We start from the raw sequence: 142,399 nt of genomic DNA on the forward strand, positions 1-142,399 counted from the left end.
TGTTGGGCTAATTAACACCTTTCAAGGGTCATTGCTATAGCGCACCATTAAAAAGAAATAATAGACATGATTTCAAACCTATATATTTACAGAAATAATAAATTATATTTATATGATGATTAGACAACCAGCAGAACAAATTTATCACAAATATGTTTATAAATTTATAATAAGAAAAAGAAAAATTTGGGGAAAAGTGTCCAATTAAAATCTTATTGGTGAGAATGACTTAAATCAGAATACTGGTACCTGGTGTGTGTAACAATTTATTATGTCATCCTCATTAATAAAAGTTTCAAATTTTTTGTGAGAAAAAATTGTATGAAAAATGTACATTTTCAATATGTTCTGTTTATTCTTAATTATTTTATTAATGTTATGAATATTTTATGAACCAATCCTACTTACAAATTTGGACTGAGAAAAAAAGAAAATGCAACGGAGTTCTTCTGAATCACATGCTGCTGCTACACACCGACCAACATACAAGTCTATTTATAATTACACGTAAATTTCTTAAGCCTGCAGCAGAAGGGTTCGTTCACCTTTGATTTTCTGTGTATTCTTAAAAGAACAGACACAGATATTAGAGTATTGTGATTGTTTCCTGAGTTTTCACTCCATCGACTAACATCTTCAACCCCACCTTAGAGAGAGAAAGAGAGAGAGAGAGAGGGTCATTTTCCATGTAGAAGTCCTGCTTCTGTCATAGTCCAAACTCAACATGTCCTAAAAAACCAAACTTTATTTGCAGGCAAAGCCAACAAGCATTCACCAAACAATAAAAATAGTCCAACAGAAGGAAAAACATGCTTAATTATCTGTTTCTTTTTTTGTTAACAATATAATGTTATAATAATTATATTTAACTTTTTTTCGGCATTTCTTCATTTACATGCTTTTCCCTCCTTGAAAACCAAGTTTGAATCAAACAAACAAAGAAGAAGCCATCCATCATCCTCCATCCTCTCAGTCCTATGTCTCTTTCTCTTTAACAACCCCAACTTCACCTTAAAAATTATATATTAAAACCCTCAAAATCCCCTCTTCGTCTCTCCCAAATGCTAAGCAACGTTAGGTAACACATATCTGTACTCTTAAAGCCCTTTTACACCATAACACAACCTCACATTCTTCTCTTCTTCCTCCTCCTGATTTTCTTCTCTCTGTTCATGATCATCAGGTTCTGGGTTGTTCACCAGCCAATGAAGAAGTAACTTCTGTTACTGCTATATACTATTAAGGAGGAATAATCCCAATAGTTATAAGGCTGCTGTGTGATTTTTTGTGTCGCTGGTTTTGAGAAAATGCAGCTTTACATATCACCAAGTTTGAGGCATGTGACTGTGCTTCCTGGAAAAGGGTTCAAAGAATTCATGAAAGTGAAGATTGCTTCAAGGAGGGTGTCTTATAGAATGCTCTTTTATTCACTCTTGCTCTTCACTTTCCTTCTTCGCTTTGTCTTTGTACTGACTGCTGTGGACACCATTGATGGACATTTCAAGTGCTCTACCATAGGTACCTATACCTCTCTGTTATCTCCTCTCTTTATCTCTCTACCATAAGTTTTGGACTTAGCTTGCATGCTGCGAAAATGGCTATTTTGTAGCCAACTAGTTCGTTTTTAAACGCGGCATTTCTAAGAACTTGGAAATCATTAATCTAAAATATAAAATCTGGCCACTTCTCTCATAATGAGTATAACCTTTTTTAATTAATTCAGAGTCTTTCTTTACACATTGTGGGTTTCCTGTAATTTTTTAAAATTTTTCTTCCAGATATTAGAAAGATAAGAATAACTTTTTGAAAGTTCTAAATTATTATCTTTTTTCATGTATCACATGGGCAAAAGATGTTTATCAGTTAATAAATGAAAAAAACCGCACTTTTGTAAATTCTTTTTCCTTTCTGGACTTTGACTAAATTTCAGAGAAAAAATAGTAGTATATGATATGGCAGTCAGTATGAAAAATCAAAACATTTAATGGAGTCTCTGTTATTGCTATCCTTCTGGTTCAGTGTCATAAATTGAGTAAATCCTTTTGGCTTGATTTAAGATTCATATCATCATGTGATTTTTGATCATTTTAAAGAACTTGCGAAGAAAACAGATCGATTATTAAGATTTGTCAGTTAATAATTGTTGGGGAAATTTTTGACCTAGACGTTGTCACCTCTTTCTTTCAAAAATAGCAAGTTAAATTACACAATTATATTATTAATTCATTTTCACGTTTCAGAGAAGCTGTGGTTTCTTGTAGAAAAATCAATAAATATTGAAGTATAAACTTCATCAACGAAAATCATCAATCAGTTCTGAGCTGAGGACACGTGAAATTGTCATATATGCATATAAATGACTGTTCCATTTTCTTTGATGTTTGTAGGTTGCCTGGGAAAAAAACTAGGACCAAGGATTCTGGGAAGAAAGCTTGAATCAAATGTAATTTCCTCAACTCTTCAAATTATGCATGTTTTGCCATACCTGAGCTCAAGTTTCTACTACGAACAGAAGTTGACGTTGAATTTTGATAGGTCCCAGAAGTGATATACGAAATATTAGATGAACCCGTTGACCAGGATGAAGTAGAAGGAAGATCTGATATTCCACAGACTTTGGAAGACTTCATGACTGAAATGAAGGAAGGTGGATATGATGCCAAAACATTTGCTACCAAACTCAGAGAAATGGTATTTAATTTTTCCTGCTTCTTAACTACAGGAATACTCAAAGGCGTGTATTTGCTGACATTAATATTGCAGCCAAATTTACAGTAAACCATCAATATATACAGTTCAGAACGCTCTGGCAACATTAACCACAATCAGATTAGGGCCCAGTTTTTTAAAGATTAAGGAAAAAAAGTGATTCTAATTAAGCTAAACAAGAGGTACTTGTTAGCTAAACATGAGGGATGTATTGAAAAATTTGTTTTCAACTTATTTTGATAAACTATTCCAAATTAGCTTATTTCAAGATAAGCTGAAAAGATATTTCTTTCAACAAAGACATCACGTCTAACTTAAGGTTCTCTCAACAACTCGCTCATTTAACTTAAAATATGTTTTTCCCTTAATTTTGAACAAACTGGCCTTAAAGGTAGATCAAATCGGTTTAGTTCAACTTTCCTTAAATGAGATCCAAGCAATTCGACATTCAATAGTCTATTAAAAACATTTGCATAGATTTTACTTCGGTTTGGTCTAATTCCTTATTCAAGTGTGCTGAATTCTTTCATAGGTCGTCCTCATGGAAAAGAGGACCAGGACAGCCAAAATCCAAGAATACCTATATCGCCATGTGGCATCAAGCAGCATACCTAAGCAGCTTCACTGTCTTGACCTGAGGCTGGCCAGTGAGCACACCAACAACGCACAAGCTCGCCATCAGCTTCCTCCTGCAGAACTAGTCCCTGCCTTGGTTGACAACTCCTACTTCCACTTTGTTCTTGCATCAGACAATGTTCTGGCAGCTTCTGTGGTTGCCACCTCACTAGTCCGAAACTCTAGGCGACCCCGCAAGGTGGTACTGCACATCATTACAGATAGAAAGACTTACTATCCCATGCAGGCTTGGTTCTCATTGCACCCTCTGTCACCTGCTATAATCGAGGTCAAGGCATTACACCATTTTGAATGGTTTACAAAGGGAAAGGTGCCTGTTCTTGAAGCAATGGAGAAAGATCAACAAGTGAGGTCACAGTTCAGAGGGGGATCATCAGCTATTGTTGCGAATGGTATTGAGAAACCACAAGTTGTTGCAGCAAAACTGCAAGCTCTAAGTCCCAAGTATAACTCAATGATGAACCACATAAGGATACATCTTCCAGAGGTAAGAAGAGTAGCATGCATGGCAAGCAGATATGTTTTCCCTTTCTTTTTGGACCAAAACTAGACACGTGTTGAGCCCTATGAGCTGGCTCATTGAACTTAGGCTGGATCAAACTTAACTGGTCACGTAGCCCCTGTTTTTGTGCCTGTGATGCTGATCATCATGATTTTTTTTGTTTTTTGTGACAGTTATTCCCAAGTCTCAACAAGGTAGTCTTCCTAGATGATGACATTGTCGTACAAACTGATCTTTCACCTCTGTGGGACGTTGAAATGAATGGAAAAGTAAATGGAGCAGTAGAAACATGTACTGGAGAAGATAAGTTTGTGATGTCAAAGAGGTTGAAAAGCTATTTGAACTTCTCTCATCCCTTGATAGCTGAAAATTTCGACCCTGATGAATGTGCTTGGGCTTATGGCATGAACATTTTTGATCTTGAGGCTTGGAGGAAAACCAATATAAGCCTCACATACTATCATTGGGTTGAGCAGGTATGTCTATCTTCCGTCCTGCCATAACAGAGAAATAAATTATTGAAGTTTGAGTTTCCATTATAGAGGAAGATAATATAAAAATGTACTGATATTTTTTGTTTTCCTTGAGCAGAATATAAAGACAGACCTGAGTCTTTGGCAGCTAGGGACATTACCTCCTGGATTGATAGCTTTCCATGGTCACGTCCACATAATTGATCCTTTCTGGCACATGCTGGGGTTGGGATATCAGGAAAACACAAGATTTTCCGACGCTGAGAGTGCTGGTGTCATCCATTTTAATGGCAGGGCAAAGCCATGGCTAGACATAGCTTTTCCACAGCTAAAGCCCTTGTGGGCTAAGTATGTCAACTTTTCAGATAAGTTCATCAAGAGCTGTAATATTAGGCCATCGTAATTATGGTCTCAAGAATATCAAATCCTTCTGATGAGTTGACGAAATGGGATTTGTATATGAGATTACGAGGAAAAAAGAAAATGAGAGAGTTCTTCCAAGCATAAGGCCTTCAACGACAAGGACACAACCATGATAAATCACGATGCTCCCTTCTCTGTTTCCTTTTATTTTTTCATTTTTTTTATATCTTTTAAATTCGCTGCCGCGGAAGTTCTCAGATTCTTTTTTCTTGAAATCATATTGTAAGTATGAGCATTGTTAGATCAAATATATATGTAAAAAATGAGACAGCTTTTTTCTTTTTCTTTTTTGGAAAGAAATATAAAATTAAAGGCCATAGGCATAACAATAAACTTAAGCAAGGTGAAGAAACGGTGAAGAAAAGAGTGATGAACCAATTTCCAATCTCATTTCGCTTGGGAAAAAAAATCCCTTGATTCAGGCAGCATCCTCTATTGCAACTGCCTATTCAGACATAAACCATAATCTCAGAGAGAGTAAAATCTGAGAACTAAATTGAATTTCACAAATAGCATTACAGGCTCATCTCATACAATGACTTTAATAGTGTACCTAAACTCTTCCAGACATATACGCATATTTTACTTTCAGACCTAAATTGAACCACAATTCTCCAGCTACTCTCGCTTTTTCCCGGTCACATTGGACACCAGATCCTTGAGAAACTTCGCCGATTTTGTCACGGGAGAATTTATAGCCATCAGATTGTACAGAACATTCTCAACTTCACCAATAGTTGGCCGGGCCTTAAACTTCGAGACTACCTTCAATTCTCCCCCTTCTTCTACATGAACAACCCATCTTTCTCCACTCACAACTCCATCTCTCACGCACTTGAAAATCACTCCTTTTCGTTTGCTCAACACCCCCCTTACCTCCAACCCTATAAAAGAATAAAGCACTTCAAAAGAACCCACAAACCCACTCAGATCACCAAAATCGCCCTCCTCCTCAAAAGCCCATGTGGGGTTGAACAGAACTACTGGCTTCGGATAAAACACATCAGTCACTGTTTTCATGACGGCCAATTGAGAACTCTCGGGAACCACAAAGATAGCTACATCAGCAGAATTCAGAACTCTGGAATCAACATTGGTAATGGAAGGAATATCCACGTGTTCAATTTGGTTAGATGTAGACGAACGAGAAAGAAAGGCTTTAGTGGCAGCTTCTTTTAAGGTAGGAGTGGGCCATAAAATTAGGATCTTAACTGAAGAACCTTTTCTTCTAATAGCTATATTATCAAACACATCAAGGGTAAGTTGGGCTAGTGATTCCAGTGAGTCATCCACAATGGGAATTTCAACCCTGAACTTGGGTTGCTTCAGTTTCTGAAGTTTACCTATTAGTTTGGGGTTGTTGAGGGGCTTCTCTAAGGCCGTTGAAAGGGAAATTTTGGCTTGATTTATGGCTTCCTCCTTTGAGGTGGGTGGGTTTGGAGAAGAAGAGAGTGAAGATTGGATGATCGATGTGGTTGGTGTAGCTTTGAGGAAGGAGACATGGCAGTGTTGGCGTAGACATTGATGGGTTGGAGATGAATGGATAAATGAGCAGTGAGTGAGGGAGTTTGAAGGAAAAGTGATAGGCTTTGGAATCTGAAGAGAGTGGAAATGAGTTCTGTGAAGATAGGATGCCATTCAAGATGCAGTGACCAGTCTGATAGCTTTCATATGAAGGAGCTTGTCTCTGACATGCGTCCAGATCTCCAGATAAGATCCCCAGACCAGAAATAACAAAACTTTTCTTCGGCTAACAGAGATCACACACAACGCAAGAATGACGTAAGATGAGTGAGAGTGCTTCTGCCCTATTTTGATTTTAGTTTCCAAAGCCACGATTTTAAAATTTAATCCGTCTTATAAAACGTTAGTGCAGAGAGGTGTAATACTATTAAAAATAGGAGTGAGTATTCGGTTTTCGGTTTGGTTATCGGTGATAACCGAATTAATTGAATAGAACAAATTTTAAACACCGAAAACTAAATTAACTGAAACCGAATTAACCGAAATATTTCGGTTCAGTTAACCGATTAACTAAAATATATAAATATGAAAGTGATTTTAAATTAATCATAATAATAAAACACAATTACAACTATTAATTAATAAATATTTCATCATTTAATGTAATTTATTACAATAATATTTATTATAACCATATTTATTGAATATAAATATATTTAAAGAGTTCACATAAACCAATATATATATTTATTATAATAATATTTATTAAATATAAATATATAATATATTTATTTCGGTTTTTCAGTTATAACTGAATTTTTTTTTCTACTAACCGAACCGAAGACCGAAACCGAATTATTACAAAAATAAAAACCGAATATGTAACCGAAAACCGAAATAACCGAACCGAAAAACCGAAATTAAATTCGATTCGGTTTGGTTTTCGATTATGGTTCGGTTTTGCTCACCCCTAATTAAAAAACTACTTCCGATCCTAATTATAAGAGTTAGTTGACTAATTTGAAGAGATTAAGAAAAGAAGTTAAGTTAGTTATTTGTAACAAATAGATGTTGTCTTTCCTAAAATATCCTTATTAATCAAGTGTATTAGCTATAACTACCATTGTTAGAAGGATTACTTTGAAAAAAATGCATAAATATAAGAAACAAAGTAGATTGAAATCTTATATTTAGGATCAAAATAAAAATCAAATAAGGTCTTATATTAAGGACCGGAAGTAGTATTAAAGTGTTATAAACATCACTAAAGAGATGGTGATATTAACTCACCAGATGTCATTTAACAAAATCTTGTATGGATAACGGAAGGAGAAAAAAAGAACAAATCCTTAAAACGCAACTCTTTAGTTTCATGTTTTTTTTTCCTTACTTCTCGTTTCTGGAGATATTTACTATATTATACTCTATTATTCATACAAGATCTAATCAAGTATTATCTGAAATATTATCTGGTGAGTCCATATTATCACTTCTAATTTTATTGACACAATTTCAACAGATTTTAACACTGTTGCATTGTCAAGAACTAATATCTTAAGACACATGGGATTTTGGGAACTAAAATTACCAGATTAAAATTTGATAGATTAAAATTAAAATGAGGTCACATTTTAGGATAAAAAAATTATATTAACTTTTGTTTTTTGTTTTTTTAACCGGCGTACTCGAGCAATGGTTCCTCTAATTTTACGCCAAGGAAAAAATTAAAAAGAAAAGAAAGAGGGAGTGAGGAGAAGCTAAGGTTCATAAAATTTCGGATCAAGCGTCTGACCATCTAAAAATTTATTTTTTAAATTTCCTACAGCTTTATTTCTTTGACAATCCAAATCACCTGCACTTGCCATTTATCAGTTAATTTCTTTTGAATTGTCCATTTGTCAATTAATGTTTTATCGAAGTGTCGAGATCATAGGTGATTTTTTTTAAGCAAAAAGATCATAGGTGATGATGCGTGATTTTTTTTAAACGAATGCTGCGTCATAATACTTTATAATTATTGTACTGCAAGGGACAAAAGCCACCATACAAGTATACAATATACTCCTCCGGTCCTTATTATAAGACCCAATTTGACTTTTTATTTGGTCCTAATTATAAGACCCAATCCATTTTGTCTCTTATATTTATACATTTTTTTCCAAGATAATCCTTCTAATAATGATAGTTTTAGCCAATATACTTAATTAGCAAGGATATTTTAGGAATGACAATACTTATTTATTATAAATAACCAACTTAACTTACTTCCTTAATCTCTTCAAATAAGTCAATTGGGTCTTATAATTAGGACCGGAGGAGTACAATTTATAAAAAAATTGTGTATTTGGGAAGTTGAAAAAAAAAAACTCATTGCTTAAATTTTATAAAACAGAAAATAATAGAAAATTATTTAAAGTGATTCAAATATGTTTGAACGAGGAAAAATTACAATCAAATCCCATAAAAAAAATTATAAAATAAGTCTCAGAGATTGTCATTCTCCGCCGTAAGACTTGTCATTACAGACTACTCAGGTTATTATTGAAACTTTTTAATAATTATTTTTCTTCTGTAGAACTTGATTATAATTTTCCCTTTGAAGAAAACCATTGAAGGAATTGGTGAGAAGTGCAGAACAATATTGAATCCTTTGAAAATAAGCAAGAGAAAAACTAAAAAGAATACTCAATAAAATTATTGAATAAGACTTTTTAATTAATAATTTATTAAAAAATTTGATTGTTGATAAAGTATAATAGCATCATCGATGCATCATTAATCTCATCTAATAAAATATGCTGAAATTCTATCTGATACATGAAAACACACAATCGGTGACATCAAAATTAATAAATTACCATACAATGGAATGCACGAAGTTACAACCATTTGTTTGGCGACGTCCGAAGTGGCATTGTAACATCCAAGGCTTAATCCAATTGCAGACTTTGAAGTTAAAGCAGAATATATTACTTCCTTGATTGTAAAGCATTTCTTGCTTCAAGAATTTCCTCCACTATTTCACAGGCCTAAAGGCTAAACCAACATAACAATCTGTTGTGCCTGACCCCACAGATCATCCAAAGATCCAATGCGTCACAACCAAAGAGAATATAGCCAGATAAGCTTATTAAAAATTTACATGCAAACACCAGCATTACTTCGTAAAAGTATCAGATGCCAAATTCAATCAGAGCCAAGCCCATCAGGTGCAGTTAGAACAATTGGTTGAAAGGTACAATAGCCAAGAAGGTATGGTGAGGAGATGAATACAACTTTTGAGGAATGCCCAAATATTCATACAGTGCCAACTTAAGCAACTGGTGGACGGAGTACATGATCCTGTGAGGTATCCACTGAAGTTGGTGGCATAAATTGCCACATGGCAACACCTGGGTAACTGATAAATGGTACCAACTTGTTGCCAGGGGCCTGGCCTTGGGCAGCGGCATATGCAGCAGGAATTGCAGGTGGGGTAGGCAAGAAACTAGGCTGTACATTGATAGTTTTCAGCTGCTGCTCCAACTTTTCTTTCTCTCCCTTGAGCATCTGTTTCTCGTCGCGAAGTTCATTCTTCTCAGCCTACACATGGAAATTTAACATGGTTGACATTTTATAATTTTCCATGATTTCTCGTTCAAAACAACAAGGTACTAAGTTCGCGGCAGAAATCTTGAAGAAGTAATCAAGAACATCATACCATCCAGTGAATCATTTCCATCCTCAACAATTTGTAATGAGTATGAATTGAAGCCTCACCTTCAAATCTTTTATCTTCTCTTGAAGACTCATATTTGAATCTTTCAACTTCTGGGCTTCACCCCGTAACTGCGTCGCCATGCGCACGGCATCAATCAAAATGGCAGCTTTGTCTGTTTTGGGAGGCTTTCCAGGCTCCAAAATAGAGCTTAATTCAAGAAACCTAACATTTCAAGCATATTAGGTACATGCCCCGGATGCACATTTACACACAGCCATATGGAGAATAAGATGGACAGAACGAATGGTGGGGGCCAGAAAGTTTACTTGTCATTCAACCTATCCCTCCGCAATTTCTCACGACATGCCTTGGAGCTAGAAGCGGTACATGAATCAGATCTACTCCTGAAACATGAAATGAACTACAGATATGAGATAAATTACTTCAGCAAAAGTTATCGGCATTGGACCTAATCAATTTTTATGTTTAAATGTTAAGGGAAAAAATGAACTGATGCTTAAAAGCAGAGAAAGAAGACATGGAAATAGTGGCAAAAAGTGATCCCCACCAACACTGCTGAAAGTCTATTTAATATTCAAAGAATACTCTGCATCTTGATTTGAGTCTTCAATTTTTATTGGTATGTAAAATATAAATACAAAGAAAATGATATAGATTAGAACTTAAAACAAAAACTGAGAATAAAAGATATACCTCTTCTTTGAACCAGATTCTTTGAGGCCATCAGAATCCCCCAATGAGCCATCAATTTCCGTGCTAGGAACAGGTGGTATCATTAGAGAAGAACAATGAGTCAGTAACGGTTCAACCATGTTTCTAACAACATAGCAGTAGGTAGTACAATATAAAAAGCATCGTTATATATGCTAAAAACGTATTCCAACAAACAGACCATCCATGACAAGTTGAACTCGTACATTTTCAATGATATTATCTAAGGTTCAAATTCAACTGCAAGCATGCAAATACAGTAGTGAAGATAGCATTCTTTTTCACAAATCCTTAGCATCCTAATACAGATTCGTCCTTAAAATCAAAATTTTGCAGAATGAACAGATTGACCAGCAACAGAGAGACAATTCATAGATCTAAATACACCCTTAATTAAAGCCAACCTCAATTCAGCAGAAGTGAAGATTCAGAGAGAACATGAAATAGGAAAAAAAGGAAAGACTTGAATAAGCACAATTCCCAATCCATCCTAAACATAAGAACTAATAAATCCAAACTAATGCTAAATTACCCCAATATAATTTATTAAAAAATCCATAATTATCCCTAATAAGAATCTACTTTTAGATAATAAAATAATCAAAATAGTTATCTTCTCAATCTGCACTACTGAGGCTATCTATGATGATTAAGTTCAAGTACCTATTAGACAATTATTAACCCAAGTTGGGCGGAGGAAAGCCGTATGTTTCTTTGGGAATGTACACATAACTCGAACTGCAACATAATTACAACTTATGTAACCAGACTTTAAAATGTAATATTTCACCCCTCCGAATTATAACAGAACATAAACTGTTAATTTGCCCATCAAATCTAATGTCTCTTACCAACTGCTTTTTCTTGGTTGTGATCTGGGTTTTTATCAAATATTTAGATTGCATGTCTTGGCTTCCAGATTTTACTTCAAAACAAATGGTGTTTTCCCAAAATAGCTTAGTTGCATGTGTCTTATTATTAGATCTAAACTTGTAGTCTATTAAATTTGGGCATTCTCCCCCCTTTGATTTCAATGTGAATGATGAAGCACCTACTTGATAGATCCACTAATATTATTAAGCTTGGCTCAGTTGACTTTCGTTTATGAGTTTGTTAATGAAAGTGATCTCAATGGGATAATGTTGCCACTAAAATCCGGGCACAAGATTAGTGCTATAATTGGGTTTAGTGATGAAATTTGCAAGGGATTGCTCAGACTTCAGAGCTCATGTCAGAAGTACATGGGGAGGAGATGCAAGATCTCTGATGATAACTCAGTAAGATAAATTGTTGCACTTTAAAGTTCAAGTGTCAAAATTTTAACCCAGGCGGGGTTACGTTCAACTTTCCTTGTTCTCTTCAATTGACAATCGTTCTGATTATTGCAAGCCATATAATACTTTAAAGTACATTCTTCCCGGAATCAAACAATAATAGCCCACACCAGTTCTGAACTCAGAAATCAAACATGAACACTAAAAGTTAAGAATTTCATAGAAACAAGGAAATCAGGGAACTTCAGCTCAAAAAAAACAAAAAAAAAGGAAATCAGGGAAGTATAAAGAGCAAAATCTTAGATAAGAAGCAAAAGAATTAGCACCGAAATCAAAACCCTAAACAACCCGTTATAAATGACAAAAATAAAACAGGGCATCCAACAAATGAAAAACACAATTTTGAATGATCCAACTACCTGACATTTGAAGAACCATTTAAGGCCTGCGCCGGCCAGTTGAACCCGGCGGCATGGACAGTGAAGTTCCCATCAGGGACGGATATGTCGTCAATGAGGCCGTAATCGAAATACCAATTGGAGTTTTCCGGGGAAACCATTTTGGTGCCAAGGTTCCCGGGAAATTCGGGATCTCCGGCGTCACTTCTTGTCCTGAGAACGAAACAGCTAGTGAGCGATTAGCACAATCAAGGGTTGAGAAAAACAGAAAGCTTTTTATTTTTTATTTTTACCTCGTATTATTATTATTATTTCCTGGGAAAAGGGTTGAGGACGAAATGCATCATCGGACGCAAGTGGCGATGAGATTCGTCGGCATTGCGCCGGATCCGGATCCAGGCATTGATGTGGGCTTAAAACCCGGATTTCTTGCTCGCTTCAGTCATGGGATCAACAAGACATCGCTTTTTTTTAAACCCAAAAAAAAAAAAAAAACAATTTCTTAGCCCTCTTGTTTTGGGGAAGGTGGCATTATATTTTTAAATTTTCTTATATTTAGATGGTTTTTAGTGGAAATCTAAAAATTATATTCTTCAGGCTGGTAAAAAAGTTATATTCGTCAATAACCGAAAATATTTCTAAAACATTTAAATTCAAAATAACAATAAAATCCAATGTGGTTTTTAATTTTAGTGAACATCTATGCATATTCTGCAACAAAAATACCTATGCTAATCTATTATTTTCTATAACAGGTCGGATGTATTTTAATATTAAAATTCTGCAAAGAAGAATATAGCTACTGAAAATTGAAACTTGAAAGGGTCATGTTTATTAAACAAAAAGCTTTGATGCTTTATGATTGACTTTTAAAGCACAAGTGGATAGATTGTGCAATCTTCTAAACACTTTTTTCCCCAAAAAAAAATATTTTTTTATTTTTAAATTTTTTAGAGCATCTTGATTTAGTTTAATTAATGTGTTCCCGTACATTAGGTCAAGGACTACGCGTATGAATTGTTTTAAAAATCACTGTTCATTGAAGTCTAACGTTTAGACTTTAGAATAATTATAACAAATCTTTGAGGATTTATTTACAGTTTTTTTATCCCTCAAATTTGTTTTTATTTTAGTTTTAATTCCTCAAGTTTCTTTTTATTTAATTATTTAGTTCCTATAATTCAATAAAAACTTAGATCATTTTAGTTTTTGAGAGACTAAATATTATGACTTGAAATTTAAAAAACCAAAATCAAAATAAGAGCAAATTTGAAAGACCAAAAATTATATTAACCAAAAAGTAAAAGAAATTGTCTTTGCATAACTTAGGCTGTTTTTTTAAACTATCCTCATGTCCTTAATATAAAACCTATTTAACTAATTTGATTAGATTAAAAAGTTATGTAAGTTGTTAATTATAAGAAATATAATATGATTTTCCTAAATACTATAATCATCTTCCTTAATATCCTCTCTTCCCTCTTCTACTTGATTATGGTTGAGGGAGTATCCATAGGGGTAATTTAGAAAATTGATAAATATGAGAAACAGGTTTTATATTTAGGACCAAAATTAACTCAATAATTAGGTCCTATATTAAGGGCTAGAGGAGTATTATTTATAATCACTTGTCCTATAGTCAATTTGAGCTTAATTAATATTAATAATTACAATTATAACGTAATAATCACATGTTTCATGTTAAATACTCCCTCAGCCACAGACATAAAAACTAGATAACTTACTGACATAAATTTAAAAAATTAGTTAAAATAATTATTAATAAAATAAAAACGTTTTGTTTTTCATTTAATCATTTACATTAAAATTAATATATTGATAGAAACCACATTTAATATGTGCAATTATAAGTATATTTTAAAAAAATTTTATAAATTGAAGAATTAACATAATTGAAATCTGATATTTAAAATTAAATAAAATTCATGACTTGTTTTCATATTTAGAATTTGCAGGAGATACACAACAACAGGACATACATTCAAGTTTAAAGGGACTTTCGTGATCGTTGCCAAATTAATACTTTATCTGTTATTTTTTCATAAAAGAAACATTTTCTTTTATGATGGTATTTCTTGATATAAGAAACAAATTTTCTTTGTCTGAAATTTTAAATTTTTCTTTTCACTTTTACCCCATAAATTATATACCACTTATTATCTCTTTGAAATAAATTTTTATCATTTTATCTCTCATGTACTCTCTTTATAAATAATAGTATAACTGAAAAAATATATTGTTTACATATTTATTATTTTTAATTAAATTTAATTAATATTTTGAACAACCTAATTTTGATAGTTTTTTCTTATCTTACAATGTGAAAAGCGCTGTCTTAGATGCCTGAAAAATATCTTGGTAAGAAAAAATTTTGATTTGTAGAATTTGTATATTATTAACTGAATGTTTGAATAATTGGACTGTTTTTTTTTTTTAATTAACAGAGAAGTCGATGATGTGATTAGATGTTTGTTTGGTTGTGCGTAAATCCAAAGTCCAAACTATCTCTAAATAATCTGGTTTAAAAAATAACCTATCTCTAAATCTTTTAGATTAATGCCTGTCCAATCGGAATTAAATGTTTATTTATTGGAAGATAGCAAGCTTTGGAAACCATGTGATTAAAATTGAGTAAGTTTAATAGAGTGGGGTTTGGTGTGGGGGGGTTAGAGACAAAAGACATCATTGAAATTTAAGAGCAGTTGATAAGTAACTACCCATTAATTTAATAGAGTGGGGTTTGGTGTGGGGGGGTTAGAGACAAAAATTCATTTAAAAAAAAAAAAAAATTAAAAATACAGTATTCGGAATTTAATCAAAATAAATTTTACAAATCACATTAATTTCTCAATATTTTTTAAAAAAATATGAAAAAAATTTTAAAGTGCATGAAGATAAGAAGAATATAAAACCCAAAAAAAAAGCTTCATTAAAAAAAAGTCGCATTGTTGATTCACATAAATGGTGCCACGGTTTTCATATGTTATATTTTAAATTAATATTTTTTAAAAATTTATACAATTATTATATGTCAATAAGTAATCTAACATGATTAGAAGTTAATTTATTGTGTGACAAGGATGTATGAAGAGTAGAGTACATTATTGTATTGGGTAAATTACTAAATTTAATAAAGTGGGGTTAAAGATAAGAGGCATCTTTGAAGTTGAAATTAAAAATTGTGCTTATTGATTTATTTTGTCAAATATTTGTCTTCATATTTAACACATGGGCGGAAGTTATTGAGACTAATCCAAAAATCGTTCTTTTTCTTTTTATTGCATTTTTTCTGACCACGTGAATTACTTAGGCCTAGGTAGATAGCTAGCATGATCATGATCTTATTAGTTTAACTTATCTTTTACTAATTTTACATTAAATTTTTTTAAATAATAATAATAAGTAATATATTCATACCTTTTAAATAATATAATATATTGTAAATTTATATTTTTATTTTTATGCATTATATTTCATCTCACTCTTAGTAGATGAGTTTTCTTGTCGTAGCTATCATTCTTTCTAATCAAATTGAAAAATGAACATGCAATTGTGAAAGGTCCATTTATGGTGCAAAGTTTGTAATGATCAAATTTGGAAAATAACAAGACAGCTAATAATTAAGAGATGCGACATATATTGTTGCGTCCCTAGCCAAAAATAAAAAAATAAAATTGAGCCGTTTGATAAATTGTAATATAAAATTTTCTAACAAATTATTTTAGTTGTCATTATCATAAACTAGTTTTTAATCCAATGTTTCTTATTAACTTGGTCCCTCAAATAAAATATTTTAAATATAGTGTTTCACGGAGTTATTTTCTCAGCTTAATTCTTTCTTGGAAAATGCATCTTAATTCAGTCACTATAAGGTGTTACGTGTCATGGGAGTTGTTCATTTCTTCATACATGAGGTTTTTATAAAATGTCACTGCTAATAATTTTGAAGACGATTTTATGAGATACTGACACTATTACAAAAGAAAAATAAAAGCTGACTCTGTAGATATTTTTGGCTTTTTCTTATGATTATTAATCTTTAAGTATTAAGACATTAATATAAATTTATCTGATTATTATTGAAAGTTAGAAACTACCTCCATTTAATAAATGCAATTAATAGAAATATTTTAGATAAAAAAATTGCAAATTTAGGTGGCAAAATGAAATGAATCGAGATTTTATATTCAGAATACAAGTGAATATTTTCTCTAACTCCTACATTTAGAACCAAGAAAATAAATAAAAAATTGGATTGAATCGGTGGGTTCAACCGAAAACTGGTGAACTAGTAAAAACCAGTGATGATTAATCGGTTTAGATGATTATGTTCCTATTGATCTTATTTTTCTTCTTTCAACTCCTAATATTTTAATCATTATAGATTAAAATGAATTTTAATGATGATTTTTTTATATTATTAAATTTAGTTAGTAAGGAACTGTAAAGATCAAAATTTCCAATATTATTGAGTACTTTGTTATTGTTACAACCAACTATTATTGTAATTTATTATATTTAGTTATTAATAATTATTAATGTTGTTGTATTTTTGTTATCTTTCAATTAAATATATATTTTAATATGAATGGTTTGACTCGGAATTGACTCCAATCTGACCCACTGATTCTTAAACTACTATTTTAGCTTGTTTAATGTCCTATCCAATTTTTAATTATATTATTTTAATATACTGGTTTGACTCTGAGTTAATCAGATCTGATTATTAAATCAGTATCTTAACCGATTTAGTGTCTTATCTAATTTTTAGCTCCTTGGAACCGAGAAAGCACGTGTCTCACTCTCGGCCAAACATGCGCACAAACAACGCACATATACCATCAAAGAACAAGAAAAACACAGCACTGTAACTCAGTTACAAACAACAAACGACAAACACAAGCAAAATGAATCCAATCAGACATGCAAATTAAATAAGAAAAATTAATGATATACTATTTATTATCCTTTTGCAATGAATTTTCAAAAACACGTGATATATGTTGTCTTAGATGCTTGAAAAAATCTTAACAAAAAAAAATGCCTGAAAAAATAATTTTGATTTGTAGAATTTCTGTATTTAATATGAACTGTAGTGTTTTCATTGGAATAATTTTTTTTTAATAAACAGAGAAGTTGATGATGTGATTAGATGTTTATTTGTTGATGTGAATCCAAACGATCTCTAAATCACTTTGGATTTAATATTAATACCAGTCAAATCAGAACTAAATGTTTATTTATTGGGAGATAGTAAGGTTTGAAAAACCATGTGACTGTAAATTGAGTAAGTTTAATAGAGTGGGGTTTGGTTTGGGGGCTTAAAGACAAAAGGCATCGTTGAAATTCAAGAGCAGTTGATAAGTACTACAAAAATGTAGTCCAAAAAAATGCAAAATTAAAAATACAGTATTTGGAATTTAATCAAAATAAATTTTACAAATCACACTAATTTCTCAATATTTTTTTTAAAAATTTAAAGTGCATGAAGATAAGAAGAATATAAAACCCAATCAAAAAAACAGCTTCATTAAGAAAAAAAAGTCGCATTGTTGATTCATATACATGGTGCCACGGTTTTCATGTGTTATATTTTAAATTAATATTTTGCAAAACTATATAATTATTTTATGTTGATAGTGAGTAACTTGACATTTAGAAGTTAATTTATTTTAATTAGTATGCTTGAAGACTCTAGTACATTGTTGTATTGGGTAAATTTAAATGAAATGGTGTTAAAGATAAGAGGCATCTTTGAAGTTGAAATTAAAATTGTGTTTATTTATTTATTTTGTCAGAGCATTTGTTTTCATATTTAACACATGGACAACAATTCAAAAATCATTGAGACTATCGTTCTTTAATTTATTTTGTAATTTTTTACGACGTGAATTACTTAGGCCTAGGTAGATAGCTAGCATGTTCATTACGTAGTTAGTTTAACTTATCTTTTACTAATGCGTGACATCAATTTTTTAAAAAAATAATAATAAGTAATAGTATTCGTACCTTTTAATAAATATAATATGGTAAATTTTATGATTTTATATTTTACATATTATATTTCATCTTGCTCCTAATAAGTGAGTGTTTTTTGTCGTAGCTGTTATTCTTTCCAATCAAATTGAAAAATGAACATGCAATTGTGAAAGGTCCATTTACGGTGCAAAGTTTATAATGATCAATATTTGGAAAATAATGACAACTACAACAATTAAGAGACGGAACATGTAATGTTAAGTAATTGAATTCCCCAACCAAAAAAAATTGAACAGTTTGATAAATTATACTACCTCCAGTCCTTAATATAAAATCCTGTTTGACTTTTATTTTGATCCTAAATATAAGACCCTAATCCACTTTGTCTCTCATATTTATATATTTTTTCCAAAGTAACATTTTAACAATGATAGTTCTAGTCAATACACTTGATTAGTAAAGATATTTTAGAAAAACAACACCTATTTAGGACAAATAACTAACTCAACTTACTTTCTTAATCTCCTCAAATTAGTCAACTGGCTCTTATAATTAGAACCGGAGGTAGTGATATAAATTTTCTGAAAAATTTATGGTTATCTTCTCAACTTAATTCTTTCTTAAAAAGTGCATCTTAATTCAGTCACTATAAGGTGTCACACGTCATGGTGGTTATTCATTTCTCCATCCATGAGGTATTTATAAATGTCACTGCTCATAATTTTGAAGGCGATTTTATGAGAGATTGACACTATTATAAAAAAAAATAAAAGCTCACTCTATAGATATTTTTGGCTTTTTTTATGATTATTAATCGTTAAGTATTCGACATTATTATAAATTTACTTGATTATTATTGAAAGTTTAAAAACTACCTCCTGAATATTTAGATAAAAAATTATAAATTTAAGTGGCAAAATAAAATGAATCAAGATTTTATATTCAGAACATAATAAATATTTTTTCTAACTCTTAAATTTAGAACGGAAATGGTATTTTGTCTCATCCTCGGCCAAACATGCACACAAACAACGCACATATACCTTCAACGAACAGGAAAAAACGCAGTACTGTTACTAAGTTACAAAACAAACGACAAACACAATCAAAATGAATCCAATCAGACATGAAAATTAAATAAGAAAAAATTAAAAAAGAAAGAAAAAAAACAGACTTTTGGTGTCAGATTTATAGGCATCACACATAATAATAAAAAAAAGGATGATGAAGATCTAGAGAGGGTTGTGATCAGTAGATGAAGAACAAAGAAACGCATCAATTCTTTTCTTGAGCTCCTCAGGATTTGCTCCCACTATTCTGTCCTTCTCATTCCCTCCACTTAGCATCACAAATGTTGGCATTGCTTGTATTTCCATCTTCGTTGCTACTTCCTGCTCAAACCCCCCCCCCACAGATCCCTAATTAATCTTGATTTTTCACTTGAATCACATTATCCATTCATAACTTATAAATAAATTGTGTTACAATAAAAAACTAAAGATTCATAATGAATGTATAATACTACAACAATAACAACAACAAAGCCTTATTTTACTAAGTGGGATCAGCTACATGGATCACACGATGTCATTAAGCTCTATCCAAGACTACATCTTTGGATATATTGTTAATTAAAATATTTTGCTTAATAATTTTATTTTCTTACAATGAATGTATATGAGAAAGAATTGGCACAACATTATTGAAGAAGAAAATAGTTCTAAATCGTTTGAAGTGATTTAGATATGTACAAAGAAAACCATTAGGCACTACTGAGAAGGGTGTGTATATATATAAGGAGTGACGTAGGAGTAGATAAAAGTCAAAGAGAAATTGAGCGAGAATTTTGATTAATAATACTACCTCCGGTCCTTAATATAAGATTTTGTTTGATTTTTATTTTGATCCTAAATAAAGATCCCAATCTATTTTGTCTCTCATATTTATTCAATTTTTTCCAAGATAGTCCTTCTAATATTTTAGTTTTTGCCAACACACTTGATTCGCAAGGATATTTTAGGAAAGACAATACCTATTTATTACAGATAACGAATTTAAGTTTTTTTCTTAATCTTCTCAAATTAGTCAACTAGCTTTTATAACTAGGACCGGAGGTAGTATATAGATTTGGTATGTGCTCTGTGCGATTGACATAGCCAACCCAGCTAACCAGACAACACTTGGTACAGTATAAATTGTGTATATATAAAAGGAGATAGCTACGAGTATCTGGAAATATGAATCAAGGGATATGATCACCTACATTTCAAAAAGGAAAAAAGAAACAAGACTCGTACTTGTGTGGAACACAGAACCAGAATAGATCTTACTTCTGTATGTCGTTCTCTCTCTTCAACTTAGGTAAAAGATTAATAATTTTGATTCATATATTGTCCAGATGAAATTTAAGAGGAAAAAGGGAAAATGGAGAGATCAAAGAAGCAGACTTGGAATTATTTAGCAGAAGATATATACATATGTATAATAGATTTGATTGTGTGCAAAGGTTGTATGTAATAACTGATAATAACATCGTTATTATTATAGCCGAGAAGCCAAAATCAAGAAATGGCAACACTAATTACCTGAACCTCATCAACATCAAGCATGAAGAAGAGGGCTTGTTGATAGGAAGAAGAAAGGTTTTGAAAGGAAGGATTCATGGCGACAGAAGGCATGCACCAGGAAGCAGAAAAGTGAACGACAACCTGCAGTTTTAATTAGATTCAGTTTGCAGATCAGAGCAGAGGAGAATCTGAGGGAAATGAAAGAGAAGAAGATGAGAGAGACGAACAGGGTAGGCACTGATCTGATTTTCCCATTCACTCTTTGAGTTTATTCTGATAACCCTAGATTTCTTCATCTTCTCATGCCCCTTCATCTTCTCCTTTTCCTTCTTCTTCTTCGGAAGGATGCTTTACTGCTTTATATAATTATAATGCTTTGTCAAACCATCAGAAACATGTGTAAAGATATGCATTAAAATATATGTTGCCTTTTTTATTGCCTTACATTTTTCTCATTTATTTTCTGTGGAAAATATGAAAGACCAGCACAAATATCTCAATCTCTGCTAAAGTAACATAAATATTTCTTGAGTTTTATGGAATTATATTATATAAAGTGTTTATAAAATCTCTGCTAAAACTATAGGATTAATTGATTAAGTTACATGAACTCCTGATTTCCATCCTTAATACTGATATCAGTATAAGGTATCAAATTTATCATTCTAAAATCATCAACGGTATCAAGAAACTATAAAATAAATAGCATTAGGTGGGTGTTGGCTTTATCCAATTCATGACTCTTTAGAAATAATTAATTTAATTTCCGGCAAGAAAAACTAAATAGTACTTCTCTGGTCTTAAATATAAAACTTATTTTATAGTGTAAATTACACCACAAAAAAGATATTATATTTACTTATTTAGCACCAGAAGAATAGCATTTTTTGTTGTTGTTCTTGGAATTAAAGAACATGCCTTGCTTGTCATCTTCTTTTGCCTTCTAATTTGTGATATGTTGTCCTGCAAATAAAAAACAGAACATTAAATCATTTATGCCATTTTTGTCTCTATTTTGTAGCTCTTCAGGATGCGCCGTTACTTTCTGTAGCTTTCAAATGCATGACTCACCAAACAAGAGGTTGAAAAAAATTAAATACAAATCTTATAATTGAGAGGACCCCAGAAATGTCAAGAATCATAACATTTTTATTTGATTTTTTCAATTTTATTATAAAAATATAAATGAACTTGATTTTTTTTTTGGTTCGGCTAAACTTGATGGTCACAATTTCGGATAATGTAGGTCTGAAATCAGCCAAATACACATACATTGAAAATGAAGTCGTGTCCAGACAAACTTGTATAGTGTCTTCCCTGGTGTGGACCTTTACCCTTATATTTAGTGGAGGGGAGGGAAAATTTTTAGTTAGATTTAAAAATTAGAGAGATGTATTTGAAAATTTTTAATTTTTTTATTCTTTCATTTTACATCTTCTTTTTATTAAAATTTTATAACCCCAATTTTCTAATTTTTTAAATGGAACTCGCTGAAAAATTTTTCCTTCCCTCCCTTCTTGTCTATTTCCCTCCTACCAAACATAGAATAGTTAAGACTACTCATAAGGAGGTGTGCCTTCAGATTGGATTATTTTGCTCACCACCTCTTCTCTTGAATAGGAATGCTGATAATAGAGTCCTGCCTGGAGAAGATCACATAGGAGCTGGCTGACTTAGTGTCTTGGTTCTTGTGTTGTTTTTCTTTATCTGTTTTTAGGTATAATTTGAGTTTATCAGACTTTGCATGGTGGTTTTATTTCAATGATAGTTGGTTTTGCCCAGGGGAAAAGTTGCATATAGTGTTTGTTTTTCGTCTATTAATTAATCAATTAATTTAATCATCATCAGCTATGGAGTCTGATGTGTCAGGATTAGGAGTATTATTTTACGTTTATCTTGAAATCAAAAGGGCAATTTCATTCGAAATTGGGGAGGTCCTGGGTTGGCTAGAAACGCTATATGAAGTAGTTTCTTGTTGAAATAAGGAACTATCGATTCAATTGAGAACTTAGTCATGCTTAGTCAAATGGGGCAAATTTATTCTAATTTCTTGTGAACGTCCAAATGATTGGATGCAAATTATCTACTCCTCCGGTCCTTATTATAAGACCCAATTTGACTTTTTATTTGGTCCTAATTATAAGACCCAATCCATTTTATCTCTTATATTTATGCATTTTTTTCAAAAATAATCTTTCTAATAATGATAGTTTTAGCCAATATACTTAATTAGCAAGGATATTTTAGGAATAACAACACTTATTTATTATAAATAATCAACTTAACTTACTTCCTTAATCTCCTCAAATAAGTCAATTAGGTCTTATAATTAGGACCGGAGGAGTATTAATAATTTATGATGGTTTGCTCGAATGAAAATGTTGTGATAAGATCAATGTTCTAGTTTTATGGATGAGCACAGAAAATCATTTTGAAGGGGTCATATTCAATTAAGACGACAATACCTAAATTTGATTAAATAATATAATATATTTTGTCTAATTCTAAATATAAAACTTAGTTTAATTGTAAATTTTAATCTTCAATATAACATCTCAGCTCATTCTGTCTCTTGCAATTGTTAATTTTTCTCAAACTGTTTATGTTAATTTCAAATATAGGAGTAATTTTCAAATAAGGGTATTTTATAAAAAACCAGTATACACTTTTTTTTATATAAAAAAATAACTTAACTATTTCTTTTAATTTATGCAAATTAGTTATCTAGTTTTTATATTTAAAATTCATGGTATGAAAATCTAATTTGATTTCACAAGTTAGACTAATAAACTTGTAAACAAGTTCCTTGACCAGTTTAGCTAAGAGTTTCAGACCAGTCAAATTGGATTTTATATGTTTTCTTTTTTCATTATCGAGCTTAAAACAACATTATTTTGAGTTTAAAAAAAAATAATTTGTGCTTTATGAGCTCTTTTTTTATTAGATTATGTGTGGTTGATATATCAACATTCTATTTATCTGTGATTCTTTATTTAAATATTACTTTTTTCAGAATTATATATTAATATTTTTATCTATTTTTATTTAAATTATATTATTTTAAATGATTGGTCTGACCAAGAATTAATTCTGATTTAAACCATTAACTCTTGAATCATTCTCCATTGGTTCATGAACCAAATCCGATTTTCAGCATGTTACTAGAATTAGAGAAAAAGTATCAAATAATTGCGTGACTGAGTCTAGATTGTCACGCATTATGTGGGCCATCTCTGCTTCATTCTCCATCCACTGATCATGCTTGTGCTGAATTTCTTCCTTATCTTTTTCTCATTAGAAAGAAAGAGAAAAGAGAGAATTGGATTCTATCCGTATAGGCATATATTAAAATGCTGTAACGACATGAAGATGAAGACGAGGATGATTAAAACGGAGGGCTCCTGTGGAGATTCTTTTTTAAAAAAAAAAAAAATGAGGGGGAGCAAGGCCCAAATGCAAGCTACAAGCGAAATAAGGGAGGGGATAAAATCCATTTATGGATCAGGTAAGAGTCCCTAACTTCCAAATTGGTCTAGAGGCCCAAATAAGTACAGTACCCTGGCCCAAACATTAGGCCCAACCAAAGCCCACAGTAGAAATTAAAATTACGAAAGCAGCCTCAATAAGGATAGGGGTATCTGCTTGTGGTGCTGGCGGAATACTGGATAGCATTAGTTATGCGATATAACTGTAACTGTAACTGTAACTGAACCCCATTCTCATGCTCACACAATGACTCCTCTCGCAAACTCAAATGGAGTCTCAGGCGCCTTACCTGCCATCACCAACCTCCCATACACTCACAGAAACCCTAAAAGCAGAAGACAGTTTCAGATAGTTGGGCTTCAGGGAAGCCAAACGCAGCAACCTCCACAACAACAATGTCCTGTTGTGATCACAAGAAGAGCAGCCATAGGACTCGTGTCCTTCATTCTCACTGCAAATTCAACTCACAAGCCTTCACTTGCTCTGGATAATGGCTTCTGGTACGAAATACCCTTGCCCTCTCCGTCAATCACTAACAGTAAGCTTTTCTTCTTCTCCATCTACTCTCTTCCATTCAAATTCGATTCCAAGGACTTAGATGCACCATTGTAGTATAGTTGTGTGACTTTGCCATTTTGATGGAGATTGGTTATGTGCTGGTTAGGGCTTGCGAATGAGAATACGGGGACTCGTTCTTTTCTGAAGAAGGGGATCTACATGGCTAACATTGGGGTGAAGGGAAGCGTGTATAGGATTAAGAAATATGCGTTTGATCTTCTGGCTATGGCGGATTTGGTTGCAGAAGATACACTGAACTATGTGAGGAAGTACCTCAGACTCAAGTCCACCTTTATGTACTATGACTTTGACAAGGTCATTTCTGCGGTTTCTGTGGAAGATAAGAAGCCGCTTACAGATATGGCTATCAAACTTTTTGACAATTTTGAGAAGGTGGGAAAAAAATGCCTTTTTTCTGTCTGTCCTAACCCTACATCCTTAGCATAATGAATTTCACTGTATTTACAGCTTGAAGATGCTGCGAGGAGGAAAAATTTTCCAGAAACAGAAGCATCCTATCAGGAAACTTCAGCTATGCTCCACGAGGTCATGGACCGAATGTCTTCATTATACCAAACAATTTGATTGCATCTAAATCAAAATTAATTGCTCTTTTAGACATTCAAATGAACATCCTTCTTGTATCCCAAAATATTAAAAAAAAAGAAAAGAATATCCTTATTGCTTGGCCTACTATAAAAATTATGTTTCATTCATTTAAAGTGCATCCTCCTACCTTTTAAGGATCGAGTATGATCCATATCACATTCCATGAGATCTCTTTTCTTGACCCCCCGGGGGGGGGGGGGACTGTGCGATGTTCAAGTTTCACAATAAACAAACAAATAAATATAAAATCATACACATACTCTTGTATTCAATAATAGAGCATGTTTGACAAGTTATCCCCAGAGAGGAAGACACCTCCTTATGGCAAAGGAAACGTCATGAATAAATAGATGACATACAGAGCAGAGTGGAACGTTCTTCAGCTGATGCAGACTCAGTGGCAGCTTCACTATACAAACTATATAGCCGGTCGATGTTAGAATCAAGCTCTTTAACTTCATTTGTTGTTTTATTTGTAGTACACACAGCAGCATTGTACCAGTGGGCACCAAATAGGATTAGGAGGGGTATTTGATGTGTACATCTAAGGAAGGATTAGAAATAGCTTAGGCGGGAGTCAGTGAGGCGGCCATGGGTTTGTCGTCGAGGTGTTCCAATCTCACATGCATTCACCCGGGAGGCGAATCGGAGTGAGCAGAGGGACTCCCCTACTGAGGAAGAATCAGGGGAGATATTCACAAACATCAGTATCTTCGAGTCGCCACCAAGGCAAGGCTGTTCAATAATTGGAACAAAGAACATCAGTACCTTGTTTTCATAAATGAATCGGATGTTAAGGCTATTATGACCACTCGAAAGAGCCAGCAAATGTTTGATGGTTACCACATTCTAGGATAGAGTATTTTTATCATAATCACAGAACTAGAACGTTAGGAAACACCTTATTTTCTGTATAAATTAATAAATCAAAGATTGCCTAAATAAAAAACAATCACCTGAAGTAGATATGTAAGCTTTGAATTCCTGAAGGGCACATGATCCTCCTTTTTGGCCAATGCAAATATAACATCGCTTAACGATGATAGACTTCTGTTGATTGCCTGATTTGAAATGGAAGAAAAATTAATTTAATTATTTTCGGAAGGAAAGTGGGGTAAAGACAAATTCATTATTTGAAATCAAACAGCCATGAATATAAGCCCATGATACACAAAGCATAATGGCTTTACATACTTGAGTTTCTTTCAGTCTATCCCCGGTGGACCCACTTTTTGAAAGACGCTCACTTCCAGCAAGATCAATTAGATTCAGAATACCTTGCACTTGTTGGTCAGTACTCTAGCAAAATGAAGAATTAGGTTATATTACTACCCAGGACCAACATGGAACATGAAGCATGCTTCTTATTAATGTCAAAAAATAAAAATGTGTACCTCATTAACACCATATATTCGAAGAGTGAACACAAAATGACTTCTTGATGATTGTTCATTCATCTGGGTTTTTCCAACAGACCTAACATGGGGCCCCAAAAAAAAAAAAGATATAGTTAAATCCAACAGCTAAAATCAGAGTAATTTGACTTACAGGAGAAGAGTAAGTCAAAATGTTGCATGGAAACAATGTACGGCTTAAAAGAAAACCAGTTGTCCATTACATCCGGAATCCATCAAACCAAGAGGACAGTACACTTTGGATGGTGAATTTTAGGTTCCGTCGCTTAAGTGTTTTTAACAATAATATGACCACGTAAAAAACTCTATCTAAAGAAATTAGTAATGTAGTGCTAAGCTACAAAGATTGTCTGCATGTTATTTTTAATTTTGTTTTTGACCAACATTTTATTTTTAATTGAAAACCCTGATTAAAAACACCAAAAGAACAGGACCGAAATCTTTCGACTTCCCCACTTTAAAACATTAGAAGTATGGTTATACCCTTCTGACAGAATTCATTCATTGTCTTGTACTCCTAAAAATGAAACACAAGACATCGCCAAATAACCAAGTAGACATGAACATTCTAAATTAATCACCTGCTATTCGCAGCTTGATTTAAAAGAAATGCGACCTCTTTAACACTTTGAACGTCCACTACTGTAAGATCAGAAACAATTGTATTTCCATTGGCATCATGTTTGATCGCATACTGCTTTCCAGGAGTGCCATTTTCTGTACGTGTTGCATCTGATGATGGTCGATTTGTTGATAACAAATCACGAATAGTTTCATTATATATTTCCAACATTGACACCTGTGATTATGAAAGAGAAACCTTATTAACAAAAAATTTAAATACACAAATGCATTTCAATGGCCGGTTAAGCTTAAAGCAAGAGGAAAGTACTTTGTCACCTGCATTTCATATTTCCATCCTTGGGATTTCAAAGATTCCTTTGTTTGAAATATTTGTTGTAATGATCGAGGTATCAATCCCTTCTCCTCTGGATGTCCAGGTCTCCCCATCATTGTATAGGTTTTCCCTGACCCTGTCTGACCATAGGCAAAAATGCAAACCTGGAAAAGACCATTAAAAGATACATAAGGTGTGTAGTGGATACAAATCGATGTTCTAACAGAATATATTTGTAAATTTTCTCACTATGCACCTAAACGAATGGATTGATATGTTATTCGGAGCACCAACAGGTCAAAAACTACCGGATAAAAGAAAGTCAAAGATACACACAAACAATACATCAGTACTTGTTTAAAGAGGGTTAGAATTGTCTATCAAAGGGACCAAAAGAAAAGCATAAAAATTACCTTATAGCCATCAAGAGCACTTTGTACAAGCTGTGAAATTTCTACAAAAACTTCTTCTTGTGTTGCGTCTGGTGCAAAAACCTTATCAAATGTAAAAGAATGCTTTTGCCCTGAGGAAAATGCAAGAGTAATATGAGTTGACAATATAATTAGATCAATAACTAATACATGCATCAACATGCAAAAGAACTTTGATGACAGCAACAAGCTCCATACCAGTTTGATTTAAGTCAATGGCTCGTCCAGAAGCTTCCATTGATGTGGGGTAAGAGATGATCTTGTTGTCTGTGTTACAAGCTTCATCAGGCAATGAAGGGCGCACTCTACAGAATACGCGGATGTTCCCTTTTAATTCCTGTTAAAATGAAGAATTACTACTACTGCACAGATTTTTTATCATCAACAGACAACAATTGCCTTTGGATTAGGGAATCACCAGAATCGTATTGTGTAACTTTTTCCGCAGCTTCTCCGCTTCTATCAGTTTAGATTCTGCATCTGCTAAACGTCTTTGTAACTCATTTACAAGTTTTTGTTGGCCTTCAAATTCTGTCCTTGTCTCAAGTACAGATATATCGGACACCTGATAAGATACAAAAACAGCCATATTGTAAATTTAAGTAAGCAATATTTTGTCACTTAAATCAGGATTGGTGCATCCAAGAACAAGATAGAATTTGATTATATAATATATTATATTTTCTCACAACTTAATGCCATATTACCTGCATTTTCTTCTCTGCAACTGCTAACTGCTCTTGCAATGTCTTTATCTGACTATCTTGCATGGAACATCTTGCCTATGAAGAAAACTCATCATCTACAGCACACATAATAATGAGGAAAGAAATATTGACTCAGGATATTGGCTAAAAACCAACCTCTAGTTCGTTTGCTTTTATCCTCAAAGTGTCCAGTTCACCACAGGACTTTTCTGTAGATTCTTTCAATTTCAGCAATTCAGAAGTTAAAGTTTCCACTTGAGATAATTGGCGATCCCGATCATCTCTGACTTGTTGCAATTCTCCTCTAAGAGATCCAACTTCACTAGCGAAAGCATCCTTCTGTTTTGTGGCCTCTTCTTGAGTAGACTAACAATCGAACCAATGAAACTGTGTAAGATACCAGCTTCATGTCAAGTACAAATAGAACAAGCAGAATAGCTAACCTAGTTCAACAGATTTGGTCATCTTAAAGTTCACAAAAATCACAGTGAATTTACAAGCCACGTCTAGCATGCTTAAACTTCTTACCCAAAAAGAAATAGCATAGTAACTTTTCTCCAATACTTACATAAAGCCTAAATTACATCCACCAAATTTGCTGGTATACAAGCACTTTTAGTCCTCCAGTACAACTATGGTATGATAACATCTATGCACGCTTAAACTTGGGAAAACTATGAGATCTTTAAAGCACTTATATGAGATTCTGTGTAAGTTCCAAGAAATCAAGTTATCTCCACCAATTTCCAACTTATAAAATGAAAAACCACAGCACCACAGGTGCTGTAGGATGAACAAAATGCTGCTATCTTGAAGCTTCATTGCTATCCCTTCCATGCTAGCAAGGGACAGGCATATTTGCACAAGCACAAATATGGCTGGCAAAGCAGATTTACATTGATTTGAGTTCTACTAAAACAATTTTTCAACTTTTATGACAAAGACAAAAGAATGTTGAAGTTATACACAATCAAAAATTTCAAAATTTGAAAGGAAGGTTGCAATAGTGTTGTGCTAGCTTATAGGGGAATGTTTTTGTACTTCTCATTGTGGCCACTTGTTTAGCCATCGAACTATTTTCTTTAATAATGTCCTTCAAGTACAAATATTTAATCAGAAACTACTTGTAAATCCTCAAATGAAGACCTCTATCAGTACATTGTGTCAAAAAAAAAAAAACTTTAGAAGTGTAATGCTTTACGCTTCAAGATTTAAGCCACATCAAGTGGCATACCACCAAGAAAGAATATCACGTTATAAGATTCTTCCTAACAAGAAAATTACTTAAAACAATATTGCATCCTTTTGTGCTAAAAAAGAGAATTTCATATGTCTATTATGATTTTGCAGATTATTTGTTCCGAAGTCCAATAGTTCACCAAATGAGGGGGGGCAGGGGCGGGGGGAATTACTTGGGACAAAGTAAGTTGACCCCTTAACATAGTGAGGTTTTCCACTGCACTAGCCTTCTCTTTCTCCACACGCTTGAGTTCATCTTCAACTGTAGAAAGTTCTGTATGAAGCTTCCCATTGTATTGCTGTAGACTTGTTATGTAGTCTTGTAACCGCTTATACATTTCATTGAGTGACGCTATCTGCAAAAAACAATAGAAGCGGACATTTAATTATCACGTACTAGGATAATCACCGTCATGACTAAAAAGGTTATATATAAAATGGAAATAAATTCATGCCATGGGATTTTTTTATTTTATTTTATTTTTTTTACCACTTTACCTTTTGATTTGCACTCTGGAGCTCGCGTTGAGCTCTTCCAAGGTCATCCGACAGTGAGGTCTGTGACCTCTCAATGTTAAGTCTAGCCTCCCTCTCTTTGGCAAGAGATTCCACTGCAGCCTTGTGTATACAAACATTGTGTTATTCAAAAAGAAAAGAGAGAGAATTTGTGAATAACATTTTTCCCACTGACTCAGAAATCTCCCTTACCAACTTTTCAGATTCCTCCTTTATTAATTTCTCTTGTAAAGAAGTGCAATTCCTTCTCATTTCCACAATAATTGAATTCAATTCTTCTTCCTTGAGTTTAAGGAGGATCTCTGTAATTGAACGATTCTAAATGTATTAATAAACATATCAATAACGTTAGATTAAGAAAAGAGGGGGAAATATGACAAAATCTCACCTATCTCCACGCATTTTTGCTGGGATAGCTCTAGTGAATTCTTTAACTTTTCTTGCTCCAGCGAGTAGCTCAGCTCAAGGTCTTGGAACCATCTGATGCAAACCCTTAGCCTTCTTATATATTCCGCCATATTTTCGCATCTTTCCTAGAAACCCAGAATTTGATGTTAAAATAGGGGTAAACAAACAAGATCCACATCCATCAACTCCAAACAATTAAAAAGGATAAAAAAGAAATGGCCACTCAATAATTAAAGAAATATAAAGATGGAGCATCGGCTCAAGAACAAGGCTCCAGCATTCACCAACCTTATAATTGAACCTGTCCTTCCTCTTGGCTTTCTCATTCAGCAACGCCTCAACATCCTCTCTCGTGAACTCAATAATACCACAATCCGACCCAGCATTGCTCGGCGGGGCACTACTGGGGCCAAGATCATGGCCGCCGTTAACGACCGTAAAAGCTTGTCTAGTTCTTCCATTAATCGGAGTTCCCACCATTTTTTCTCCACCAACTTGTCGGTCTTTATCTACAGGTAGCTCATCACCAACACCAACAAGCCCCTGAAACCTCAACCAGAAAAGGGAAGAAGAAGCAATGAGTAAAACAAGGAAAGAAGACCAGATCACGAATTTAAGCAGAATGCCGAAGTAAAATGGCAAACACCCGAACTACCAAGTAGTGAAATTTATGGAAAGAATAAAATAGTGAATATCAAATCTCGGGAAATGAGAAGAAATGGTACCTTCGGAGTAGACGAGCTAGATGAAGGTGGGGATGAGAGTGATACTGGAGTCCGGTTCTGGTTCGGGGTGACCATTTTGAAGCGCACGCCCAAACACACAAAGGAACAGAGAGAGAGAGTGAGTCTAGTGTGGGGCCATTGATTGTATTGGAAGCTAACGATGTATCAAAGCCGTTGCTTTAGCAAGCAGGAAGATTGATGATGAAAGAAGGACGAGACCAGGGGGGAAAAGAAAAAACAGAGATGAAAAAAACAAATCAGTTAAATCTTTCTGTTTCTGTTTCTCTTCTCTTCTCTGAATTCTCTGGATCTGCGGAGAGCGAATTCAAGTTAAGTTCTCAGCCAAGATTTTCCACCGGCGATGTTGAAATGTGAAGTTCCACTTCCAACGTAGCGGTGACGGTCACGTGGAGTGAGAGAGACTCTGAACAAAGTCATCACAGATAAATTTTAATAATTTATTTAATAATATTTTCTAAATTACGTTTTTGGCCATCGATGTCAATAATATTTTCTAAATTACCGGCTGTATGCTGTATTTAATTTCAATTTTTTCACCGATTCTTTTTGTTTTTGCTAGCGTTTTTTTTTTTACCGATTCTCATTGTTATGAATCTGAACTTCCATTTCAGGCAGACAAAAATTAAAAAAAAAAATCTGAACTTTTATTTGTGGTTCATTGTTCATTCCATCCCAGCCAAATTATTTGAGCTAGTTCTATTTAACCTTTTATGGTATATATCGCGAAACAATAATTCACAATAAAAAAAATATTTAATGTGATTTTAAAATGGAAGATACTGAGCAATAATAATGATAATAAAAGAAAATAGAAGAAAGGGGGAAAAAGTGGGTAAGGATGTCATAAAGTTCAATTATGAGCGAACAATTTATACAGTGTGCATATATATAGATATAGAAGTTGAGGTAGCTACATTAAGTAAGGCCTGAGTCGTAATCTTTCTGGTGGGTTAGAATATAATTAAATGATATACGTGCGTAATGATTAAGACTTTATAAAACTAGAAAACAAAGGAAAATGATAGTTTGGTAGCATCATAACCTACCTATAATGTAACCACTTCTTTTTTCTTAATTATTATTATCAATGATAAAATTTTAGATTTAGATGCTAGGTTTCATTATACTTGTGTCAAAAAATCCCCAAAAAGCCCAATAAAAATACCAGTTCTTTTTTTTTTTATTGAAAAATTTTAGGAAAAAGGTCAGGCTCACCCACGATCCAAGGGCAGGACCCCTAACTCTTGATTCACTGGGGCCTATCCCTATGGGCACGGGAGCATGACAAGCAAGCCCTTTTTTTCTGGCCCAAAGGTAGGAATCACCCAGCTTCACTACGCTTGTATTTATTGCGTATTATTGATATAAGATTTTACTCTAATAAATTGTGGATGAAGTTTTGATAATATATATTTATAAAATATTATCGTCAATCAATACATAAAAATTTATATTATGTATAAGTTATGAATAATATGACTAGCCTTAAATTTCATACAAAAATTGTTATTATTATTATTGTTGTATAATAGTTGCAGTTACAGTTTCTGATAAATTTAAAAATAAAAGCCAACAAACACACATGCATGCCATGCATGCACGTCTCACTGCGTATATGCATTTTATGTAAATTATCAACTGTGGTTCAAAAGTGAAATCTGACCAAAAGAATCAATTACTAGAATATGCATTAAAATATTGTATTTTATAATATGTTTCTATATTAAAAAAAAATGGCATAAGGAGTCAGTAATGTAATAAACGCCTTACATTAAGCTGGCTTATTATTTTTTGCATAAAGTAGAGGAAGAAAAAATTAGCCAAAAAAAAAAAGAGCTACAAGTAAGAGCATAAATATATGCATTGGATAATTGAGAATACTTAAAGGACACTTTACCCCAAATGATTTGGGAATGAAGAATAACCATTCTCTGAAGCTAGTTAATGTTAACAGAGAGAGATTCACCAACAATTGATCACCTAATCTTCTCAACTCATCAAGCAACCTCAAGAGCATTCCTTCATTGTGTTCTGCACTGTAAAAGTGCGTTCAAATTAATGTCCCCTCACACTACTGTAAAGAATTAACAAGCTCTTGTACTTGTTGCCAAAAAGAAAGCACTAACGTAATTTCGATCCTAATCATAAAAGGTAACCACTTCATGATTTTTAAGAAATTGTACCATTCTAGGCTTAGTATAAAATCTAAATAATTAAGTTAGAATTAGTCTTAAAGATAAAACCATAATTTATTTTGTCTTCAAGATTTATATAATTTTTTTCTAAAACACTATTATTGATTATAAATATTAAGGAGGTTGTTAGTCAGAAGTGATTCCACTGCACATGATTAAAAAAATAGTTCAACAAAGTCAACACATATTTATTATAAACAATTAATTTAACTAATTCTTTTAATATTTATAAATAATTATCTCGCTCTTATATTGAGGATTGAGGATAATAATTTACATGCTTAAACTTGTACTTCTTCTGGTTTCAATTATAAGGGGGGGAAAACATTTTACAATGTTCAAGAAAGTTAATAATTTTTCTTAATTACGGAGTATATGAAATTAAATTATTTTTCTTCAAATGCCCCCGTTAAGCAATGCCGGTTATCTATCACTACAATACTTCCGATTACTCTTTTTTCCCCCTTTTGAATGAGGGCGCAGTTAAAAACACACATTAATTGTACTTAAAATTAAGTTTTTTTCCCCTTATAATTGAGATCAGAAGGAGTATATTTTTGCCCAAAAAAATATAGGTGCATGTTTGTTTTCATTTCGAAACAATTGGTTCAAGAGCTCTAATGAAAAGTAAAACAAACACCCTTATTCTAGTTTACATTTCTAAAGGGGTATTTAGATGAAAACCAAACCATAGTTTCAGAAGTGATTTTACGGTCTATGAAGTAAATGTGTGGAAGAGTTTATCTCGATTTGTGAAAAAGTGCTACTGAGAAGTACTTTTCAGAGTATCCAAACACCCCTTAAGTTGGTTTTGAGGTGGAAAAAATGAGAGAGGGGAGACAGAGAATCCAGCAGGGAGAACATGGAAATCCAAGACTTTGGGAATCTTGTTGGGAAAGAAACGCATGGAACTAATAAAATTGGGTGTTTGCGTGAGATGCGAGTGAAGAATTTTCTCTTTGATTTTCTGGGAAAAAAGGTTATGCTACTATGGGAGGCAGCTTTATGAGAAACAGAGCAGAGAGAGCATTAAATTTGGGCACATGGATGAAGTGAAGTGGTTAGTGTTTCCCTTCACTCGTTGGTGGTGAGCTCCATTCTCTCGTGTCCTTTTCCCATAACTTTCCCTTTCTCTCTATTTACTATAAAAATTAATTAGAGGATTAAATTTAGTCCTAAAATCCCAATCTATTTTTTTTTCATATCTATTATTTTTCAACCAAACCAATTTATCTAACTCAAAAATTAATATATAATCTAATGTTATACACTGATGTTTCAAAGAGATCAGGTTACATTTGTCATAATTAACTAATTTATTTGACTTCATTAATTCACCTAAATTAATTAAGTAGCTCTTATATGAGATTAACTAATTTATTTGACTTTAATTTACCTAAATTAATTATGTAGTTCTTATATAAAAGATTGAAAGGAATATTATTTCTAATAATTTTTCTTCCTAGTATTCTCCCTTGCTTAACTTTTTGGGAAAATTACAATTAAAGATTCTGGAATTTGAAAAACACAGATAGAGACTCTTAACAACTTTACTACGGCTTTTGACAATAATAATAGGTCATAAAGTTGTTAAAACCCGTAGTCAAGTTGTCACGGATCCCTATTCGTGTTTTTCAAATTCCAGAGCCTTTTTTTGTGGTTTCCTCTAACTTTTCCCCATATAAACCGAAGTCTTGTTGCCTTACGTTGCATGGACAATATGAGAGGTAAATACAGTCATACTCACATCTCACATCCTCTCGCTCCTGAAAAAAAGTTGAAGATGCTTCTAGTCATCTCATCTTTTTTTGGGCAACAAAAACAGATTCTATGTTAGTGTCGGTAGAGCCTAAAGAAATAATTATAGATGGTAATTGGTTTAGACGGTATTGGAGTAGGCCTTTTAAATTTAAAATTAGTATGTGATATGAGTTTTATTTCTTTTTCAAGTAGTTTTAGTCTATACTACCAAACACCCCCTATAGTGATTCCGCAGTTGGGTTTTGAATTTTGTGTGTGTGTGTTTATATACACTAAAAAATTGTTGTTGAGAAGTTTGTTTGATGTTGGGTTTAAATCCAACTCAATTAGAATTTAATTTTTTAAGTCAATTTTAAAAAAAAAGAGCACATACAAAAAAGTAACAAATCATTTTCACAGGACACTTTGGCATTTATTCTTTTTTAAATTTTGAGTCATTATTTTTAAAAGACAAATTGAAAGAATTAAAAGCCCAACACCACATGCCCCTTGCCCCTTCGCTTTTTCAGAAAATGATATAACTATTACGAGTTTGATGCTTTAATTTTAATACCTAAAAGTGCGTAAGAAATATAAGAAAATTCTCACCCAAAATCATTATAACTGAAAGAATGGCGGGTGTGAAAGTTGACTGAGTTTTGAAGAAAATAATATTAACTCTGGTCCTAATTATAAGAGCCAGTTGATTAATTTAAGGAGATTAATAAAGTAAGTTGAGTTAGTTATTTGTTCTAAATAGGTATTGTCTTTCCTAAAATACCCTTACTAATCAAGTGTATTGACTAGAACTATCATTATTAGAAGAGCTACTTTGAAAAAAAAATATAAATATGAGAAACAAAGTGGATTGGAGTCTTATATTTAGAACCAAAATAAAAATCAAATAAGGTCTTATATTAAGGACCCGAGATAGTAGTTATTTTTATCAATATTTTTATTAAAAAAATATATCTTATTGATCAGTTCATATATTTTTTTAAAAAAATAAGATCAACGAATTGACTTGCTATCAAACCTGGGATCAGAGTCAAAAATGGGTCAAAAAGCAGTTAGAGATTTGCAAAATAATAGGCGCCATAATTTTGTGACCGACCAACACTTAAATTTGTTGGTAGATATGGGGAAAACTATAACATATCTAATTTAATAAATTTAATTTGATTTCTCATAAATACACCTTCAAAAACTTTAATTCAACCGACCCCCTCATACTTTTGTGGTTGTAGTTAAAGTTAGTTGATAAATATTACTGGCTCCGGTTCTAAATCTAAAACAACTGTAACTTTTATTTTGATTCTAAATATAAAATTTTAATAAATTATATCTCCAATGAACAGTATCCAATAAAAACATTAGAAGATGTAGTTTAAAAAAATTAACACAATTTTTTTATAAAACATCTAATTAACTTAACTAATGTTTTTATTAATCGCTGCTAATTATTTATCTAACTTTTACGTTTAGAATTAGAAAAAATAATTTAAAAGAAAAACAAGAAGAAGAAGCATAAAGTTGGAATTAGTTTAATTGGGGTTGAGATCTAGATTCTATGTGAGATGAAGTTGAAGCTTTGCTTTATAGAGAGATTGCTGGATTAGGAAGCAATATATAGTTGTTAAAGTATGAAAAGTAATATTCATCTTACAAAAAAAAAAGTTTAATTAATTAATTAATCAATTTGATCAGATGCTCCACAGACATCAGTTAGGTGCGATGAGTTATAACTCTCTTTGTATTGTGACACCAGAATTTCCGAACAAAACATACAGTAATTTCTCTGCCAGTGGCATCCCATAATAATTTCCAAATTATTAGTATTTTATTATGGGTTTTGTCTTCAATAGTTAAGGGGGATTATGGTGAATTTGATAATTATTGGGTTTGCAAATAATGAAGCATTATTTTAGTGATTCCATAATTGATGGAATATTAAAACCAGATTGGTCTGGTTGACTTGACTTGCACATGATCAACAGACTTATCCACTTTGGCTTAACTTTGTTGTTATTATTACTTGTTAATTATTATTAATTATAATAATTAACAAACCCAATGTTGTGTAAGAGACAGACAAAAAATGGAAAACCCCACTAATTATTGATGCTGCTTAAGAAAGCATGGAATGTTTACGGCATTTGCAGGCCTGCAAACTTATTCACCACTTTCATGGCTTTTAGTTTAATTACAATTGTAACAAAACGATAAGTAATGTATTAGAAAATTCTACGAGTTTGATGCATAGAAATGGTCTCATTAAATGTAAAGTTTGATTCGATCGGCGAGAATAAGCAATCAACATCTCACTAATATTTTGGATTCACTTCTTGTTTCTCAATTAGAGAGATTGGGGGGATTATAAATAATATCGAATATTCAACCTTTTATTTATTAAAGAGTTTGCATATGACTAAAAAAGTATTTAGATAGAAACGAAATCATGATTTTAAAAGTAATTTTACGGTATACGAAATAAACATAACATATAGAAGAGTTTGTTTCGATTTGCGAAAAAATATTTTTGAGAAGTACTTTTACAGTTTCCCAAACACTCCATAAGTCATAACACCATTAGCTAAATTTATTTGCTCTAAAAGAGCCTAAGGAGGGAAACTAAACTAAATCTAACAATGTCCAAAATATTATCAGTAAAAAATCATCAAATTTGAAAATGTTACTTCCGGCCCTAAATATAAAAACTAATTTATAGTATAAATTGTATTATAAACTAACTCTTATATTTAGGATTATAATAAAAAAATAGATTAGAGTAGAATTTAACTACTTTTTGAGGAACGAGAGAATAATTTTATGTAATTGATGCGTAATAAATGGAATTAATCAACCCAAAAGCATGTTCATACTATATCTAAAGATGGCTTTATCTTTTGTTATTGTTTATTGTGAATAACGTGGTCATCCTTTCAATAGACTCCATAGCAAGCAAACACTGACTTTTTTTTTTTTGGTGGTGAGAAGACGATAATTAGGTAATTAATTTGTATAAGAATTTTGGCGGAGAGCACAAGCGCTTAGCTTGAATGATGAAACCGGATAAACAAACGAAGAAGCTGTTTCTGTCCCACAAAACACACACTACATTTACCAACAAATGTTAGTCCAAATAGAAGGAGTTTAGATACTTTAAACATTATGTCATGAGTTTAATCTTTGAGGCAGTGTGTACGGAAAAAATATTATTAGGAGGAGTCCCTGTTACAATTTCTGATAGTACTCTGAGAGATTAGTTACTTACTGTTCAGGTGGGAGGATACTCTGGGCAATTAAATAAAAAACACACACACTATCTCTTTGTCCTCGCTCAACGACATTTTTTTTTTTAGCTTTTGTGTCTGAAGGAAAGCTAAACGACATATGACATCACACCTTTATTTTATCCACCGGCTCTGCGGTCCGCATTATCACTTCGCACAACAACTCGACACTTGTCTCTTTCTCCTTTCTCAATTCTCACCGTCGGAATTCGACCTTGACATGATAGAATAAAGATCAGTTATTATTAAGACTCGGCACTGGTCACCAAGGGGATGTAGCTCAGATGGTAGAGCGCTCGCTTAGCATGCGAGAGGTACGGGGATCGATACCCCGCATCTCCATTCTTTCATTTTTCCGTTTGTATTTTCCAGTACTCTTGATCCTGCAACTCTTATAATGAAGCTCAGAACTGCAAGTTGGTGCCTCTGTAACCGTTTGTTTTACCATCTTTCTGGTTAACATTCTTTATTGGATCCCCAAGAGAGTGACAGAAATGATTGACCCCATCAGCCTAGACGAGACAAGGTGGAGAAGATAAGGGCGTCATGGGTTTTGGACGTTTTGGGCGACATTTGTATGTTGTCCATTAGGATACCATGTTCTTTTCTGTATCTGCTGCTACTGCTGTTACTCACTTCATTCCTTCATTTGCCGGCTTAAATATCACCAAGCAAGACAGTCCTTGCTTCTTTATATATAGCCAATCACGAGGAGGGATTCCATTGTGTGTACTTGGCCAAACAAGGGAACACCTAGCTACCACACCGTCATCCACCCACCCTATGCTATATTACAACGCTGCAAATGGCAAGCCAGCACCAATCTGATCCTCTAGATTTATTATCTCCCATCTTTAATTTAAAAACTAGTTACATATTCCATTTGGTTTTAGATAGAAAACTTTAATCTATTTTGCCTTCAGTATTTATCCATTTGGCTCCTAAATAATTATTACAGTCATTGCACATATGAAAGAGTTTTCATGAAATGGTATTTTAATATACATAATTGATATGAGTATTTTAGAGAAAATAACATAAATTTAGTACAAACAACTAACTCAATTAATTTTTTTAATATCCACAAATTAATTATATAGCTATTATATTGAAGATTATAAAAGCAATATTATTTCTTTAACAGTTAATAGTTAAGAAATTATTTTGCACAGTCTAGATTGCAGCCGAAATATCAGCACAGGGGGCAATGGAGGCCTCCACCCTTTCATTTCAATTTTCACCCAAAAGCAACTACAGTTTTTTTTTTTTTTTGCCCCAGTTATGAGGTCCAATTTGGAGCAGGGTTTTTGAGTAAGATTTTTCTATGTGCCACAAAAATTAGTTTAACACTTTTAAACTCAATTCTTTAATGTGATTATAATCGTTTTAACTTTAAAATCTGACATTCAAACAGCATAATGGCACACCTTCGCCAACATTTGTGAGTCAAGTCCTTACAAGAGTTTGCTAGTCCAAAACACATGTGGATGCGATTTTGGGCTGGGCTCAGCCCATGGGCCCCAGTATTGGTCGCTGTCCTTAATTAAATGCACTCAAGAAATATAAATTCATGGGAAAATGGCAAAACAAAACCCCAAAATTAAAAAATTACAAATAAGGACCTATGACAATATTAATATGGGTTTTAATAATAATTTTTGTGAAGGAGTCCTTGTGTGTAATTTTTTTATTTGTACTGAATATTCTTAAATCAGGAGATTTATGACTTACGAGTAATGAATATTAAGCAGTAAATATTGAATATGAGTCTTTTACAGGAACCATTAACATATTTATTGAAACCAAAAGTGTCCCAAAAAAAATTCACCCTTTAGTAAATTAATGAATTATTTTATGAAGATAATTAATTAATTGATTAATTTCTTATTTATTTTGACAATGAAAAATGTTGCCAAAGATAGAGAAAATGAGTTTCAACTTCAAAATGTAATGTTGTGGCTTATAAACTTCCTTGTTTACTCAATAAAATTAGTAATGCTGAGGAAAAAATAGATTTCCACAAAAACTCCCACTTTAGAAATTGCAATAAAATTAAACAAAAAGGAGAGGAAAATAAGCTTAAGAGAAGATGCTTGTGTCCCAGAGTTGCCGCCATTATCCTAACGAACAAAAATCATTGTTAGGACGGCCACTCGCGCGCCAAGAATTTTACAATACATTGTGATCATCATCATCATTCTTTTTTGGCCGTCTCATTTGATTCGTTCTGTACAAAATTATTAGCATCTCCAGCATTTTACGTTCAATCAAGCCGCGTCTCGTTTAATCCCATTGCCAATGATCATGTGAGCATTTTTTTCGTTGATCTAGTCAGAAGCAGAGCCACATTTTTGTGAATCTTTTACCAGGAGAGATTCGGCTGGCCTTAGCATTTGCATTCGTATTGGCCCCAAGCTTATGCATTGCCTATGGCGCAAGGAAATTTCACGTGAATTTGTGATTCGGATGGCATTGTTTGAAGTCCCATCGGGAGTTTAATTGATTTTCTGGCTATATTGTTCATTGGAGGCGACGTGATCTGATTTGATAAATCAAGAGGATAATTTCCGAGCAAGTTTTTCTCTGCATTGTGCTCGAGAATTCTAGTCTTCATCCAAAATACTTGGTGGTTTCACGGATTCTACGAGCCAGAAATAGAGATATTATTTGGAGGAGCAGAAGTCGAAACTTCGGTTGTTGGCTGGCTTTGTGAAATGAGAAGCAAATCAAGAAATTGGAATGATGATTATTTCAAAGCCTAGCTTCTGCGTTCTTTTGGTTCTTCTCACGACATCAGTTAGTTCAAAAGATTCTGAAGAAACACACGAAGATTTCCTTTGCCAACTGCTTGATCCCACCTCCGGATTGTTGGATGAGGATACGGTGAGACTTTTTCACTTCGTCATATTGATTTGGTTACCCTGTCAGTTCAAATTCTTGTATGCCATTTTTTTCCTTAAATTATGTTTTGGTTTACGTGTAACACAAGACTTCGTCCCGGCTGTGCTTCCTCCGAGATGCATTTGAGTTTATACCTTAAAGGATCTTTAGAAGAATTCAATTTAAATGGTTGAAGAGATATCTCTTCTTACCATGAGATTCATGCATTCGTTTAAACCACAAAATAAAGCTAATGACGAAAGATTAAGTTAAATTTTTTTTTGAAGAAGTCGTAAAAATTCACGGACTTGGAAAAAATTTTATATTATTGTTTACACGTATGATTATATTTCGTTTTTGTGGTTTTCATTAGCAGCGGCACGCGCTTATTTGAGGTTTTGAACTTTGAGTGACTTGACAACGAAAATAATGCTTGCTAGAACACATAAAAGACAAGTTGCGTTTTTTCTTACCGGAAAGTCTTAGTCTGTAGTCTCATCCGCTTGGCGAGGGATTGGACCCATTACGCTTTATAGGATGATGGGATTCACTAACTCTTTCAAGATTGCTGTGACATTTTGAGGTTCTTACCTTTACTGTCTTAGCCTGTCAATAGTTGCACATGGCCTTCCCAATTATTCTTTGGCTTCCCTGCATCATTTTCAACAAATTGCGAGTCATAGTCTTTGGCCAATTTGCCATCTTAAAACCATGATTCCTGGTGAAGTGAAAAGTAAAAACAAGGCCTTCTTGGCCCATATCCACAGTGCCATACAACGTTGGCCATAAAAATTATTGCGAGTTAAAACTGTCATCCACTGATATTGAATGGGTGGAAGTTATCGTAAGGCTTCAAAGTACATAAAGTATTATTCATACTTTTCCTTCCAATTCAAGGGAGTGTTATTAATTGACACATCAAGTGAGACCTTAAGCAGCACGGAGACTAGAAGATCATACTCCAATGTCAAATGGGTGAATTGCAGGGATGCTTTGAGATCACACGAGGAGGATCATGAAGCAGCCTAATATTATGTTCCTGTGCTTAAATTCCTCTGAACATCAATCAACCTAAACTAATTATACCAAGTCGCGCCCACGTCTATAACTAAGCTCTAACTGCTGACAGGGACAATAGCTAAATGTTTCGCTTCTTTCAATATCTGGATCTTTTTTAATACTCTTTGATTTACAGTTTCATTTCATGTAGTCCTATTGAGTCTGTTGTAGTAGTTGAGATTTTCGGTCGGTATTAAAATTTAATTTGATTCTGGATGAGAACGTGCTTTTTGTTGGGTAGTATGTCAGATTATGTCGTGGTATACAATGCGCTTTGCAATTCTTTGTGTTTGTGAGTTAATTTGGCAACATAGTAAATATATCAAGAAAGATAACATAATCTTTTTAATTCATATATGCTTCTGCTTGAACCAGATTTGACTCAAAGTCAATAACTTTCTACAAGATTTGCATGAGCATGGACTCTCACTCATACGAAGATAAGTTTCTAAAGTTTCACTCAAGTAATTATTCCTAAGGCCGTGTGCTTGATTGCAATTAAATTTACAGAGCTTTGATTATTTTCTTCATTTGTCTGATGTGAGAACAGAATGTTAAGGGAGGAACCATTGTTCTAAGAATTGGTGGGTAGACCCTAAATCTGGTTTTAGTTTCATGACTGCAGGTACAGCAATTACGGACCACTTGCTCTGTGGATTTGATTCAGCTGAAGGAAGAAGTTAGAAACCTTGACTTATGCTTTCCACATGAATCATCATCCAGTTGCACCAATGATATTGATTCATTTTCAGCACGAGAAAACATCCAAAAATTGATTAATGCTTGCCATCCTCAGTTGAAGCAAATCTTTCTTCACTGTTTGAGAAAGAATAATCTTCCACTCCGAAGTGTAGCCGGTGATGAAAATGATGATTCCAGATCCAGTGATCCTAGAAGAAATCTGGGTTTTGGCTTGCCTCAACACATATCAAAACCGCCTGGCCCTGGCTCTGTTACTGCAGTTAAATCATATATCCACACTCAAGAACCACAATCTCGGCTGCCAAAAGAATCTGGAACTTTACCTTCAGAAAGGGCACCTCCTGCATTAGTGGTGTTTGCTAAAGATAAATCTAAATCCAAAGGAGATGAAGATGATAAAAAAGATAAAAAGAAGAAGAAGAAGAAGAAGAAGAAAAGTGACAATAGCATGGTTATAATTGCTGTTGCTGCAGCTGGTGCATCAGTGACGCTACTAGTTGTACTGCTGTGTGTTTTGTGCTGCTGTTGTGCTGGTAAAAGCCAAGTTAGAAAATATGACGAGAGGCCCCTTCTCAGCGTGAGCAGGAGTGACTACTCTTCTACAGGTACATATCATCTTATGTGTCTGTCTGCGCAGAAATGTTAACGTGCTCAGTATTGAAAAGTTGAGTAATGCTGTTATTCATATTTTTTAAAAATAAGCAATTATTAACCATAATTTAGGATCTAATTCAACCGTAACTTAATGCTAGCTAGATGGCTATGACCAAAAACAATTAGATTGCTTGCTAAAGTATTAACAGCATTGTACCTATAACTCTAGCAAAATGAACTGTTCTTCCACAACGTTAATGTCTTGATAACTTTGACATTTCAGGTTCTTCTCCCAAATATTCTTCTGGAAATTCAGTAAGAGATCAGAAATTTGGGTTTCAATCACATGATAATAATTCAATCGACCACAAAAGGACCTCATCTCTTAATGGCAATTTTCCTGTTGGATCTGATGTGCAGGAAACTCCCTCACCAGCATTTGCTGGTACTGATGCTGCTGCCAGACCATCATTGGACCTGAAGCCGCCTCCTGGTAGGGTGGGAATCAGCCCTTTGAAACCTCCACCTGGAAGGCCAGATCTCCTTTCCCCTGAGCTACCTTCTAGTAATTCCGCTACTTCTACTCCTCCACCTCCTCCTCCTCCTGCACCCCCCCAGCCACCCAAAACTGCTGCTGGACCTCCTCCTCCTCCACCACCAGCACTACCTGGCGCCAAAAAAAGTGCTGGTGCACCACCACCACCACCAACTCCTCAGAATGGTAAAGGTCCTCCTCGACCACCTCCACCACTTGGTGTAAAGAGTGGTCCACGCCCTTTAGTTATACAGAAAAAATCAAGAGCTACAGAATCTGGAGGAGCTGCAGATTCAGAAGGTGGTGGTGCTCCTAAAGCTAAGTTAAAACCTTTTTTCTGGGATAAGGTTCAAGCCAACTCAGATCAAACAATGGTTTGGAATCAGCTTAAAGCAGGATCATTCCAGTAAGGAATAAATAAATCATGAACTGTTTTTGTTGCTCATGATTAATGATTTAACACTAGCTGCTGATGTTTTAACGGAGCATATTTTGACAGGGTGGATGAAGAAATGATGGAAACACTTTTTGGCTATACCAATACAGATAAAAGCAAAGGTCCAGCCAAGAAAAGATCTGCCTCCTTGGATCAGGCACCTCAGTTTATCCAGATCATTGACTCAAAGAAAGCACAAAATTTGTCAATTCTATTGCGAGCTCTGAATGTGACTATGGAAGAAGTTTATGATGCACTTAGTGAAGGTGTTTTTCTTTGAACTTTTGAAATTCCCTCGAGATTTATTAATTCAGCAAGAATAATGCTTGGTTTTGCTAGAGAAACACACGAGCTTTTTGTACATTTATGATGAGCTGGACTCTGAAAGTCAACAACCGACATTATAAGTAGTTTTGTAGATATAATTGGTACTTGTAACCTAGATTCCAGAGATTTAGAACTTCAGTACACGAAGTTGTGCTAGTTTGGCGCTATGATGTGCAGTCCTGAAATTATGCATCATTTTCCTGCTGAAGAGGATAGACTATCGCATTTATGACACCATCATAATTATTTAAGAATTTAGTATATGAGTTTGTAAAGATAGGTTATTATGGAAGCATATTAGTCTGAGATTAGATATAGAAAATTTAAGATAGTCGCAGGTACATGTGGATATACTTTGATGTTAAGAGTGAGAAAATTCTTGTGAGAGATTCAAATCTACGGAAAGCTCCATTCTCCACCGCTGGTATAACAGAATAGGGAAAGGTTCTATGACTGAACTAGCCCTCATATCGTAGGAAACTTAAACCGGTGAATTTTTTGTGGTTATAATTCTTTGTATTTTACTTGTTCAAAAGTTTGATTTTGTTTTTTTCAATGTCTTTTCGCTATGGTATTGTGCTGCTAGGCATCTGGTCAATCTACCTTTCTTATTTGACCAATGACATGTATTCATGAGAACATAGCCACGTTACAGTTTTTGCCATGAGAAATATGTCTATGGATTGTAAGCATTGTGCGCTTAAGTGAAACAAAAATCAAAATCAGTATTCTCTAAAAACTTTTTCTGAAGGCTAAATTGACAAAAGTTTATCTATCAGGAAAAGTAATACATGGCAGCACTTGAAGAAAATGATTGCAATAGAATGTGTCTGCTTGTACTTATATAAAGAAAATATTGTAACTTCTGTTTGGATGATCAGGGAATGAGCTTCCCTCAGAATTTATCCAATCCTTGCTCAAGATGTCACCCACATCTGAGGAAGAACTTAAGCTTAGACTTTTCAATGGCAACCTCTCTCAACTTGGGCCTGCCGACCGGTTCCTGAAAGCCCTTGTTGATATTCCATTTGCTTTCAAACGACTGGAATCACTTCTTTTTATGGGTACTCTTCAAGAGGAGCTCACCTTCACCAGGGATGCTTTTGCAGTTTTAGAGGTAGGATGTCTTTATTGTATCACTCCTTACCTTACATGTTGAATTTATTAGCTAAGCTTTTTGTTGGGTATTTTGGAAGTTTTATGCCAGTTGATGATAATTTATAAATTATTGAGTATAATCCCCTTGGTTTGGAATTTCTAAACTTACCTTCATCTGATATGTTAGGTGGCTAGTGCAGAACTAAAAGGAAGCCGGCTGTTCCTGAAGCTTCTAGAAGCTGTTCTCAAAACTGGCAACCGTATGAATGATGGAACATTCCGTGGTGGTGCACAAGCATTTAAACTTGATACACTCCTTAAATTGTCTGATGTTAAAGGAGTAGATGGCAAAACTACACTCTTGCACTTTGTTGTTAAAGAAATAATCCGATCTGAGGGCATAAGAGCAGTTCGTGCGACAAAAGAGAGCAAGAGTTTCTCTAGCATAAAAACAGATGACCTGTTAGAGGAAGTCTCCACTGAATCTGAAGAGCGGTATCGGGAACTTGGTCTTCAGGTGGTATCGCGATTGAGCAGTGAACTTGAGAATGTGAAGAAAGCAGCAGCTCTAGATGCTGATGTTTTAACAGGAACTACTGCAAAACTTGGGTATTCTCTCTTGAAAACCAAAGAATTCTTAAACAGAGACCTCAATGAGCTAGATGAAGAAAGTAAAGGAGGGTTTTATCAGACAGTTGTGAGTTTTGTGGAGAATGCTGAAAGTGTTATCACGAGCTTGCTGGAAGAAGAGAAGAGGATCACAGCTATGGTGAAGAGTACAGGTGACTACTTCCATGGGAACAGCGGGAGAGATGAAGGGTTAAGACTGTTTGTGATTGTACGAGACTTCTTGGTCATTCTGGATAAAGTATGCAAGGAGGTTGGAGATGAACAGAAGAAGGCGGCGGCAGCAAAAGCTCCTAAACAAGAGCCTCCCAAGGCTCCTTCTACTGATACTCGCCCACCACCACATAAGCAGCTTCTTTCAGGGTTATCAGATAGGAGGATGGATGACTTTAGTTCAGATGATGAGAGTCCATAGAACTTTGGTAAGTTGGCCATATTTTTGGTACCACCTCCATACGAAGATTTAACCAACTCTTTTCTTTTGTCAAACTCTGGAAGTGGCATTTCCAACGTAAAATTATGTTCATAACTACATGTACAGTAACTGACCTCAGAGGAGCTGACATCAGACAAAGTAATTAACACTATCATTCATTAAGGGAAGACGAAGATCCTTTAGGGATTAGCTTCACCGGTTACAAGAAGAAGCCATTTTTTGGGATCAGTAGTTGGGTAGTCTTGTTCTTCACTAGCAATTCTTTTTCTTGTTGATATTTGTGTCTCCGAAGGGGGAGGATGTAGCATGATAGTATAATCATTTTTTTATCATTAGAAGTCTTTTCTTGAATTTTATTTTTTCCCCTCATTTTTCGAAGTTAATCATTTGTATTATGTAATTTTACATTTTTTGTGATAATGTTTGGCTAAGTTGAATTTTGGGGAGATTATTAATAAAAGGATCTTATATTTGAAAAGAAAGAGGTTTTCTATTTAAGTAAAAAGGGATTTTTTTTAATTTTTTAATCTTAAGTAAACAAATGAGACTGTAATAACACTCTGGATGCCAACTTGCGAACCAAGCTTTGACCCCAAAAATAAAAATCAACAAAGGTTGGGATCTCAGTTCCGTCCTTGAAGTTGGGATGTGGGAGAGAGAGGACCACCTTCATTGGAATTTGGAACAAAGGCGAGGACTGAGCTCTCGGGTTCGATTTCTACAATACTCCATTTTCCTTTTATTAAACTTTATATATTTTCGATTTAATAAAAAATTATAAATACAAAAATCACCAAAAAAGTTATTCGATCGAACATTGGGTAGGCGGTAGGCCTACTTATTTGGTTGCAATTTGCAAAACCCAAACAAAAACAACGATACCCAATGAATTTTCCCCGCTCGGCCTCCACTATGGTCCCTTTCTCCGAATCCCAATGATTAAAGAGGCGGGAAACTGCGGAGAAAGGGAAGGGCGCCAAACAAAAGATAGGGGGAAATAAAAGGCCAAATATTTTGAATTTCGATTAGGTGACAAGTAGGGGAGGTAAGTCTTTTTAACACATCACCCTTTCAAGTTTCAACTATTGATTTCACACATGTAACGGATAGATTTGGGCTATTTAATCATAGTTTTAAGTCTGTAAATAACCTCCCAAAATAATGAAATTCTAAAACGCTGGGAGTATGCCCGCTGAATGATGATGACAGAGGAGTTCCATCTCTAATTTTCTTCCAAGACGACTTCTCTCTCCAGAAGATTTACCACAACACTCGTTGATATTAAAAAATAATACCGTATGGCGTCCGACACAAAGGCATCATTATTCACAAATAATGACCTCCTGCGCACAAAGGCAACACCAAAATCCACAACGACATCCAGACAACACATGACGTCTAAAATAAAAACAGCCCTACTTTGTCTAATATGAAGAATTATTTAGTATCAACTCGCCAAATCACTAACAAGTGTTGATTCAAATGAAAAAAATTTAAACACTATAAATATCATATCTTGAGTTCAATCCTTGAGACGATACGTATGAAACAAGCACTATTGGAAAAGAACCCCACTACAGCATTTGATAATATCCCAAAAGATTAACCTCTTACCTCTAGGCAACTAAAAAAAAACTCACCAAACACACATGATCTGTTCGACCTACAAACCACTGCATACCCCCCCCCCCTCTTTTGCCACATCTCAAGGCATCAAACCAAACTTGAATTGAATTCCACTTCACTCACTCCACAATAAATGGCCGGGATACGAGAATGAACAAAAAGGAAAAGGCCGGCAAAAAAAGTTTCCGGATTTCCCATGTTAAATGCAAAGACACATAAATCAACAGTAAAGACTCCACCACTGATGGTGTATAAGCAAGCGCAAGCGCGTCAATTAGCATGCGCATGTAACTTGCTTTTTCACGGTCAGTAATCTAAAAATTCAGACTTCAAACGTTCATAGGAGTAAGAAGGCCAGAGCAAAGATTTAGACATTTTAACAAATTAACTCCTAAATAGGCACGAAGGCCACATCGGAATGGAAGGGGGGGAAAATAATTAAAATTTCAACAATATCTTCGTTGAAGGAATCATAAGGAAGACAATTTCTATTCACAATACAATCAGAAACCCTAACTAAAGCTACAACTAAGTCGACAGAGCACAAAGGATCAATCCTCATATTGAAGTAAGAAAAATCAAAATAAAAACTACATTAGATAGTGAATCACGTAAGATCGAGGACAAAGGCTTGGCGAGCCTCAAATTTAAGAGTCATCATCAGCACCAGCGCCCTTCGATGAGCCTCCTGTCTTCTTGGGGAGTAGTAGATTGTGAATATTGGGCATCACACCTCCATTAGCAATTGTCACATCTCCCAGAAGCTTACTGAGTTCTTCGTCGTTCCTAACCGCCAATTGAATATGGCGAGGCACAATACGGGTCTTCTTATTATCTCTTGCGGCATTTCCAGCCAACTCAAGAACCTGAAATTCCAGATATTCAACCTCAGGGGACGCATCCAGGAAAATTCAAATTCGAATTTAAAATCCCAGATTTGATATTAGAAGGCAAAATTGATTAGACGCCCAAAATTCATGAAAAATTGGGAAATCTGATCCCAAATTAGAAACCCTATACCTAAAAACATGCGAAATCACGAGTATTCAAAGGCAAAAGGAAATATCGGCGATTAATGAAGGTAATTTACCTCGGCAGCGAGATACTCAAGGACGGCAGCGAGATAAACGGGAGCACCGGCACCGACTCGCTCGGCGTACTTTCCAGCCTTCAAGAACCGAGCGATACGACCAACAGGGAATTGCAGACCAGCTTTGCTGCTTCGTGACGTAGCCTTCTTGGAAGCGCCAGATCCTAAGGTTTTCCCCCGACCAGCCATCGCTGAGCTTTACGATTGCAGAAATTGATCGGCAAAGGGATACCGGATGCGGAACAGAGTTTCGCGGAGCGGGACAGCGGAGAAAAACGAATGAAGAGGAGTGGTAGGATCGCTCCTTTAATATATAGTAGGTTGGAATTAGTTTACGCCAATGAGAATGAAGTACTCGGATCGACAATGATTGCCGTCAGATTAGCCAGGACATGGACGGTTATGATTAGGTTTGGGGATGTGATCGAAGACTGTCTTGTTCGTTTGGCAGCCGTCATAAAATGACAAAACGCCACGATCATTTTCTGCGCTGACAGAATGACTAAAGTAACTATGATTATTTTTTTGCCAAAAAAGTGAAGGGAAATGGCAAATAGGTCCCACTCAAAAAAATTAAATACAAAAAAGTCTATTAAAATCATAAAACTATTTTAAAAGTTTTAAAAAAATTTTGCATTAAATTTTATTTATTCACTTACCAAATTACCATTCTTTTTTTTTAAAGTTTACATTGACAATTGAAAGAGCAGTGGTTGACAACTAAAGATACAAAGATTGACAACTATCGCGACTGGTTTAACAAGTTGTCAAACCAACCGTGATAGTTGTCAATCCTTGTACCCTGAGTTGTCAACTACTGCTCTCTCAGTTGTCAATACAAATTAAAAAAAAGGATAATTTGGTAATTAAATAAATAAAATTTATTGCAAAAAGGTCTTTTGGGACTTTAGGATAATTTCATAATTTTACGGGATCTTTTTGTATTTAATTCCTTTGAGTGAGACCTAATTATAATTCTCCCAAAAAGTAACTATGTTTATTATTACTTGTTTGGTCCCCCACATGTACTTACAATTAGACATGGTTATTTCACCAAAAAAAAAAAAAAGAAATTAGACACGGTTACTATAAATAATACTCCTTCAATTTTTAATATAAGACATATTTTTCTAATTTAATTAGATTAAAAAGTTAGATAAGTTAATTAGTTATAAAAAAACATATCATACTTTTCCTGAAATACCATAATCATTTTTCTTAATATTCATTTTCCTTCTTTTACTTGATTATAGTGGAAGGAATAATTATAAGAGTAATTTAGAAAAAATTAATAAATATGAAAAATAAGTCTTACATTTAAAATCAAAATTAACTTCATAATTAGATCCTATATTAAGAAACGGAGGAATATAAGTTTAAAATATTATTGATGTCATTCTTCCTTTATGAACTGCATGATTTATTGAAGATCTTTTTCATTAAATTTTTTATATATGTGGTGAATTATTCAGTTTCGCCGGCCCAAAAAAAAGGTGTTGATATTCAAATCGGGGGAAAAAAAAAAAAGTAGAGGCTTTTGTATTTATATTGATGATTAACAAACTATAAATAATATGTTTTACTATAAAAATTTTATATTTTATGTTAAATTAATCAAATTTGAAATTAAGATTGAGTAAATTATTAGACGTTTAAATATAAGTTTATATACTAACAATGCCATTTTAAAAAGTTTAGCCCCTTTTTGTTTTTGCATTTTCGCGGATATGGGATGCTTGCAAGAATATTATAGTTAATCAATTCTTTTTTTTAAGACAAAGATATCCTCTCATTGGGGGTAATTTTATTTAAGACACTGTCAACACTAAATATAAGCATTTTTCCCGAAGATCTAAATATAATTAATCAGTTTTAATTAGCGGGTAATCATGTAAAACACTGGCCCCATTTTTTTTTTGGTCCTTTAGGCCAATTAAACAAAGGCCTAGGGCCCTTTTTTAATAAATAAAACATTTTATTAATTTTTAAAGTAAGTATGTGAAATAAATTTTATCTCAACTTATATAAAAAATGTTTATAAGTTATTTCAACGTTAATCCAAATAAAGATTTAGGGGGTGTTTGAATGAAACCAAACCATAATTTGGAGAATAACTTCTGAAAAATATATTCTTGAAAAACTATGGTTTGTGAATAATAGATTTTGTGATAAAAGTGATTCTGATAAAGTGAGAGTATTTAGATAGTTATTATCAGAGGCACTTTTTATATGTACAAATCACTAAAAATGGCATAAGTTAATATGATAATTACATAAAAGATAGATTTTATAATATATTTTAATTTGAAGGAATAAAATAATTTTTACTAACATAATTAATAATATATAAGATAATATAATTAATAAATAATTAATATATGTATATATTTATAAGTTATAAGTTTAAATATGTTTATAGAAAAATGATTACTTTTTTTTCTAACATAAAAAATATTAATTTGCTTTAAAGATTTTAAACATGAAATTCTATAACATTTTTTTACTAGTTTTTATAACAGCATACTACCTCTTATCTTTAATATAATTAATTAATTAATTGTTACTACATGTGTAAATTTTTTTATAAAATATAAGATTAAAGATATGAGAAACAAGGCCATATTAGAGTTGAGAAAAATGACTGATTGGTGAATATATATTATAAGATAAGAGAATTGGCCATTAAATTTATTTATTTATTTATGTAACAAAAATGAATTTAGAAGCATAAAACGGGGTGGTTAGCGTGTCTCCTCGCTTTTGCTAAGCATCCCTTACCTGCGAAGAGAGAGAAAGCTGTGAGAGAGAGAGGGAGAGAGAGCAAGGCAAAGCATGAAAGAAAGGAACCAGCCATTTGGAATGGAGAGCGAGGGACCAAAGGCGAAAGAGAATGAAATAAATGAATAATTGAGGGTATATGTGTCATATCCGTTGGCAAACCATCTGACACTCCTTTTTTTTTTTTTTTGCCACAAGCAGATTCAAAACACTTTTGACAAAATCATGGTTGTTGATTTGGGATGGGTGTTTGGGCAATCTTTTACCCAAATTATGATTTGGACAAACACCTCCTTAGATTGTTTTCAAAATACAATTTGAAGTAATTGTAGTCTTTCTAAAATTATTAGTCTTAAATGATGATTTTTTGTAACAATTATAGTTGTTTTGAATATTAAACTTAATATGTTAGCGTTTAGTAATATTTTATCAGTATTAAATAGCTCAATATCATCAATTTTTGTTAACAGTTTTAGAGTTACAGAACTAAAAGTTTACTTTTTAAAACTAAAGGACTAAAATGAAATTCTATGTAAAGTTAAAAGATTAAAAGTATACTTTAGCCTAAACTTTATCAGATTTGGATTTTTCTTAGTTTCACAACTTCTTCCCAACACGCTAGATTATAATCTAATACTAATAGTCAAGATCTCTCGGTCAAGTAGAAGGATTCAGATCCTTGACAGAAAAATTTGAGTTATAAAATAAATTAATACTGCTGAATTGATGCAATGCTAGTAACCGAAGGATCTTTTAGAAAAAAAGAGCATAGCGTTTGTGTTCAAACGCCATTTTTTAATTCTTGAGTCATACCATTTAGCCAACTACGTGCTGTTTGAGATGTATTCCGCGGCAAAAAGGGGAGCAAATCTTGTTTCAGACACAACAGAGCTAAATGTCCGTGTAATTGCAAGTTACTGGTATAATTAAAGGATTTTTGTTATTTCTTTCTCGTCAGAATATAACGTGACGCAGACTTCAGGTATATCCAATTGAAATGCTAATCAATAGTTAGGTAACGATTTCAAGTAAGTTAAAGTGGTTGGCTTGTTTTGATTCACTGTTTAGAACATTTAAAAACAACTTTTTAATTATGATTTACCATAAGGTGAGTATATTCTCCATTCATGTAAACGTATTTATGATAAACAGTTCCAGACAAACATATAGACTAGTTTGAAATGATGATTTAAGCCTTCAAAATAAATTATTCAATCATAATTTATGAAATATAAAGTAAGCAATAAGTACATGAAATGAGTTTCTATTTCGATTTATGTAAAAGTGATTATAACCCCTTAACATAAGCATTTACACAAACAAGCTATTGAAACAAGTTTATAATTTTTTTTTTTTTTACTATTCCCAACTCTTTTAAGACTTGTTGGGAATAAATCAAATTAAATAAACCTAATCATAATTATTATTATTTTTCTTTGGCACCTCTTTTTTACCTAGTACTGGTATTTACCATCTGTGTGTGTTTGTGTTTTGGATTGGAGAAACCAATGGCCCTATTTTTGTGAAGTAAATATTATTGGCAGGTCACGGAATATAGATATTGGTTTTGGGCCTCAATGATATGTGGATCTTTACCAAACCTGGGCTGGATTATAATTATAATTTAGGGAATAAAAGTATAAGTTTACGTCTTATTACCTGGTCATAAAAAATATACTGTTCACAAAATAAAAGTACTCCTCCGGTCCTTATTATAAGACCCCATTTGACTTTTTATTTGGTCCTAATTATAAGACCCCAATCCATTTTGTCTCTTATATTTATGCATTTTTTCCAAGATAATCCTTCTAATGATGATAGTTTTAGCCAATATACTTAATTAGTAAGGATATTTTAGGAATGATAACACTTATTTATTATAAATAACCAACTTAACTTACTTCCTTAATCTCCTCAAATAAGTCAATTGAGTCTTATAATTAGGACCGGAGGAGTATAATTTACTCAAAAAATATCTTTGGTATTATCACCAGAGAATCGTATGATATCATTTCTGCCTTTACGATTCTTTCGGCATCATAAATATCTTTCAATTAGAAGCAGTCGTGATGCTCAAGATCAGACATTAAATAGATGTAAATACCTAAAATGTTGAACTTATTATATTTAAAGATTTGATACGGGAATTTCCAAATATAAAACGAAATTAAATACTCTTCTGGTTTTAAATATAAGACTCTTTTTTATAGTGTATATATAAGACTTCTTTTGTAGTGTAATTTATACTTAAAAAAATATCTTATATTTGGAATCAGATGAATATTTCACTACTGCATCCTTCCAAATTCATGCGTATCAAGATTAAAGAACTACTCTAGAGATAAGGAGAATATCAATAAAGTACTACTTAAAAACAAAAAAACAAAAACTTATCATTCTTATTAAAACGAATCTAAAGTGAGAACACAGCTTATAGTGGTATTGACATATCACTTGCTAACTAAATTTTAAGGGAAAATGACCCCCAAAAAAAAAAAAACATGAAGATTGCATAATTTTAGATGAGAAATTGCTATAAAATATTTTGTTATTTTTAAGTCAGATGCATTAAAGTGTATAGAACGAATCTGATTTGAAACATAGTAATCAAGTACATGACGGGAACCATATTATCATAAGCTGTTTTTTTTTTGGGGTAAGAATAACTCTCCGGTCTGTGTATTATGGTGGTTTTTTTTTTTTTTTCGTGGGGGTGATATGACATATGTTTTGGCCCACTTCATGTTTGATTTCCTATACTACCTCCGATCTTTAATATAAGATCTTATCTGATTTTTATTTTGATTCTAAATATAAGATTCCAATCCAAAGATTGAGGTTTTATATTTATAACCAAAATAAAAATCAAACAAGATTTTATATAAAGGAGCGAAGCTAGTAATACCAGGTATACATTAAATAGTTTTATTTTCGGAAGAAAATTATTTCTTGGCTAATGAAATTATTGACTTCGGATAATTCGCAGTTGAAACTAAAAAAGTCAGTTAATTCATATCATATTCTGCCACATGCATAATATTTTTCTCATTAAAAGTCCATTCGCCAAAACTTAATTTATGTTTAGATGTATTTTTTTTAAATAAAATTCAGATTAGTAAGTGATTCAGATTAGTTTTTATCATTATAAATATATAGTAATTTAAAGTTGTTCGAAAATTGAAAATAGCTTTTAAAAAATAAAGCAGATCATATTTTAGTAAGTGGGCTTTAAAATATACTGTAAATGATTTTTTAAAAATTAAAAAAAAATATTCAAACAGCTTTTGACTTTTTAAAAGTGTTTCGCGAAATGATTTATAATTTTTTATCACAAATTAATTGCATAGGCTTTTATCTCAAAGTGACATTTTAAAACATGAATACATTTTTTTCATGGATAACTAAGCCAACTAATTATTTTAATTTTATAAATTAATTATCCATATAATTTGGGCATATTTATTTATCTCTTATACGCCTCATCAAATTATATAATCCTTCTCACTGAATGGCGCCGCTGAACAAGGTTTCTCCAGGTTTGTTATCCTGTTTTCCCGAAGCCCAAGTTCCTTAACCTTCTCAAACTTCTCCACATAATAAATGCTTATTATTTAACTATCAAATTTCCCATTATTTAACACTTTCTTTCTCCTCTGCTCCGTTCATTTCATTCCCCCTTCGCTCCCTTTCCCTCCGCTTCAAAATCTCTCAGTTCTTCGCAGCTCAAGACTCTGAAGCCTCCAACTTTCTCATTCCTTTCCCTCCACCCCGCATTTTCCCGGAGAAAGAAAGAAACTTTCCGGCAAAAAAAGAGTGTTGCGATGTGGGTATCTTTTCTTTTCACCTCCGCTTAATTCAGAAGAATTTCTCAAAGTCTAAGCGTAAGATGCCAAGAGTGTGGTTCTCTCTGAAAAGATCTCTTCACTGCAAAACAGAAACTTCAGATGTTCACGTCCCAAAATCGACGAACCATTTAAGCGCAATCTCCACCAGACAACCCGGAAGAAGATCCGGGTGCTCCAGAAGCATCGCCAATCTCAAAGACGTCATTAATGGAGGAAACAGCAGGAGGCACTTCGATAAGCCTCCGAGTTGCAGCCCGAGATCCATCGGAAGCAGCGAGTTCCTCAACCCAATTACCCATGAAGTCATTCTCAGCGACTCCACCTGCGAGCTCAAAATCTCCGGCGGCGGCGACGGACGCTCAGCATTCCTGGGCACTCTAAGGCCTGGAACTCCGTCTTCGTTCAGGAACAGTGCTTCTTCTACTCCAAGGAAGTCATCATCTCCTTTTCTCGTATCAGACTCGGGAGGAGGATTTGTAACAAGCAGAAGGTTCTCAATTGAGGTAGATTCAAATGGGTGTTCCTCTGCGAGTTGTCGCAAATGTGGAGAGAAACTTAGTAAATGGGAAGATGCTGAGTCTCATCATCTTGCAAAACATGCAGGTTCGTGTTGGTTGATTCTGAAATTGTTGTTTCATCAGAATCAGATTGCTAGTTTTAGGCTTTGGCTTGTTTGTTTCTTATCTTGTTTTGACCACACAGGTTCTGGGTATTTCTCCATCTGATGATATTTGTGGATTTCCTTTTTGTTCTTTTCTGCGTGATGACATTTTAGCTTAGTCTTCCCTTTTCTGCTTTTGAGACTGCCAGAACTTACATGATTTCCACTTTCTTTTTTATCTGCCGTTGATTTTCAACAAACTTTTTCGTATTTTACCGCTAGAAGTAGTGAGATCAAAGTTTATATAACTATATAGCCCTTTTGGCAACTAAAAAGGGTTCATACTTCATGGAAGAAAAGATGCTTACTGGTTTTTCTTTAATTTAGTTTAATTGTTTATTATTTTACTTTGTTAAATTATTCATTGTTATATTAGGGGCACAAATGATTTGGCAATAAGTTTTTATTTTTTTTTAATTTATATTTCTGAACTTTCTACTATTTACAATATTTTTTACACATCACTAATGCAAAAAATATGAATTAAAAATTGAAGAATTAAGTTGGCTCCACACACAATCTCAAAAATCTAAAATAACAAATAAAGACATGAAAATATTCATTAATTACTTTGTCGTGTATGTGCAGCTAAATCTATGTCAACCTCTCATTAGTATGAATTAGTAAAAACTTCTGTTTTCTATCTTGATAAATAAATAATTTTTAATTAATATCACTAAAAGAATACAAAAATATTTAACAAGCAGCACTCTCGACAATGATCCAACTCATTTCTCATTCTACACACAACGCACGTCTTATCTAGCAACATGCATTATCTCACAGTAACCTCATAATAATATTTTATTATTTATTGACCTGCTTGTTATTTTTTTCTTTCTCCTCCTTTAAAATTTTGTTCACTCAGGCATTAGTTGTTTATATCATAACTTTTTTATTGACTGAAAAAGAACCGAACTAAAACTAAAAATCTTCATTGGTTGCTAGATTCATACAAGTTAGTGTTCATTAATTCTATTAATTAGAGTCCCTTTATTTGAACAGTGACAGAACTTGTGGAAGGAGACTCATCAAGGAAAGTAGTGGAGATAATTTGCAGAACTAGCTGGTTGAAGCCGGAGAAGAACAAGCAGCAGCTTGACTGTTCAAGAATAATGGACAAGATTCTGAAAGTGCACAATACTCAGAAAACCGTAGCTCGATTCGAAGAGTACAGAGAGAGAGTGAAGATGAGAGTCAGCAAGCTCCAGAAGAAGCACCCTCGCTGCCTCGCCGACGGCAACGAGCTTCTTCGCTTCTACGCCACCACTCTCTCATGCTCCCTCGGCTTCAACACCAACAGTCCGTGCGTTTCTGAGAGTTGCTGTGTCTGCAGAATCATCAGAAATGGCTTCTCAGTCAAGGAGGAGGTGAAGAGTGGGAACGGTATCGGTATATTCACAGCGTCGACGAGCGGAAGAGCGTTGGAGAGTGTGGAGGATGACGACGACGAAGGTGGTGGTGGGGGGAACGAAGAAGGAAGTGATCAGAAGAAGAAGAAGGCACTGATAGTGTGCAGGGTTATTGCAGGTAGGGTTCATAGGCCATTGGAGAATGTGAAGGACATGGTTGGCTTGCAGAGTGGGTTTGATTCTTTGGCCGGCAAACTTGGGGTTTATTCTAACATTGAGGAACTTTATGTGCTTAATCCCTCTTCTCTTCTTCCTTGTTTTGTTGTCATTTGTAAACCTTGATGCAAAAACTACTGGCTTAATCTCCTCAGCATATATTTACTAGCCGTCAATTGTTAGCCTTAAATTAATTAGTCTGTAGTATGTGCATTAATTTGCACAGAATATGATGATAATGCGCAGATTATTAATTAATAGTGCATAATTAATAGAACCAATTGTTTAAGGAGGAGGGTTTAATCTGTGATCAGCAATTTGTTTGAGAAAGTTGAGTTGACAGAAAGGACTAAGTTGAAAGAGAATAAAATAAGTTGTGAAACAGATGAAGAGTTAAAAATGAGGGATCACTTTGATATAACAATATAATTGAAGGGCAGGAGCAATAATTTATTCCAACAACGAAGTTATTGAGAATGTTTGGCTCGTACGTTATTGGAGGTACTTTTTGATCGTTGACGTTCCCATACACATGAGCCCTGTTTGCTCGCTATAAGCCTATCAAGATGCAAGACTTGTTCAGATGTGCCTGATTAAAGTAGGAGTTTGTTAAAAAGTTAATTTCAGTTTAAAATACTACATCTAATCCTATTTATAAGAGTTAGTTGACTAATTTGAGAAGATTAAGAAGAGAAGTTAAGTTAGTTATTTGTATTAAATAAGTGTTGTTTTTCCTAAAATATCCTTAATAATCAAGTGTATTGGCTAAAACTATTATTGTTAGAAAGACTATTTTGAAAAAAATTTATAAATATGAAAGACAAAGTGGATTGGAGCTTTATATTTAGGACCAAAATAAAAGTTAAATAAAGTCTTATATTAAGGACTGAAAGTTGTATACGACTTTAATTTAATTTATTTTTTTTTATATTTATTATTTTTCTTAAAGTCGCTGATTTAATTTACCGGACTTATAATGTTACATAGTAATATTTCAAAGATATCATATATGCTATAACTGAGTAATTTATTTATTTTTTTATCTATATAAATTAATTAAATAACTCTTATATTGTATTAAAAAAACAGAATATCTTGTTAATTAACATTTCCCCCTTAGAAAAACCAATGCATGTTAATGGCACTATGCGCATGTGCAGGCCCAAATAAAGGCATGTGCATAAGTAAATTTAATTAGAAAGTACAGCATCGAATGAAGCACAACAACGTGCTCAATATACTAGGTATGAAGCAATCCCAAGATCAGATTCCATTTTCATTGTGAGTTTAATTTATTAATAATTTAATTAATTAATAATTTATTTATCTTATTGAAGTTTATGCCTAATAATAATCCAGGGATGTTATCCTAGTAGAGAAGATCATATTTAAATGTACACTCTCACATGCATTATGCAAATGTCTGTGGTGATAGCTGATTTATTTTCCCAGATATAAAATTTTTATAATCAAATTAAATGGTTAAGTCAGGGCAAAAGAAACTTGAAGGTTAAGAATTTGATTATTGCTGCTGTTATATTATTCTTATTCCTACGTATATGAAATTGCTGAGCCCGAAGAATGTTTTAGCTGTCCGCCACAGTTTCCGTGTGGTGCGTCAGACAATTCAGCAGAATTAATTTACATTCCGAAGGGGCAAGAGTTAGTTCAATTAATAAGGAGTCGGTTCAAAACTTATAAAGTTATGAATTCAAATCTTGCTACTGATATGAAGATCTTATTGGTGGGTAATTTATAAGTACTTATTTAAGTACTCTTTAAGCCTAAAGACATGCTTTGGTCGCGGTGAGTTTCCGGGATCCAATTCAAATAAACTTTTTTTTACCAAGAAAAAAAATTTACATTCAGAATTATTGATGGTCCTTTCAATTAAAAAAATGTAGCTTAATTAAGTCGATTATAGTTATGTATATTTGCTTTATTTTTTTCCCTCAAAAAACATTTGTTCGTTCTTTGAAAAATTATAATTACACTACTTCCAAGTTCTAAATAAAATGATGAAAATTAAATGCTTTTTGAATATTAGAATGATTACAAAAAAAAAAAAAAGGACTGCCGTTAGCACGAAATGGTACAATGTGGAGATTAATTACATAGAGATGACAGAAGCAGTGGAAAGAGCTAGGTAGCATTATCGAGAGGTCTGAAGCACATGCCGGTCATAAATGTTTACTAAACCCTCATGAACACAAAACACTTTCTCTGCTCATTTATGACTATACATATATTTGTGTTCAAAACTTGAAGTCTAACCAAGTATTTATGGCAAAATTCAACTTGTCAAGGCATAACGTAACCCAGCTTTCTAATTAGCTACTCCCTCAACAACTACAACTACACACACACACATTCAAAGTTTTGAACCGAGAGCCCTTTAATTCGAGTCATCTCTCTTCCTCTCTCATGTTAATGATTTGATTCTGACTTCACCATTTTCTGATGCATGCCTAATTAAGGACTGTGGAAAAAGAACAGTGAATGTGTTTTAGACGTCACTGATAGATATCTTTAGTTCAGTCTTCCTAATAAATAAGGTTTCCTTCTGCTATAGTACAGCATTACGGCTTACCAACTTGAAGTTTCTCTGTGTTTTCCCTTCCTACTACTAGTTCTTATCCGATATAATCTCTCACACAGCTCACACTAATATTTATTACGGAAGTTGAAATTTCCATTTGAAGAGAGATACACTAACATTTGAAGTGGGACTCGCTTCCCTTTATTTCTCTCATCACTGAATGATAACCACATCATTACAAAGAATTTACATCCTAAAATTTTGCCTATCTTTTATTTATACTATGACAAAGAGCAGTAAGTATATTTATTATACTTATATTGTGGATCGGAGGGAGTATGCAATAATTTCTGATTATGCATATTGGCCGCAAACTGTGCTAAAATTTTTCGAAAACCAGGCCCTCCATTTCTCGTGATCATTTAATGATCGCTATGAATCTTGCAACTGCATAGAAAGTAACATATACCAAACATTCAAGAAGGAATGAAGTGGGTTCGGGGAAGATATGGCCACATTTATTGTACTTTGAAAATCTATTCAAAACCTAATATTGAATCTACAAAAGATAATTATGTACAAACAGCTAGCAGGGGTAGAGTAATGTATAATCTACTGGTTTACAGGAGGTAAATAACCATAATCTTGACAGCACAAAATTGCCTGATGAATTATATCCTCAAGGCCATGCTTGTAGCTGAATCCCAAATCTTTTAGCTTCTTTGATGATATCTCAGGAGGAACTTCGTTATCACTTTTATCACTAATTCTGCAGATGTATATTTAGGAAATAAAATGACATAAACAAAACAAAGCTTCATATGGAAATAAAAGATCAGTAAAATAACAACTTGGTCCATGAAGTAGCTTTAGTGTCTGGTTTCCAGAAAATATCAAACTCCTCGCAAGTTAATAAATCAGGTCTTCAGGTACTTGATAATTTTGGAGACTAAAGTGTTAGTTAGTCTAAAGCTGTTTTAAGAAGGGAATATAGTTACCTCTGCATATTTGAACAAGGATGCTTTTGGAAGAGAAGATGACATAACTTGGACAGTGAACAACTTTGGCTGCAGCAGATGTATCTGCCTTCTGCTTTGGTATGCTCCATTAGAAATATGTGGGCACTGCATATATCTTCAATGTGAACTACACCTAATGACCCCATTCTTGAATTTACAGCGGATAATATCTTGAAGAACTCAGTTTCACCTACACGGTAATATGTTGTGTGTGTGTGTGTATGCATATCAGTCAGAACTTCAGGTAAGACAAGTCTCATACCAAGATATACTTCATTTTACACAGGTCATATAAAGTTGGGATGGCTATTCATGAGATCAATGTTCGGGAGTTCAACAAAAGTTGCACCATGTAGGACACCTGTATTAGACACAAAAGCGATTGTTCTCATTGGACATGGACATCTTCATGTTTCATTGTCCTGTGTTGTCGTCTGTGGACCACATGTAGTGTCTGTGCGTTTGTCGGTGTCATTTCTTCCCGACAGATTTTGTTTAGAACAATTCACGAACAAACATGGAAAAGGCCACTACATTCCTAAGTATTTAAGATCACTGTTACAAATAAGTAGTTTTCCCATTAAATTTTTTGGGATTGTTCGAAGACTATGTCTAAGGTGTGACTAGTTATATCAAAAGCTTCAGCTATTAATAATTGTAAGCTTAGAAATGATCCATATCACGCAGACCCTAAAATTCAGTGAGACATCTTCAGGATTAAACATGAGGATTGGTAGCCAGATTACCTGTTATTGGTGATAGAATAACTTTGACACTTGATGGTACAGATGCAGTAAAGAAAGGGCCTGCAACAGTAGTAGTTATGACTGATACAAGATCAATGCCATTCTCTTGTGCAAACTTAAATGCTGCTTCTTCTGTTAAAAGCTTTGAAAGTGCATAAACCTGCCAAATCAAGATTCAGCTTTTATATATATGTAACAATTACTTAATTAATGTACGAATAATGGAGATGTTAGAGATTCATGTTTGAAATATATTTCCTTGTGACGTTTTTTTGGATTGTACAATGTAAGAGAGGGGAAGAGGAAGCAACTATGAATTACCCATCCAGTGGCTTTAGAGTTCCATACTTGGTCGACCTGAATCTGACAGGACTCATCAACCATGGGCTTGTACTTGCCATTGCTTTCTTTGGCAGTGATGGTACTAATGGAAGATGTAAAAACCACCCTTTTCACAGTTTTAGACTTTAAGCAGGATTTCAGAAGGCTGATGGTTCCTTTGATTGCTGGATCAAGTATGTTTGCTTCAACATAGGCTTCTGCAAAGTCAACCTCAGGGTTTAAGGTCTTCAGCAAAGGGATTTTTTTAAAAAAAATTATGGAGTTCGGTATTTATGCAATCCATTTACAAAGATCAGACCACCTCGTAGGAAATCATGCGCAATGCAAGCGACAAAATTTCTCTTCACCAGCCAAGTGACTTGCTACTAAATTATATACTACCTCCGGTCCTAATTATAAGAGCTAGTTGATTAATTTGAAAAGATTAAGAAAAGAAGTTAAGTTAGTTATTTACAATAAATATGTGTTGTCTTTCCTAAAATATCGTTACTAATCAAGTGTATTGGCTATAACTATCATTATTAGAAAGACTACCTTAGAAAAGAATGCATAAGTATAAGAAACAAAGTGAATTATGGTTTTATATTTAGGACCAAAATAAAAATCAAACAAGATTCTATATTAAGGACCGGGGGTAGTATACTTTTGATTATAATTATAAGATCTCGACTATAAACAAAGTATTATAATTACAACCAGAGATAGTGTGCATGTGTATATACATGTATAAACATATAGAAAGAGAGATGGTTGATGGGTTTAAGTTCATGAACACCCCATTTAGTCCATTTATGGAGCAGGTTTAGAATATGTGAATTTGGTCCGGCTACAACGAGGGTGTTTGGACACCATAAACACTTTTCCGTAAATTGAGATAAACTCCTTCATATATTTACTTCGTATACCGTAAAAATATTTTTAAAACTATGATTTTAATCCTATCCAAACATCTCCTAAAACGCACGAACTGGCTCATTTAGATGATAACGGGTGACTCTGAGGACTTTTTTCTTTTCCAAGCCCATGTATTTTGGACAAAGGCCTATCTGATTGTGTTCATTTATTAAATTATAAATAAAAAAGTTATAGAAATTTTTGATCTTAGAATTAATCCAAAAATATATATATTCTACTAAATCAGACAGATTTTCTTTTTATTCTATAAATCAATGCAAACTTTTCTCTGAAAAAAAGAGCAATGCGCTTAGTTTTTTTTTTTTCCCCCGTAATTGAGTTAATGCAACAAAAGATGGCATTAATTAATTAATTACCAAGATCATGATGCTGATCGTCTGGGACATGGAATTGCATGGAAGCAGCAGCATGGAAGACGCCATCACAGCCGTTGACGGCCTCATCATAGCTTCCATCTTCGTCCAAATCTGCTCTGAACAGTCTCAGCCGTTCACTCGCCGTCCACAGCGACACTAGGTGCATTGACTTTGCTGTCCTCCACATTCATTCAATTCCCCGTTAAATCCAAATTTAAGTCAGACATTCTAGTTTGGGAGGTCGTTCCAAAAATGGAATGAACTTGGCACAAAAAAAAAAAAAGGTGAAGAACCCACTAGAAGAAGTGATTCACTAGTGCATTTTGGATTTGGATGTGAGGTCGCTTCTTGTCTCCCTTGTCTTCATTAATTCCCCCAATTTTTTGTTTCTTCCTTTGCATTATTATTCAATTTTTGAAAGTCAAAATATTTTCTATGAATATATTTAGATATGATGAGGCCTCGCACGTGTTGGGTATACAAGAGAACATCCTAGAAAACGAGAAATTCGCCTGAATTAATTTAAAATTATAAAAAAAACACATATAAATTTGCTTAATATCACATTTTAACTCTGAGACAGTTATAAGGGTATCAGTCCTACTTTTATGTTTTTCTCCCATCTTAAATATAATTAAGAATTAGTAGATAAGTTTATTTTAGCCATAAATGTAAGATTTCGATTCATTATCTGTCTAGTTTATAATTTTTTTCTCAAATTTTTCTTATTGATTAGACATATTAGGTGAGTTTTAACATCAAGGAAATGATTTAAAATGCATATAATTAAAAGCAGTATTTTAGAGATCCATCCAAATTAAATTAATTATCTACCTTCAATATTTAGAATGATGAATTATTTTATTTTTAAAACAAATAAACTTAATTTGATATGAGGATCGGATCACCTCATGATTGATTTAATTCATAACATGAATTCAAAATTAGAAATCACATTATTTTTTACTATGTGAACAATGGGGTTTTTAATAGCCTGTGCGTGTGTGTTTATGTTATTACTGTGTACCTGCTTCTCCCTTCGCTGTCACCCCATTTCTAAGCCAACATCAAAACTATAGAGACTCACTCAATGCTTGTTTTTAAACTCTTTTTGGCCACAAGAGACAACCTCAATAATACAGACTGTGCAGTGCAGAGATCCTCCTTATTATTGATTATTTCAAAAATACATGGTGGGTTTAATTTACCTTTTCCAGCTTCAGAGATTCTCTCATATTATCAGAGAAAACCCAGCATTATCTCACATCTTAATTTTGCCAATGCAAATCAAGAGATAGGCAAACTCTCAGCAATTATCAGTATCTGATCAAACTGCCTCAGCAAATAGAAATCACAAAGAAGAACCCAAAACTTGGAAAAACCAGTGCAGTACTCAATTGCAGATCATTAATTTTTAGGTCTTCTCATTCTAATCAGTCAGCGAATGGTAGTTCATTAAGACACAATCATTTTTACATATGGAAGTAGCTAGCTAGTTCACACCCCAGAACATAAAAGAAGCAAAAGAAAGAGAGATTATTATGCAGTTAGGAGTACTATGCAGAAAGAGAAGAGAAAACAAACCAGGATCTCTAACAGTTGCATGAACGAAGCAGCCTCGTTCAAGAAGAGACTCGACCAGCCATGATCCGATATATCCTGTGGCTCCTGTTACGCAGTATCTTCTTCCTCTTTCTTCTTTCTCCTTCTTATCCATCTCTCTCCTTTCACTCTCTTCTTCCTCCTCCTCCTCTGATAACTCCCTTTGACGCGGAGCTCTCTCTTTCTTTGGGAAGCTAGGTGCCTGGCACAACTTCATAGGGTGTTAGTTTTTTAATGCCTTGATTCTCTCTTGGTTATGCCTACACACGCTTCATTTGGTGTCATTATTCACTGTATTAATTATTCTTTAGGGTGTGTTTGGTTGGAGGGGAGGGAAAATGAGCCCCTCCCCTCATTTGGTTAAAAATTTTGGAGGGGAGGGGAGCTAAAATGTCCCCTCCCCTCCCTCCCCCATTTTGGCTCCCCTCCAAATTGGGGGTTTTTGGAGGGAGCCAAAATTTTGGACCATTATGCCCTTATGGCTTTTTTAATATTCCACTTCTACTCATAAAATATATTATTATAATATTTATTTCAAATAAAAATATATTATCCTAAGTAAAAAAATAAAAAATATATACATTATTATAATTAAAAATATATTGTAAAAATTATTTAAAAATAAAAAATATTTAACTAAAAAATTATAATATTATAAAATTAATTGTTTTTTATAAATATATTATTTATTAAATATATTTTAAGCTGGAAAAAAAGATAGCCTAAAGAAAATAAAATTTCATTTTTCTTATAGCATATAAATTTGTTAATTTGATTATTTTAAATATATTATTATATTAATTAGAATAAAAAATTACTATACCAATTTTTAATACACATATTAACATGATAAGACTGAATTTTTATTAAATTATATAATTAAATTAAGATGTAAATTAATTTATATAATATATCAATAAAAAACATAACTAATATGTAAGGGTAAAATGGTAAATTGACTATTACTATCCCTCCCCTCCCCTCCTTGAACCAAACAAGGGATCATTAAATGCCCTCCCCTCCCCTCCTTTTTAATCAAACCAAACAAGAGGAGGATGAAACCTCCCCTCCCCTACCCCTCCCTCCCTCCCCTCCCCTCCCCTCCCCTCCCCTCAAACCAAACAGGCCCTAAGCCTCTACCACGGGACTTGATAGCTGCAGCAATAGTAAATCAATACTATCTCATTTCTTAATATAATACCTAATTCAATCATTTAAAAAAATTAATTAAGTTATAATAAATATGTATTGACTTTTCTAAAATAGTCTTATTAATTATATGTACTATCTCTAGTCATGATTATAAAACCTCATTTGTAGTTTACAAACAAGGTTTTATAATTAGGACCGAATGTAATATTAACTAAAATTACTATTTGATAGAATTTTTAATATATACAACTAGTATAAGAACTACTTAGAAAAAAATAGATAAATATGAAAGATAAAGTAGACTAGAGTCTTATATTTAGTATCAAATTAAAAATGAAACCAGCTCTGATATTAAAAACCAGAGGTAGTATTATTGGTATGACTGCTTTAATTTATAGGAAAATGTTGAAATAAATCGTCATTAAATGCAGTCAAAAATCTTAATTATTTTAATATAAGAGTTAATTAGATATTTAATTCAGTCCTAAATATAAGACTCGAGTTTACTTTATTTTCACTGTTTATTCATCATGCTCTCAAGTAATCTATATGATGATTGCATATATTAAGAAGTTTCTGCCGAAAAGTATTTTCTATGTGATTAATAGTAGTATTTTAAGAAAGATCATATTTATTTGTTATAATTATTTTAATATCTGTAAATTAGTGGATGCAATACTAAACCATATTACGGGTGTGTTTGTGTGACCGAGATTTCCAACAAAGCTGCCCCTGTTTTCTGCAAAAAAAGTGGTTTTTCATGTTTTAACCTAAATTAAACATTTTTTTAAGCCACGCATCTATGAGGTCAGAGAGGAGACAAACTAGACACTTCTTTATATGTTTCTGTCTTCAACCCTCTTGAAATAATTAAAAGTATTTTTTTTCAGCTCAAATGTAAATAACAACTGCTCATTGTCCATACATTTATTAAAATATTTTTTTATCCTTATTAAGTTATTATAATTCGGTAAATATAATTAAATTTACAATTATCATGCCAAGCAATTAATAAGAATATTGTTTTTTTATGAAGTTAAATTTTAAATATATTTGATGATCTGAATTATATTATTTAATCCATGTAAAAAATATATATCTATTTAATTTTCAGTACTTAATACTAGCTGTGGTCTAAAATATAAGATCTAACTTATAATGTAAATTACGCTACAAATTAAATCTTATATTTAAAACTGAAAATAATGTAAAAGTTATTTAACTAATATATATTAAAAAAGTTAGATTAATTAATTAATTAATTAAGGAATATGATGCGATCTCCTTAACATTAGATTATATACTACAAATTAGGTGAATTAGTTTAAAAAAATGATAAATATGAAATAAAAGGTGTATTAAAATATTATATACATGATCAAATTTAGTCCCTGATCACCTCACATGAGAAAAGAAACAAAAAAAGAGGTAGTCCTGCATGATTGCCATGTGGTGTTCACGTGTTCAGATATCATGATCTGGCTGTACCTGAAATCACGTGGCATCATCAATGGGAAAAAATAAAATAATAATAACACACGCACACACTGATTAATTTATTAAATTAAAAAAATTGAGAAAAATATAAAGAGTGAGAATGGTGATAGGATTAGGAAAGTGATCCAATACGCCGCATGCAAAATGAACAGGAGCAGGTCGGTCCGAGGCACAGTGAGAGGGAGACACAAATGGGCTGAAGCCCAATGCACCAAAAATTTGGACACACCTTAAATAGTAAATACGGCGCGCGCTCCCTCATCTTCATTCTCAAAATTTTCTAATAATCATAGAAATTATTATTACATATATATATGATATATGTAATTATAGCCAGAAATTAATTTAGGTTAGGATGGCCGTCCTATTTAGGATATATTTGGATAGAAACAAAATCATAGTTTTAGAAATGATTTTACAGTATATGAAATAAATATATAGATGAATTTATCTTAATTTACAGAAAAGTATTTTTTTTTAATTTTAAAAAAGCACTTGTTAATGATATCCAAACACCCTTTATAATGGATTTACCTTTTGTTATTAATTAGTAGTACTTTGGGGAAGATTTGGCTCTGCTATGGTGGAGTAGGAGCATACTCTTTAACAGAAGTTAAAATATATGTGCTATGTTTATATCAAATTTTAATTTTATCTCTTAATTTTATAAGACTTTTTTAGCTGCTGGACTCAACAATGTTAGTTTCATTTAACGAAAAATGTTTATTTAGGTTATGCTTTGTGAGCATCTAATTGCATGGTGGGAGTTAAAAATATACTTTATAAATTTAAGAGATTAAGTTCAAACTTGAGGTAAACTTATATTTTTAGATTCCCCTTAAAAAAAACTAGTTAAGTTAATTATCTATAATAGATAAGTGTTTTCTTTCCTAAAATGTCCTTACTAATCAAATGTATTAACTAGAATTATTATTATTATAAGGACTGTCTGAAAAAAAATAAATAAATATAAGAGGCAGAGTAGATTAAGATTTTACATTTAAGATCAAAATAAAAATCAAATATTCCTCTGGTCCTTAATATAAGACATATTTAATTAATTTGATTAGATTAAGAAAATTAGTTAAGTTAGTTAATTATAATAAAAGTGACACATTTTTCCTAAAACACCATAATCATCTTTCTTAATATCTCATTTCCCTCTTCTACTTGATTATGGTTGAAGGAGTATCTATAGGGGTAATTTAGAGAAAATTGATAAATATGATAAATTGGCCTTATATTTAGGATAAAAATTAACTCAACAATAAGGTCCTATATTAAGGACCGGAAGAGTAAGTTATTATATTAAGTACAAAAAGTAATACTTTTATTTAAAAAAGATGAAGAAGAGATTGGGGAATCTACGTAATTAGGGGTCAATTGTAGATGGCTATGGGAAAGTATAAAATAATACTGGCATGATATGAACCACTGTCATGTATCCAACTCATGCTTGGCGGGATGCGAGCAAGACCAAGCCCTGTACTGTTGACTTCCAACAATATTATTTTTCTACATAAATAAAATAAAAATAAAAATAGTGCGTGTGTTTTGTTTGTGGATTGGAAATAATGATTCTGGGAGCTCCATGGATGATTCTGTGAGCTCCCGTAATGCCTATTCCTTCTCAGAAGCCATGGATTTCATTTTTAAATTCCATTTCTTTGATATTGATCCTGAAGTGTAAGCTAATATTTTAAAGGGAAAATTGAGTATTGATTGAATGTACTTATTTAGAAATTTTATATTTTATTGGCTAATAAAAACTTAAATCTGATTGAGTATAAATTACCTTCAATTATGTGTAGATGACTTCCGTTTTAAAAAATTTTATACATTACATATGATAGAAGAAAAGTTGCATTGGTTGAAACATGAGGAGCCTTAATTTTTTTTGGTTACTAAAATTGGTGCTTTGAACCAAAGTTTTTTTTTTTTTTTAAAATTTATATAAAAATAGATTGTAATTCATTCCATATGTTTTTAATGACAACAAAATATTTGAAAAATGGAAAATGGGCGACTGAATATTAAAAACCAAAAAAACAATTGGAATTATAATAAAACTATGCAGTAAGAATTTTGGAATTTAAATGGTCATCGGGAAGGGAATAATTAGCTACATAAAGAAATATTATCATTATTTTAACTTCATAATCGAAATAATGGGGAAGCATAAACTAAGATGAGCGTGCCCTATAATTTTTTTTTTATATAGAAATAGGATAAAGGGTTGACCACCTTCGTGGAACTTTTATACAAATGAAATGGTTCGCCCGTAGCCTGCGTCTCACGTCACATGAAAATAAATTACCAATTTTTATACTTTTTTATTAGAAGGACTTAAGGACAAATAGACAAAATAGATTTTACTTTCTTTTTTTTTTCAACCTGAGATGTGTGGCTGCAAAAGCACGAAGCTACCAAGGCTTCATCTCTCCATTGTTAGATTATTATTTTTTTAATATTTTATAAAACGATAGATCTGTAAAATATTAATAATACAAGAAATTGTGACATATTATTGTGTTTTTTTATACCAGATGTACGCTTTTATTTTTCATCTCTGCAAACATATTAAATGTAATCAATTTACAGTTATTTAAGATCCAGAATTTGTTGAATGTATCTCATCATTCTGATACTTTTGTCTAATTTGGCGGGATTAACTCCCAAAAACTGAATGAACTCGAAATTCTTTTTTAACAAAAGGATAAATTATTAATACTGAGGTCGAATAATCAACTTTTGAAGATGATGCTTAAGCGACAAGTTCGTTTAAAAGTAACGGTCACTTTGGTATGGATGATTTGGAGTGGAGGGGAGAGAGGAAGAGGGATTTTAATTATTTTTTTTGCTTGGCAATATAATAAAAATTTTAAGAGAGAAGGATAATATTTTGATTTGTATTAACTAATATGCCTATATTATTTTCTAATAATCTCATGTTACCCTTCACCGCCGAATTGTATATGATTTGATATATTTATGGATTCAATCATGCCTCTCTTCCCTCATATATTAAATATTATTTATAATTGTATTTTATTAATTATTCAATCAAGTTTGTAAAAATCAACTTAAATAATATAAGGGCAAAGTTGTTCATACAAAAATATTTTGCCTCTCCTTCCTTATTAAACCAAATAAGGTAACATTAAAATTCCTCCCCTCCCCTCCTCTTATACTAATTCAAATAAGATAATATTAAAATCCTTCCTTTTTTTTTATTAAAATCCCTCTCCTCCTATCCCTTCTATCAAGGCAAACCTATCGTAAGGGTTCGGTTAGATGCTAGTATTTCTCAGCCTAATTTTTTTTTTTGGGTACACTTTCTCGGCCTAATTTTTCTTTTTCTGCCAGGAATGTATTTTGCATTGGACTTTTATAGTTTTATGTTTCTAATTGGGCCAACCCCAAATTCAGTGATACCGAAATTGGGCTTCAACTGAGAGGTCTTATTTTAGGAGTATGCCCAACATCGATTATTTTTACAAAAACAAAAGTTCCAGTAAGAATGACAACAAATTATTCCAGACTTGAATTCTGAAAATATTTATTTTTTTAAATTAAAATTTAATCATAAAAATTATACATCAATTAATGCAGTATATTAAAAATTCCATTTCACGTGGTAATTCTTTTCATAAAAATAATTCATTTTCTATGAAATTCTGCCTAATTTGTAATCCTCCTTTCTTGCGACACAAGCCACAATGGTATGCTCATTTTTATTTGTGAAATTACTGTCATCTAATAAAATCAATCAAAATTAATTACAGGATTACTTCGACAAAAAAGAAATTACAGGATTACGGCTATGTAATTCATATCAATGGTCAACTTAATAAAATTAACAAAGCATAGATAAAATAGAAAACGCATTGAATGTAATTGATAGCATATGAATATAAACCGAATTATAGAGCTTGAGGCACTTAATTGGAACCAAATAATGCGGATTTGAAATCATATGAGGATTCGGCGAACCACAAAGTTTTTTCTTTGGCCAAAATATAAAAAACTCCCCTAAACTTTAAGTTGATTGCACACAACTCCCTTAATATATTGAAGTTTAAAATTAACCTCCTTAACTTTTTATTTTTAAGCCATAAAGCCCCTGCTGTTAGTTTTTCCGTTAATTTGTTAACTAAGATTGCCACATCATATTAGTGAGGATTATGTGGCATTTAACATGAAATAAAATTATATATCCATTGATTAAAATGTAATTCTATCCTTCTTTTTTTGTGATTGTTTATATTTTAACTGCGGAAAGACGTAGTGATTTAGGAGAAGACAGAGGAATCGAAGACCAAGAAGCAAAGTTTGTGATTTCTTCCTCTGATGACATGAACAATTCCAAAGTGAGTACCTTATAATCTTCTTGTTGCATTAGTCATCAACTTCATTTCCAGGTTTGCAAATTTCTCAGAGTATCTCCTCTCTATAAAAAGATGAAACCAAATGCACAACACCAAAAATCACTACTTAGATCCTAAAAAACACCAAATCTCTCTCTCTCTCTCTCTCTCTCTCTTGTTTACCCTTTTCCACATCCATAATTGTGGCCGCGTTGCAACTTTTGTGGTTGATGAAATTTCTTCTTGTATTGATGATTTTGAGATCATTTTCTTCAGTGGGTCATCATTTTCTAAGACAACCTCGCACATCAGGGATTTTGAATTCTTGGCATTAGGGGCAAAAACTACAAACACGAGCTCTTGGGTTTTCATCACTTCGTCTTTCCTAGAATCACTTCGTGTGAAGCTTTCTAGGGCTTGAACTAAAAAACCATAGAGATAAAATTACATTTTGACCAATCTTTCAAGTTGGCAAAATTATTAGCCACATGTGATGCCACATAATTCTCACTATAATATGATGTGGCAGTCTCAGTTATTAAGTTGACGGAAAACTAACAGCAGGGCCTCATGGGTAAAAAAACAAAAAGTTAAGGGAGTTAATTTTAAACTCCAATATGTCAAAGGAGTTATGTGCAATCAGCTTAAAATTCAAGGGAGTTCTTTATATATTAGCCTTTTTCTTTTATATATATGTGTGTGTGTGGATTAATCGTTTTCTTCCTCCATTGAACAGAAACTCCAACAATGGTGAACCCCAAAGTACTTCTACTGGCATCTGTGGCGGGCTTATTCTTCATTCTTACTTCGTCGAGCTCATCTTTCCTGCAATATGCCCATGACCTAAAGCGCAGAATGCTTTGGGTTATACCAATTGCAATTCCGGTGGCATTATACAAACTGGAAATAGTTTCAAAGTTTGTTGGGAAGATCATTGCCAGATTTTCAAAGCCTTCATTTTCTATGCCAAAAGGACTACATGCACGTCAGAAGCTTTCGTCTCTGTCAACACCTCCGGCGCCATGGAATTTAGCCATTCTCATTGCGCTCTATCTCATCATGGCTATTTGCCAGGACAAGGTTCGGACGCAATTTTACATGTAACAGTATTAGAATCACTTTATATCGAAAGTTGACTAAGTCTGTTTTCAAGCGGTTTTCCAAACAACAGAAGCTTTGTCGAGAAATTTTTTGCTCGATCCATCAAGTCAATCCTGTTAGTGGTTAGTTCAGTACTTGAAAGTTGCATGTCTTTCACTAGCTTCTTCTGTTTGTCTTGACATGAGAGATTTATCAATGAATTTGTGGAATTTGTAATGTTCAAGTTTTGATCGTTTCATCTCAATGTGAGAGCTAATTCTAGAGAGCTGCAAAGTTTTACTGTTGAAGTAGCTTGTCTTCTTGTTGCAATGAATCGAGTCTTTCTTTTCTACCTCACACTAAAAAAGATTTATAACATGTTAATTATTAATGAAGTGAAAAACCAGATACTGCAAAAAAAGCATGAAAGGTAACATTCTTTTGTTTTCTTTCTCTTCATTTTCATTCCTGAAAGGTATTAAATGTACAAAAGGCAAAACAATTGAAAAAGGATCAGAGCCAAAAAAGGGGGGGGGGGTTCAAAGAAATACAGGGAATGATGATCAACACAATCATAGAAACCAAACCCTACACCATGTTATATACGGCCACATGACATATATTCAAAAGCAAAACCCAATCATGAAAATGTTAGCTTTTAAAAAGAAAAGAAAGAAGCAAGAGGCAAAACCAACTTCTATACTTCATAGACATCAACTGTACTATCCACTGACTCTTCTCGCCTGTGATCAGTTACAGTAATCTTAGTTTCTGGTTGATCACCATCCATGGAAGCTACTTCATCTGTAGTTGCAGATAAGGCCTTCCTGTGGTGATTCCTGGGGGGCCTTGACTTCAGAATCCGTGTCAGGACTTGCACCATGTCCCTCATCGAGGGGCGTTTCCTCGGGGCACGGTTCACACACTTGTATGCAAGGGCTGCAACCTCATTCAGCTCCTGAACATCAAACTTTCCTTCGAGGCGAGCATCAGCAATTTCCTCCCAACCAGTTTTACCCTCAGTGTTCATTGCTGCCTAATCATCCATCAGTAGTAACATACATTAAGCTCAAAGATGCTTTTACTTCCTTGACCATACGTGATCATTCAACCTCAATATGAAGTTTTCATTACAGTTATCAAATAAGTAAATGGACAAAACTTTGGTGTTCATTAGATGCTTACTATTAGGTTGTTCAGTAGGATTGTGACTAGTTAAGAAACTGTTTTGAAGGAGTAGGGGGTTCGGAATTGACATTTAAGAAATTCACATGTTATGCTTTTATCAAATGAACTAAAAGAAGCCAGCCAAAGAACCCACTTAGGTTTGTAACCAAAGCTGCACATGCACTTGCACAAGTGTTTGTGATCAAATCCTTTAATACGATCATGTTTGTTAAGACAATTTTATAAGAGAGTCACATGTTGTACTTTTATTGAAGAAACTAGTGGCAAATACCTAACAGACTGCACCCAAAACACCAAATACAGTGTCCTTAGGTAGTTTGCAAATACGAGAGAGAGAGAGAGAGAGAGAGAGATCTTACTAACTCAACATATTCCATAAGCCCCTGTTGAGGATTTCTGCTGGCAATAAGTTCAAAAAGCAACACCCCGAAACTGTAGACATCACTTTTTTTAGTGAAAGTGCCAGAAGAGATATACTCAGGGTCAAGATACCCAAAGGTTCCCCTTATAGCTGCATGCTTATCCACCATCTCTTCTCTTGATAGCCCAAAATCCGAAACCTGCTTAATTCAACATTAATTACCACATTAGAATACATAAAGGCTCAGCCATCTAGCATTTGTACATCTTTTATCCATGAATAGCATACCCGAGCTCGCATGGAATGGTCCAGTAGAATATTTGAGGATTTGATATCTCGATGGATCACGGGAGGAACCGCCTGAAGTGATCATGAAGGAAAATTGTAACTAAAAAGCAAACAAACATCAACGAAATAGATTACTGTTGATGACTTGAAAACTTACTTACCCCATCATGAAGATACTCCAAGCCTCTTGCCACATCCAAGGCTATATGAACCCTCAAATCCCAGCTCAGTGCCGTGTTCTCTTCACCTGAATATAGAGACAAAAAAAGTGATTTTAAGTCATTTGTAATTGAATCCATATTCTCTGCAGTCATAGATGTAGTCGGTGAGAGAGACGGAAAGAAAAACTACAAAGAGGGATAGTGGGCCCTATACTCTTACAATGCATGACAGCATAGGCTATGGAGGATCTGATTGGTTTATACTTTTACAAGCAAAACGTGAAGGAAGGAAAGGGAAAATCACAAAGATTGCGTGTGTCAATAATAAAGGTGTAAATTTTCCTACAAGTCTGTAGGAATCCCAGTGAGAATAGGCATCTGAATGAAAATCAGGTTCATAATCCAACATTAAATCTAGATATGGGCAAACAAAACCATGGACTTTTTAAGCCTTTACTCAAATCCCCAATTACCCAATAGTCCAATTACAAACCTAAGTTCCAAAATAATGGTTGTACTGTTGCATAATAAAATATGAAGTAAAAAATCTCCTTATATCACACTATTGCGGCCTTCATTAAGCTGCCAGAAATTGCAGTAAATGCTGAAACAACAGTGCGGATCTTTCAGACATGCATGAAGTCTAAAAAGATACGAAAAATGAGTAATTAGGCTGGTACGTGTTGGCTGCGAATGGAACCAGTGTGGAACATCATCGCTTGAAATTTATCAAGTAAAAAGACAGAGGAAACTTACTATACAAGTGGGAAGCCAAGCTGCCTTTACTCATGTAGACATAAATCAGCATATGCTGACCTTTTTCTGCACAATATCCAATTAAATTCACCAGGTTTCTATGGTGTAACCTCCCCAGTAACATAACCTGATAATAATTTAAAATACCATGAAATGTCAAATCTGATGATTTATTCAAGTGACCCTGTTTGAAAAAAGCTCAACTCAAGAACAGTTTCATGAGCTAGTAAATGATTCACAGTAATTATCTCAACCTCCGTATGGAATTCTTTCTCCCCTTGCTTAGAATTAGTTGCCAGAACTTTAACTGCAACTGTCTCCCCAGTAGACATCTGAGCTTTATAAACAGGACCAAACGCACCTTGTCCTATAAGTGTCGTGAAATTATATGTCGCCTTCTGCAGATCCCTAAAGTGTGAACACAATATTAAACAGTAAGACAAAACAATACATGCAAAATGTAGCCTCTCATCTCTTAAGTTCAACAAATGGTGAACTCTAATACAAGTTACAAATAGTGTTCACTTAAACTATCACATCAATAGACAGAATACCTGATGTCGCAAACCCTAAAAAGTAAAGACCTTATAAATGTACCAGAGGCATATCAAGCATGTGCCAAAGAAACATATTATTTCAAGCACTCACATTTAGATTAACATTAACAAGTTTAATAGTATAATGGTGGAAAGAATAACACATTCTAGCCATCCAACAAGTTTTTCTTCAACACACATAGATCATAAAGCATGCGCATTTTATTTTAATGGATCATATTCCATTCCAATTAAGAAATATATAAGACTTAGTATTATTGTTAAACCTCTACAAACTAGAAGAAAACATGTGACTGAAACTTCTTATGAGAAACACATACCTGTATGAATACTCAGGTATTCCGGATGCTGAAACCATGCTACTCCTCCTAAATCCATCAACCCAGAAGGCTGAACCACTCCTCCCAGACTTTACTGGCGATTCTGGACCTAGTGTTGAGTCTGATAGAATAGTGCAAGAATCAGCACCGTTTGCACGGATGGGTATGGTGGCCGCCCTTCGGGAGGAGCTATTGCCTATTAGTGAACGCTTCCTCTGGTATCTGAAACAGAACAGTGCAGAAATAGCCAAAATCACTCCAATAACCACGCCTATGGAAATTCCAATTATCAGTCCTGTCGACTCGTCTTTCATCTCCTTTTTTGTGACTTTTCTATGCCTTATTGATCATCCAATCCATTGAAGCATACACCTGAGAAGAAGAACATTGACCGCACATCAAATCAACGCTAAATTTCACTACATGGCTTATTAAATTGAATAACAAGTGATAAACTATTTACTATTACTTTGTATTATAAACCAGAGGCATGTACAGATAAAACCAGAACTTGGCATTACCCAGGGAAACAATTGAGCAAATAGGGAAACAATAATACACAAAAGCAACCCATTCTCTTGTGAAGTTCAATCCAACAAAACTTGCAAATTTAGAGACTAAGGAAAGGAAATTTATCTAGAGACTCAGAAAAGAGAAGGTAGGAGGACAAATATGCTAATACCAAGACGGTTCAATCCTCTCCTTCAGCTGAAGCATATTAATATTTACACTTGATCTGTTATCTAATTTTCAAATCTTACCTTGATATAGCTAACACTGGAGACTAAACGATTAGGAGACAGAAAACGAGGAGAGAAAAAAAAAATCTTAGAAGAAAGAGCGAGATCAAATGACCCAAAACAGGTCAACAACTGCTTAACCTCAACTGAGACTAGTACAGGCTTTTGACCAAATGCATCTAACTTGGTATTTTTATTTCTTCTCTTCTCTTTCATTTCACTGAGCTTTTCTTTCTGAGCAAACAAACAAGCGTAATACGCAATGAAATATCCATGTTCACGCAAGCACTCACATGACGAAACAACACACAGAACACACCTTCCTGGAACGTAGCAGACAGATCGAAACATTCACAGCAGTAAAAGTTGACCCATCTGAAACACAATAAAAAGAACTGAAACCAGAAATTTACCAGTTCATTCGAGATGAGAAAAGTTGAAAAAGTAACGCGCTTTCCCAAAGAAGAACTACAAGAAGGTTGAAACCCAGAAACGTACAAGCGAGAAGAAATCATTCACACTCGAATGAGATTACAAGAACAATAACGACAGAAGAGAATCTGAAGGGAAAAAGATGCATCAGCTTGAGGTTTGAGCAGCGCCACAATTGGACCGTAGAGTGAGAGTCATAGGAAATAGGAAAAATACTAAAAACTGCATAGTGCGTTGCAGAGGAATGAGAAAAAAGATGACACGACGATGCTTTTTCATAATTAAAAAAGAATATAATAGAATAAAATTCAAAAACTGACTTTTGACGGTGATTTATTAGACGTCTCATGCGGCTCTTCTATTCAAACCATGGAAAACTAAACTTCACCACATTTTTAATATTTAGATGATTAAATTTTATCAAAATATGTAAAAATGGTAGAAACGTAAAAGTAACATTTTTAATCCTAGAATATATGCAAAATTAAAATAAATAAAATTAGAATAATGTCGTTATTCGCATTATATTGATTGGGATGACCTAAAGTCCTAAGCTGTCCATAATTATGAAAAACCTTTTTCATTGACGTAGTCTTTATAACAAACATGGCAGACTAGATGTCCACCTGTGTTTCACAATATGTACCCAAAAAATTGAAGTAAACGTGTTCATACATTTGTTGGAAGAAAAAATTTAATACTACTTTCAGTCTTAATTATAGAGTCTTATTTGTAGATTATAAATGAGGTTTTATAACAATAACCGGAGGTAGTATTTTCGATTACTTTTACTAATTTTTATAATTTTTTATTTTTGTCAAAATTATTCCAGCTAAACGTCCAATCAAGGAAATAATGTAATAAAGAGTGTAAATTTTTCTAAGAAGAAACTGCATGATGTATATATTGTTGACTTGTTAAAAATTCATATAATTTTACTAAGTCTACATGAATTTTTAAAAGTAAGTTGATAATAAAGAGTCAAACATAATGAAGATGGCTCCTCTTTCTCTTTTTTAGGTAATAACATTCTAATTAGAAATGAAAATTTCAAAAAAAAATTAATTATTTGGGGAGCCGAGGGCTCTTATTGAAAATCTTATTTGTTTGAGAAATCTGATAAATTTTAATTTATAAAAAATATTAGTACTCCAGGAATTTTATATGTACAAAGCAGACATAATCCGATTTAAATTATTTTTAATAGTAAAATTTTTAATTGGATCTTTTTAAAAAAGTTTTAAACATAATCTTTGTTGCAGGGTTTTTTCCTTGCAAAATTTGTTAATATACTCTTTTGATGTTTAATATAAAAACTAATTAACTAATTTAAATAGATTAAATATATTAATAAAATTAGTTAATATGATTTTTTTAAATACTCACATTAAATTAGACACGTGGGTCCTTTCCAGTATTCGTGCAGGTGAGCTTGATGATTATTTGGGCCATTGCACTGCTGCTGTCCTCTATAGTCTGCACCTCTTGATTGTTTTTCCTTTTTAATGATTTTTTTCCCTAAAAAAATTACTATGTATTCTATTTTTTCCTTATGTTTTAAATTTCATCATATGTATAAAAAATATCTTAGTGATAAAAAAAACTCCTCTTTCATATATACAATAAGAGAAATAATTTAGAATATAAATTATAAATTAAAAAAAAGTAAACTGAAACTTTATATTCAGTATCAAAATAATTTCATGAACTAAGATACTATTTAGGACATGTAGTGAGTTTAATGACAATAATTTTATTTTCTAACACAGGGGAGGAAGAAAAATAGAGAAGTGGTGATTTGAAGCCGCACAAAAAAAAGGAAAAAAAAGGAAAAAGGAAAAGTTGAAGGAGATATGGATGAACGAAGAAGCTGCTAGTTGACATAACAAGTTAACTGGATTTATGAAAAAAAAAGTGAGAAGTAGAAGAGGCTGAACAGCCAACCTAACACACCTAAATGACCAAATTTTGATTTGATATAAAGTGTGACAAAGTTAAGAATTTAAGCAACAAAACCTCATTAATTCTGGAATATCAACCCCACCTCTTAAATTAATTAGCTTCATGAATCAGTCTTTTTTTAAAATAATAAATTCATTTTTTTCGCATCAAACTAATAATTTTCATTTAATGTAGGATTTGAATCATGGTCCATCACGCTTTTACAAATTGAACCAAGAGTTCGTATTTGAATTTAATTTAAATTAATATAATCAACATTACATTGATTTAAACATAAAAACACAATCTTTGTATTTGAATTTATCTTAATATCATACCAACAATTGGGTTGATCAGGATTGAGATCAATCTAATTGTCGAGAGTCACGTCATTAGAACTTAGAAGATAAAGATCAAACATAAACACAAAAATATTCCAGTTCTTCTTTTATGTGTATATCTTTAATTGAGCTTAATTTTGTTTATATTAATTTTCTTACAAATGTCAATAATCTCTTTCAAAACCAATTATTAAACAGTTTCATTTTTTTAAATTATTTTTGTGATGCTGTAGAGGTCAAACTTGTCATCGATTGTGCTTATACTGTATGTAAGTGCTTGGTTGGCTGTTCTCAACTCTGAAATATATGTATATATATGTTCCGAAAAATAAATAAATAAATAAATAAAAAGCCCTAGAATAGCAAGCATCTGATTCTAGATGGACATGTTCAAATGATCAATCCATATTAATTTAATATACTATAATAAGATTCAGTAAATTAAATTCAAACAAAAATTCTCTTAACAACCCCACGCTTTATATATAAAATATTTTTTTAATTGAGGAACGTAGGAGATCATTTGTTTGAAGACTGTATGCATTTTCAATGAGACACGTACCTACCTACTTCCCATGATGCAATGGCAGTAGGTGGTGACACACACGTCTTATTATCATTGAATTATCCATTATATCATCTCCTATTAAAAAATTACATCATATATTTGTATAAAAAACATTATTAGTGCACATTATTACCAAGCATATGTATTTTTTTACTAGAGGCAATCTACATATAAACATAAATACAGTTAGAATTATAACATCTTGATTAATAGTAATTTAAGAAATAAGCAACATGTTTTAAAAAAAAATTGAGAGGGAGAACGCGTCCGAGAAGTATGCATGGAATAAATGAGTGGGAGTTGGCTGACTATTGTATAAGTATGTGGATTCATTACAAGTAATTTTGTAATTTAATGACATAAAAGCTTTGTTATCAGTGAGGGTCACGGGTTTAGTCCTGTTTGTAATATCAATATGTGGTGTGTGACATTCTAACCAAAGAAAAAAAGAGTTGTGTGTAATATTTTTTTTCTTGTTATAGGTTTGTATACAATATGCTCTTCCGATCCTAAATACAAGACCTTTATACTGTGTGTATAAAAGTTTTATATTTAAAACCAGAAGAGTATTATAAACTATTATATTAAAGACCGGAGGTAGTATTTTTTCTTCTTCTTGCTATAGGCTTGATGGTGGGCACGTACGTATAGCTTGAATCCAAAGGTTCAAACATATTCACTCTTATTATGATGGTGGTGGTCTTGGCATTGATAAAGGAGGGAAGCATGTGTGAATTCGCAGTTTGACATGATGCCATCTTCCTCCCCATTTCATTTCCACACGTGCTCTCATGTGCTTTTCTTACATGTACATACAGACACACATATATGTATATATGTTACTTATAGGAATAAAGCAGGGATGCTTGCCCTTCATGTTACCAAAATTTATTTTAAAAATTAAAGAAGGAATTGGGAAGGAGGGTCAATATATTTTGCCCGTACACTAAATTGGGCCTCACTCTTATTTTACCTCTTCTGAGCCTCATCAATGCAACATAATCTGGCCCATTTTGATTTCTTTCACCAGCCCATAAAACAAAAACCCTGTTTGTTATGTGTCTTTTTCATTTATTTCTCTCTCTCTCTCTCTAAGAATATACTATTATTGATCCTTAGTATAAAAACTAATTGAATGGTTTGAGTAGATTAAAAAATTACTTAAATTAGTTATTTGTAATAAATAGGTGTTGTCTTTTTAAAAATATTCTTACTGATCAAGTGTATTGGTTAGAACTATTATTATTACAAGGATTATTTTGAAAAATAAATAAATAAATATAAGAAACAAAGTGAATTTAGGTATTATATTTAGGATTGAAATAAAATTCAATAGAATTTTTATATTAAGAATCAGAGGTAGTAATTACTAAAAAAATAAAATTAGAGGAGCATAGGTTTTACTGTATTTGGATTTTAATATAAGATCTAGTTGAATAGTTTGGAGAGATTAAGAAAATTATTAAATTACTTGATTATAACATATATTATATGATTTCTTTGAAATATGTTTGTGGATCATTAAATTATGTATCAATTCATAAATAAGAGAAATTAACTTGAAGAAAAATAATACATATAAATAGTTTAAAGTAATTTAGTAATCTTTTTAATATTTTCAAATTAGTTAATTAGGTCTCTTATTAAAGATAAAAGATAGTATCATTAAAATTTTCATTTATGGGACTTTTTGATAATTCTTCCTTCCTCTCTTAAAACAGCTTGAAATAAGTGAATGATAATATAATATAGTATATTCAATTATTCATAAATCACCCTTCTATGTAAAGACCTAGATTCAAATCTTGAATAAAAAATATTACATATATGACTATGAAATACTAAAAAAAAACAAAGATTTTTTTTACCAGCATGTATGAGCTATTACCTCTTGTCCTTAATATAATAGTTTGTTTGAATTTTATTTTGATTATAAATATAAGATCCCAATTCACTTTGTCTTTCATATTTATCTATTTCCTGTTAAGGTAATTTTTATAATAATAGTAGTTATAACTAATACATTTAAGTAAAAATATTTTTAAAAAATATTTATTTATTATAAATAATTAACTTAATTATTTTTTTAATCTATCTAAATTGCATTAAACCGGCGAGTCTGTTGACGCCGCCAACCCCACGCGCCAGAGCCTCGATGCTCAGGGACGTGACCGAGTGACTCCCACTGAATGTGCCCAAGTGCACACCGATTCGTACAGGGCCCTTCTCTCACTTTCCCGTCACGCCCCTCCCTTCCCATCCAATCTAGTTGAGACACGTCACCAAAAACAGAATCCTCATTGGCTGCTTCATCACTACCGCGGCGTTGGCGGAGTCGAGAGGCTTGCCTGTTTAATATAGAAAATCTCCCCCCGTTACAAAAAAATAATAAAGTAACAATATTTTTAATATAAGATTTAATTAACTAATTTAAATAGATTAAAAATATTAATTTAATTAGTTAATATGGTATTTTTTTTAAAAAACCTTAAATATTTTTCTTATTTCACACATTTCTCCTCCTATTTGATTATTATTGGGAGAATATTAACATTGTTAATTTGAAAAAAAAATTAATAAACTAATAAAATAAGCCTTATATATGGGATGAATATTAATTTTTAATTAAATGCTACATTAAGGACCAGAGGAGTATTAATCATGAACTAATATTTGCTTACCTTCTTATACGAGTATTGAATTTATTTTGATGTACGAAACCCCTTTGTTGCGAAAGGGTTGGTTTATAAATTGGCAAACAATAATCATATTATGTGATTAACGTTACTTGGCCCCTAAAAATTTTTTTCGTCATTCATAAGAAATCAGTGTTTAATATAATAGTTACTTAGACATTCGGTTTGATTCTAAGTATACAATTTCAATTAACTTTGTCAGTCATTTTTGAATTATTTTTCTGACCTTGTACACAATCACCACCACCCCAAAACAAAAAAACAATAAAATATTAAAAAAAGTTTTTCCTTTTTTTTTTTTAGATAGGGGCAAAATGACATTAATAATAAAAGTTTTTTCATATTAAACTGGTGAGCCTCCACCTCTTCCTGACGCGGCCAGCCCCACGAGCCAGAACCTCGATGCCCAGGGACGTGACGGAGTGACTCCCATATTGTACAGTGTACACCCAAGTCGTACACACTCCCTCCCCCCTCCTTCCCGCCATACACCTCCTTCCCCATCCAATCCCGCTGAGACACGTCACCAAAAGAAGAATCCTCATTCGCTTCTTCATCAGTGGCAGAGCACCCCGTATTTCCCCGAAGCCAGGCATTGCTCGTGAGTCGCGACATCTTGATCCTTCTTTGAAGGCCTCTTCGTTTCCATCCGTCGAATCACTCCTTCTTTCTAATTTGTTTTAACAACCGACGACGACGACGCCATTTTCTCCTTCACGCAAGTAAGAGCCACGGAGGAGACAGTTGCAACTCGCAAGAAGTGCGATGGGGATGGAGAGAATCACGGGCCCTCGACCTGTCTCGGCATTCAGAGAGAAAGCAGCTCTCAGTGTCAGCGAGTTCTTTGAAGCGGGCGATAATCTTGACGCCAAATGCCACACTCGATCATGGTAATTTTCTTGATTCGGGGAGGGTAACAGATCGCTACTGTAATTAGGTCCTGAATCTTCTTTACAGGCTGATTTTCTTTTGTATGATTATCTTGATTACACGTTTCTCAGGCAAAACAGGCAGGAATCAGGTGATCAGACTAACCAGCGGAAGCCAAATGGTAAGACAAAATCTTGAATTGATGCTCCATACATAAACTGATTCGTTTTGAAGTGCTTTTGTTTACTAGTGACCATTTATATATATAATGGACTGGTGGATGGCGTACGTGATCGAGCAAGTCGTGCAACCATTGCTGATGTGAACTTTGATCCGAATCATATCTGGCCAAAGATCGTACCTTACTATGTTCTTTGTTTTGATGTGCTTTTATTTATTAGTAACATTAATCGACTTCACAATTTCAATTGTCTGATTTGCTTGACAAATTTGCTATATATTGCCATTATTTTGTTTGTGTTGGCTCTTTAGTTAGAATACATAATATAATCGTGCTTTCTGTACGAGAGGTACATGTCGTGTAGGATATATACGGTGGCTGACAGACTCTACAACCGTTTCATTCTGTTGTTTTTGAATAAAATGTCCAATGTTCTTACGTTATTTATGTGATTTTATGTCTGCATTTTTCTTCTCTCTTTAGGAGGTAAAGCTGATGGGGATCAGAATTCACCTTCCATGGAAAGCGTAGAAATCAGGAACAAGGACTCTGCTAAGCCAGTTTCTTCCACCATGGGAGGTGGTGGAGAAGACGGTACGCCAGAAGATGTTGCTGTATCAGACATAAGGGATATCCTCATCTACGTTGCGCCCGACATGGTGACTCCGATGAGGATTCCCGGTGAGCAGCGGGAGTTTATTCGCCGCGAGTTCGATGGCCACAAAACTAAAAGTGATGACCAAGTATCGGAAGGGAAAAATATCTTATTCCAATTCACATCAACAAGGGGCTACCGAAATGAACTGATTCCACCTCCTGCTCTCCCCTGAATCTGATCTAGAATTTTATGAATGTGTAATCCAAGATTGCGTTTTTAGCCGACATTGAATTTGTTACTCTGGACTATAGTGAGTGGAGTAATGTGGGATTCAATTTCATATTATAGACGTTCCAACTTATTACTCCTAACATGGCAATGCCTATGATATACTTTGCATATATAGAGCACGTTGCTTTGCTGTGGATGCAATGAAGGCCTTTATTTTTTAATATGAGTTCAACTTGGTTCTTTGGTAATTGGATAATTTACTTTTACACACATCTTATCTATATATTCTATAAACGCTGTCTGTCTATATATATTCTATAAACGCCGTGAGTGCTTTGTGATTGGTCCACGTAGATGTACAGGTGTTGGGCCACGTAGATTGTATTTTGTGGCTTGTGAATATTTATTTTTGCTTTTATCAGTTTTTTCGGGGAAGTTTAGGGGTCAGGTGTTTTGTTGTTTGTATTTAATTCCGGTGTGGGTCGTGGGGACTCGGAGAGGCAATATACAACGAACCCAGGAGGGAATATGAATCGATCACAGGCGAACGAATGGGAAATTCCGTAGATATAATTCTCTTCGGTTTGGTCTTCTTTCGTGTGAGTTTGGTTCGGTAAAAAAATCTACAGTTTATTTTTCTTATAGGACTTGGAGAGGCAATATACAACGAACCCAGGAGGGAATATGAATCGATCACAAGCGAACGAATGGGAAATTCTGTGGATAAATCTCTTCGGTTTGGCCTTCTTTCTTCTGAGTTTGGTTCGATAAAAAAATCTACAATTTATTTTTCTTATAGGCATGATTAAGTTGTGCCGTGAATATCAAAACCCTGAACAATAATCTCTTGCAGAGAAATGGAAGGCCAGCAGCCCCATATGCATTGAACCCACCCCTTCGTCTTTTGTGCGATTCTTCCCTACAATTTATTTTTCTTATAGGCACGATTAAGTTGTGCTGTGAATATCACAACCCTGAACATTAATCTTTTGCAGAGAATTGGAAGGCCAGAAGCCCCATACGCATTGAACCCACCCCTTCGTCTTCTGTGCGATTCTTCATCCAAATGGAGAGTTTTAATTTTTAAAAAAGTTTTCTCTTTTCAACTTCCTCACTTTTCCATCTCCTTTTAATTAAGGTTCCAGTGAATCCCAATCAATCCTCGTCTTCCAATATTAGGGCCAGGTAATTTTGTATTTAAATTTCGTTCTGTTTTCAAATCTTGACCGCTCCTCTGGCCAATCCATTTTCATCCCATTGGCAACTTCATTTAGTTCAAATCTTGAAATCGAATTTAAATATAACTCCTTTACTACTTCCTCATTGCATTTCACATCTTTCTGTTGGATTTGAATTTGAATTGAATTATTCTCTTCCTAAACCCATTATGGTGCAAGACTAATCTATAGATGCCTTCCACAATTTCTCTGTTCCTCACTCATTTTCTTCAATAGGGATCAGGTGCAACTTCCAGTTTCTGTCAAACTTTCCGTAAATCTGGCTTGGATTTGTGATTTTGGTTTGTATATCCATTTCTACTTGAGTTGTGAGTTCGTGTAAGTCTGATTTGATCTCTTTCTTATTTGACTGATGTTTGATTGATAATCGGTTCCTGGGTTTGATTTCATTTTTTGTATAACAAAAGGTTTTCTTGGTAATTTGCAACAACAGACTCTGATGGATGATTAAATTACAGAATCGACAGTCAATTTGGTAGAGGCGGTACCACCAAAAAGATTATATGGAAGCTGACCAGAGAGACACAAAACCCTCCTAGGATACACCACTAGTGGTCGGGTAATTGATTTTGCACACTAAAAGATTATTCCTGTTGTCAAGTAAATATATATATATATATATATGTTTTCGTTCTTTTATTGTTTTTACTTTTCTGATTTCAATGAAGTTATATTTCTAATAATATGAAGGATCCAGGGGAATGTAGCGAGACCTATGTTCTCAGGAGACGTGAGATGCTTCAGTTCCACAGCAATGAAGTTCATGTTTCTCTTTCCACTGAAGAGATGTCTTCAGCATTTTTCAAACTAAGTGTCAGTGCTATTTTTTTTTCCTGTCGAACCTTTGTAAATCTGGCTTAGATTTATAACTTTGGTTTGTGTATCCATTTCTGCTTGAGTTGTCTCAGGAGATGAAGTTTATTCTGTTATTTGGATCATTTCTTAAACAAAAACAGAGGTTGGATTAAATATTCTCGTCCCATATTCTCTGTGTGCTAGTAGCAATCACTTTCATTTGCCATAATTTTCACCTTTTTTAAATTTGTACCGTTTTCACTTTTCATTTTTCATACGTAACTTCATGCCTTGTTTTGTGCATGAATAACTAAATGATAAGCATTAGTAAATTCAGCAGGACTTCAAGCAAAATGATAATGTTGTAAATTTTGAAGTTACGCTACAGTGTTGTGTGAGAATAGTTTAGTCCAATAATTGCATCTTTTTGCTATTACAGTAATGGGGATTGTCAAAATTTGAATTTCAATTTTGCATCTCTCAAGGCCACATGCAATGATGATGGGCGCCCTGCAACAACATCAGGATCATTTTACATTGAATGGAAAGAGGATAATAGGATTCATATGAAACAAAGAATGGGGCCTCTCTGCAGGTACTGATTCTCCTGCATTTTTGCTTATTAATGATAGCTATTCCTCTGAAGATTATAGAAACCACCATGAATTTAAGCAAAATGTCCTTCCTTCATATATTTTCCCTGCATTATTTCAATAGGACTAAGTAATCATGTAAGATTCAAACATTTACCAGGTTAAATGTTTCTAATTTTTCTCTGCAGGTTCTTGGAGATCTTAATGTGACTAAAGAAATATATAGAATGACAAATTCATTCCTTTCATTAATATTTTCAATATTTTTATTGTGTGTTTCTCACAGCTTTTAAGGCGATAGGATATATTCTACTCATGTTTCATGGTTATAATCTACTAATTTTAGGCTATGGAAATACTTAAATGCAATTCCAGATGCATACAGTGTAGGAGTTGAGATTATCAATTTTTTGATTGTTCTATCTAAATTTCACAAAGAAACTGTGTAATACTTTCTTGGTTTATCCATTTCATTATGCATTGCATCTTTGGTGGCGGTTTAGTTTATTTGGTCATGTTGTAGGAAGGGGAACAGATGTGTAGGACAAGAACTATAAAGTGATGGCTCATATTGATAGTTTTGTTCACTCTGGTGTTGAATTTTATTGTTATTACCATTACGTTCGTCTTCCAGTGTGAGGTGACTCAGCTCTGTGTTGCTTAAGACTTGCATTACGGTGAGCATCTTCAATGAGAAATCCGTGAGCCCTTCAATTTATTTATTTATTTATTTAATTTAATGACTAATACCTCATCTGATAATCTCAGGTCTTTCCATCTTTCTTTGAAATTTAATTTTCAACTTAAGCGCCTTGGATAGATGTCAGTGCTAAAAGAAAATTTATTTTCAACTGTTCATGGGTTCTAGCATGAATTTACTATATTTCACTATATTCTTATAAGTTTCATACAATTTTTGAACGACTAGCATGACTACTTTTCTTTTGTTTCAGGGAGTTTTCTAGGAGAATGGATTGCTCTATGGATATTTCTTTGTCGGCAGAAGGGATTTCTTTGTTTTCAAGAGTTTTCTTTGGGTTCATTGTCTTCTCTTTTCCTTTGTTTGCTTGGTTTTGTTGTTTATCTTTGCATAAAATTTTTATTGCTTGGATCTACTTAGTCGATGCTGATAGCTTAAATGTTTTAGGGGTAATTATTTGACTTGCATTATGACCAGTGAAGTTGCAAATGAAACTGATCGGCGGTTGTTACTAAAGAGGGACAAGGTTCCTAAATATCCACATTGAGAGATATGGAGGTGATAAAAATCTCCAATTTTTTCCGAAGGATATTAAATTTCCAGCTTGAATTTACTATATTTCACTTATTCTCTAATCTGTTGTGGATTCTTGCTAGGATGCACTATTATTTGGAGTTATGGAAACTCGACCAATATTGAGTTTGGTTATGTGTGTCCTGGGATGACGTTTATGAGGTTCTGTTTTGTGTCTGGAGATTGAGATGCTTCGATTGGAATGCTTGTGGTTCTATTTTTACTTTTGCTTTTTCAGTGTTTGGATATGGTTTGGATTTGAGGTCACAGGTTGGTTGTTTACTTTTGACTGTTAAGGATTGGTTTCTTATGATGATGTGAATTTGTAGTATTGACAGTATGGGTTCTTATTTACAGCATTTATATCTGTTTCCATGACAGAAATATAGCCAATGTGCTTTTATCTCCTCTCATGCCTTTCTTCATTCATGCTTTGATATTCTGGTGTCCTAGGCGTAGAGGAACCACAACAATCTATCCCAAACTTGGTGGTTAAACTATAGTGCGGTGACGATACTGTAGGTGAGGTCCTGTGGAAAAATAGCTCGGTCCCGAGTCACAATTGAAATTTATTTTGATCAGTTTATTCTTTATGGGTTTTGGATCAAACTGAATTTTGTCTAATTGGACTAGTCTGATGACCGGATTTCCAGACTTCTTGCACAGCCCTACTACTGGGTTTTTATTGTTTTAATGTCATTAATAGACAATTGCTTCTTATTAGATTTCTTGGAGTTTAGGGGACGTGCATTTGGGGGCAACCATTGATGTCTATAATTAACTTTGTGTTATCTGTGATTCTGTTGGTTGCGTCTAATTATTTCTCAATAATATCTTTGTATTTAAGTTTAAATTTAGATTAAAATTTAGTTTACATTGTATTTGGTTTAACTTTAAATTACCTTGAACGTGATGCAAATTGAATACTGTGTGATGGCTTGGACTTTTGTTATATTAGTTCTTTTCTTTAGGAAGTTAACTTTTTCAATGTGTGCGGTTCAATTTTAATTTTAATGGTCTTTAAACATGATGCTTATCTGTTGCTTTATCTTTCTGTTCATCTTTACTTCACTGTTACTCCGAGCTTTTACTCTCCTTGCCTTTCTTCCTCTTTTCAGGCTCAACCTCTTTTCTGTTCTTCTGACACATAACTAGAATATATATGTCTATGTTTTGCACACATTTTGGGTATTTGATGAGGAGTTTGACAGGCATATCGGTCATAATCTATATATTCTATAAACGTTGTAAGTGCTTTGTGATTGGTCCATGTAGATGTGCAGGTGTTGGGCCACGTGGATTGTATTTTGTGGCTTGTGAATATTTATTTTCGCTTTTATCAGTTTTTTTGGGGAAGTTTAGGGGTCAAGTGTTTTGTTGTTTGTATTTAATTCTTGTGTGGGTCGTGGGGACTTGGAGAGGCAATATACAACGAACCCAGGAGGGAATATGAATCGATCACAAGCGAAAGAATGGGAAATTCCGTAGATATAATTCTCTTCGGTTTGGCCTTCTTTCGTGTGAGTTTGGTTCGGTAAAAAAAATCTACAATTTATTTTTCTTATAGGCATGATTAAGTAACAACGAATGTTATCTACACTAAAGTATTCCATAATGTAATTATGATTTGATATGAAAAGACTTGCTAGATGGGTATGTCTATGCAATTTCTCTTCCAACTATTGTTGCTCACACTTTCTTTGATTCTTCCTTAAAATAAGTTAGTCCAAGGTCATAAAAATCATAATTCAGCTGCTTCAAAAAATTATATCTTTCAAAAAGATTTAAAAGTAAAAGACTCCGTTATGGCGGATCCTATGCATTTCACGGGATGATTCATGAGGAGAGAACAACAATGAGATGGGACATTGACATGTTAATGTTTTAGTGTCCATATTTAATAAAGGAAAGTTTTGAAATGGAAAATATTATTTATAAATTTCTGAAATAAAGTATGGAGGCAGAATTAAAAGAAAAGAGAATAGTTTTTTTTTTTATCAGAGTTTCATATAAACTTTTAAAACATAACAACTATATTTATTGCACTCGTCCGTCTGATTCATAGGACGTGCATATGCTTAGACGTAAAATTTTAATTATCCAAACTTAAATGATATTGCTTTACAAATTTTTGGTTCTGTTTTGATTAAAGAAAATTTCATTTCTCCTCCATACGAAAACTTCATTTGTTAATGACTTCTCTAAAAATAAATATATATTTCTTACATGTTTATTGTTTTTAACTTATTTTAATTAATTTTTTATTATATGCAAATTAGTTATTTAGAGTTTATAATAAGAATAGGGTGGAGTATGTATTCCTCAACTCTTCCCATTCCATCTTCCGATGTCATCAATGACTACTTTCCTTGCATTTATTTTACATTGAAATCTTAACCATCTCTAATTGTGCTCCTTAAAATATTGTCTTTTGACAGTGGGTGTTTTGTGTGTTGGTTACATTTCCCAATTTAAATGTGTGTTGCGTTGTTTGATGAGCCATAACTTTTTAAATTCTTTTGTTTTTTGTTTAAACCATAACCTTTTAAATTCTTCTGTTTGTTGTTTAAATTTTAGTGTGTTGGTATTCTTGTGGGGCCTATGTGAGAAATTGTAAGGAGGGGGTATTTTGCTAATTAGGATATTAATTTGACTAAGTGCATGGTAAAACTTAATACTTCTTGTCATCCTTATTATAGGGCACTACAACTAATTCTCCAATACTAAAAAGTGACAGTTATTTTAAACTAAAAATTACTCTTAGAAAATGCTCTATAATAAGAAACAGAGAGAATAGTTCATGACTTAATCAATTTATTAATTGATTGATCGATTAGTATGATAAAATTAACTACTGTTGTTCCTAGCAAAAATAGAGAGAAATTAATTATTGGTGTTACCCTATATTTGGAATCTAGATTATTGAAATTTAAATTTAAATTTCAACGGGAACAATAATTCAACATGTGTCATGCAAGACAAACTTTGAATTCCATTAACTTTATCTTAAAATATAACAATTTCTTAATTTTACCCCTATTATATGTACATTTTAAAAAAACCTACGCTGAAATAAATGCAAAACAAAACAAATAGTATGTTCATATTAAAAATTTAATAATATGACTTATAAATATAACAAAGAAAATATTTTATTTTTGCCTTCTAATTAGATCCAAAGGAGCACCATAGAGTGGTTGGCTGAGGGTATGTCAAATGACAAGTTGATTATGGAAAATGACAGGTTCACTTTAGCGAATAACAATTTCAGTAAACTAAATCACAACTTAGCTTAGGGGCATTTCAGACATTTCATCAAGATTTCATATTTGCAATATGTGACCAGGTCTTTATTTGCCATTTTTCAAATTGAGGGTCCTAAATCATAATTTTACATATTGGGGGTCTTCATTTGCCATTTTTTCTAAGTATAAACCAGCCTTGACGGAAAGGGGATGGAAAATTTGGCTTCAATTATGGTAGGTTGTGGAATTTGATATTGAAAAGAAAGTTGGAAGGTAATATTCGTATACTTATGTCAATGTGATCGTGTTAATAATAATATATATTTTTATATTTTATACGTTCTATATAATTTACTTTTAGGATTATTATGTAAGAAAACTATATCTTAAGGTTAAAATATAGCAATAGGTGATATTTTAAATAAATCAAATAGTAATAAGTGATATTGGGGACATTGGTGAAAGTTTCCATAGGGTTCAAGAATTCTATAATTTCTTTACTTGTAGAGGAATAAAACTTCAAAATCTATAACATAGACTATAGTAACAAGCATATACTCTCTCCGGTGCATAATATAAGTCGTTCTTGGTTTGATTCAAAATATAAATCACTTTGAGAATAATAACTACCTTTTCTTGGTTCTAATTAAAATGACGCATGTTATGAATTGAAAGAAAGGTGTGTTTTTATAATTTGTGTTTATTAAATAATGATGACAATATAGTTTTTTCAAGAGATAATTATCTCAGTAATTGACGATGTTATATATCAACATCACATATGATTATTATACTAAATTTATTACATATGTATTATCATATTGTCATTTATATTTTAAGATCCGTCAATCCTAAACCCTGAACATAACTAGTATAGTTTTTTATACTATTGGTAATGAAGACAATACATATCAATATACCTATTTTGAATTGACACAAAGATTTACAATTATAATTTCTGATAAGTATTTTAACAATTTTGCATGTTTGGCATATTTTAAAAAATATGGTTAATGTGTGCTTTTAAATTCAAATTTTAGTGATTGAACTATTATTAGTTTACCCGTGCAGCGCACGGGGTAAGGCGTCTAGTTATATAAATATGTTATATATTATTTTTTTACCTAATTAATTATCATATTATTGGCATCATTCTCATTAATTGAACTATGAAAAGACCTACTTATAGAATACTAATATTTGTTGTCTACGTTTAATTCAACTTTTAGAAAGTTGGTGTGTTATAAAAATACTAATATTTTAGTTTCCATTTTTTAAAAGAAAAATGTTAAAATAATACTATCTCGTATATTTAATATAAAAATTAGTTAATAAGTTAAATTTGGTCCTAAATATAAAATCTCAATCTACTTTTTCTTTTATCTCCTTTTAAAATATTCCTATTATTATGAGACCCGTGTTATGAGGGGCTTGGTGTCTAAATTGGCAAACAATTACCCTGTTATTCTTTGGTTAGTTGGCCCATAAAAAATTTATTTTTTATTATTCATAGGAAGTTTGTTCTTAATATAATAATTAGTTAAAGATTCAATTTGATTTTAAATATAAAATGTCAATAAACTTGGTCACTTAAATTTGAATTGCTTTATGTGAAATATCTTATTGATTATAAGTGGTGTACATGATTACATATAGAGCCTGTTTGGATGGCTCCCAAAACCATGACTTCGGAGGCAAAATCACGGTTTGAGTGGGATGTCACCAAAACCAATTGTTGCTTGCCCAAAAACATGTCGAGGATAATTAAAATAGATATATAAACACAATCATATGAATGGGAAAAATTAAATTATATACTATAATGTCATAACTTCATCAAAATCAAAGAATATAGCACCTCATAAAAAAAAAAGAAGCAAAATTCTTAATCTAAATTGAAACTAAAAGTCATATACAGTCTTTTATAGGATAAAACTTTTGGCACCGCCTCCACAAGAATAAAGAGTATCAGAATAAGGAAAGAAGTTCAGTCTACAATTAAAACTATGCCCACTGATTCTTTCAGCCTGCTTTCCTTTTTCGCAGTCCAAATCATACTTGTACACGTCCCTCCTTGTAGCGAACACCAGAGAATCTCTATTTATTACTGTAAATCCAAGGACAATGGAATCTTTCTCCAAACCCATATCTTCAACGAAACTCAATGTCAAAAACATTGACCAAGAAGAGGATTGATAATCTTTCAAAACCCAAAAATTAAAAATAAGGCTATTTTTATCCCAAATCACCAAATAAATGCCATTGCGTCTTGATGTTCCATCTTTATCCCACTTGAAAATGCGGACGTTGTAATAACGTAATTCAGCGTGACCTTTTAAAGCTTCTTTAGGAAAAAGAAGCCTTCTTGTCTCACCATCCACAAAATTATACGATAACATATAACTACAGCTTCCCCTCCAATGAGGACAAAGTATCATCCAACTACAACCCATATGTAAGCTTTTTTCTCTTTCTTTCCACACACCTTCTTTTGGCATGTAAGTTTTACACACAACCCGCTCTAATCCTTGGTGTGAATGGCATTCAAAAAGAAGTACTTCATATTGATTCTGGTTGGGTTCAAAGGCCATTGATACGAATACCTGAGGATAATTTAGTTGCAAACTACGTGTTGCAGTGATAGAGGAATATGTCTGCGTTGCAGGGTTACAAATAAGAAATTCTTTTGAAATAACTAATCCTCTTCTTTGAGAGACTTGACAGAAAAGAAGTCCGTTGCTAGAGAATAGGATTCTTCCCAGCCTTTTATTAAGAAATCGAAGAAGGTTTTGAGGGATTATATCAGAAGAAGAAGAAGAAGACGGTGATGCCTTGCTTCCGGGAAATGCACATATTTTAATTTTGTATCCGAAAGGTCCTTGAATGAAAAAGGAAGAATCACCACCACCTTGTAGAGTCAAATTTTGAGTGTGCTTTGCTATAAATTTGTTGTCCTTTGTGAGTCTATTTGTGGATTTAGAACATGACCTGAACTTCAAGATGGATTTTGTCGGCAACCGTGAAAATATATTATATATTACCTCTTCAGGTAGCTCCTCCATATTAACCTGTAAACGCATGTCATGCTTTCTCATAAGTAGTTATGCTACCAAATTAAAAAATGGGGGAAAAGCATAAGAATATATGAAGGCAACATGTATATGTGATTGAGTCAGTATACTACTTTTCTGGATGTACTTACCTCTTAATTACTACTACGTAAGAGATGCGGCGAATACTCTCTCGCTCTCAAAATTCAGAAATCGATTCACTTATTCAGAAAACAATATCATGATTGCTGCTGGGGATGTGTGTGTATATATAATGTCTCGTCTACTAAGTTTTCCCCCTCAAGGGATAGCGTATCTATCTTAATTATTTTATCTTTATCTCAAAGTATTTTATACCCTTATAAACTATAATATTTCAAAACTTTTAATAGTATCCATTTGTATGGTTTGATTAATTAGCCATTTTTAATTGCCTTTTGGCTCTTCCAAAAATAATATCTCTTTTTATTTATACTCACGTTTTAAAACATGTGTTTTGAATTCATGATAAAAATCATTTAATAGATAATCCTCAAGAACCAAATAATAAAAATAATACGGGTATTTTGTTTATCTCAAGTGATGAGCACAGAATCTAATTCGTTTAAATCTAATTTGGATGTTGTAGATTTATGTTTCTGTATTTTTTTTAAAAATATTTTAATGAGTACATAATCTAAAATAAAAATACTATCCTAATTTTGAGTTTTTTAAAAATGATTTTATTATCTAAAAATTATTGGTTAAAAATTTTAAATCTAAACTATTAAAATAATATTTATTCCTATAATGAGCATTGAAACTCTGAAAGTAGGTCTGAATTTCTATGGCCGAGAAGATATATAGTCATTGCCAAATTTTACACGCTACGTTTTAAGAAAAATATTGTCAAAGCATTTATTAAAGTTGTAACTTTCTTAAGATTTTATAACTTTTTTTTAAGACTCGACGTTCAGTAAGTCATGTAAACTTAATAACTTTGATTATAAAAAACAGTTAACAATTTAAAATATATTTATATGCATTACTATCAGAGTTGATTATAAAATTCATATTAATTTTTATAATTTTTAACCCATATGTAAGCTTTTTTCTCTTTCTTTCCACACACCTTCTTTTGGCATGTAAGTTTTACACACAACCCGCTCTAATCCTTGGTGTGAATGGCATTCAAAAAGAAGTAATTCATATTGATTTTGGTTGGGTTCAAAGGCCATTGATACGAATACTTGAGGATAATTTAGTTGCAAACTACGTGTTGCAGTGATGGAGGAGTATGTCTGTGTTGTAGGGTTACAAATAATAAATTCTTTTGAAATAACTAATCCTCTTTTTCGAGAGACTTGACAGAAAAGAAGTCCATTGCTAGAGAATAGGATTCTTCCCAACCTTTTATTAAGAAATCGAAGAAAGTTTTTAAGAATGATGTAAGAAGAAGAGGACGGTGACGAGGATGAATATGCCTTGTTTCCTGGTAATGCATGTAGTTTAATTTTGCATCCAAAAGGTCCTTGAATGAAAAAGGAAGAACCACCACCATCTTGTAGAGTCAAATTTTGAGTGTGCTTTGCTATAAATTTGTTGTCCTTTGTGAGTCTATTTATAGATTCAGAACATGACTTGAACTTTAAGATGGATTTTGTCGGCAACCGTGAAAATATATTACTACCTCCGGTCCTTAATATGAGATCCTATTTGACTTTTATTTTGATCCTAAATATAAAATCCCAATCCATTTTGTCTCTCATATTTACTCAATATTTTTCAAGATAATCCTTTTAATAATTATAGTTCTAGTTAATACACTTGATTAGTAACGATATTTTAGGAAAAACAATATCTATTTAAGACAAATAACTAACTCAATTTACTTTCTTAATCTCCTCAAATTAATCAATTGGCTTTTATAATTAGGACCGGAGGTAGTATATATTACCTCTTTAGGTGGCTCCTCCATATTAACTTGTAAACGCATGCCATGTTTTTTCGTAAATAATTAGGCTACCAAATTAAAAAATGGGGAAATTGGGGAAAAAGCATAAGAAAATATGAAAGCAACATATATATGTGATTGAGTCAGGATACTCCTTTTCTGAATGTACTTACCTCTCAATTACTACTTTTATCCTTATTATAAGATCTATTAACTAATTTGATTAGATTAAGAAAGTCAAGTAAATTAGTTAATTATAAAAAATATGACATGTTTTTTCTAAAACACTATAATCATCTTTTTTAATATCTTCTACTTGATTATGATTGAAGGAGTATTCATAAGATTAATTTAGAAAAAATTGATAAATATGAGAAATAAGTCTTATATTTAAAACTAAAATTAATTTAATAATTAGATCCTATATTAAGGATTGAAAGAGTACTGTGCAAGAGATGCTGCGAATACTCTCTCGCTCTCAAAATGCAGAAATCAATTCACTTATTCAGAAAATAATATCATAATTGCTGCAGGGGATGTGTGTGCATGTATATAATGTCTCATCTGATCTGCTAAGTTTTTGTATCCTCAAAGGATAACGCGTCTACCTAAATTATTTATTTTTTTTGGTAATATCTATCTAAATTATTTTATCTTTATCTCAGAGTATTTTAAACCCTTATAAACTATAGCTCAAAACTTCTAATATTACCCATTTGTAGGGTTTGATTAATTAGCATTTTTTAAGTGTCTTTTGACTCTTCAAAAAAAAAAATCTCTTTTATTTATACTCACGTTTTAAAACACGTGTTTTGAATTCATGATAAAAATCATTTAATAGATAATCCTCAAGAACCAAATAATAAAAATAATATTTTATTTATTTCAAGTGATGAGTATCAAATCTGAACTGTCTAAATCTAATTTGGATGATTTAGATTTATGCTTTTATTTTTTTTATTTAGATCATTAAAATGATGCTTATTATTCCTATAATGAGTACTGAAAATAGGTCTGAATTTTTATGGGCCAGTATATATAATCATTACTAAATTTTACACGCTATGTTTTTTTTTAGCACTAAATGCTAAGTTTGAAGAAAAATAATGTCAAAACATTTATTAAAGTCGTAACTTACTTAAGATTTCATAACTTTTTCTTAGACTCGACGTACAGTAAGTCGTGTAAACACAATAACTTTGATTATAAAAATAGTTAACGATCTTAAATATATTTATATGCATTACTACCAATGTTGATTATAAGATTCAAATCAATTTTCAAAGGGGTGTTTGGATGAGTTCATGGGTATTTTTAAAAAGTATTTTTTTCACAAATCGAGATAAATTTCTCTGCATATTTACTTTGTAGACCAAAAAATTACTTCTGAAATTATGGTTTGTTTTCTATCCAAACATCATTTCAATATATTCAGGAGTATAGCTCTCTTTGCGACAATTTGGAGTGCAAGCCTTCTTTAGCATAACAATTTTTTTCCCCTTGAGCCCCCATAATTATTGTTAGTATGGTGTGTTCTGACGTCTCAGTGTGCCTAGATCGTAATTTTGTTTTGGGTACACCTATTTGTTTAATTAAAAAAATTGTAGATCCTTTATTTGAACCAAAAATGAGCTGGAGTGAATTTGGCGTTGGGCTACTCCTTTCTGGGCCACTGAATTGGGCTAGTCAGCCCTATGTTGGTTGTTAAGTGAAAATTGCAATGTGACTTCGTGATGTTGGGTTAAACCCCTACTTATCATGCAAAACATAGGAAAAAAAGTATTATCTCCAATCCTAATTATAAGCTCTTACAGTATTAATTATAATAAGATCTTATAATTAAAATGGAAGGTAATAACAGATGAAATTGATTTCTTCAGAGTTTTCCCCTTTTGCCCTCGAGACAAACAAAGATGATTGTAGTATTTTAGGAAAAACATGTTATATTTCTTATAATTAACTCACTTACCTATCTTTCTTAATCTAATCAAATTAGTTAAATACATCTTATATTAAAGACTGAAATAGTATAATATATGCTGCGTGTATTATATTACTCCTTCGATTTTAAATGTAAAGATTATTTTATACTACCTCCAATCTTAATTATCTAATTCGAGGTTTTATAATTAGGACCGAAGATAGTAATATACTATCTCCCGAAAGTAGTAATATACTATCTGATCCTAATTATGAGATTTTATTTATGGTTTATAAATGAGATTTTATAATTAAAAATAAAAATAACAATTTATACTACAAAGTATATTTTATATTTAAAATTTCAAAGTATAATGTATGAGGGATAAATAGCGGGCCCATATGCAGCTGGCATTCTCTTTCCACGTGTGGGCTCCCTTGCCGTCATGAGTCATCCGAGTGGGAACGCATCTCGCGATCTCATTTCACACGGGGGCGGCTGAAAAACTGGACGAACCGGTAGACGGTAGTAATTTCAGTGTAACTAAAATTGAAATAATATAATTAAATTTAGAAATGTAAAATTGTTTATATTTAACTATTAAAAATAATTAATTCTCGAATAAATGAACTAATCATTCATGGACCACACAAGATAAGCATGACATTAATTATGCCCCTCAAGTTTGTCTTAATATACTTGTCTTAACTTGTTACTAGGATTAAAGTGTGGAAAATAGTGCTATAGTGTGAATTAGGAAACTTCACTGAAACTCCATTTCTGAGCAGAATAATGAACACCCGGTGTTTTAAAACCACTGAAAGCCACTGATTTGGGCACAAACGTGACACACACGAGTTTGGATTATTACTTAAACCAGTTTTAAAAAAAGGAACATATACTTTAATCATTTAAAAATATTTAAATTAAAACGTGACCTTATCTATATAATTTCAGGTTCGTTAATTAATTCTGCCCTTTCACGAGTAATAATATATCTTTTTTTTTTTTGGGGGTATGGCTTTAGCATAAACAGATGCCTGCTGTGAAAATCTCAGCGTCTACTTTACTTAATCTGATAATGATTCCGAAAGGCAAAGGCTCACATGCTAACCCACAGCCCATCGCTTTTAAAATAGTCACTTGTGATTATTTTTGTCTTGGTGTATTTGAATATTGCGATTTCCACATGTTTAAACCTTGATTGCTATGTTTTTAAGGAAAAATTATTTTCTAGATACCTATATTTTTGTCTTAATTTCTAATTCAATATCTATGTATTATTATTTTGGTTAGTATTACTTTTAGTCCTTTAAGTTCACTCTCATTTTGATTTTGGTCTTTTAAATTTTAAATCATAAGTTTTGGTTTCTGAAAGAGCAAAATGATCCAAGTTTTTATTGGATTATAAAAGTTAATATTATAAATGAAAATAAACTTAAAGGATCAAAACTTGTAATTTAAAATTTAAGAGATCAAAATCAAAATAAAAATAAACTCGAAGGATCAAAGTTTGTATTACTATTTTTAATGGGGTGACTTAGTTTTGTTATGTTAAGACCATTAATTCTAATAACTTTGCTCTATTAGTATTATTAACTCCCGTACAGAAGCTAACCAAACTAACAGAACAAAACTAAATTTTTAATTAAGATAAAAAGACATAGATACAAAATTTAAAAAAAAAACATATAGAAACCTCCAAAACTATTTTCCCTATTTTTAATTAGAATGAAATTTATTTAATTTTACAAATTATTTTGTATGTTAACTAGTTCCGTCACATGGGGTATCAGGAATAAATTGCATTATTCATAACTTGGAAATATATATTAATAGATGGAATTTATAAATGTATTTTCAACTAATAGAACATTGATTTTAAAGTATTCTTTTTTTTATTAATAAAATAACATGAAATGATCAGTGATGAATAAAATGAGAATAATGCGACGGCATATGAATGGAGTCTGGACTCATTAATGGGTATATTGAGGTGTTTTGCTGCTACGCCCCCTGGTTTTCCTTCCCATCTGTCGCACATGGGGCAAAGGTCAAGTTGAAGTTGGATTCATCTTCTTCTAATTCTATGCTAGTCATATTATTTATTTGTTCTATAAAATGTTATTCATATTTTTAAGATTTTACGCAACATATAATAAAATATATTTAATTGGATAAAGTAAGTAGCCATGAAATAAAGATTTTTTTTAGGAGTCATCTTGTCCACGTCACATAGTCCCCTGTATGAACAGGTGTTGCACCATTGTGAGAAAAGTCAAACAGTTACTGAATATTTAGTCCGTAAAGTGACGATGTCTGTTGTGCAATATAGGAATAAGCTTGAAATGGGACGAAAGCTTTAAAGTTCAAACCAAAACTGTGTTTATGTGTGCCACTTCAAGAATAATTTGTGGTCCGTGAACCATCAACTTCAGTTTCAATTCTTTAAAGTGATTAGGAATTCTGGAGTTTTGAATATAACTCTGATTTAGTCTCAGAAATATCCCGTAAGTAACAATTCAATGTTTTGGTTCGATTTCGATCAGAACAAATCCTGCTTGCCCACAGATTTTGAAACACTGAATATTCACGGAGCATGAGAGATGATCGGGAATCTGACCAGAATAAGATATTATTACAATTTTAAAGCTTGGAATGTTCCATATATGGTCTTAAACGCGTGCGCTTTGGTCGGCGGTCTCAACCGTTAGCCACCGTTACTCGCCTCCGTTACCGTTAATGATCGCCGTACATTGACGACCCCATCAGCCCTTTGCCGTTTATTGTTAAATCAGAGGCATCTGCCGCGGCCCCCCCCCCCCCCTCGAATATCTCGATATATCGCCCTTATCTTCCCTCTCTCTCGTTTCTCTCTATATAATATGAATTTCTTCTGCCCCAAGTCTATTTCGAGAACACCCTCCTCCTAAAACCCGCCGAACTTGCATTCGTTCCATTGAGACGCAGAACAGAATCAAAGAGAAGGAAAAGTCAGCAAAGCTTCCAGCTTTTCAACCTCTTGGGGTTGAATTGGAACTGTTTCTGAGGTCAGTGCAGTTACTTTTCTCGGGGTTTTGTCCATTTTTCTGTTGTTGCTTTCGAATGAAGAGTAACTTCATTCTCTTTGATTGAAACCCCATATGAATTACTCTGTCTCTGAGTTGACTTCATAAGCTAAGGTTTGTAGTTTCTATCTGTCTCTTATCTTTCATGGGTCACGAAATCCTTCATGTTCAAGTAGAAAGCCTTGCAAGGTCGGTGGGGCGGTTAAAAAGTTCTGCTGTATTCTTTTTGTTAGTGGGTGTTCTGAAATAATTTGTTGCCTATCATTTGCGTTGAGAACTTGCTAAAACTGTTTGATTCTACGACAGCGGCATGCATTTCTGATTCTGTTATATGGCCTCTTCGCAAGAGCTTTCTATATCTATATTTATGTTGTGATTTCGTATGAATGTGACGATTGATGTGTTTTGGATTAGGACTGATGCATTTCGAACAATTTCTCGTATTTTGTAGAGAAAACTTAGTTTACCAATTCGTCTGTTATGCTTCTGGTCGGTGCCTTTATTTCTGTATTCGAGCAAAATACTTAATATCTGTTGGCCAAACAAGTAACTAGGAGAAAATATCTTCTATTGCTGAAACTGAATATGGGAAAATGACTTGACTTCTCATTGATGAAAATATGATATGTATATACAAGAGAGTCTGCGACTATGTGCATAACAGAAATATAACAACTTGTACATCAATATAATTTATCTAACAGAATAGTTATGTTATCCTTGACAATTGTTGTTTACTTTTCAAATTACGTGATGAAGATGGGCATTTGAACTGTTTCCATGTAAAGTATTATGAACTTTAATGCATTCTATTTGTCTGCTATGAGTCAATCACAGCGTTCCATTGTCTGCTCAATTTCTCTTGGTATTGTGTATATGTGTTTGCTTTTGTGTTCGTAACTTTGTATAACTCATTTCATTTTTGCTTTTCATTGGTTGTGTTGGATATTTACGGAGCATCTTTCTTTATTGTTGTAGCAGGCGTATCTTTTGTCATCTAAACACCTTTGGTTCATGTTTCGATCAGAAGCATAAATTCCAAGGCTGATGTTTTTCTGATTTGCTAATAGCCCTTTCAGGATCTCTTCTTGCGCAGTATAGATAGCGCCATCCTTCTAGTATGGACTCACAGCAGATTTTCTGTTACAGTGAGACTGATACAGGACTTGTTAATTCATCATCTCATCCTGCTTTTTCATCAGTACCCAGCAGGCTGCTTGAATCCTTAAAAAGTGACTTAAGAAACTCACCTAATTCCTCCTTTTCTAATCACTTAGATTCTGATTCACTTTCAACATTGAGTGATAGCCTGGATAATAAATACAGTTATAGTGAGATTCATTCTGGTGTGAGCCCTTCTTGTGACTCTTCTCTGGAAACCACTCACAACTGGCACAGTTCAACATCGTCCATGGATTATCACCAAGATGGACCGCATCTATATTCTGCTAAGAGCTCTCTTCTAAACAATGTAAACTGCAGCCAGAAAATCAGACATGCTCTGTCAGAAGTAGAATCATCTTTGATGGCCTCTAACAGTGGTAATGATGCCACCACATCAAATAGCCCTTCTAATAAGAATGTCAGTGGCAGGCCAATGACTTCTGGCCGTAGAAACATATCGTGGAGTGATGACCAGAGTTTACAGACTTTTCAAGGTCAGCCATCTCTTGCTTCTAGTAGTCAGCAGTTGAGCGAAGTTGCACATGCAGAGAAACGTCACAAAGCAATAGAGGAAGAATTGGTGCGGGGTTTTCCACCAAGTAATTTGAGACAGTTGTTGATTGCATGTGCAAAAGCGCTTTCAGAAAACAACGTGAAAGATTTTGATCAGCTGATTGAAAGGGCTAGAAGTTCTGTGTCTATTACCGGGGAGCCAATGCAAAGGCTCGGTGCTTATCTGGTAGAAGGGCTTGTTGCAAGGAAAGAGGCATCTGGGAACAACATCTATCGTTCTCTCAGATGCAAAGAGCCGGAAGGCAAAGACTTGCTCTCCTATATGCACAGGTTGTATGAAATCTGCCCATACTTGAAATTTGGTTACATGGCTGCCAATGGAGCCATTGCAGAAGCTTGCAGAAATGAGGACTGTATTCACATCATAGACTTTCAGATTGCCCAGGGAAGTCAATGGGTGACTCTCCTTCAAGCCCTTGCAGCGAGACCCAGTGGGGCTCCATATGTCAGAATCACAGGGATTGATGATCCTCTTTCTAAATATGCTCGTGGCGATGGGCTTGAGGCAGTTAGTAAACGGTTGGCCATGATCTCTGAGAAATTTCACATCCCAGTTGAGTTTCATGGATTGCCAGTTTTCGGTCCCGATGTGACGAGGGACATGCTTGACATCCGGCCCGGAGAGGCTTTGGCTGTGAACTTTCCCTTGCAGCTCCATCACACAGCTGATGAAAGCGTTGATGTGAATAATCCAAGGGATGGGCTTCTCAGAATGGTAAAATCACTATCTCCCAAGGTGGTCACTCTGGTGGAACAGGAGTCTAACACCAACACAACTCCTTTCTTCAACAGGTTCATAGAAACCCTGGATTACTACTTGGCAATGTTCGAGTCCATTGATGTCACCACTCTCACGAGAGACGACAAGATGAGGATTAACGTGGAGCAACATTGTTTGGCCAGGGATGTTGTGAATGTGATTGCTTGTGAAGGGAAGGAAAGGGTAGAGCGACATGAACTGTTTGGCAAGTGGAAATCTAGGTTGACAATGGCAGGTTTCCGACAATATCCAATGAGCACCTATGTAAATTCTGTTATTCGGAGCCTACTGAGGTACTATTCAGAGAATTATACACTAGTGGACAAGGATGGTGCTATGTTGTTAGGGTGGAAGAGTAGGAATCTGATATCAGCCTCAGCATGGCATTGATCAGCTAAGGTTTAGGTTGATTTTTAGTTCCATGTATCTTATCTACACATTTGATTTGTCCCTTTTGGTTAGATAGGTTCATAAGTAGTTTCATGTACTTATACTGCAGTATGTTGATTCTTTTATACAGAGATGCTTGTATCTGAAGGTGGTCCCTATTATACTGCATATATAATGGCAAATTAGAGATTCTTGAACTGCCTGGCTTGGGACATATTCACAGGAAACACTTTGTTTTGTCACCTTTTTTCATAAAGTTCTGTCTGTTACTTGTTTATGCTGGTCATGATTAACATATGGCAGGCCCAGCATCTGCAAATTATGTTTAGGGTTTTGTGAAGGAAAGCCTCATTTTGATTAAACAAAAGGGAGAAAGAATTTGTGGGCCATAACACACTGCTGTATTGGATTAATGGGCCTTTGCTGTTTTTGTGTTGGGGGGGGGGGGCAGGAGTTGTAGAGGGCATAGGGATTTTGGATTGGATTTTTCACTGGCCCATCTCAACATCTCTTCACAAGCATTTCGGGCTAACGATGGGCCTCTTGTTTATCAGTTCTAAATTATATTACTTTTTTAATCATATATATATTTATATATAACCCATTTCGATTTTGAATATTTGAGTGATTGAAAAGTAATTCCTCAAGTTCAGCTATGGTTTTCTTTGTTTTGTGTTAAAAATTATAAGTTGAGAATTGCTTTGTTTTTTATTAATAAATATACGTTTAATATACAAAATGGCTGACAAATTATTTCATAACTAGTAAATTCTCTCGTGTAATGCATGAGATATTTTAAAAGAAAACTTGATATAATAAATTTCGTGCTAAGGTTTATTTTCATAATTCTATTAAATAGTTTGTACCAAAAAAAAAATTCTATTAAATAGGATCAAGATGATATTTCCTTTCCAGGACAATAAATAGTATTATAGATTTGAATTATCTTCAAATGAATCTAACACTGTGCTGCATCAGGCTTGTTTTGGGGCTAAGTCATGGAACTTTCAGATATTTACGTGGCACCTTTCCTAAACCTTCAAATTATTTATGAACTTGATTTAGTTTCATTTACGCTTAGTTAAATCATACTATTAGTTAAGTAGATTGCTATACCGTCTGCTTAATTGGTTGCGATCTGATGGTCAACAGCGGTAAAAAGAAAAGGATGGTCAAAGGATAATTATGCATTTTCTCATAATGTCGAGATCACCCAAGAAATTTATTAATAATAAATCAAATTCAGGAAAATTATTTATAATTAATTTATTCATTTGGATCTAAATTTAAATTTCGTTAAGTAAATAATATATATCGCTAAAAAATATCCCCATGCAAAATTTATTAATAAAAAATTGAACAAGTGTTGCATCAAACTCACAAGGTCTGCGTTCAAAAATTAGGGTAAAAATGCATGTGAAACATGATTTGTTATTCAAATGAGATCTTACAATACTATATATGGAATTTGCTTCCAAAAAAAAAAAAGTTACTATATATGGAGGGGACAAATTTCCCGAAGAAAATTAAGAGCCTCAAAAGTAATATATCTTTCTATTAAACACTCTAACTTTATGTCTCAAACTTATGGCTATGAAAATAACCAAACATTATGGTTTGATTAATTTGATTTAATTAGTGGTTGGACAGATCCGATCCGTTTGTTATTGATGACAACTACTTAAGACTTTGTTTAGAATCATGATTATAAGCACATTTCACATAAGCCGAGGCAAAATTCTTCTAATGTACTTATCTCATATTCAGTAAATTATGATTAAAAAACTGCTTATAAGTCATTCCAAACGGGTCCTAATTAAAACTTGACAACACTTATTAATTTATGGCTAATTTATGGCTATAGTGTATGCTTGAGACTAATAATTATCCGGCTTTGATTGACTTAGTTAACGCCTTCTTTTTCAACTTAACAACGCATAATTATTCATGCCAGATTTAAATTCAAGCATTTCTCAACGTTGTCCATGAGTTCCTCATTTCAAATTTCCTTTTTCCCAACTACTATTATTTGTGCCATATGAGCCTGTACGTTTAACTACCCCATGAAACTTCTTGCCCGGTTAACGCTGACACTTGACCTAACCCCACATGAAAGTAGATTCAATGGTTGAAATCCTCTATACATTAGTTCATTACATATCAAGAGCTTAATTTCTATCAAAGCCATTTCAGTTCCAGAATAGGAAGGCCATGTCTCTTGCAGCATCTCATCATCTCATCGCGAAGAAGCTTCGGCAAAGACTCACAACTTCAATACCAGTAACAAAAACACTATAACGCAGGATGGAGATGATGATCTTCACTATCTTGCTCTACTCTTTCGGCTGTTGAAGCAACACGGATACCTATTGAGCCATGACGGTGCTTTATTTATACATTATAGACTATAAGACTTGTTATTTGAGTTTGTTATGTTGTGTGCCAACTTTGATGGTGATATGGATATATTATGTTTGTTTGTGGTTTTCTTTAATTTTGTTTCGGGCATGAATAAAAATACCACGCTAGAGAATCGTGTCTAATGCTACGACTAATCTTTGCGGGTGTTGATCAGTAATCACGTGGCTTTAGGCTCTGTACCAAGCAAAGTCCAAAAGTATCACGATGATATATTCAATATATTACCTCCAATTTTTTTAATATAAAACCTAATTAATTAATTTGAGTAAGTTAAGAATATTAGTTAAATTAGTTAATATGATATATATTTTTTAAAACATCATATATATTTTCTTTAATTTTCTTCTTCCCTCTCCTTTTTAATTATTGTTGAGAGAATATTAGTAGGATTAATTTGAAAAAAAAATTGATAAACATGTAAAATAAATCTTACATGCCTTTTTCTTGTTCTATTCTTCGTAATATCAGCTTACAATCAGATTCTACATTAAACACGAGTATTATATTTGCATAGGATTTTATTATCCTTCCAATGCCGTGCACAGTTCCTTTTTTGATGACCAATAATGTCGCGCACAGTTGAACAATGAAAATGCGACCAATGGGATAATAACATTTGCATATGCATGATTGTCAAAGGAAATTTGATGTGTGATTCCACGCAGACGAAAAAAATGCATGGTTTCAATATCGTCCTCGTGTTTCATAAAAGAGAATTTTTGGGGATAATTATTTTGGTCCATGTATATCTCTTACACGTTTGATTTGTCTCTTTTGGTCCAACCCTTTTTTTTTTTTAAAATTGTCCTACTAAGGTCTCAAATAAATCAAAATGTGAAAATAAAGATTTCATTTATTGTGGGGGGTGGGAATGAATGAATTTTTTTTGGAATATTAAATAATCATGAATTAATATTAATCTTGTATAAAGGTGATAAAAAAAAAATTCGATAAGAGTAAAATAGAAATGGAAAGATACTTCTCACTTGAAGGTAAAGATTGCTTAGTACATAAATTATTTTAAAAAAATTAAACATGGAATTAAAAACAATTTAAAAAAAGAAAAGGTGAAACTTGAACGTCGTTGAGTAGTTGTCCCTGAGGAAGCACCCGTGGGAGATGACATGGGGCGCCAGACGACTAGCAACAGGGGTCAACAATACAGTGGTCAAAAGTTCGAAACGTCAAAGGAAGGATGGTCAACAGGTCAAGGGACAGTTATGTCTTTTCCCATAATCCCCAAGTGGCAAGGAACTTTAATTTCTAGTAATAAACTAAACTCAAGAAACTTATTTGTGATCTAACTTTATTTTCCTTACACAAAAATCCTAAAAAAATGGCTTCTTACTCTTTATGCTGTGGATGCCAATGGCGGACCGAACACCCGAAAATTATATTTTTGGAAGAAATATAAAAGTTTTTAAAAAATGAGTTGCAAATATTAATTCAGACAGTTATAAATAAAAATTTTGATTATGAACTGAGAATTTCATTTTAAACTCAAATGTCTTATATATTTAAAATGCTTTATATTTCAGAGTTGTGGGAGAATTGTATATCATTAGTATTTAGAATGGGTATAATTTTATAAATAAATAAAATTGGTCTAACGTACTCGTCCAAAGTCTATATTCTATGTAAGACTTGTTACTTTGGTGTGGTCAAGTCTCATGCAACGATGGCGTGTCCTTGTGAATTAATTGAAGTTCATGTGACTTGCTCTTGTTTCAAACTATATTTTATATATATAAGACTTGTTATTTTGCCATGGTCGAGACTGGGCCAATATGGAATAGTTGAGTTTCAGCCATAAATATATAATTAAGAGACTACTTTATTGACCCTCTCATCTAAATTTTTATGGTTATTGAGAAGAAGATTTATCCATGTCTCTGGTACCCAGCGAAAATTCGATGCGCGCATTTTATAACAATGCCTTAATGCACACAAAAATGAATTAAATATTACAAGTAGTTGAATGCATAAAAATAGATATAAAAATGGGAAGCATTTATCCTTTCAACAGAATAGAAAATACACAGTAAACAACAAAAGTTAAGTTAGTACGACTATATTATGACAAAAATGTCTATGACTTGCGATGTTAATATGAAAATTCTTGTGATGACATTTCTACAAATACAATACGTAAGCAAGTACCATGCGTTGATCTCCACGCATTGATTGATTCAATTCAAGGCTTGGGTTCATTTGTAATATCATTTTGAAGGTGAACCTGAACAATTGAATTGAAAGAAGAAAAATCAATTGATGCTTGTGAAACATGATTTATTATTCAAATGAGATCCTTCAAGGCACTAGGGAAGGGAGAAATTTCCCAAAGAAAGTTAAGATCCTCAAAAGTCATATCATGTATCCTTCATTTGAATAATACTCTTTGACTTCATTTCCCAAATTTATTTCTATAAAAATGAACATGGTTTGATTAATTTGATTTAGTTAGAAGTTGGAAGTTGGAGGTACCCGTTTGTTAATGACGAAGAGTTAAATTTGATCACACTTATTAATTTATGGCAATTGCTTCTGCTTGAGACTAACAATTAATTAACCCCTTAGTTTGATCAACTTAACCACGCTTCATTCTTATTCTGAATTGGAAAATTATTTCCCCGACATGAATGGAAGTATTTAATGTCTCAACGATTTCTAGAAAAAGCCGCAACTTAATTAAAAGTAGTACGCTTAACTTTCAAAATTGTTCTGCCCATCCATTTTTACCATGCAACTTCATGTACAGTCATGGCTTAGGCCCCACCTAACCCCACAGGAAAGTAGACTCGATGAATGAAATCCTCTATAAATTGATTCAATACGTACCAGGAGCTTCCCATCAAAAACGCATTACGTACGTTCCAAAACTAGAAGCCATGTCTGTTGCAGCATCTCATCGTGACAACACAAGAAGATGTGCCAATTTTACTCCAAACATCTGGGGCAATATGTTTCTTCAATATGCTTCAAGATCTAAGGTATACTATATATATACATATATATATATATATATAATTATATGCAACATATATTGATCGAACATTCTAGCTAGCTTGTTTGTTTCTTTTTAAATTAAACATGTATTAAAATTACCTATCTGTGTAGGCTAGGATATGAAAATTACATGCTTGTTTGGGATTTTTTCAGGAAGTTGATGACAATGTGGAACATAAGATACAGAAAGAGAAGTTAAAGAAGGTTATATCTTCCAACGATCAGAGTCCTTTAGAAAAGCTAGAGTTCATTGACTGGGTCCAACGTTTGGGAGTTTCCTACCACTTCGAACATGAAATTGAAGAAGCATTGGCAAGGATTCACAGTATTTATACCAGCAACAGCAATGTTATTAGGCAGGATGGCGGTGATAATCTTCACTTTGTGGCTTTACTCTTTCGGTTGCTGAGGCAACATGGATATCCCGTTTCATCTGGTATGTTCAGACTTTGTCACTATTATATTTGCGTTGTTTAATAAGAAGAGTTACTTTTCTCTTTTAAAGCGCTTTCACTAATTGGTATATACATACATATGAACAAGATGTGTTTGAGAGATTCAAGGGCATCAAGGGAAAGCTTGATAATGAAAATCTTACCGAAGATGACGTGAAAGGAATGCTGGCCTTGTATGAAGCTGCACAATTTGAGGTTCACGGAGAGAGCATACTGGAGGAAGCTCTTCATTTCACTTACACTTACCTGAAATCTCTCATAGATAACAACCAGCTGAGCCCTTGTCTCCATGCACATGTCAACCATCGTTTAAGTCAGCCTCTGCACAAGAGATTGCGTAGGCTAGAGGCAAAGCATTACATGTCTTTCTATCAGCAACAAGATACTTCCCAAAATGACAAAATTTTGCTCAACTTTGCAAAACTAGATTTCAATATGCTGCAGCAACTGCATCAAAAAGAAATTGGCAATATCACCGAGTAAGTGAAGTGTTATGTTATCTTAAATAGTAATGACTTGTAGGATATAACAATAAACACCATTCTTAATTTGTATTACAGGTGGTGGGAAGGATCAGAGTTTGTGAGAAAGGTCCCTTATGCTAGAGATAGGTTGGTGGAGGCCTACTTTTGGTCTTTAGCCTTGTCCTATGAGCCTCAATTTAGCACAGCAAGGATGCTAGTTGGCAAAATGGTTGCCATTTTCTGTCTTCTTGACGATACTTATGATGCCTATGGCACACTTGAAGAACTTGAACTCTTCACAGAGGCCTTCCACAGGTTTAATTAATCATAGATATATATATATATATATATATATATATTATAGGACCATTTAACAATCTTGCCACTGATTCTTGAATCTTATACATGACTGACAAATTCTGTTTATTATTTGATTATCAGATGGGATACAAGTCCAATTGAATCTCTTCCAGAGTGCATGAAAGTGGTGTTTGAAGCAGTTGCGGTACTATGCAATGAAATGGAAATGGTGACTGCAGAAGAAGGAACGTCAAATTTTGTGATCCCACATGTTAAACAAGCGGTACGCTATAAGTGATCTTGAAGGATGTTATATTTTATTCGATTTGGAACTCAGAAGTTAATTACATGTTTCTGGGTGTAGTTTTATAACCTGACGAAGGCATACTTGATGGAAGCAAAATGGTGCAATGAAAACTATATTCCAAGTTATGAGGAGTACAAGGATAATGGAGTTGTATCTGCTACTTTCCCACTTCAGATAACTACATTTCTGGGCCTTGGAAATCTTGCAACTAAAGAGGTGTTTGATTGGATTTCCACAAATCCAAAAATAGTTAGGGCTGGCTCACTTATTGCCAGACTCATGGATGACATGGCCTCTCATAAGGTACAACTTAAGACACCAAGGATTCTAGCCATGTCAATTAATTTTGACGTTTCAAATGAAATGGTTCTTTTAGTCTTACTTATAGGGCAAAATTAATTAATTTTATGGTTATGAAGAAGTGCTTATTGATATCTTTAAATTTATAGAAAATATATGACGTTCTAATCTCGTCCTTCACTAAAATTAAAGATTACAATAAAATGTTTTCCAAAAAAAAAAAGCATGCCAACGGTTTGTTGCAATCAAGGAGGGGCATGATTTAAAAAAAGATATTACCAAATTTTTGCGGCCATAAAGACTTCAAAATTTTGCCCGTAAGTATATAAACTATTGTTCTTTTTATATATCCTTATATTTCAGATTAATAGTAATGTTATAAAGCATATATATAATCCTTATATTAGTTAGAAGAAACAAATGCAAGTAGTTTTACCTTCTTCTTTTTTTGCATGGACATGTAGTTTGAGCAGGAGAGAGGGCATGTTGCTTCAGGAGTGGAATGTTGCATGAAGCAGTATGGAATTTCAGAAGAAGAAGCCTATAAAATACTCGATGAAGACATCAAAAATTATTGGAAGGATATTAATGAGGAGTGCCTGAACAATCCACATGGTGTTCCAAAGTCCGTGCTTGGTTTTGTCCTCAATTTTGCCCAAGGGATTGAGGTTGTCTATGAAAATCAAGAAGACAGATTTACCAATGGCAAGTCTCTCAAACAATATGTCGTCCAGCTCCTCTTGAACCCCATACCCATTGAGCCGTGACGCAGCTTTATATATTTTATATTTAGGACTTGTCATTTCAATTTGTTGTGTTGCCACGTGTAATAGTGATGTGGATGTATTTCTAGCTACTTCCTAGGTTATCCAACTATGCTGTTATTGATTACTGTGTTTGTTTATGAATTGAAATTTGTTTGTTGTTCTCTTTTGTTTGAGGGATGAATAAAAAAGTATTATCACGTTAAAGAATCTTCCATAATACAACAAATCCTTGCGAGTGTTGACCAGTCACATGGCTTTTGGATTTAAACACGTCATACTTTTATTGAATATTTGAGTGATTGAAAAATAATTCCTCAAATTTCGCTTCCATCGGTTTTATTTATCGTGTTAAAAATTCTAAATTGAAAAATGCGTTTTTTATATTGATAAATATGTGTTAATATTTTTATTATATATGAAATATTGATGCATAAAAGTATGTTGATGTTTCCTGTATAAATTATGCGTTTTCAAATAGATTAATAACATGCATAAATTAGAAAATATAAATCAGTGGCTGAAAAATTATTTCCTAACTAACAGATTCTCACGTGCAATATATGAGATGTTTTAGAAAAAAAAAGTTGACACAATAAATCAAACTTTAAGTAGTGCTAATAAGGCATGCTTTCATAATTCTACTAAAAATAATCAAGATCACATTTCATTTCCACGACAATAATAAGTATTATAGATTTGGACTATCTTCAAATGAATCTAAACCTGCGCTGTATTCGACTCGTTTTAGGGCTTTATGAGTTATGGAACTTTCATATATTTACGCGGCACCTCTCCTAAAGTGGTGTGATGAATTAATAAGTTTAATTTAGCAATTTACAAATGCGTATTAATTATTCATAATAGATTGTATCAAAAAAACATAATTATTCATAATAGAAGTACCTTTACATTAAATTTGCATTGTTTAGTAGGTTTGTGTGACCATGACAGGCTTGTCCTAATCCTGTTTTGGTAAATAGGGATAGGATAGGGCAAAATTTTCATCTCGTGTACCGTCATGAGACTGTCTCATTTTCTTTTTTTTTTTTTTAAAAACATTGTAATTTTAGGTATAATTTTTTTTTATATTATAATTTTGTTTTTATTGAGCTTCTAAAAATAAAAATATTATTAAAAAATATGTAAAAAGCTCAATTATATAATAAAAAAAGTAAAAATAATACTATAAAAGAACATTGTATAATATAATGGCTTTATGACTTATTTTATTGAGGAAGAAAATTTTGTTAAGATAATACTACAACTTAAGAGCTGAAAATCACTATAAAAAATTATTACTAATAAGTGAATTCAATAATCTAATCATAATTATTAATAAATATTTTAAAAAAAAAACGTAGATGAAACAGGATAGGACAACCTCATCTCACGTCTCGTCCTGTTCTGGTTACTATTTCATCCTGTCCCGTCATGGATTGATTGAGATAGGGATGGGACAATTGAACATCCATATGTCTACAAGTTGAATTTAGTTATTCACAACAAAAAATGTAACAAAGTTGCATTTGTTAATAAACATATGTTGTCATTCAATTACAAGATAGATTTATAAATTAAAAAGTCCAACTTTGTAACTTACAAGTCCAATTTAATAATCTGTTTTTGGTCAAACCAATTTAATAATTTAAAAGTCTAATATTTACAAATCTAAAATTAAAGTTGAGTTCATGGACCAATTAGAAATTTGTTGAATTTGTCAAGGTGAAATGGAATTTTCCTAAATGACTTTAAATACGATTTTAATTTCTGTATAATTAATTTATTCATTCGGGATCGGTTTTTAATTTTCTTTAAATAAGAAAAATCTGAAAACGTTGTCTTACTCTTTATGTGGTGGATGCTAATAAATCAACCTAACATCACCAACTTTTAAGAAGATCGATAATTAGGTCTTAAAAAATCAATTTAACGACAGATATAATTCAATTTATTTCTTAAAAAAATGAGTTGTAAATACGAATTTAGATAGTTGCAAACAAGAATCTTAGCTGTAAACTATAAGACTTGTTATTTGAATTTGTTTTGTATGTCAAGTTTGTGGGTGATATGGATATATTCCTAGCTATTGTCGAATCACGTTTGTTTATGAATTTGAGGTTCTGTGCGGCTTTCTTATTTTGTTTTGAGGCATGAATAGTTGTTTCACTAATTTTCTTGTATCTTTTTCCCACCGGTCATCATTATTATCACGGACAAGTTTCTTCCCCCTCATAGCCACAAATTCATTAGGCGAGCGTTAGTCACCACTACCTCCGGTCCTAATTATAATTGAAGTGTGGGGATATGATTTATCGAACGAGTAAAAAAAAAAAAAGCAATATATTCTTATTGTTATGCTATTTGTCACTTTCTTTCCGATGTCATACTTCTAATCCTATTATTTAAATATGATATTGACAAAAAATACAAAATATATAAAATGGATTAAAAAAAAGTAATTTTATCTCCTATTTTATTTCTCATATACAATTCTATCCTTGACTTTTTTAATGGTACAATTTTACTCATATTTTTTATATAATTTTATTCATACTTCTTTTGATTTTATCTTAACTCAAGAAATAAAATTACACTTTTAAAAATATCAAATATCAAATATTTTTTGGTCATATTTATGAGTCATTTCAAACATAAATTAAAAAAATTTTAAATTTTATTAACTTTTTTTAAAATTTAACAATATTTTAATTTTATCTATATTTAATATAAATCATATCTTTTGTAAATAAAATTAATACAATAATAAATAAAAAATAAAATTATATATTTATATAAAAAAATTTTCTGACTAAAAAAATGTCGACGGAAGAGATAAAACTGCGTGTGGCGGAAGAATCCCGAATCGACACTACGCCACGTGTCATGAGAAGAGTCGCTGGTAAACAAAACCAAAGGTCAGAATCAGACAGCTTTATTGAGTGTACTGGAAAGTCGAGTCGCTGTCGGTGTATGTGAGAAGGTCAATATTAACCAAGAAAAGGTTGCAAAAATGTCTCCACAGGTTTATTTTTTATGCTATAAAATCATTTCTAAAATTATAATTTACTTTCCATCTAAACACAGATGACATGATGCTGTCTTGCAAAGTTTGATTTTACTTGCAAACTTAAATTGTCGGTACGTGTTCTTGTAATTTTTTCTTTTAAAACATAACAATGTAGAGATAATTGGAGCCAACAAAAGAGAGAGGGTGGAATCAAGAATTACTGGGTTGAACAATAATGAACACAAAATTCTCTCTAATTATTGCTGTTCTCAAACTAAAATATATGCTCCTACTTAAATTTATACAAATTGGACTTGATGAAGAGTCAAAAGAAATTAGATAAATCAATATTTAAATTAGTTTAAACTGTTTCATCCTTTTATTTGCACCGATCATGTCCTTCAATATATACTCTCACTCTTCTCTATATGTATTTCGCTGCTTTAAGTTATTAATCTTGCTAATTCTTCTGCTTTCCTCTATGTGCGTGTATATATATCCATGCTTTCCTTCTTCTTGGGTATATGTGTGTGTATGAGAAATTAAACTTATGGCCAAGGTTATTTGAATCCTTAGCCTTGGCATGTTTTGTTTTGTTTTTGTTTTATGTTCTTTTAGATGAAATGATGAATTATATCATATATAAATGAGATCTTATGTTTAGGACATGAAATACTGTATGTGTGTGTATAAGAGGTAAACATAAACCGTTGTGTTTGATAACGTTATAAACGTGGAAGTCAAATCGCTTTGGGGGTCCATGAAAAGAGCTAATCAACCAATAAAACAGTAAAAGGCTGCAAAAATCAAATAATAAAATATACAGATCAATCAGTTTATTGATCATAAAAAATCCAAAAACATATATGGCGTGTTTGGTTCTATTTGAAATAAAGACAATCGAACCCAACAAGGGAGGTGGCACTACAAAAAAATATGTCAATTGTAGCGGTTAAAGTGAGACATTTCTAGCGGTTTTAACCGCAACAAATAACATTTGTAGCGGTTAACAAAACTGCTAGAAAACCAGGCGCAAGAAAAAATTTCTAGCGGTTATGGCAATCGCTACACAGCATGGTCAAAACGCTAGACAATTTCTAGCGGTTACCAACTGCTAGAAAATGCTAAAAGGAAAAAAAAATTCTAGCGGTTTTATAACCGCTAGAAAAATTCTAAACCAAATCTCATTTTGCCGGGAATTAAAAATTTTCATTAGCGCGCCAACATTTCTAGCGGTTGAAGAACCGCTAGAAAATTCGGGGAAATTAAATTTTCCCGCCAATTAAATTTTTGGAATGGTGCCAAAAAAAATTTCTAGCGGTTTGAACCGCTAGAAATTTTGGAATCACGAAATATTTGTAGTGGTTTACAACTGCTAGAAATGTTTTCCGTGCAAGAAAAAAATTTGCGGTTTTTCATTATTAGAAAATATAATATTATAATTTTAAAAACCATTAAATAGATTATGTTGAAGAATTTTTGTTAATTTGTATAATTAGTTGTGTTACATTTTATATATTTAAATTTTGTAATAAACAATATGTAATTAAATTATGAATGTGTCAAAGGAAGTGAATTTAATTTAATAAGATAATTAATTAAATATTTAATAAGATAGTTGAATTGAATGTGAGATAGTTTGTAATATTGAACCTATAGTGTTAGGTTGAGGAGTATTTGAATCAGTTGAGGAGGGCATGACAAGTGTGAGGAAGAAAAATCTGAAAGAAAAGGAAAAATAAATATGTTAGTAAATTTTAAGTAAAAACAAATAAAAGATACAATGACTTATAAAATAAAATTCACTTACCATACAGTAAAGAGAAAGAAACCACCATATGAGAGAGTAAGAAAAAAGAGAGAATTATGAGGAAGAATAGGAGAGGAAAGAAAAGAGATGAAGTAAATGAATGTAGAGAAGATATGATATTTATAGAGATCAGCGACACATTTGTAGCGGTTTTTTTGTAGCGTTTTATTACATTTTGTGTCTGTTAGTTATTTTCTAGCGTACACATAACTGCTAGTATTTTGTAGCGGTTATAATAAATTTGTAGCGGTTATGTAACCGCTACAAATTTATTATTTTTTATTTTTTAAAAATATGTACAAATTTTAATTTATACATATGTATTTATGGACGGAAAATTTTTTTAATAATAAAAATTTTGGATGCTGCTATTCTCCATCATCATCCGGCCTGAAAGGACACATTTTAAAAAAATTTGTTAAAATTATAATGTATTTGGAAAAAATTAGTAATTAGTAGTTAATTATTTAAATAATTTAAGAAAAGACGTATACCTGATAATTGGCAAATTATCATCTCCTTGAGGAAAGAAGTCTTCAAAATTTGAGGGTTGGAAGGGTTCACTATCGTAAATAATGTCACCATCACCCATATCATAAAGATCTCGTGGCTTGAGGTGAACGACCATATTCCAATCTTTATGTTTCTCGTCCTCGACATAGTAAACCTGGTGACTGGTGTGCCTCAGAAGCAAGGATATATGGCTCATCATCTTCAGATGCCCCCTATGAATAAGTCTAGAGAAATTAACTGAGGTGATGCCTAAATGATCAGTAGCGAGTTCCCGTGAAGTTGTCGTATTTGCCCAGGAGCACTTGAACAGTGTCACGGTGAAAAGCTGGTAACTCAACTCAATAATGTCAATTAGCTTTCCATAGTAAGTGATGCCTCCAAAGCGCATATCGCCATCACTACTGCTAGCATAACATCTCGTTCCGAATGTCCCGCAAACTCCAGAGTTTTGTGTGAGCAATCCCTGATCACGTCCAACCGTACAGAACTTGAAGCCGTTGACATTATACGAGGTAAACCTTCGTACGTGGTCTAACGGACCGAGAGAAAGAGCTTTGAATTCATCTGTGTATGGGCTGTTGTCATTACGTATTCGACGTGTAAACCAACTGGGAAACTCTTTCTGGACTCTTTTATCAATGTCAACAGAACGCGCACGCCCCCGTAGCTGACGCCTGAGGTAACTCCTAAACTCACTATAGTAGAGTGTAATTTGTTAGAAGAGTCAGTAAGAAACAAATATAAAGTGTAAAAGCTAGTGAGCTTGTATGTGATATATACTTACTGCATGAAGGGTTCAACTTGGCTGCAATTTATCAAAACGTGTCTGTGTGCCTGGAGTTTCTCTGTAGGAGTGAGTATGAAGAATTCATATCCTCCAACTGGTTTCCCAACAAGAGGAAATAAAGTTGACGTGGAAGGACCAGGAGGAGAATCATCTACGCGACGCGGGCGGTTAAAAGATGTCTCCATGTCATCAAAGTACCTTGAACAGAAAGTTAGGACCTCATCTCCAGAATAACCTTCTGCTATTGACCCCTCAGGCCATGCCTTATTCCTAACATATGATTTTAATTTTCCTAAGTATCTGTAAGTTAAAATTGCATTAATAATTACGAGTAAATGAAAGAACAATGTGAAATTTAAAGAGGCGGGAATAAAAGATAATCTAGTACCTTTCTATAGGGAACATCCATCGATAGTGAACTGGGCCAGCAACCTTTGCTTCTCGAACAAGGTGGACAGTCAAGTGAACCATAACAGTAAAGAATGATGGAGGAAATATCATCTCCAAGTGACAAAGTGTAAGAATAATTTTATTTTGCAGCTGATCAAGCTCTTCCGCTATCAAGACCTTCGCACACAACTTCTTGAAAAATGAACATAATTCTACTAAAACCACTGATACATCAGAAGGAAGTGTGTTTTTCAAGGCCAATGGAAGTAACTGTTGCATAAGAACATGAGAGTCATGACTTTTCAACCCAGTAACCTTTCGAGCCTGCAGATCGATACACCTTGAGATGTTGCTAGAATATCCATCTGGTACTTTTATGTTCTTCAACATCGAGAGGAAGATATCCTTGTTCTGCTTTGTCAAGGTGAACTTAGCTTGTTGAAACTTGTCGTTTTCATTAGGCCAAGCCTCTTCACGAATTCCCCAGGCCTGTAAATCTTTTCTAGCTGTGAGATGGTTTTTGGACTTTCCAGCTTCATTGAGCAACGTATATAGCACATTATTGCACACATTTTTTTCAATGTGCATAACATCCAAACTGTGTCATAGCAAATTAGATTCCCAATAAGGAAGAGTGAAGAATATGCTTCTCTTCCGCCATTACATAGGTTGCATATCAGATGTCCCACGAGATCGTCGTCCCAATCGTTCAGGATCCACATTCTTACCAAACTCGACATTAACATCTTCTAACTGCCGCAAAATATCCATACCAGACAAAGTAACAGGAGGATCTCTCTTCTCCTGTTTCCCATCAAAGTGAATCCGTTGCAATCTAAGTCTGTGCTTGGAATCAAGGAACCGTCGATGTCCTATGAAGCACCACTTGCGACTGTGTGGAAGGCGACATGGCACAGAATCAAAATTGCACTCAGGACAGGCCAACCCAGTATGCACATTCCAGCCAGACAAAGTTCCCAAACCGGGAAAATCACTTAATGTCCACATCAAGGCTGCACAGAGATTGAATAGTTGCTTGTCATGTGAGTCATATGCCTCAACACCATTCGTCCATAGGTCGATCAATTTGTGCATCAACGGTTGCAGGTATACGTCAATATCATTTCCTGGTGCTTTCTTGCCAGGAATGATCATGGAAAGCAAAAAGGAGCTCTGCTTCATGCACATCTAAGGTGGTAGATTGTATGGAATTAACACCACCGGCCAGATACTGTAACTTGTGCTCATGTTTCCGAAGGGATTGAAACCATCGGTTGCCAATGCAAGACGTACATTTCTAGGATCATTAGCAAAGTCTGGAAATTTTGCATCAAATGCTTTCCACGCCTCCGAGTCTCGTGGGTGCCTTAACCTACCATCTGGATTTTTCTCAGTCACGTGCCACCTCATGTGCTGAGCCATTTTTGATGACATATACATTCTTTGCAACCGTGGTTTCAAAGGAAAGTATCTAAGAAAATAATATATTAAAAATTTAAAATACTGAATATTTAAATACTAAACATCGACTCAATTTAAAAAAATTGATGACATAATCAATTGTTTTAAGAATTTCAATATCGAATATTTAGAGACGGAACAAGTAACACACTGTAATAATTTGTACCTGAGAATTTTGGCCGGTTTCTTCTTTTGCTTCTTGCCCTTCCGTACCGACTTATAGCGTGACGTCTTGCATCTCGTACAAATCTCTTTGTTAGCATCATCTCCCCAGTATAGCATACAGTCGTTTGGCCATGCATCTATCTTCTTATAGTTCAAGCCAAGCTTGTTAATAATCTTTTTTGCTTCGTAAAAAGATGGAGGGAATTCAGCTTGGGGGAAAGCATCTCTCAGTAATTCCAACAACATGGACATTGCCTTGTCAGTCATACCACACAAGCATTTGATATGATATAGCCTCACCAAGAATGACAACTTCGAATACTTTGTGCACCCAAATAAAGAGGCTTGTCAGCTTCGGTCATGAGGTCAAAAAATTTCCGAGCAGCAGTTTCGTTTCTTAGAAACTCTTGTTGAGGTCCCTCTACTTCATCTTCGTTGGGATTCAGGCTTTCGTGAACACCAAAAGCATCACGCACGCATCATTCACAGCATCGGCTTCATCCACTCGAGCTCCCATCCGTGAAACTACTGGAAATTGACTCAGCACCCATATTTGGCCGTTCCCCATGTAGTTGCCAAAATACGTACTCTTGCGGAAAGGGCTTAAAGATTAAATGTTCTCTAACAATATCTTTAGAATGCCACTTCTTGAAATTACATTTAGGATAGGGACACGAATCTTACCATTTTACGGTAGCATTGGCGAAAGCAAAATCCAAGAAATAGTTTTAGACCAGCCCAGCCAAGTATTGCGGAGAGTCGACCGGTGCAGGTTGGGATCCACGACCTATCCATCACTAATATTGCCTCCAATTTTGTGAACATATGACACAGAAAGCTCAAAGAGAAGTTAAAATGGAATTCAGTTGGAGTGCACAAAACCGCTACAAATTTCTAGCGGTTTTAACGGAAATTTTCATTTTCCAGCGGTTAATAACCGCTAGAAATGCCAAAATATTTTTGTAGCGACTACAAACCGATAGAAATTTCTAGCGGTTTTAACGGAAATTTTCATTTTCCAGCGGTTAATAACCGCTAGAAATTCAATCTCCAACGGTTATAAAAATTCTAGCGGTTTTACGGTTATAAAATTCTAGCGGTTTTTAACCGCTACAAATTCATAGGGTCGGTTGAATTTTCTAGCGGTTTTATAACCGCTAGAAAATTTCGCCTGGATTTTCTTGCGATTTATTAACCGCTAGAAATGATATTATTTTTAAATATTGCAAAAGTTTTTTAAATACTGCGCAATAAATTAATAACATTTTCAATAAAATTAATATATTTTTAGTACAATATATGATTAACACGTGATATAACAACAAAATTATTAACAAATTATTAATATTTATAAATATTATTAAATTAAAAAATAATTATAGAAATATTTGTGATTTAATTAATATGTTTACGTGTTTAATAAATTGTTATGTTCATGTAGTAATAAATAAATATATTTCAATATTAATTAATACTTGACATAAATAAAATTATAGAAATAAAAAATAAAGTAAACAAATAAATATAAAATTTAAATAAATATCTAAATAGTGTATAAAATCATAAAATCAAAATTCTAATAAAATCCTATACAATTGAGGGGCAGAAGCAGCATCATCGTGATCGTCCTCTGCTGGATCCTCCGGCTGGGGGTGGGCAGGCCGCTCAACGTGCTGGGACTGGACTGGCGGATGGGGGGGTAGGGGCAGGACTGGTGGCAGGCGTAGGTCGGGGATCTCAGGAATCGTGATGTTTGGAGCCATACGAACCACCACATGGTCAAGCTGCGCCTGGAACTGAGCATCACGCTCCTGCAGCTGACGATCACGCTCCTGCAACTGACGATCACGCTCCTCGATCCTGGCCTCCATCACCTGGCCTCTAACTCTTGTCTGAGCTCCTCTCGCACTCCTCTGAGGATGAGGAACCCGCCGCTTCGCTCTCGCACTCGCCTGAGAGCTCTCGGCAGTATATGAAGGGCCAGCGCCACTTGAGCGGGGCAACCTAGTTAGTGTAGGTCCAAGTCCAAGCCCGCTAACTCGACCAGGGTGCTGCGGCCGGCCACGACCGCTAAAAGTGAGGCGGTGGGATCCAAGGCAGACCCCTGAGACTCACGCAACTCGGTATCGACCTGAGTCATCCGTGCCTACCAAAATTAATATAAAGAAGTTAATAATAAAATGATATTTACACTGTGATATTATATTAATATTTAATTTATTACTTACCGCTATCTCCTCAACCTCATCCGACGCACGCTCGTCTCGAGGTCTATACACATCGGCCACATCTCGCATAAGTGGCCGTGTATCCCCGCTCCTGCCGTATCTTTTCCCTCTGTAAATGAAATCAAAGAAATAATTAGTTACAAATTAAATACATATACATATTTAATAAATTTATTTCAAGTACTCACAATCTCGTCATAAGTGATCGCAAAGCTCCTGGATCCAGCCTTATGACGTATCGTCTGATGCCTGACGCTCCCAGCATTTCTCCTAGAAAGAGCCTGAAGCAAAATGTAAAAAAATTAAATTAAATTAGTCAAGTGGATAAAAAATAAAGAAATTATAATTAATACAATATTATCATACCATCTGGTCAGCCGTCATCCTAAAATAGACGTAACTGGACCAGTCTTGCTCCGGGACTCCACCAGGTACATCTGCCAGTATCTCCTGGAGGGGCCTCGTCCCGTCACCTTTCTTCTCCCTCCATAGGTCGGCCCTCCTGTTCTTCCATGCCATCCCAAGCCTCTTGATCGTGTCAGCCCTCAACTCCTCCCCCAGAATAAATTTACTCTATGATTAAAATAATAAATTAACTAAATAACAAATTATAAACAAACAATAAGCAATTTCAATAAAAATATTTAGTTTTTAACTAATTTAAAAATATTATAAATAAAATATAAATTATATCAAAAACAAATAATAATTAAACAATTAAGTAATTTAAATGAAAAAATATTTACTCAACTAAATTTAAAATTATTATAAGTATAAATTAATGAAATCAATAACAAATTATTTCATTTAACTACTTTTAAATAATTTAAATAAAAAATATATATTCATTTAACTACTTTTAAAAATATTATAAATAACAAACAAATTAAATAAATAAAAAATTATAATCAAACAATTAAATTATTTGAAAACAAAATATATAATCATTTATTTAAATTAAAAAATTATAAATAACAATTTTATATTACCTTCATCATTTCCCAACCTTGCTGCTTCTTCTCTGAGGTGATCTTCTTCCAGTCCTGCACGTAGATGGGGAACAACGTCCATTGCTGACCAAGGAGGCGCACGTACTTGTTGTACAACTGGCCACCTTTCTTCGTCGGTTGGCCCAACTCATTGAGCGGCATAACCACTCGTCCGCTCGTCATCATAGACAGCTCTCTGGCTGTCAGCCTCCTATATGACCTGTTCCCCTTAGTGTCTGCAAAATTTAATTAAGAAATAAATTATATATCAATGAATTAATACAATTTCTATATAAATTAAATACTTATCAAATTTAAAAGTTAAATAAATACTTACCGACAAATTCTACCTCAAAACCAGCCTGACGTCTGGGAGCAGGACACTGCGCAGCCTGGGGATTCTCATTCCCTTGATCCTGCTCCTCCTCCTCCTCTTTGTTAGCAGCATCAGCATCAGCATGGGGTTGCTCATCCCCAGTAAAATGAGCCTCCTCAGTCCGCTCAATATCATCCTGCTCCATAAAATTGAGGATATCCTCCTTGCTGAGATCGTAGTCATGAATGCTGGGGAATGGCTCACCAGCATCATGACGATCCTCACTAGGTCCAGCTCTCTCAAGATCAACTGGCTCCTTCCCTGGCTGACGACTCATCCTAATAATAACAAATAGTAATTATTTATAAATAAAATAAAAAGAAAAATTATTTATAAGCCACAATATAATAAATTAAATAAAACATAAAAATAAAAATTATCTATCAATAAATTACTACTTCTACCTGAAAATAAGGATCTGCAACTGAATCAGAACTCGGATATATTTTGTGGAGAAAATTCAGCAGAGCTTCGCTTCCTGAACGACTGAAGAAGTGAAAGTAAAAGGGGATATATATAGGCCGCGCATTTCTAGCAGTTTATGTAAAAACCACTAGAAATTTCTAGCGGTTCTGGACAAAACCGCTACAAAGGGCTAACGGTCACTCACCGCATTTACGGCACCTCGGGAATTTACACCTTTTCTAGCGGTTTCTCTAAAAACTGCTAGAAATTGCAACGGTCACATAAATCTCCTCGGGAAATTAAAAATTTTCTAGCGGTTCATATGTCAACCACTAGAAATTCTCAGTCTCTAGCGGTTTGTTGGCCTAAACCGCTAGAAAATAAACGCTACAATTTTGGCACCAATTTCCCGCCAAAACCCGGAAAATTTTCTAGCTATGAATTTCTAGCGGTTAGGTTATAACCGCTAGAAATATGCGGGCAATGGTCAAAACGTCGCTAATTTGCAGCGGTTTTTCTTAAAACCGCTAGAAATGTTAGAATTTCTAGCGGTTTTGGTTGAACCGCTAGAAATGTTCCGCTGCTAACTCAACATTTTCTTGTAGTGTGGGGTACTGGCCAAGCATTGTTGGGTGGAATGATAATGGACACAGTCTCTAATTCCAATTCTGTGGTCTCAGATTAAAATAATATATCACCCTACTTAAATTTATATTAATAGATATTCATTTGGTTCTTAATATAAGACCTATTTAACTAATTTGAGTAGATTAAATTAGCTAAGTTAGTTAATTATGAAGAATATGACATATTTTTTTAAAAATATTATAATCATCTTCCTGAATATCCTCCCTCCCTCTCCTATATGATTATGATTGAGAGAGTATTAATAGAGGTAATTTTAAAAAATAATAAATATAAAAAAAGGTATTATATTTAGGATCAAGATTAACTAAACAATTAGATCATATTAGGAGTGAAGGAATAGTATAAATACCGACCAAGTTTTTTAAAATGGTCAAAGAGTCAACAAAAGTTAGAGAACTCAACATTTCGACTAGTTTAAATTGTTTTCTTTGAATTCTTAGATAACAATGTCATGTTAGTTATAGCAATTCATTGAGATCACTCTTATTACTACTATAGTGTGTTGAACTAGTCGTTCAGAATCTCTCCTCTTCCGTTTTCATCCTCTTTCCTCCTCTTTTTTTTTTTCCTCTAACCATTAGATTAACATATTTCAATAGTTTAGATTTTAATTTTTATAAACCATTCACAAATTTTTTTAAAAAATATTTAATGCATTTGCAAATAATTAGAATTAAATTTTAATAGAGTTTGTAATTTATTATTTATTTATTTTTTAATTTAATATTTTAATGATAGTTTTAAAAGATTTAAATCTCAACCTTTAAAATATTAATCCAATAGTTGGAAAAAAGAGACAAAAAAAAAAGATGAGAAAAGAAGAGAAGAGGTTCTGAACCGATTGAACTAGTCTGGTAATTTGGTAGGCTCAATTAATGCGTCGTGTGCTTGCTTGCCAAGCTTGGTCAATAGCGCTTTTATTATAGTTATAATTTCTTTGTTATTTTATCAATGGATTGGAATGGGAGTAATAGCGGGTTTATCTTCACAATTTAGAAAAGTTAAGGGAAATTATCTACATATAAATTAACATTTAAATGGGTTACCTACACAAATAAATAAAATTCAAAGGAGATATGCATGACCAATAGTATGTTATATATTGTATGGTGAAATAATAAACTAATTAAGAAATAGGGGATATTTGGAAAAATTTTGAATTTAAGGGGTTTTTTAGTCAAATATTAGGGATAAAAGAGTTATTTAAAAACAGCTTAAATTTTAGAAAAATCTCTTATAATTTAGTTCTTGGAGTTTTTCGTCCGGACTTCTTAACCTAATAACACTAAGCACCTCTTAAGGACTTCTCTGGTCCTTAATATAGAATCTAATTATTGAGTTGATCTTAGTCATAAATATAAGACCTATTTATTATATTTATCAATTTTTTCTAAATTATCTCCATCGATACTCCTTAAACTATGATTAAACAGAAGAGGAAAAGAGGATATTAAAGAAGATGATTATACTATTTTAAGAAAAACATGTCATATTTTTAATAATTAATTACCTCATCTAACTTTCTTAATTTAATTAAATTAATTAAATAGGTCTTATATTAAAAACTATAAAAGTATTTCTTAGGTGTGGTGTTGCGAGTTCAGCCCTTTATGTGTGTATGATAGGTATAAATGTGATTTTCCTTCTATTAGATGAATAATGACAAAAAAGTTATTAAAATTTTCAACTAGTTAATAATTTTACAGCCTAGCAGTATGAAAATTTTCCTCTAGGTAGAAAGCCGCATATTCCACCCTGTTTATAATTTTACGTCACGCTAATTTAAGTAAGAAAGGAAAAGGTTTTCTATATAAGACCCACACAAGCAAGCTTTGTTCTGCCATGAAAACCCGTAGTTGAAGCAGAAGAGGGATACAGAATGTCTTCTATTGCTGCTTCAACAAAACACGCCAATGAGTCCCACATTGGAAGACACTCTGCAGAATTTCATCCTTCTATTTGGACCGACGATTCCCTTCAATATGGCTGTCACTCTCTCTCTTCTGTATATATAATTTACTGCTTTAATTTTTTCTTTCTAATTCTTCTGCTTTCCTCTTTATATCCATGCTTCCTTTCTTTCTTTCTTTCTGATGAGTACATATATAATGACGGTGCATGTGTGGGAAATTAATCTTACGGCCCAGATATTTGAATTCTTCAAATCATATTACAGCATATCTTCTCTCAATATTTTATGATCAATTAATACTGAAGCTTTGAGCTTCTCTCATGTTAGCTCACCTAATTACATCACTTACTTTTATTTTTTAACATCTTTTTTTATTCTTTTGCTGTTTGGGCTTAGAAGTAAATATTAATTTTTAAGATCCTCTAATGATGTTATTAAGTGCTCTTATGATTACTCTTTCCATTTTTTTTTACATCTTGGCGCATGTTGATGGATTTTTTTTCTTCTGACGCTACCGGCATAAAGGAAGTTAATCATAGTGAAACAGTGCAACACGTCGAAACTCTGAAACAGGAAGTGAGGAAGATGCTTGTTCCTACCAGTGAGAAGCCCTCAATCTCAAAAGTTGAATTGATTGATTCAATTCAACGCCTGGGTCTGAGATATCATTTTGAAAGTGAAATTGCAGAAGTGTTGCAACAAACTCACAAGCACTACGTTCAAAATGGCCAATTAATTCTTGACTCAGACCTATGCTCTCTTGCTTTGCTTTTCAGATTACTGAGGCAAGATGGATATCTCATTTCACCTGGTGTGTGTGCGTGCGTGTGTGTGTGTATCTGCCTCATGATTGAGTAGAAAAATTACATCAAATGACTTAAATCATGAAATGTTTTAAAATCGTAACCATTTATTGTGAGTTTTTGTGCGCAAACCAGATGTATTTAGTAAGTTCAAAGACGGAGAAGGAAAGTTTAATGAAAGAGTTAGCAACGATGGGGAAGGAATGCTGAATTTATACGAAGCTGCTCATCTGAGTATTCATGGAGAAGAAATCTTAGATGAAGCAATGGCTTTCACTTCCACTCAACTTCAGGCCATCATTAAGACTATTGAACCAAACACATTTCTTGGTGAACAAGTTCATAAGAGTTTAAGGTAATCTCTCCATAGGGGAATTCCAAGGTTAGAAGCTCGAAAGTATATTTCAATCTACCAATTACATCCTTCCCACAATGAAGCCTTGCTAACCTTAGCAAAAATGTCCTTCAAAATCTGCATCGGAGAGAAGTTGCAGACGTTTGCAAGTCAGTCCTTGAACCTTAGATTTTTTTCTTTAATTGCGAGCATATCTAAATGTGGATGGACTTAAGTTGATGTCACAAGTCTTCTATGGAATAGCATTGGGCTTAATAAAGTGAAACCACCCAAGGGTATAATTGTTTCTATGTTCGTCACTTTTACCGGGTTGATTGTTATTTTTTGTATTGTTTGATCTTAGCATTTTAAATATGTTCTTTTTTCCTCTTATCTCATGTGATTAACACACATGACCCAATAGGAAGGATAATGAATAAAATTAATCTGTACACCCTGCCATTTTTAATATGTATAAGAGCTATTTAATTAATTTAAATAGATTAAGAAACTCACATAAATTAATTAGTTGATGAAAACAAATTATCTACGTGTAATATTATATTATGTATTAATTTATAAGTTAATAAATTAGTTGAAAAAATGATAAATATAAAATATAAAGTAAATTGATATTCTATATTTTACACCAATCTAACTTCTAGCTAACTCATATATTTGATACTTTTGGATTATTTTTTTTTGTACAAATCTTCTTGGGATCTTGATGCCCTACTTTAATTTATAATACTGTCATGTGATTAATATTTGAGCTTTACCCTTTCTTATTGTAAGAAAAGAAAAAACACAGAAGAAGAAAAAGAAGATCACGACAAAGAATTAAACTTGACGGCCCTGACATTTTCTATGGGCAACAAAATCTGAGAAAAGCTAATGAAATGTTAAAAAAAATCACTGCCACTTATTAATTTATGTTAATAACTTCTATACTTCAGGCAAATAATTGTCGGTTTCGGTCATTCTTAACTTCAATTAGTTATATTAACTTAACCCCTTAGTTTGATTAACCTAACCATGCCTCAATTATTCTTAATAATTGTGCGATTCAATTTAATAGGATGAAAATGACAGTAACTGAGTGGGTGAGGTTTAAGTGCGTTTTCGGGTCATTGTGATATATCTAAATCATCGTCCCAACCTAATTTATATGATTTAAATTTGAAAATTTTAATTAGTTAACTTTTTTTTCAGAGAATAAAATGTTACATTTTGACAAGAGATTGTTGAGAAAACAATATTTATTTATTTTGAATTTTATAATTATTAAAAATGTGCAAATAATAATATATGGATGACCAAGAGTTATCTATTGGCATTATTAACTAATTTCTATTGGAAGAATGAGGACAGTTAGACTGTGATGAACATGAGACCAAAGGAAGAGCCTATTCTAAAAGATTAGCTTGTTAAAAGGAAGAATTTATTGAATTTATAAACTCTACAACACTACTGTGATTGGTTTCATTCTACGGCACGTCACTCGGTCTTCTTACCGGTCAGAAGACTCTGCAGTTAGCCATTTCCTGATTAGTCGACTCTCAATGAAAGCGCCAATGTGATGAGTATAAACCCAAGAGAAGAACTCAATCTCAAAAGACTAGTCTGTTAGGAGGGAGAGCCCTTTGAATTTATAAACCCTACACCACTTGTGAGATTCTCCAATGTGAGACCCATAATACAGACGCCTCCCAACTATACTTGCTTTTGATTGACAAAATAAAATAAAAACTTTTTATAGTCATTAAGTGACTTTTAATGATAAGATTTTTTTTTTGTGTATGTAAAAACAAACTGCGTGTTTATGTTTTTTCACGCTAATACCTGGAAAAATCATTATAAGTATAAAAAAATATAATTATGAAAAGGTTCCTATAGTAAACGAATAGCATAAATCATGTTGTCATTTGGCACTGGAAACATATCATTCACTTGTTATGAAATTTTTTAGTAATTGCTATATTTTTTTCTGAATCACGTAATGGTTTTTCGTTTGTATTTTCTTTTTAAAAAGGAATTTTTTTTATACATATAAAATTTTTTTTTTAATGGCCTTTCGTGGCTTCAACTTTGCTCCGAGACAAGACATCACTAATTCAGAAGTAATTTTTTTTTTAATAAAAATTACTTTTGGGCCAGAAACGATGATATTGTGTGCTCTGAATTGGTAGCACGGCTCCAAATAGGAAGGATCTCGGCCCGACAATATCAGACAATGGGTTAGTTAATGTTGGCACTCGCAAAGGCCCATTCACCTTTTTAGTGTGGCATATCCTCATTTAGTAGTTCTGATCGATACACAATATTTTCACTTGGATCTTTTCACTTCTCTTTCCTTTCATTTTCCTTCACTTTTTATCTCGATCATAATGTTACAATTTTCAGGCTTTGTTAGTTAGCCCTCACGCTAATTTATGATGAAAATCAAACGAGGGACAATATATTTAACATACATAATAAATTGAAAGAAATTAAAATAGTAAGAGAATAATTTTAAGAAAAAAATTTAGGTTAGATTACTTATATCTATTATGTCAAGTTTTTTAACCATACATGGTTATATGTCCTTTTTTATTTTATATGAATTTATAATTAAATGTTATTAATAGCTAATATTTTAAAAATAGGACATTATGATTAGAAAACTTGACGTAGTAAATATAAGAAACTTTATATGAGCATTGCCCCAATTTTAACATGCCATTGCTTTCCTAAACATGAAATATTAAATAATTATATAACTTATCACCAAAAAAAAAAACTTACATAACTACTTGTCTAGAAAGAATACACGCGCTTCATTATATTTCATGAAGTCTCATTTAAAATTGGCATGCTATTTCATATCTTTGCAGTTAAATTTTATTTGATTAAATGCTTTTTCAATTAAATTATTTGAATGAAATTGATGCTGAACACAAGTTTTTAAACAACTGTTAATTGCTTAACGAACAAATTAATGGAAGAAGAATGGATAATTTTTCACACATATATTGTCTTCCTTAACGAATCAGTCTACGATAAAATCTAACTCACCTTCTTAATATAAACACCAGATAATTAACTCATTAAAATAAAAAAAATTAGTTAAGTTAGTTATTTATAATAAATATTTGTTGTTGGTTTTTTTTTAAGAATGCACTTTTTAATCTTATGCATTTAACTACTCCTTTAAGTTATAACAAGTTTTATGTTTAGTTGTTATATTTAGGAGAGGAGGTAGTAATTAGAAAAATAAAATGAGGTGTGCCCATCTATTTCTTTTAACTTTTTCACCAGTGACCCGCCATTTATAAATTGTGACAAACGTGCGCGGATTCTAATCCCCCAGGTGAGAGGAGCAAATTAATTAAGAAGAATAATTTAATGAATTGATGCTTTGACTTTTCCTACAAATACCCACACATACCCCACACTGTTGCTACACTCAACCTAAAGGTCGACATATAGTACGAAAAACCTTGTCTTCCTTTGTAAGGATATAGATTCACGAGACGTCTATCGTTGCTGCTTCAACGACCCTTGTTCCTTCTTCATCAACCCATTTGCGTCGACATCTTGCAGATTATCATCCTACTCTTTGGAAGGATTATTTCCTTCAATATGCTTCCCAATCTTTGGTATATACTTGAAGCTCTCTCTCTCTCTCTATATGTATATATATACTTCTTGTTATCTTGGTTTGCTTGATAATGATGAGTTGCTTAAAAACTGTGTAGGAAGTTGATGAAGAAATGGGGAAACAAGTTGAAACAGTGAAAGAAGAAGTGGGGAAGATTCTCATATCTCCAATGATGGAGAAGCCCTTAACCAAAGTACTTGAACTGATTGATTCAATTCAACGTTTGGGCTTGTCGTACCATTTTGAACATGAGATCCGTGAACTATTGAAGCAAATTCACAACACTTACGTGCAAAATAATGAAACTGTAACTCATGCTGATGATCTCTATTCCCTCGCTCTACTCTTCAAGCTACTGAGGCAAGAAGGATATCCCATTTCACCTGGTGTGTGTGTGTGTGTGCGCGCGCGCGCGCGCGCGCGCGTGCACGTGCTACTATGAGTTTAATTTGCTTCCTTCAATATGTTTTATTAATAAATAAATATACAAACATATATTTCATTAATTACCATGTATAAGATATGTTCAACAAGTTCAAGGATGAGCAAGGAAGCTTCAGTGAAAAGATAGCATCAGATGTTGAAGGGATGTTGAGTTTGTACGAAGCCGCGCATCTCAGTGTTCATGGAGAGGACATTTTAGACGAAGCGCTTGCTTTCACTTTGAATCGTCTTCATCGCTCCATCACCACCATTGAATCAAACCCTTTTCTCGCAGCAAAACTCCGCCATAGCTTAGAGCAGTGTCCTTACAGGGGATTGCCAAGGCTAGAGGCACGAAAGTACATTTCCATATATCACTTGAATCCTTCCTGTAATCAAGTTCTTCTGAAGCTGGCGAAATTAGATTTCAATATGCTCCAAAAGCTGCATCAGAAGGAGTTCGGCAATCTCTGCAAGTGAGTTCTCGGGCTTCTGGGGATAAAATAACTAGTTTGTCACTTTGAGAAAAATGTTATATTCATTATGTAAATGCAAGAAACTTCGCTTTAATAATTCTTGGTCTCTCTACGTACGTTTAGGTGGTATAACAAATTGGATGTGCAAAGAAATCTTTCATATACAAGAAACAGGATCGTCGAACTATGCTTTTGGATTCTTACGGTTTATTTTGAGCCTCAGTACTCTAAAGCTAGAAGTATAATGACCAAAGTGATTGCCCTGCTATCCGTCATTGATGATACATTCGATGCGTACGGAACTATAGATGAACTAGAACTCCTCAACGAGGCGGTCCAGAGGTTTATATCAGTTCTGATCTGGATTCTTGAGTTTTGATCTATCTATTTGGAAGAAATCAGTATCTCTCTCTCTCTCTCTCTCTCTCACCGTCTCTTTTCTGGTTTTCCTACTGTTGAATTAATGCTTGCAGGTGGGATATTCGTTGCTTGGACAATCTCCCAGAGTATATCAAATTATTTTACAAGGAACTGTTGAACGTTTTCCAAGAAATAGATGAAGACATGAGGAAAGAAGGAAGATCATACAGTGTTTACTATTCCAAACAAGAGGTGTATATATATTATACATATGAATGACTTTGTTCTTTTAACCATCATCAATTCAGCAACTTTTTGAAACTATAAACTAACCAGTTGTGACCGTTGACATCAAATATACCGTAATTTGGTTGATGACAGTTTAAAAAGGCAGTGGAAGCCTACATGACAGAAGCAAGATGGTTAAATAAGAAGCATATTCCGACAACAGAGGAGTACATGAACGTATCAACAGTATCAACTTGTTATCCAGCTCTTTCCGCTGCTTCTTTCATCGGCATGGGAGACGTAGCCTCCGAGGATGTCTTCAAGTGGGCCCAAACTCACCCTAAAGTCATTAAAGCTTCTGCACTTATTTGCAGACTCATGGATGACATTGTCTCTAGTGAGGTAACTACACATATACACACATTAATTCTTTCGAACGAGAATTAAGGTGAAGATTTGGTGATTAATATAGTTATTGATGCAGTTTGAGAAGAAAAGAGAGCACATTGCGTCACTGATAGAATGCTACATGAAGGATTATGGAGTGTCAAAGCAGGAAGCCATTGGTGAACTTGAGAAGAAGATCGGGAGTGCGTGGAAGGATATTAATGAAGGGTGTGTGAGACCAAATATTAGCCAAGGGATGCCAAAGCCCATGCTGATGCGAGTTCTGAACATGACTCGTTTCATGAGTGTCATGTACAAGGATGTCGATAACTTCACGCATTCTGGAGGACTCATGAAGGATTCTATTCAACTTGTGATCCTTGACCCTCTGCCATAAATATGATCATTATCTTATATTAGTGTTTCCTTAATTCGTTGCTTGGTTTTACTCAGGAGTATCATGAAAAATTCAGCGTGTGGCATATTATTTATATATATATATATATATATATATGGGGTGCTTTTGTTTACGTCAAGGGTGAAATGTATCTTCTCGTGTCCTTTGGGAATAAGCTTGTTTGTGTGTTTTTGATTGAAGATGATGAGTGAGAAAGAGAATGAGCGAGAGAAGAGGTAAGAGAGAATGGGTGGAAATGAAAGATGAGAGATTCATGTAATTAATTGTAGGTAAAAATAAAAATATGCATTAAATTTTTGGACAAATGCTAATCATTATTTTTATATAGGACCAAGCATATCTATAGAAGAGTATGTTGCCTTTATATGAGCAAGGGAGTATTTTTTTTTCCCCATCTTAGACAAACAAACCACATTAAATATTTTTTATTTTTCTTAGAGCAACGCCGCAGCTGTAAGTTGAGTATAAGTCGGATCCGAAAATCAAAGTGCTTCGAAGAGAATATGATATTTGTGAGTAAAATTTTAATTGGGAACGAAGAGGAGGGAAGGGAGGTGATTGGAGGAAAACAAAATTTTGATGTTTATTTATTAGTAAAATTAATCTCTTAATCCTTATACTTTTAACTTGGTAGTCCTCAAGTTTAATCTCAAGTTTGACTTCAGTACTTAAAATTGCTAAAACTCAGTCTCATCCATGTGGCAAAAAATAGAGCTGAGGTGGCATCTTAATAAGCTCCAAATCATTCTTATTTGGAAAGGGGAAAGAGAGAGAAAGTGAGGAAGAAAGATGAGAAGGGAGGTGACGGATGAGGAAGGTGGGCACGAGTTGCAGCAGATTTTTGATTTTTCTAAAGAGGACCCCGAAACAACTGTTCGTGGAGCCTTAGCTCTTTTGCAAATTAAATTCTCCCACGCCCACCCTCCTCCTTCCACCAAACCCAAATGCCTCCTTCCCCTCGTGGGCAATGTCACTTGGCCACCTCATTTCCAGAACGGAATATCCATTTCAACCACCTGTCATGATCCGATTTCTTTGAAGCCAAATAAAGCTGATGAAAAAGTTTCATACTGTGACGGTGTCCTCAGACTGTGACTTGGATAAAGCAAAAAAGCATGATGAGTCGCCCTCTACTCTCCCTTGCGGAATTCCCAAGGTTGCATGATCGCAGTCGGAAGACGGCAGAGGAGGCAGATCTTCTGCACAGAAATAAAAAGAAAGTTAGGGGTACTGAAGATAAAGAAAAGGAAGCTGGAGTAGAGGATACAGTACGCTCTTTCAAAGATACATTGAAGGGGGTGGATTCGATGATGGAGGAAGGGATTGATGCAGAAGCTGTGATGGAAGAATTGAAGGGAGGAATATCGATTATTGAGCACCCAAGAGGTAAAATTACGGTACCTGAGTTTATTTTGTCATCGAAAGTAGTAGAGCACATTTGCAAATCCTTTGCTCTAAGTCTAATAGTGAAGTTGCTGGATTGGTCGCTGGGATTAGGGAAGATCGAGGAGAGATTACAGAGAATGTGGGCCAAGGAAGGGGTGGTTTCTGTAGTTGATCTTAGAAATGATTTCTTTGTTGTGACTTTCTCGAATAAGGCTGATTATGATCGGGTCCTTACTGGTGGTCCTTCGATGATCCAAGACCATTACCTAATAGTGAGAAAATGGAAAAGAAACTTTGATATGATTGTGGAACCTATTGAGGAAGTGATAGTTTGGGTAAGATTGACAGATTTTCCTTTGGAGGCTTATGACGAGGTGATTTTATCTGCTATTGGTAATCGAATTGGGAAAACAGCAAAAGTGGATTTATCAACTTCTTTGCTTGCAAGGGGTAGTTATGCAAGAATTCCAGTACAGGTTAATCTGAAAGAAGCCCTTCTACCAAGGATAATCTATGAAGGGAAGGAATAAATAGTTGAATATGAAGGCTTACACCTCTTGTGCTATAGATGTGGGGAGTATGGGCATTTAGAAAGGATGTGTGCTGAAAGAATGGAAGAGCAAGAGGCTATGAGGGAAGAAGAAAGGATGAATACTGAGGAATTGAAGCAGCCTGAGCAGAAAGAGAGGTTATACAGAGCATGGATGACAGTGCACAAAGACAGGAGAGCTCGCAGAGGAGGAGCATGGGGTAATGGGGAGGATAGAAAATATTTAGGCTCAAGATTTAGTGCATTATCTCTTGAAAATAATCCTGATAAAGATGGCAAGGAAATAATTCCAGTTTCTGAACAGAAGATACAAAGTGGAGAGATGGTGGTTCTGAAAAGGTTCAAGAAAAAGACTAGAAAGGAGGAAAGTGGGGAGATGGGTTTGGATAATATGCAGGGGAATGGGAGCCAAATAAGCAAAGAATTAGTTCTTAAACAGGAGAGGAGGAGGATTTCATGGAAGAGGGATAGGGAAGGGAAGGAGGCTAAAGATGAGACTAATAGGGGGGAGCCAAAGGAGGATGTCTGGGTGGTAAAGGGAAGAGAATGCCTTGAAGATTTAGACCCCAATATTATGTATGAAGACATGGGTGGTGAGCAAACCTTCTTATTAAGAGGAGGAACTAGTAGCCGACCACCGGACAGAATTGATGAGGAAGAGGAAGTGGTAGAGCAACAGGAGTCTTTACAGGGTGAGGATGGAGCTATTATGGCTCTAGACTAATGTTTCTTAATCTATTTTTATATTGTTGATTATGAATCAAAAACTATTAGTATGGAATTGTAGGGGAGCAGGAGGAAAGAAGTTGGAGAGGGGTTTGAGAATGTTGATTGAAGATAAACGTCTTGATGTCATTGCACTTCTTGAGACTAGAGTTGGTAGTCAGAGGGCAAAGGAGATTTTTCGTAGGGTGGGGTTCCAGGATGTCATTGCTATTCCAGGAGAAGGATTTTCAGGAGGGATTTGGATAGCTTGGCATGATTGGTGTGTCACTCTTACTGAACAGAGACTGAATAAATAGTTTGGAATGTTTTAGATTTAGTTTGGTCATGAGGAGGCCTGGAGGATTGTTTTTGCATATGTATGCCCAAGGGAAAAAGATAAACATGATTTTTGGGAGGAGATGGAGAAAGTTGCTGCTGAGGATAGTGGACCTTGGATGATTATTGGTGATTTAAATGATATAAAGGGAGAAGATGAGAAAAGAGGAGGTGCACCGATTAACCAAGCTAAATGTAGTAAGTTTGTGGAAAGAATTGATAAGTGTGGATTGATGGAAATACAGTCTTATGGAAATAATTTCACGTGGAAGGGACCGCTGATTCCAGGGTTTGATCGAATTTTTGAGAAACTAGACAGAGGCCTTTGTAGTATTGAATGGAGGCAATTATTTCAGGAGGCAGGTATTAAGGTCTTACCACGGCTAGGGTGTTCAGATCACAATCCGTTGTTGTTATACCTGAAGGAAGAGAGGAGGAGTAGGGGAGAAAGGCCTTTCAGATTTGAAGCAGCTTGGATGATGCACAGTAATTTTACTCCGATGCTTAGAGAGAATTGGAGGAAAGGAGGGGAAGCTATAAGTAACTTGGTGGAATTAAAAGGGAAGCTGACAGAATGGAATAGAAACACTTTTTTAAATATTCTGAAAAAGAAAAAATGACTATTATTGAGGCTGGATGGAATTCAACGAAAAGTTTGTTTCACCATGAGAGAGCAGTTGTATCTTTCTAAAGTTGAAAAAGATTTACAGAGAGAGTTAGATGATGTTTTGAAGCAAGAAGAGGTTCTTTGGTACCAAAAGTCTCGTGGAGAATGGATAAATGATGGAGATAGAAATACAAGATTCTACCATCTAAGAACCATCAACCGAAGAAGGAGAAATAAGGTGGTGATGTTGATGGGGGAGAATAGAGACTGGATTGAAGATCAAGACATGTTGAAAAATATGGCAGTTGACTTTTATAGAAAAATGTTTGAATCAGGGGAGGATGGTACTACTTTTCAAATTGATGGCTACCATACTGTAAGTACTTTCCCAGCCCTAGAAGAAGAAGATATAAGGAATATGCGAACTCCAGTTTCTTTAAAAGAAGTCAAGGAGGCAATTTTTAGCATTGAAGCTTTTAAAGCTCCAGGTATAAATGGTTTTCCAGCTGTATTCTTTTAGAAGAATTGGAGTATGGTAGGACAAGAAGTGTGGAGGTGTGTTGAGGAGCTGTGGAAAGGGGAAAGAGATATGAAGGAGGTCAATGAAACTCTTTTGGTCCTTATACCAAAAGTGGACAGGCCTGAAACTTTAAAGCAAATGAGGCCGATCTCCTTATGTAACGTTATTTACAAATGTATTCCAAAGATGATAGTGAATAGAATGAAGAATGTTCTTGGTAAAGTGATAGCACCTAACCAGGTGAGTTTTGTACCGGGAAGGCATATCCAGGTCAACGTAGTAGTGGCTCAAGAGGTTGTGCACTCTATGAAAAATTTGCGAGGACAAAAAAGCTATTTTGCTATTAAAATAGACCTTGAAAAGGCTTATGACAGATAGAGTTGGCCTTTTGTGAAAATGGTGCTAGAGGAGCTGGGATTGGATGAGGAGTTTAAAAACCTTATTGTGAGGTCTATTGACTCTGTGACGATGCGAGTGTTGTGGAATGGGGAGAAGTCAGATAAATTCAAGCCGAAAAGGGGACTAAGACAAGGGGACCCTTTGTCCCCCTATGTTTTTGTGCTAGGAATGGAAAAACTCTCTCACATTATTTAGGATGCTAAGAGAGAAGGACGATGGAGGCTTTCAAAGTAGGAAGAGGAGGACCGGAGGTTACTCATTTAATGTTTACAGATGACTTGGTTATTTTTGGAGAAGCATCTGATGAGCAGATGAATTGTGTCTTAGATTGCTTAGGCCGGTTTTGCCTGATTTCTGGGTAGAAAGTAAATTTCTCTAAATCTGCAATTATGTTTTCAAGAAACGTGAAGGAGGAGGATGGCAAAAGGATGGCAAAAAGAGCAGGCTTGAAAGTAGTTGAGGATTTGAGAATGTATGTGGGAATTCCTTTAGCTTATGGTAAATCGAAGTATAGGAAATTCAACTTTATTCTTGACAAAGTCAAGCGCAGACTCTCTGGGTGGAAGACGAGGTGCCTTAGTATGGCAGGAAGGGTCACTCTTGCAAAATCTGTTATTGGGTCAATCCCTATATACCCAATGATGGTCACAGAGCTACCAAAGACAATGACAGATGACATAGAACGGATACAAAGAAGCTTTATATGGGGGCATGATACGGGGGAGAGGAGAACTCACTTAGTTAATTGTCAGCAACTACAAAGGCCCAGAAAGTTTGGAGGTTTGGGAATACTGAATTTGCAAGCTATGAATAAAGCTTGCCTAATGAAGCTAGTGTGGAGGATAAATTCACAGAAATAAAGTCTATGGAGGAACATGTTGATTCATA

At 33.4% G+C, this 142,399-nt stretch overlaps 16 protein-coding genes and 1 non-coding gene across 23 annotated transcripts; 10 read left to right on the plus strand and 7 right to left on the minus strand.

The window, feature by feature from the left end:
* The first annotated feature begins 1,116 nt into the window (after positions 1-1,116).
* On the plus strand, positions 1,117-5,006 carry LOC114762419 (probable galacturonosyltransferase 12). 2 transcript variants are annotated; one of them, XM_028951901.1, is made up of 7 exons: positions 1,210-1,222; positions 1,263-1,518; positions 2,388-2,443; positions 2,536-2,691; positions 3,242-3,832; positions 4,021-4,323; positions 4,439-5,006. In XM_028951901.1, exons 2-7 carry the CDS (start codon positions 1,308-1,310, stop codon positions 4,721-4,723), a joined length of 1,602 nt encoding a protein of 533 aa, XP_028807734.1. In that variant the 5' UTR covers positions 1,210-1,222; positions 1,263-1,307; the 3' UTR covers positions 4,724-5,006. The 2 variants fall into 2 exon arrangements, with proteins under 2 accessions (XP_028807733.1, XP_028807734.1); XM_028951900.1 differs by having other exon boundaries at positions 1,117-1,518.
* A 96-nt stretch (positions 5,007-5,102) lies between these two features.
* On the minus strand, positions 5,103-6,538 carry LOC114762421 (uncharacterized). Of its 2 annotated transcripts, none has more exons than XM_028951903.1 (2): positions 5,297-6,538; positions 5,103-5,184 (listed from the first exon to the last, which is right to left on the minus strand). In XM_028951903.1, exon 1 carries the CDS (start codon positions 6,379-6,381, stop codon positions 5,362-5,364), a length of 1,020 nt encoding a protein of 339 aa, XP_028807736.1. In that variant the 5' UTR covers positions 6,382-6,538; the 3' UTR covers positions 5,103-5,184; positions 5,297-5,361. The 2 variants fall into 2 exon arrangements, with proteins under 2 accessions (XP_028807736.1, XP_028807737.1); XM_028951904.1 differs by having other exon boundaries at positions 5,127-5,188.
* Positions 6,539-9,154: 2,616 nt separating this feature from the next.
* LOC114762448 (transcription factor ILR3) lies at positions 9,155-12,567 on the minus strand. The gene is made up of 5 exons (XM_028951934.1): positions 12,333-12,567; positions 10,622-10,684; positions 10,234-10,311; positions 9,967-10,129; positions 9,155-9,789 (listed from the first exon to the last, which is right to left on the minus strand). Exons 1-5 carry the CDS (start codon positions 12,470-12,472, stop codon positions 9,520-9,522), a joined length of 714 nt encoding a protein of 237 aa, XP_028807767.1. The 5' UTR covers positions 12,473-12,567; the 3' UTR covers positions 9,155-9,519.
* A 6,784-nt stretch (positions 12,568-19,351) lies between these two features.
* Positions 19,352-21,211, minus strand: LOC114762455 (thioredoxin-like protein CXXS1). The gene is made up of 3 exons (XM_028951939.1): positions 21,106-21,211; positions 20,897-21,019; positions 19,352-19,702 (listed from the first exon to the last, which is right to left on the minus strand). The coding sequence occupies exons 1-3, from the start codon at positions 21,190-21,192 to the stop codon at positions 19,544-19,546; spliced, it is 369 nt and encodes a 122-aa protein (XP_028807772.1). The 5' UTR covers positions 21,193-21,211; the 3' UTR covers positions 19,352-19,543.
* Positions 21,212-24,570: 3,359 nt separating this feature from the next.
* LOC114762382 (photosynthetic NDH subunit of lumenal location 3, chloroplastic) lies at positions 24,571-25,618 on the plus strand. The gene is made up of 3 exons (XM_028951856.1): positions 24,571-24,902; positions 25,029-25,315; positions 25,391-25,618. Exons 1-3 carry the CDS (start codon positions 24,611-24,613, stop codon positions 25,505-25,507), a joined length of 696 nt encoding a protein of 231 aa, XP_028807689.1. The 5' UTR covers positions 24,571-24,610; the 3' UTR covers positions 25,508-25,618.
* A 130-nt stretch (positions 25,619-25,748) lies between these two features.
* LOC114762380 (kinesin-like protein KIN-14N) lies at positions 25,749-32,124 on the minus strand. The gene is made up of 17 exons (XM_028951854.1): positions 31,871-32,124; positions 31,434-31,688; positions 31,126-31,270; positions 30,930-31,039; positions 30,720-30,839; positions 30,395-30,577; positions 29,139-29,348; positions 28,983-29,057; positions 28,694-28,840; positions 28,474-28,612; positions 28,258-28,367; positions 27,847-28,008; positions 27,528-27,745; positions 26,926-27,007; positions 26,726-26,830; positions 26,488-26,592; positions 25,749-26,266 (listed from the first exon to the last, which is right to left on the minus strand). Exons 1-17 carry the CDS (start codon positions 31,943-31,945, stop codon positions 26,087-26,089), a joined length of 2,421 nt encoding a protein of 806 aa, XP_028807687.1. The 5' UTR covers positions 31,946-32,124; the 3' UTR covers positions 25,749-26,086.
* Positions 32,125-39,388: 7,264 nt separating this feature from the next.
* TRNAA-AGC (transfer RNA alanine (anticodon AGC)) lies at positions 39,389-39,461 on the plus strand. Its single transcript has one exon. It is a non-coding gene; the product is annotated as a tRNA-Ala (tRNA).
* A 2,400-nt stretch (positions 39,462-41,861) lies between these two features.
* LOC114762393 (formin-like protein 5) lies at positions 41,862-48,017 on the plus strand. The gene is made up of 7 exons (XM_028951867.1): positions 41,862-42,002; positions 43,684-43,963; positions 44,153-44,365; positions 44,638-45,295; positions 45,389-45,591; positions 46,534-46,769; positions 46,938-48,017. The coding sequence occupies exons 1-7, from the start codon at positions 41,862-41,864 to the stop codon at positions 47,790-47,792; spliced, it is 2,586 nt and encodes an 861-aa protein (XP_028807700.1). The 3' UTR covers positions 47,793-48,017.
* A 1,837-nt stretch (positions 48,018-49,854) lies between these two features.
* On the minus strand, positions 49,855-50,794 carry LOC114762383 (probable histone H2A.3). The gene is made up of 2 exons (XM_028951857.1): positions 50,530-50,794; positions 49,855-50,305 (listed from the first exon to the last, which is right to left on the minus strand). Exons 1-2 carry the CDS (start codon positions 50,716-50,718, stop codon positions 50,087-50,089), a joined length of 408 nt encoding a protein of 135 aa, XP_028807690.1. The 5' UTR covers positions 50,719-50,794; the 3' UTR covers positions 49,855-50,086.
* A 6,188-nt stretch (positions 50,795-56,982) lies between these two features.
* Positions 56,983-59,571, plus strand: LOC114762381 (uncharacterized). The gene is made up of 2 exons (XM_028951855.1): positions 56,983-57,755; positions 58,819-59,571. Exons 1-2 carry the CDS (start codon positions 57,194-57,196, stop codon positions 59,505-59,507), a joined length of 1,251 nt encoding a protein of 416 aa, XP_028807688.1. The 5' UTR covers positions 56,983-57,193; the 3' UTR covers positions 59,508-59,571.
* Positions 59,572-62,361: 2,790 nt separating this feature from the next.
* LOC114762363 (putative anthocyanidin reductase) lies at positions 62,362-84,347 on the minus strand. Its single transcript, XM_028951831.1, has 7 exons — positions 84,337-84,347; positions 66,883-67,147; positions 65,299-65,472; positions 64,007-64,224; positions 63,686-63,845; positions 62,919-63,129; positions 62,362-62,689 (listed from the first exon to the last, which is right to left on the minus strand). Exons 2-7 carry the CDS (start codon positions 67,115-67,117, stop codon positions 62,533-62,535), a joined length of 1,155 nt encoding a protein of 384 aa, XP_028807664.1. The 5' UTR covers positions 67,118-67,147; positions 84,337-84,347; the 3' UTR covers positions 62,362-62,532.
* Positions 75,537-80,001, minus strand: LOC114762362 (calcium/calmodulin-regulated receptor-like kinase 1). 2 transcript variants are annotated; one of them, XM_028951829.1, is made up of 8 exons: positions 79,781-80,001; positions 78,628-78,999; positions 78,005-78,158; positions 77,751-77,877; positions 76,995-77,080; positions 76,834-76,905; positions 76,544-76,744; positions 75,537-76,032 (listed from the first exon to the last, which is right to left on the minus strand). In XM_028951829.1, the coding sequence occupies exons 2-8, from the start codon at positions 78,939-78,941 to the stop codon at positions 75,694-75,696; spliced, it is 1,293 nt and encodes a 430-aa protein (XP_028807662.1). In that variant the 5' UTR covers positions 78,942-78,999; positions 79,781-80,001; the 3' UTR covers positions 75,537-75,693. The 2 variants fall into 2 exon arrangements, with proteins under 2 accessions (XP_028807662.1, XP_028807663.1); XM_028951830.1 differs by lacking the exon at positions 79,781-80,001 and adding an exon at positions 79,389-79,475.
* A 19,877-nt stretch (positions 84,348-104,224) lies between the features above and the next one.
* LOC114762378 (scarecrow-like protein 21) lies at positions 104,225-107,281 on the plus strand. 4 transcript variants are annotated; one of them, XM_028951850.1, is made up of 2 exons: positions 104,225-104,323; positions 105,320-107,281. In XM_028951850.1, exon 2 carries the CDS (start codon positions 105,462-105,464, stop codon positions 107,226-107,228), a length of 1,767 nt encoding a protein of 588 aa, XP_028807683.1. In that variant the 5' UTR covers positions 104,225-104,323; positions 105,320-105,461; the 3' UTR covers positions 107,229-107,281. The 4 variants fall into 4 exon arrangements, with proteins under 4 accessions (XP_028807683.1, XP_028807681.1, XP_028807684.1 ...); XM_028951848.1 differs by having other exon boundaries at positions 105,323-107,281; XM_028951851.1 differs by having other exon boundaries at positions 105,412-107,281.
* Positions 107,282-112,537: 5,256 nt separating this feature from the next.
* LOC114762394 (probable terpene synthase 2) lies at positions 112,538-115,375 on the plus strand. Its single transcript, XM_028951868.1, has 7 exons — positions 112,538-112,639; positions 112,809-113,091; positions 113,199-113,589; positions 113,671-113,889; positions 114,016-114,157; positions 114,239-114,484; positions 114,946-115,375. The coding sequence occupies exons 1-7, from the start codon at positions 112,538-112,540 to the stop codon at positions 115,246-115,248; spliced, it is 1,686 nt and encodes a 561-aa protein (XP_028807701.1). The 3' UTR covers positions 115,249-115,375.
* A 14,531-nt stretch (positions 115,376-129,906) lies between these two features.
* Positions 129,907-136,987, plus strand: LOC114762396 ((-)-germacrene D synthase-like). The gene is made up of 7 exons (XM_028951869.1): positions 129,907-130,032; positions 130,465-130,750; positions 135,237-135,615; positions 135,739-135,957; positions 136,089-136,227; positions 136,357-136,605; positions 136,688-136,987. The coding sequence occupies exons 1-7, from the start codon at positions 129,907-129,909 to the stop codon at positions 136,985-136,987; spliced, it is 1,698 nt and encodes a 565-aa protein (XP_028807702.1).
* Positions 136,988-138,126: 1,139 nt separating this feature from the next.
* Positions 138,127-138,924, plus strand: LOC114762397 (uncharacterized). Its single transcript, XM_028951870.1, has one exon. The coding sequence runs from the start codon at positions 138,127-138,129 to the stop codon at positions 138,922-138,924; it is 798 nt and encodes a 265-aa protein (XP_028807703.1).
* Positions 138,925-140,068: 1,144 nt separating this feature from the next.
* Positions 140,069-140,605, plus strand: LOC114762398 (uncharacterized). Its single transcript, XM_028951871.1, has one exon. It carries the CDS (start codon positions 140,069-140,071, stop codon positions 140,603-140,605), a length of 537 nt encoding a protein of 178 aa, XP_028807704.1.
* The last annotated feature ends 1,794 nt before the right edge of the window (positions 140,606-142,399 follow it).

Source organism: Neltuma alba, unplaced genomic scaffold, assembly GCF_004799145.2.
Source record: "Neltuma alba isolate B1F8T4 unplaced genomic scaffold, ASM479914v2 tig00011214_pilon, whole genome shotgun sequence".
In the NCBI taxonomy this organism is placed as follows: Eukaryota; Viridiplantae; Streptophyta; class Magnoliopsida; order Fabales; family Fabaceae; genus Neltuma; species Neltuma alba.

Bases quoted from the DNA above. Each gene is read 5' to 3' on its own strand.
- LOC114762363 (XM_028951831.1), bottom strand. From the start codon at position 67,117: ATGAAGTTGTGCCAGGCACCTAGCTTCCCAAAGAAAGAGAGAGCTCCG. The intron at 65,473-66,882 runs GTTTGTTTTCTC...TGTGGAGGACAG, and splicing joins TGCAACTGTTAGAGATCCTG to CAAAGTCAATGCACCTAGTG. The intron at 63,130-63,685 runs GTAATCTGGCTA...ATTACCGTGTAG, and splicing joins TATTCTATCACCAATAACAG to GTGAAACTGAGTTCTTCAAG.
- LOC114762455 (XM_028951939.1), bottom strand. From the start codon at position 21,192: ATGAAGGGGCATGAGAAGATGAAGAAATCTAGGGTTATCAGAATAAAC. The intron at 21,020-21,105 runs GTTCGTCTCTCT...TTAAAACTGCAG, and splicing joins ATCAGATCAGTGCCTACCCT to GTTGTCGTTCACTTTTCTGC. The intron at 19,703-20,896 runs GTAATTAGTGTT...GGGTTTGAGCAG, and splicing joins TTGATGTTGATGAGGTTCAG to GAAGTAGCAACGAAGATGGA.
- LOC114762397 (XM_028951870.1), top strand. From the start codon at position 138,127: ATGAGTCGCCCTCTACTCTCCCTTGCGGAATTCCCAAGGTTGCATGAT.
- LOC114762421 (XM_028951903.1), bottom strand. From the start codon at position 6,381: ATGGCATCCTATCTTCACAGAACTCATTTCCACTCTCTTCAGATTCCA.
- LOC114762396 (XM_028951869.1), top strand. From the start codon at position 129,907: ATGTCTTCTATTGCTGCTTCAACAAAACACGCCAATGAGTCCCACATT. The intron at 130,751-135,236 runs GTGTGTGTGCGT...ACCATGTATAAG, and splicing joins TGGATATCTCATTTCACCTG to ATATGTTCAACAAGTTCAAG. The intron at 136,606-136,687 runs GTAACTACACAT...TTATTGATGCAG, and splicing joins ATGACATTGTCTCTAGTGAG to TTTGAGAAGAAAAGAGAGCA.
- LOC114762380 (XM_028951854.1), bottom strand. From the start codon at position 31,945: ATGGTCACCCCGAACCAGAACCGGACTCCAGTATCACTCTCATCCCCA. The intron at 29,349-30,394 runs GTAATTCCCCCC...TTCGATTGTTAG, and splicing joins GTCAACTTACTTTGTCCCAA to TCTACTCAAGAAGAGGCCAC. The intron at 26,267-26,487 runs GTGATTGTTTTT...ATTATTGAACAG, and splicing joins AGCTTACATATCTACTTCAG to CCTTGCCTTGGTGGCGACTC.
- LOC114762381 (XM_028951855.1), top strand. From the start codon at position 57,194: ATGCCAAGAGTGTGGTTCTCTCTGAAAAGATCTCTTCACTGCAAAACA. The intron at 57,756-58,818 runs GTTCGTGTTGGT...TTATTTGAACAG, and splicing joins TCATCTTGCAAAACATGCAG to TGACAGAACTTGTGGAAGGA.
- LOC114762398 (XM_028951871.1), top strand. From the start codon at position 140,069: ATGGAGAAAGTTGCTGCTGAGGATAGTGGACCTTGGATGATTATTGGT.
- LOC114762378 (XM_028951850.1), top strand. From the start codon at position 105,462: ATGGACTCACAGCAGATTTTCTGTTACAGTGAGACTGATACAGGACTT.
- LOC114762394 (XM_028951868.1), top strand. From the start codon at position 112,538: ATGTCTGTTGCAGCATCTCATCGTGACAACACAAGAAGATGTGCCAAT. The intron at 114,158-114,238 runs GTACGCTATAAG...TTCTGGGTGTAG, and splicing joins TCCCACATGTTAAACAAGCG to TTTTATAACCTGACGAAGGC. The intron at 114,485-114,945 runs GTACAACTTAAG...ATGGACATGTAG, and splicing joins ATGACATGGCCTCTCATAAG to TTTGAGCAGGAGAGAGGGCA.
- LOC114762419 (XM_028951900.1), top strand. From the start codon at position 1,308: ATGCAGCTTTACATATCACCAAGTTTGAGGCATGTGACTGTGCTTCCT. The intron at 1,519-2,387 runs GTACCTATACCT...TGATGTTTGTAG, and splicing joins TTTCAAGTGCTCTACCATAG to GTTGCCTGGGAAAAAAACTA. The intron at 2,444-2,535 runs GTAATTTCCTCA...GAATTTTGATAG, and splicing joins GAAGAAAGCTTGAATCAAAT to GTCCCAGAAGTGATATACGA.
- LOC114762383 (XM_028951857.1), bottom strand. From the start codon at position 50,718: ATGGCTGGTCGGGGGAAAACCTTAGGATCTGGCGCTTCCAAGAAGGCT. The intron at 50,306-50,529 runs GTAAATTACCTT...CTGGAATTTCAG, and splicing joins TTGAGTATCTCGCTGCCGAG to GTTCTTGAGTTGGCTGGAAA.
- LOC114762382 (XM_028951856.1), top strand. From the start codon at position 24,611: ATGACTCCTCTCGCAAACTCAAATGGAGTCTCAGGCGCCTTACCTGCC. The intron at 24,903-25,028 runs GTAAGCTTTTCT...TGTGCTGGTTAG, and splicing joins CTCTCCGTCAATCACTAACA to GGCTTGCGAATGAGAATACG. The intron at 25,316-25,390 runs GTGGGAAAAAAA...CTGTATTTACAG, and splicing joins TTTTTGACAATTTTGAGAAG to CTTGAAGATGCTGCGAGGAG.
- LOC114762362 (XM_028951829.1), bottom strand. From the start codon at position 78,941: ATGAAAGACGAGTCGACAGGACTGATAATTGGAATTTCCATAGGCGTG. The intron at 77,081-77,750 runs GTAAGTTTCCTC...CTCTATATTCAG, and splicing joins CTTGGCTTCCCACTTGTATA to GTGAAGAGAACACGGCACTG. The intron at 76,745-76,833 runs GTATGCTATTCA...TGAATTAAGCAG, and splicing joins ACCATTCCATGCGAGCTCGG to GTTTCGGATTTTGGGCTATC.
- LOC114762448 (XM_028951934.1), bottom strand. From the start codon at position 12,472: ATGGTTTCCCCGGAAAACTCCAATTGGTATTTCGATTACGGCCTCATT. The intron at 10,685-12,332 runs GTAGTTGGATCA...ACCTGTTCCTAG, and splicing joins AATGGTTCTTCAAATGTCAG to CACGGAAATTGATGGCTCAT. The intron at 10,130-10,233 runs GTAAACTTTCTG...TTGAAATGTTAG, and splicing joins AGGGATAGGTTGAATGACAA to GTTTCTTGAATTAAGCTCTA.
- LOC114762393 (XM_028951867.1), top strand. From the start codon at position 41,862: ATGATTATTTCAAAGCCTAGCTTCTGCGTTCTTTTGGTTCTTCTCACG. The intron at 45,592-46,533 runs GTGTTTTTCTTT...TTGGATGATCAG, and splicing joins TTATGATGCACTTAGTGAAG to GGAATGAGCTTCCCTCAGAA. The intron at 46,770-46,937 runs GTAGGATGTCTT...CTGATATGTTAG, and splicing joins ATGCTTTTGCAGTTTTAGAG to GTGGCTAGTGCAGAACTAAA.